General features: G+C 35.2%; 1 protein-coding gene across 1 annotated transcript; it reads left to right on the forward strand.

The window, feature by feature from the left end:
* Positions 1-48958: 48958 nt before the first annotated feature.
* Positions 48959-95119, forward strand: LOC149535221 (protein transport protein SEC16A homolog). Its single transcript, XM_089804831.1, has 14 exons — positions 48959-49080; positions 49567-52083; positions 52259-52570; positions 62547-62675; positions 62778-62900; positions 65266-65442; positions 91254-91379; positions 91478-91612; positions 92380-92507; positions 92617-92728; positions 92827-93144; positions 93345-93500; positions 93601-93914; positions 94222-95119. Exons 2-14 carry the CDS (start codon positions 49570-49572, stop codon positions 94949-94951), a joined length of 5274 nt encoding a protein of 1757 aa, XP_089660957.1. The 5' UTR covers positions 48959-49080; positions 49567-49569; the 3' UTR covers positions 94952-95119.
* Positions 95120-144179: the final 49060 nt, after the last annotated feature.

A 144179-nucleotide genomic window follows, 5' to 3' on the forward strand; every position in this document is an offset into this window, starting at 1 on the left:
AACTCATCAAAGTTCATGAGCTCAAACCTCAAGAAGATGCTCAATGGTTTACCTAGATTATCCATTACATCAATGTCTCTACACTCCAATGACAATATTGGTAGTAAAACCCAAAGTAGATAGTAGACAATGTCCCACATAGAAGGGTTAAAATTAGGCAAACAAACCTTGGTAAAAAATCCCTTCCCTTCATAAACTAATAATTGCACCTATGACCCTAAACCCTCTCTTCTTTTCCCATAAAAATGGAAATTAAAAATCCTCCCCCTTTATCTATGCAAAAGGTCTCTAAAGCTCATAAAAAATTTTGGTTAACCTAGACCAAAGTACTAACATTATCAGGTTGAGAGCTCCATAAATAACCTATGAGAGCTCAATTCATGAGGTTATTGATTTGAGCCCTAATCATATCCTCCAAAAATACAATCTTGGAAAGATCTTGCCATGTGGTTGCTAGTGATACCTTCTTGAATGTTTTTCCAAATATTTTTATTCTCTTCAACACTCATATCTTTCAACTTTGCATATGATGCTTCCCCTCTTTCAAACTTCCAATCTTTGAGATGGTTTCTCACCATTAACACATTTCTGAAACCTTTATTAAAGAAAAATTTGGATTGAGAGGAGCCCCTAGGACTAAGATAATGTTATAAAATGTGAGGGGGGCCTTTTTGGGTAATAATCACTGCAAATATCTAGTATTGGCTATTTCTCAGTGGCTTGATCATTATCCATTACCTACGTCTCCCATCTTGGATTTGCAAACTTGAGGCAAGGTTTTCTCTGTCGCTGGCCATACTAGCCATCCCCATTCATATTGTTATACTGACCATTGAATATTTAACAATCTTGAGAGCCATAGTTGAATCATCCAACCAGAAAACCATCTTTCCAAGCTCAATATCATCTTCTCCAAGCAATCATTATAGAACCCATAATTTTTTTGAAGCACTTCATTTTGTATAACAAATTATATTATTATATTATTATTTTTATGTTTTCATTATACATTTTAATCTTAGCCATAATTCTATATGAATCAAAATTTTATGAATATATGTATTAATATTTTTTTACACAATGTTAACTATATATATTAGGTGAAAATCTATTTATAAAGAATAAAATTTGTACAAGGTTTATAAACATCTCACACTTACTTAGTATACAAAATAAAACTATAATATATATCTTATAAAAATGATTTATATCTCCTAGTGTTATCTAAACAAATTCTACTTAAGACTATTGGTTCCAACCGATATTGAGAGGGAGGCAGGGCAGGGTGTATCAGTACCATCCACAAAATTTGTTGGTCCTTTAACTATTTCAACTAAGTCCACTTTACAACTAAAACCAAGATAAATCCAGTAAGATAGAAACAAGTAAACTCACATGCAAAAGCAGTCATCAAGTTGACACAAATATTTTTGTATGTGGAAACCCTCAATGAGAGGATGAAAACCATGGTGGGGATAAAAAATGCACTAACCCTTATAATGCATGTAAAGGTGTGTCATGTTAAATGCTACAAGTGCTTCTTCTAAAAGCACACCCTACTAGGAGTGCCTACAACATGTTAGGGTTACAAAAGCTTTGTGAAAGCTCCTTGGTTAGAGGATTTACAATCTCCTTCTGAAAGACACCTTGTTAGAGGATTGTACAATAAGTTATCTAATGAAACTTACCCTATTAGGAGCTTACAAATAGATGTAATGGTAAGAAAGCATACTAGATGTTTTGACCTTGAATGTGGCACTAATTTTCCATGTAGATCTCTTCTAGGTCCCCTAAAGATATTATGATTTTCCTTCTTACTTGGTGAGTGCTATTTTCTTTCCTTTCTCTTGGTTATCTACACCAACCTATTATTGTTCCTTCTTTCTTTCTCTTCAATAGTTACCTCTGCTAATTTTCTCCTTTCTTAGTTCTTTATTCTTCATTCTTAATTTTTTTCTTCTTTTTTGCAATAGAAACAGCCTTCAACAACCTCTCCTTACAACTATTTCTAATTTATTTGTATATACCTTCTTTACTATCAGGACACAGTTACCCATGACCAGATAATCACACTCAATCTTGAATTCAAATTTTGAATTCCATGCTTGCTACATTCATACAAGACCTCTGATCCCTACACCTAGGGTCTAGATTGGTAGCTCTACTAGTCCTTTTGTGAACCAATGGTAACCTTTTTTCTTTGCCTTCTTCTATCATTTGTCTTTTACCTTCTATCATATCATTGGTGACTTGTGTTGATGACTTAGATCAACTCAATACTTACTCCAAACTACTTGTGCCAATGTGGATATGCCAAAGTGTATGTTGGTGAAACTTTGTGACCAATTATAGTTGATTTCCTTCATCTTCTTCTTCCTTTGATCATTTGGCACACATTTTTCCAATTTCATACTTTTTTCCATCAATGAAAAAACATCATACTTCTTTCATTCTTCATGCCAAAGATGCTTGTATGGTCAATAATCTTCCTCTTTCACATTGATGGCAAAACATCATTGACCAACATTCTTCCTTTCTATTTTGTGAGGTTCCTTTGATGGAAAAAATTGCTACTATACCTTTGTCTATACCAGTAGATGTTAACGATAGATGGATTTGGCCAATATTTATTGGAAACACCCCCTAACAATTGTGCCTATCTTATTTCTTTTTGTTTCTATTCCTATTTTTTTTATTATGGTTGAATTATCCTTTGTTTGATTCTCTTATTCTTTCTTTTTATATATTCCTTCCCTTGATGTTGAATCTTCTATATTCTCTTTGTTGTGATGTAGAGCCTAATTAGACTTAGAGGTTAATTTCCCCCCTACTTTATTAAGTGCAATTCCCCCCATATTTTACTATAGGGGTTTGAGGGCAGCGTCCCCAAGCTCTAGGGGTCAAGGGGAAATTCCCCTTGTAGGTTCCTAGGGCAACACCCTAGGCAGGTTCAAGAGGTAGTGACCCTTCCAAGGTCTAGGGGTCAACAACCTCAGCGTTGCTCCCTATTTCTATATAGGGCAGGGTCAAGGTGTAGCAAGCTCGAAGCCAAAAATGAATCTAATATTGTAAAAAACATCGAGAGTTATGTTTTTCTATTGATCTTCTTATTATAGCTCTAATTTTGTAAGTGGAAAAATCTTGTATAAAAATTCTTTGTATTAGGGATTTTATGATGTGTGATGAGATTGTAGCTTCTTACAAAAATATTGAGTTGTAAGGGATTATAGACTATAATCAGGTTGTAATCACTAGATAATAAGAATATTGGACTTCTTGTTTGGTGGATGTAGCCTAGGGATTGGGTGAACCACGCTAAATCTTTGTATCTTGTGATCGATGCAATTTATTATTTTATGATATTGGTTATATTTGCAAGTAATTTTTATTTCTGTCTCATTATTTCTAATAAGTGGTATCAAAGCAAGGTTGTTTTCAATTATCCTCTATAGGAAGGTCTCACAATTTTGTGGGAGTCTCACAATTGAGTGGGAGTGATGGAAGATGGGGGTAAGTTGAAGGTTGAGAAGTTTTGTGAGAAGAACTTTCAATTATGTAAAATTAAAATAGAGGACTATTTATCAAAAGGATTTATGTCGCCCATTGGAAGGAAAATCCAAGAAATGAACAACTATGATAGATGAGGACTGAGATATTTTGGACAAAAAGATACTTGGAAGTATTTGTTTATGCCTAGTACAATTGATGGCATTTAATATTAAAAAAGAAAAGATGATTAAAGAGTTTTTGCAAACCCTAGAAAAGTTGTATGAAAAGCCCTCTGCTTCAAATGAGATATTTCTCATGAAGCATTTATTTAATATGAAGATAGTAGAAGGTAGATATGGTGTAGATCATTTAAATAAGTTAAATATAGTTACCTGTTAATTATCTTCTATAAATATTTATTTGATGAAGAAACTAGGGTTGTCTTGATTTTGTGTTCTTTTCTTGAAAGTTGGAATGGCTTGCTAATGGTTGTGAGTAATTTTGTTTCTGGGTCTTATACCCTAAAATTTGATGATATGATTGGTGTTATTTTGAGTGAGGAAACTTGTAGGAAAACCTTGGGTGTATCTACATTAGGAAGTGCTTTGAATGCAAAGGTAGAATGAATGAGAGAGGAAAGAATCATGAAATAATGGAAATCAAGAGGAAAGTCAAAGGAAAAGAGGTCTCAATCCAAAGGACCAAGAGATTATTGGTACTATGAAAAACTAGGGCATAAGAAGAAAGATTTCTATAGTAGAAAGAACAATAAAAGAGACAAACAAGAAGGGAATAAAGAGGTAAATGTGGTAAGTAACAAATTCAAAGAGGATACTTTGCTTCTTTCTTTAGAAAGTGTCGATGATTCATGGGTTTTAGATTCAAGGGCTTCATTTCATGCTACTCCCTGTAAAGGTTATTTTATTGATTCTGTCCAAGGGAATTTTGAGCTTGTTCATTTGGGGGATAATGAACCATGTCAGATTGTTGGAAAGGGAAAAATTAAGATTAAGTTATATAATGGGAATCATTGGCTACTACAAGAGGTAAGACATGTTGTGAGCTAAGTAGGAAATTAATTTTAGCAGGGCAATTGGGTGATGAGGGTTGCACAATTACTTTTAATGATAAAAAAAATGAAGGTTTCAAAAGGTTCCCTTGTAGTAGCAAAAGGTGTAAAAGTAAGCACCTTATATCTTTGTACATGTCATATTGTTCCTTCTACTTTAATTGTTTTAGAGAAAAATGAATGTTCAGGAATTGTTGTTGTAATTGAGTAGTGAGAGCAAACAGTTGATGTAGATTCTAAAACAACAGTATGGCACAATAGACTTGGGCACATGAGTGAGAAAGGTATGAAATTTATTCATTCACAAAAAAAAATTACCAGGCCTAAAATGTGTCAATTTGGATTTCTATGAAAGTTGTGTGTATGGAAAATAAAAGAGAGTTAATTTTGTGAAGAATTAAAAGGAAAATAAAAAAGAGCAATTAGAGCTTGTTCATACAGATGTATGGGGACCATCTCAGGAATCTTACCTTGGTAGCTCTCATTATTATGTAACATTTATTAATGGTGCAACTAGAAAAGTATGGGTTTATTTTCTTAGACATAAATATGATGTATTTACAACTTTTAAGAAATGGAAATTCTTGGTTGAGAATGAGACTAGTAAAAGGCTAAAATGTCATAGATTTGATAATGGTGGTGAGTATTGCAAAAAATAATTTGAAGATTATTGTTCCACTAATGGTACTTGTAGATAGAAAATTATTCCAAAGACTCCACAAGAAAATGGAGTGGTTGAGCACATGAACAAGACAATAATGAATCATGCAAGGAGAATGAGGTTGCATGCTAGAATGCCCTTAAACATGTGGGTGGAGGCTATCAATAATATTGTATATTTTATCAATAGAGGTCCCTCTACTCCTATAGGCTATGGTATTGCAAAGGAAGCATGGATTGGTAAGAAGGTGAGTTATTCTTTTCTCAAAACCTTTGGTTGCAAAGCTTTTGCACATATAGATTTTGAAAATAGAACTAAGCTAGAAGATAAGTCAAATAAATGTGTATTTTTTGGATATGGCATTGATGAATTTGGTTATAGGCTTTGGGATTTTGAAAATTGTAAAATTGTAAGAAGTAGGGATGTCATATTCAATGAGAAAGTCTTGTATGAAGATTTGTTGTAGCAACACGAGAAGAAAGAAAATGATTATGTAGTGCTCAATGATACTCAAAAGAATGGTTTTCCAATAGTCCCTCATGCTTTGAAACAACAAATACTACACACCCTAGTGAATGTTAAACAGTCAACAAAGACAAGTAGACCTCTAGAAAGATTTTCTCCCTATTTGTATTCTATTTTATTAACATATGCTAGTGAACCTAAATGTTAGGATAAAGTTGTGTAGGTAGATACAAAGATTCGGTGGGAGTCTACAATGATAGAAGAAATGGACTCCTTGTTGAAAAATTAGACTTAGGATTTATGTAAGTGAATAGAAGAAAATATGTGTAAGGGGAAATATGATATGAGGGGGAATATAGGATCTATCCTTAACCCAAATTCCCAAAAGGAATTATCCAAATCAATTAACCACAAGGAAGTGATCAATGCACAAATGAATCAAACGATAGAGAATATGAAGAAAGGAAGAAATCGTATAATCTACTATAGAAAGTAAGTTCTTGAAACCTTGAATGAATAAAAGACAATACTAACCTCAAAGTAGGGAAAATCTAGAAAATGTTGATTTTTGATATCTATGCACAGTTTCGGGGAATTTTGCAACCTACTCTAGACTAGAAATGTCCAGACAGAGAAAACCTAAAAAACTTTTGTCCTTCCAAGGGTAAGTCGACCTTGACCTAGATAGTGGGGCACAATATTACCCTGGGGCACAATTATACCCCAAAAATTCAACCTTGACTTGCACTGCTCTGATGAAAATTATGTCTATAGATCCCGCAAGTTTGGCAAAAAGGGTATCCAAATATACACTTTAATTTGTTGTCCTATACCTGCACCTACAAGAAAAATGGTTTTTTGTTTGGATGGGGGGTTTGCCTTGGTCAAACCCCAGTTTGGAATCAACCTTGAAATGTAATTGAAATTGCAATATGTATAAACAAAGTAAATGGAACTATTCACCTTGCTTATGTTGAAATCCTAGTGGAGGATTCGAATCCTTGAATCCACAAGTGCAGATGCTCCAAATGAGTGTAGGAATGTATGTAGGATGTCTCAAATTAATGGAATTAGATTTTCAACACCAATCTTGAATGGATCTTTGCATAGGAAAAGGCTTGGATGAATGTGGGTGGAGAAACCTTCAACAAGAGGACTCCGTAGAGATTAAATCCTTCAATAGCTAATAATGGACCTCCTTGAATTAGATCTTGAATGCTTGAATCCTTGAATGCTTGATGGATAGTATATCTTCACTTCGTATAAATATGGATGTGCTAGATAATGGTTCATAGAAAGTAGATGTCAAAATGAGGGAAGAATGCTTCCTTATATAGAGATCTAGGGCACAAACTTCTAAAGAAGGCCAACATTAGAGAATTAAATCCCAATTAACCTTAACCCTTAGAAATGGACCTAGATTAAACTCAATTTAAGATTTCACCATTCCAAAACTAGAAACAACCGACCCAGAAGCGAAAAAATGAAACTTTCTGAACCCGGATATCCCAGAACTTGAAAATTGGACCTGGAGTCAGGGACAAGGTCAACCATTCCCTAGGTCAGGTTCAAGATCATCCTTGACCTAGGTTAGGGTCGAGGGCAACCTTGACCCAGAAAGTCAAAGTCTTCAATTTCACACATAAAGTTGTCAAAAAGAGATTAGAAATAGAGAGAGAGAGAGAGAGAGAGAGAGAGAGAGAGAAGCAAAACAAGGGGAAACAACCAAATACATGCAAAGACCTATTCAAGGTGCTTGACATGACCCAGACCACTTACTTGGAGAGCTAAATTCTCTTAACATGCAAGTGCTTCCATTTTAAGACGATACAGTAAGTTGCCTATAGGTGAAAGGGATCCACAAAATAAATGGATTTGTAGGTTGAAAGAAGAGGATGGAGGTAAGAAAATATTTAAAGCCAAGTTAATTGTAAAAGGATTTGCACAAAAAAAGGGCATTGATTTTGATGATATCTTGTCTTATTAAAATGACTTCTATTCATACTATTTTAAGTATTTAGGCTACTAAAGATTTACATTTGGAGCAACTTGATGTTAAAACAACTTTTCTTCATGGTGATTTGGATGAAGAAATATGCATGACACAACCACAGGGATTTGAGGTCAAAGGTAAGGATAATTTAGTGTGCAAATCAAAGGAAAGTTTATATGGCTTGAAGCAAGCACCTCAACAATGGTATCTTAAATTTGACAATTTTATACATGTGCATGGATACACTAGGTTTCATTCATATCATTTTATTTATTTTAAGAGGTTGGATGATGACAACTACATTATTTTATACTTATATGTTTATGATGTGTATTTGGGTCTAACATGGATCACATTAAGGGGTTGAAACAAAAATTAGCACATTCATTTTCTATGAAGGATTAGGGAGCAGCAACACAAATCCTTGGTATGAAAACTTACAAATACATAGAAGAACAAAAAATTGACATTATCTTTGGATGATTATATTGAAAAGGTCTTGCAATATTTCTCTGTGGAGAATGTCAAAGCTATTAACACATTTAACACATGTAGTGGGAGTTGTTAGCAAGTATATGAGTCATCCTGGGATTGAGGATTGGAACATAGTCAAATGGGTTCTCAAATATTTGAGAGGAACATCTAGTAAGTGTTTACATTTTGGGGGCTCTACTACTGATTTACAAGGCTATGTTGACTCAGATTTGGCAAGGGGTCTTCATACCAAGAGGATTTCTGTAGGTTATGTATTTACAATTGGTGGGACAATAGTGAGTTGGATTTCTCAATTGTAGAAGGTTAATGCTTTATCCACTATAGAGGTAGAGTATGTTGCTACTACAAAGACAAACAAAGAGATTATATGGCTTCATTTCTTCATGGAAGAATTGGGACACCCATAGAGGGATAATTACTTATTTACATATAGCTAGAGTGAAATTCATCTTGCAAAGAATTCTAATATATTCAAAGAAAAAATACATATAGTTGTGGTACTATTTCATTGAGTCAATTTTGGATGATGGAAAATTAAAGCTAGAAAAAAGATACATACAAATGATAATCTGATAGATGTATTTGCAAAGGCAGTGATAGGGGAGAAGCTAAACTCCTCTTCAGCTTTGATTGGTCTTCTAAACTAAATAGAATAACAAAACAACAAAGTTCAAGGTGGTTTACATTCCAATGGGAGCTACAAGTTCAACGGTGCTATGATTAGTCTCCAAGTGGGAGGTTATTGTTGTGGAGCCTGGCTAGTCTCCAAGAAAGAGATTATTGTGATGTAGATCCTAATTAGATTCAAAGGTTAATTTTCCCCCCACTTCATTCAGTGTAGTTTCCCCCTATATTTTACTATGGGAGTTTGGGAGAAACTTCCTCGAGCTCTAGGGGTCAAGGGGCAATGCCCCTTGTGGGTTCTTAGGGTAGCACCCTAGGTGTGGTTAAGGGTCAGCACCCCTTGCAGGGTCTTGGGTCAGTAGCCCCAAGCGCACTCCCTATCATGATAAAGGGCAAGGTCAAGGACAACACCCCCGAAGCAAAACATGAATTTAATATTGTAAAAGGTGCCAAGAGTTATATTTTTCTATTGATTGACTTATTCTAGCCCTAATTTTTTAAGCAACAAAATCTTGCATAAAAAGGCTTAGGATTAGAGATTTTATGGTGTGTGATGTGATTGTAGCTTCTTGCAGTGGTATCAAATTGTAAGGGATTATAGATTGTAATCATGTTGTAATCATTGGATAATAAGAATATTGGACTCTTTGTTTGGTGGACGTAGTCTAAAAGATTGGGTGAACCATGTTAAATCCTTGTGTCTTGTGTTCTCTTCTATGTGATTTATTATTTTCTAATATTGGTTATATTTGCATGTAATTGTTATTTATGTCTCATTAATCCTAACAACCATACCTTTGTCTGTACCGATAGATGTTACTCGTACATGGACTTAGCCAATATTTGTTAGAAATGCCCCCTAATAGTTATGCATGTCTTACTTCCTTCTTTTTATCTTCTTATTATTCTTATTGTGGCCAAATTCTCCTTTGTTCAATTCTCTTATGCTCCCTTTTTCTATATCCCTTCCCTTGATGTTGAATCTTCTATATTCTCTCTTTCTATCTATTCTCCCCCTTTTATTATTCTCCCCTTGTATACATTTCTTCTCTTATATTACTTTTATGTTATATTCTCCCCCTTTTTGTCATCAATAATAAAGGTTTCAACTTGATGGCTACATGTTATTGATTATGTCTTGGTATTGACCCTGTATGGTGGGGATATGGGTATCCCATGATGTCTTCAAAGTTGTGAGAGTAATGGTATCACTATTTATAACTCCTGACAATGTTTCAAGTTCACTCATAGTGTTGTTTGTAACTTTATTGATTAGTGCATAAATATTTTCAAGTGTATTTGGATAATGCATGTCGTCAATGATAGCTTTCATTATACCTCCATAATTCTAATGGCTCTCATCTCCTTCTCATTGTTAAGTTGATGAATGATAATATTTAGTGTCCCTTGAGTTTTGTATAGATGGTCAGTTGTTGAGTCAATGATTATATTGAAATTATCTTTTTAGATTTTTAAACTCTTATTAAGCTTGCAATGGCTTATGTTATAGATCTGATGAGAGTGCACATGGATGTTCAAACTTCTTCATTACTTGTGTTGAAGCTTGTAAAGTTTCTGTCAATTTGTTCTTGTCTTCCAATGGTCTGACCCTATTCTTCTCTAGTAGATTTTGCAATGTGTTCACTTTCTTGGCTTCAAGCTTCTTTTGTACTAGTGTTTCTACACTTTCTTAATTATCTTTCACCTTATCAACTAGTGTGGAGAGTTGGTTGATGAGATCCACATTAGGAACATATTGAACACTTGTGTCTAGTTCTACAACAGACCAATGTCCTTTCTTGTTGTTTATTCTTAAGTTCTTTTTGCTTCTTTAAGCATTGCTTGAACTCATTGATCTCTTCTAGGTCCATGTCTTTTATTCTTTATTTCTTTATAGCTATGAGAACATCAAGTTCCTCCTTTCCTTTAGTTGCTCCATCATTCTCCTCGTATAATTCTCTTTCAGTTTCAGAGCTTGAAGATGATGGTGATGATGATGAAGATGATGATTTCACCATGTTCTTAACTAACCTTCTCTTCTTCCTCAAATACTCACCACGTGTTGTTCTTTATATACTTGGTACTCTTTTTTTGCTTTCATGTTCATGTGTCTTGACTTTAGACATTCTTGATCTTGAAGATGCAGGTCTGGTGGCAATATCATGACCTTCTTTTTATTATTTTCTTCTTCTTCAACCTTTTCCCATTTCTTTAATGGTGACTCTAGTTCCTCTTCTATTTGTGGAAAATTTTCATCTAAGGGTTCATCATATTGATACAGTGCAAGGTAGGAGTATCCCCAAAGGAGATTTCCTAGCCCCCAACAAATAACCATGTAGTAGATACACAATAGCAAGAAACAACAATGCAATATCTGATACCAAATTATAATTATATATTCATAAAATATAATTGATTACATGCAATCAGTCAAGCTATAAGGCCTTTCCAGTTACGGCCAAACATAAAGAAAGTAATAGTTTTGCAAGATCCCTCAAGATCCAAATCAAACCCTAGCCAGTCCATATCCACCCTCTAGTAGAAACCCCCAAGGAAGATCTCAACTTGTGCTCACAAGCTCACCAAGCAATCTCCTTGTTTTCCAAGCCACAACTACTAGCTCTTCTCCAACTTCACTCTTCAAGCTCCTCCTCTTCTCCTCGATGCATGAATAATGACTAAAAACTTCCCCACAACCCCTAATTATACCAATCTAAGCCACAAGTCAGCCCAAGAACACAAATTAAATACAAATACATAAATTAAATGCCACAACTCGGCCTGCAACAAAAATTAAATGCCCAAAATCGATGTCTGTGTAAGATTGCAATATCTCCTAGCTCTGATGGAATTAGAACTCATGCTTCAAATTGTATTTATTACTCTAGGCCCTCTTCAATCCTTGAAATTTTCATCCTCTAGCTCATTGTGTAGAATCAATTACACAGCTTACAACAAGCACCAAATTCCTAAACAAGGTCGAGCTCCTCCCAAACCATGTCGAGCAACCAAAGACCATGCTGAGTAACCAAAGACCATGCTGAGTAACCAAAGACCATGCCAAGTCCCAAGACCATGTCAAGCTCCCAATGTATGTCGAACACCAGTATCTACTAAGTTCTACAACACTTAACCAAAATCCCTCCAAACATGCAAGATTGCAAGCAAACCCAAGATGCTCCTGTGTCAAACACCCCAAGTTCGAAAAGATGTTCTAGTAACTAGAAGAACATCTTCTGGGATTTAGCACATAAATCCCAAACTAGTTCTTCACATACATATACTCTAAGTCTTTAGCTTGTACACTCTTTCCCTTATTTTTCTTCTGCTTCACATCCACCACAGGTGTTCCATAGGTCTGCTTTCCATGTTGATCTCCATCCTTCTCAAAATCTACCAACTTACTCGGTTGCCAATACTCAGGTTCCTCCATTCTGCACAGGAATCAAGGAAAACTTTCTACCACCTTTCTCAATAGTAAACACATTCCTAACATAATCATGCACAACCCTACAATCATACTGCCAAGGTTTACCAAGTAAACATGACAACTGTTCATATCTACAATATCACACAACACTTGATCCTTATACTGCCCAATCTAGAAATCAACAAGGCATTGCTCCCCCACTTCCAAAGCATGATCTCCTTACAACTAGCCAATCCTATAAGGATAAGGATGTCTCATTCTCTTCAAACCAAGTTTTTGAACCATCTCTTCAGCAACAAGGTTATCAGTACTACCACCATCCATAATCACTTTGCAGACTTTACCACTAGACTTACAACAAGTTTTGAACAAAGTAGTCCTTTGAAAAGAATCCAATGTCCTCTCACCAAGCCAAAAAACTCTCTTTTTGCTTAGGTTGACTATCCTAGACTGCAACCTCATTCACAACAAAGCTTTCCTACCAATTGGATATTCAAAAGATCTATGCCCTTCTAGATCACACTTGAAACAATTACCTCTAAATCCACCTCCACCTATCCTTCTTTTCTGTTCAATAGGTTTTGGTTCACCTTCTACTTTCAGTTTAGCTTGTGTTGGACTATCATGCTTCTCCTTCCCTTGGGAACTACCTTGATACTTCCTCTTTAACTTCTCCTCTACTCTCAAAGCATACTGACAAGCATCCTCAACTGAAGAAATATTCATCATACCAACCTCATCCTGAATATTAAATCTCAAACCATTAATATATTGAGCTACCTTCTCTTTTGACAATTCTCTATGCCCAGATTGAATAGTCAACTTGTAGAACTCCTCTGTATAATCTTTCATAGTCATATCCTTCTGTTTCAGATTCTGTAACCTCTTAAACAACTCAAGTTCATAATTAGTAGGAATGAACTTAGCCTTCAACTTAGTCACCATCAATTTCCATCTAGTGATCTTCATTTCACCTTCCTCTTCTCTGTCTCTTTGTAGTTCCTTCCACCAAAGAGTAGCATGTCCCTTTAACTTAGTTTGTGCCAACCTTACTCTGAGTGGATCCTTAATATCCTCAAGCTCAAAGTAGTCTTCCAATTCACCAATCCAATCAATCAAGTCTTCAGGATTCAAAGTACTTGAAAAATTAGAAACCTCCATCTTATGCTTTAGCTTCAACTGAGATCTAGGTTGAGCAAATTGACCAACCCTATTTCCCATAGGTCTCTCCATATGATTAGTTTTGGCCTTACCACTTGATTCAGCAAATTTAATGTCTTCAACAACTTCCTCATAACCATCTTCAATACCCACATGTCTAGGTACACCACCCAAAGCACTTACAATTTCAACAATCATGTTACTCTTCATCGATGCAATCTCAGATCTAAACTCTACTCTCATCTTCTCTAAGATTTGTTCTTATATAGTATCAGCAAGATCAATAATTGCCCTAGGGTTCAATATTTTTGGAGGCATCTTCCAAAATTTTAGCAAATCCTAAGCAACAAATCCACCAGCCAAAAGATCAATCAGCCGCAAGATCAACCTTCATCAACCGAAGTCCTAGTACAAACTGCCTTAGCTTCGACAATCTGTCTACACACTCAGGAACAACTTGGCTCTGATACCACCTGATGCAGTGCAAGGCAGGAGTATCCCCAAAGGAGATGTCATAGCCCCCAAAAAATAACCATGTAGTAAATACACAATAGCAAGAAATAACAATGCAAGATCTGATACCAAATTACAATTATATATTCATAAAATATAACTGATTATGTGCAATGTGATGGGCTATAAGGTCTTCCCAGTTATGACCAAATACAAAGCAAGTAATAGTTCTACAAGATCCTTCAAGATCCAAATCAAAACCTAGTTAGTCCAGATCCACCCTCTAGTAGAAACCCCCAAGGAAGATCTCAACTTGTGCTCGCAAGCCCACCAAGCAATCTCCTTGTTTTCCAAGCTGCAACTACTAGCTCTTCTCCAACTTCACTCTTCAAGCTCCTCCTCTTCTACCTAATGCATGAATAATGACTAAAGACTTCCCCACAACCCCTACTTATACCAATCTAAGCCACAAGTTGGCCTAGAACACAAATTAAATACAAATACATAAATTAAATGCCACAAGTCAGCCTGCAACAATTAAATGCCCAAAATCGATGTTTGAGTAAGATTACAATATCTCCTAGCTGTGATGGAATTAAAACTCGTGCTTCAAACTATAGTTAGTACTCTAGGCCCTCTTCAATCCCTAAAATTTTCATCCTCTAAATCATTGTGAAAATTAGTTACACAACCTGCAATATGCACCAAATTCCTAAGCAAGTCCAAGCTCCTCCTAGACCATGTCAAGCAACCAAAGACCGTGTTGAGTAACCAAAGACCATGCCAAGTCCCAAGACCATTCCAAGCAACCATAGACCATGCCAAGCTCCCAGTGTATGCTGAACACCAATATCTACCAAGCTCCATAACACTTAACCAAAATCCCTCCAAACATGCAGAATTGCAAGCAAACCCAAGATGCTCCTGCATCACATCTGGTATTTGTACAATCTCAGGTGATTCATCCTTGTCGTGTTCATCCTTCTCTAGGGATGAGTCAATAGAGATGGTGGTAGTCTTGGTTGTTGCATCGATATGTTGTTGAGTCATGCCTTCTACTGACTTGACTCTCTCCTTTTTGATCTTATCCCCTGCCTATGTAACTGGTAGGACAACTGCCAATTGTTCATCTCCTTTGGCTTTAGTTATAGGTATTTCTACATTAGTTTCCTTAAGCGTAGTTGACTCTTCTTAGGCTTCACTAAATATTTTCTAGCTTTTCTCCCTATCCAACATCTTCCTCTCTTTCTGAACTAGGAGTTTCTTGTCTCTCTTCTTTAACTTTTATTTATGTCTCAATTCTCATATTGATTTGTACCTTCATTGGCTTGGGCTTGACCACTTCTCTAACCTTTGAATTGAAATGTTCTTTTGTACTTCTTGATACTTGATTTTCCTTTAGGTAAGAATCAATATCTGAAGTGAAGTCTTTCATATGTTGGCTTATGCTCTCTCAAGTTTGATTCATTCGATCGGTTATGAGGTCTATAGTAGCCCTTGTGTTTTTTAATCTTCCTTTGTATGCTTCTTTTAACACTATCTTTTGAGACTCTTTCATTCTTGGTCTCATCTTGATAAATGAATCTTCCACCATTTTCTCATAATCTCTTACTCTCATGCTTCATTTATCATTTTGTATATTTCTCAAGTCTTTGGGCAGTGACAACCCAACATCATATGACCTTCTTTCTATTATTCTTAAGCTAGTTAATACAACACCTATAGATTTTGCTTTGTTTTCCTTGGAGAATATTGTAAACTTATTCTTAAGAATAGTGTAATCATGTTTCTTTACAATTGCGTTAACAATTTTACTTATGAGAATCAATTTAGATTTCTTCTTACCTTTCTTGAGTGCCAAATATGCTTCCACTATTTTTTCTTGGGTGGCCTCAGTGATCATAGCTTCTCTAGCTACATCATCTTCAGATATAGTTTCCTCAGCCTCAAGTTAATCTGGAGATGATTCTCTTCTTTCTAGTGCTTGAGTCACTGGGGGGGGACTTGTCACTAATTCTTATTCCATTTACTTGGTGCTCATTACCTTGAATGGCATGAAATTGAATGGTTTGGGTGCTTGACTCCTGGTGACTCTTTGTGGAGTTGGCCTATGTGTTTCCTTTTGTTCAAGAAGAAGCCCATTTTGTATCTCTACACAAATTCCAAACCTTGGCAGGATAAAGATTTCATCTACAGTTATCATCTTTTCAATGTAAGGTTGAGCCTCCTCATCTTTTACTTCATAGATGAATGGTGTTAGTCATGGAGATCTTGGTTGAGTTACACATACAATGCACTTGTTTATGCTTGTAAAAAAGAAAACTTTATCTTTGTAGCTATCCACTAGACTTGTTAGTATCTTTTCTCTCTAGTTCATTTCTTTCTGGAAACCTTTGAAATAATCCCACAACATGGCATTTCACTTGCCTTCCTATTTCCTATAAAGCTCTCATATTCAAGTCATGACTAGTTGGGCTTCACTCCACTTGATGCTAGGAGATCCAAGAAATTCTCCCCTTAGGATGAAGAAAATACATACAAGTATAGATCCATACCATAGGGTTTGACCCTGATGGTCTTCCATTATCTTTCTCATGCTCTCCATTATCTACCTATGCAAATATCCACATAGATCAACCTTTAATTTGTTGTGGATGATCTTAATCGCGACGTACACTATGTTACTAGGAACATGGTTCTTTCTACTACTATGACATAGTTTGTAACCTAGCACCATAACCACGAAATTCAACTTAGAATTGGAATGTCATTCACAATGTATCTCATTCTATCTTGTTTCACCTTCCCTCCAATCAAAAAAGTTTCTTGTCTCGCTGAGATCACATTCATTGATAAATCAATGCCAGATGCATTGAACCTAGTTACCCTTTCGATTAGGGCCTTTGTGATCATGTATGTTTTTCCTGTCCATACGTATTACTCATGAATTCTATATAAAACAAATCATACTCATTCCTCATGAAAGAAACTGGGTATCTCCACCACTCTTCTTAGCGTGGACTCCACCAGATCTTTGTGTTCTTCCTTTAGGGTTCCTTATGAGCAGAATGTGTCATATAGTTCGTTTATCTCCTTATTTCCAATGTCTTGTATCTTGATTTCCATGTATACAGTCACATCTTCTATGAGTAATACATCATCATGTAGTGATGATAAAGAAGTCTCATCATCAACATCCTTCTCCCTTGCTATGATTGTATGGTACTTGGGGTGACTACTTTGCCTATTGTCATTCAAGTTTACCTTGTTGGTTTTTGTAGCCATTATTTCTTTTTGCTTTAGCATTGTTCAAAATTGTGAGGGATTCTTCTTATAATTGACACTTTTGTAACTTCTCTTCTGAGATCTTAGGGTTTTACAAAATGAAAGCACAAGTGATTTCACAATGCAAAGTATCAAATGACTCTTGATCCTAGTATTAATGTCACAGAACTATAACGTTAGAGTTACAACAACCGACAAAATATTTTACCTACCTCATGACACATGTCATTAATGCTTCATGTCACCTTTGCAACAGTCAATTTTCTACTTCTACACCTTCCACCAACATGTTACACTTTGTCTTGGTGACAACACTTCCTCTTTCCATTTATATGACTACCGATTTAGAAAGGGGACCAATTTATAGATGTTTTTCCTTTTATTATTGAGCCACTCTAAGCTTTGTGAGCTTAGTCAATCTTTGAGGTCACACCACTGATCGATGGCTTTCTACCTCATCTGGTTTAGCTTTAGTCACTTCACTCTTCTTTGTTCACTTGGTGTCATAGTCCTTCTCTAGCTATTCCATGGTCTTAATCTTCTCCTTCCTAATCGGGGACTTACTACCTCATCTTCTACTACATCTATAGTCCCTTGCAAGATGACCTATCTTGTGGCAGATATAACATGTCATTTTGGTGTCTTTCCAATGGTCTAATGTAGTTTTTTGGGTTCATCCTCAACTTGCATTGAATTGTGGGATGACCTTCATTTCCATAGGTCATGCATACTGGCATGGAGAGCTTCTCCCTTCCAATGAGACTCATTGCATTGTGAGATCTTATATTATCTTTATCTCTTGTTCTATAGTCTTCTGCTCTACATCCATACTTGTTACAATACTAGCAATACCCATCTATTCTTTTCTCATTAAAATGAGATATGCACTACTGTGTAGTATGGTCGTAGAGATGATAGTTGTTGCAATACCCTTCATGGGTATATTGATGAACATGTGTAATATGCTTAAAATAGTGCACACTAGACCATAAAAACTACTGGTAGGTTTAGCAATACCCTTACCTTTTGGAAACATGCTTCTAGTCATGTCGTTGTTTAAGATTTTGGCTTTAGAAGTCTTCCCCTCTTCAGTCTTGCTATCACCTTGGTAACCAAGATCAACTGTACTCTTGTTTCTTCTTTAAGCCTTTAGTTGCTCATCAACCTTCTTAGAGCTCTCATTGAATCTTCTCAATTTTTCATATCTTTATTTTGTGATTCTTAGCTCTTTACTGAGCTTGAGCACTTGCTCTGTTAGTTCCATGAACTACCCCATATTGGGACAATTGTTCTCCTTAGTCTTCAACTCACTCGCTCTCCTTGTTGCTGCAATAGCTTCATCTTTTGTCAACATGACAACATCTCATTTAGCTGGGGCTTTAGCAATCTCTCTAGTTGGCTCTTCTCTCTCATTGCATATTTGTGCAAAAGTTCCCTTCAATTGCTTTATCTTAGCCATTAGGTCAAAAATGGCTTCCTTCAACTACTCAGATATATTATATTGATGTTCAATAGCTTCTTAGCTTTCACTAAGCTTTTGCATTGAATTCTTTCTCTTATCTAAGGATTTTCTCAGCTTGTTCTTTAAGTCTTCAGTAGTATCCAAGGCTTCCTCCATATGTCTTCTTAGTGATTCCATTAGATCTGTTGGAAATATTAGGTAGGCAAGGTTACTAAGAGGGGAGGGGTGAATCAGGAACCAATAAAACTTTAACTTATTTCACCAATTAATCCTTCATATAATATTTTGATCTAATTGCATGCATGAAAGAATAAAAGCAGTTAAACATTCATAACACTTTGACAGAAGATATGGTGACCCAGAAACCTTCCAAATAGAAAGTAAAACTACGGTGGGGATGATACCCATAAGCTTTAGTACTATAGTATAAATTTGGCATGTTAAGACTTACAATTGATCACTTCTAATGATCTACCCTATTAGGAGCAATACAGATTGCTAGGTCCACCTTGTGAAAGGATTTACAAAACATACAATGAAGTATGCACTTGGTAAAGAGATTTGTCAAAGATTTTTAAGTCTAACCCTATTAAAGTATTTAACTGATACACCTGTTAGGATGAACTAGTGGTTGATCTCTGATCTAAAACTCTAATTTATTGGTTGAGATTCCTTTAAAATATAAAGATCACCTTGTTGTGACAGATAAATCTTTGTTGTCCCTTATATTGCTTGTGGCCTTCTCAATTCACACTTTTGCTCTTCATATTCACTTCATACATACTTATTTGGAAATGATACAATTCATTACATATATACCAATCCAAATCATAATTCATTAAAGTCAGCTACAACATAGGTTTCCATCAAGATCACAAAGTCGGCCCAACTACAAACACTTTAGTTCAAAAGAAAAACTCGGTGATGTTCTGATACTCGACAACCATTGTCAAGACTTAGCATCGTCATGCACTAAATAGATGTAGAAGCTTGGTTCATACTAATTACTTCTAAGTAGCTTGAACTTGGTCAACACTTGTGTGAATCGATGAACACTACGAAACTTGGTATATAAATTGAATCACTTGGTTGAAACTACATGGCTCAGTCAACACTAACACTGTGAGCTTAATAGATATTGGAGAGCATCGTTGACACTATGTAACTCAGTTAATATTGTGAAGCTCAATTAGTACTGTCACTGAACAGCTCGATAGATACTGCCCATCATGAACTGTATAAAGATTCTAAAACTTGGTAGTAATTGCAAAACTCAGTAACAACTATGTTACTTGATAGTAATTGGAGATGGAGTACTTGGTTAACACTGCAAACTGAAAGATAAGCTCGGTAGTAGCTTAACCAATTGACTAAGTGTGAGTCACTAATAAACAAACTTTGACCTTAATTTCAACAATCTCTCCTTTTGGCATCAATGACAAAAACACTTATCAATCCAAAACTGAATGCTCATAATTTCAAGTCTAAACAACATCTCCTATGTCTACAACTCGGTAACATACTCTGTTTTTGAGATTTTTCAAATTTTCTTTTGTAAGGGATGTTTTTAGATTGTCTGTACATGTATTTGTATAATACTATGTTGCTCCTCCATACATATATCTCATCTATACACATATATCTAGAGTATTTCCCCCCCATACATATATCTCATATTATACTTCTCCCCAATACTCTTCATATATACATTCATCTTGCATTATACTTCTCCCCCTTTTTGACATAAATGCCAAAGGTGTATACTACATGTTAATGCCAAAATGTGACAAGAAGTTAGAATGTACCTTCAAAATCAATGCCATTGTCTTGTCCCAATTTTCCTATAATACCTTGCTTGCATGTAATGCAATCTGCACCTCTACTGATAACTTCATCGTGTGATCAATTATGAAGAAGTTATTGTCATGGATGAGTGCCTTGGCATGTGCAATGTGTTTTTGCAATGCATCCATGTTTGAAAGAATCATGCCTTGGATATCTACAAGTGTGGCCTTAATCCTGGTTTCTCTGCTTAATAATTCTACTTGCAAATTTTTCAGAAACCTGATCTTTGAGTAGTGATCAGAGTTGTAGCTTGGGTCAAGTGACAACTAGTGTGCACTTGCCTTCATGTCATCATCTATCTTTGAGAGTTTCTATTTAATATCTTGAGTGAAGATAGATGTATCACACAACTTAACAATTAATGAAGTTACATTATTTGCAAATGTTTCCAATGAAACAAGAATAGTAGACAATTCTACTTGGTTAATTGCAATTTTATGAGCCACTTGTTCCAATACCTTGTTCTCAAATTTTCTTTTTGCTCTTTGTAGTAACTCATCTTGTCCATTCAGATCTTCATTGAATTTCTAGATAACTTCTACTAATTGATTTAAAATAGGTTGTGAACTATCAACCTCAATACTTAGTGCATTCACAAATATGTCTTTTATATCTTAGTGCATTCACAAATATGTCATTTATATCTTCTAGCACTTGGGTTTCCTTCCTTTTCTATTCTCTAAGCTTTTTTTTCTTAGCTCTTTTCAGCGGTAATTTCCCTAGGATGTTCATCTTATCAGTAGTGAGGGTAGTGATATCCCAGTTTGGAATAACAATATCCTCATCTAAATCTATTTCCTCTTCTTCATCCTTTGCTTTCAGTGTAGGAGAAACAATTTTATTACCCTTGTCTGATACTTTAGTACTCGATTGAGACTGGTTCTCAATTGTCATTGTACTTGCTATTGACACATTTGGAATTGTAAAAATTGTAGAAATTGAGGGGCTAGCAACAAAAGTAGATATGACACTGACAATAGAAATACCTTGGTGTTGCATTGTCAAATTTGATGGTGCAGGCACTTGATGCTCGATAGATGAAGTGTTGATCACTTCAGTCAATGTAGTACTCAGCTAAACAAATGTAGAGATTGGTTGGGTGCTTAGTGTTGTAGTGGTTACCACAACCAACTCAAAAAAAGCTTTCTCAGAGCTTGATGGCATTAAATCTTTGCTTTGAGTGAGGAAATGAGGCCATCACTGTTGCTGCAATCTTTTATAGGTCAGTTTCCTTAATACTCTGAGTTTCAGGGAGACTTTCCTCTGTAGCTTCTTGTTCTTCCTCCTTATCATCTAGATTTACATCTTCTATTTCAACATCTTCTATTTCCACATGCTCTTCCTCATCACTATCATTATTGACATTAACATGAACAAAACAATCATTGGGTTGATGCAGGTTGTAAATGTTTTTCCATGTAGTTGTGGCCACCTTCACTACATTTTCAATGTCTTTCATCAATATTATGCATGTGTTGAATTTAAGAGTGAGCTTTTCTTGATTTTTCTTCAAAGATTCTTTCACCTCTTTTTCACCAAGACTTGACATGAGTTGCCTCAGAGTTTGTTCAAATAGGTCTTTTGTAGTCTTCTTTACATGATCCTATCCAGGCTTTATTGCTTACAAAATCTCATTAGGAATTTGTTGTACAAGCTGATCAAGTGAGTACTTCCATTTTCCTAATTTTTTCATCATCATGTCCTCAATTTTCTTTTTCTCATCTACATTCCTAGTTTCATATCTAAGAGATTTAGAATTTGTCATTCCTACTCCTCCTAATTCCTTAACTTTTCTTGAAGTATAGGTGGAGACTTTTTGAAGATAATCTACTCGGCATTCTCCTCACCTAACTTCAATTTCTTCCTGGATTTTGGTGCCCTTCTTGTGAATACAGTAGTGGAGATGACTCAATAGGTTTGGTTATGATAACCTTACCCTTCTTTCGTATAGGCTCTTCCTCCTTAAATTTGGATTCCTCATCTTCATCCTTTGCATTGTCTTCTTCCACGTCATCACATTTTCCTTCTGTCAGCAAGAGAGTAGAATTTGCTTGTTTTATTTTATTTGTCCTATTTCTTCCTTTGTTAATTGCTTGAGGAAGCTTAATTTCAAGTTCCATCCTCACCTTGGCTTCTTCATAAATTCCAAAATATGGTGCCTTAGGATCCACAAGCTCATTCAACATAGCCTCAATATACCTTTTGTATCATCAACGTTAACCTCATATTCAAGAGGCTTAACACTTGCCACCCTTGGTCTGACTGCCTAAATGTACACTCTACCATAGTCTACCATGAAACATATATCATCTTTGTAGTCCTCTACAAGTTTCTTTGGTATCCTATATCTATTATTCATCTTTTCTTTGAATGTATCAAAGTAGTTATCCATTATACTGTCAAATTTTTTGCCCATCTATGTTATGTATTCATTAATCTAATATAGAACAGGTACATCTTTTCTTCATACAACTGTGCCTTTAGAAGGGAAGAATTTTTGTACAAAGAAAAATAAACAAGTTATGAACCAAACTTACACAGATTGTTCTTGGAACCTCTAATGATTTTCATGTTCTTATTGAACTAATTCAATAACAACTCGACAAGGTCAAATGCCATATTGTTTTTCACCACCTTGAGGGCCAAATCTACTACCTCATATGACACACTTTTGATATGACTAGAGCTATAGATTTTGTGAGAAATCACATGAATTCCAAACTTCAATTCCATGACTGTGATTCCAATTATCTTCATTCCTCTGCCATCCCACTCGGCAAGAGTTTTCTTTGCCAGTTCAGCTCAACCTAGGGTTTTGGTCGCCTTGGCTTTGTTTAACATTGGAAGGCCATTGATTTGGTGAATCATCTTCCTTGTGATCAAAATGGGTTGATCCAACCATAACTTCCTATTGTGAACTCGACTCAGTATGAATCTTATCCATTTTGCCTGAAAATCCCTTGGCATATGTAAAATATGTGTCAAGCCCTTTTCTTCCAAATGTTGATGCTCAGGTTTTAGAGCTCCATTCACACTTAACTCATTCAATGCCTCATGCATTTCATGTGTGCCTAGCTCTTGAATAGAACAGTGATAATATGAGTGTATATTGTGCATGAGTAATACTTGGAAAGGAATTTGTGATTGTGCACTAGCTGGGTCGAGTGATTCAATAATTGCTAGACTGATTTTGAATGCTAGAAGCTCACATTTTGCTCCTCGAATCAATATTTATGATCCTTTCTTTGCTTTGTTACTGGAAGAAGCCATGCTTAGTAGGGTCTTGTTGGGTTTCAAAAAACTTTGAGACTTATTTTAACAACAAACACATAGATCACTTGGAAGCACAAAAATCGCTCTTGCAAATTCATAGTGAAACATGACTTCAATTTTCTTCCTTTTAAAAAATTTTCACTTTTCAATTGCCATAAATGCTTTGATATGACCACTCGCTCGATGACAAACTGTTTTACACTTGGTTTTATCTTTTAATACTCTGCAAACATTCATAGCTCGATGGTCTCAACATTACTCGGGAGAGTCTTCAACAACTTGGTGTCCACAAACAATACTTCAATGTCTCTTGACCTTGCTCGATAGGGTCTTGCAACCTAACCTAGCTTGGTAAGGTCTATGATTTTTTACAACCACTTGGTGATTCTTGTGCATCTTGAATGTTGATATGGATCTTTTCTTCTAGCTGGCTAGAACTAATGAGAGATGTTTGCTTCATAATTTGAATTCCAATTATTCCTTTGGGAGTTCAATTTGAGATGCTTGAGTCAACCAACGCTTGAGTGACATTTACTTCATGACTCAAGCTTTCATTCTTAAGAGACTTTGGCACCCATTGTTGCTTCATTTTTTTTTTGATATTGTCAGCTTTGGCTTTCTTTTTATCTTCAACTCTTCTAGTGTTCATACAGTTCTTGGCAATGTGTCCAAGTTCTGTACAAATAAACATCTTCTAGTGGTGTCTCTTTTCCTTATGTGATGTTTTACATAGTTTGCTCCAATGTGCCCAAATTCACCATAGTAATGGCATCTACACCACATATTGTAGTCCCATCCAAATATTGCTTTCACAATCTGTTCTACCAGATTCAATATCTTGGTTTTGCATTCAAAAGATTTGTGTCCTTGTTTCTTGTAACTATAGAATTTTCCTTCAAATGTTGATTTCTCCTTGCATTCACTTGCTCAATGTCCATGCTTATTGCAATTGTAACACTTTCCATCAAATTTTCCTTTACCATTACTCCAACATTTGTTTTATGTATGACCTAACTTACCACAATGATTGCAAGTAGGCCTTTGATTCTTTTGAGCTCCTTGCTTGGATGATTCACCTTCTTCTGTGTATCCTATTCTAGCATTGCCTTTGTGTCTATATTGATTTAGTTCATTCAATTGATTCATGCTTTCTTGAGATTTCAACATTCTTTTACTAGTTTGCTTTTTAGTGTTTAGATCATTCTGCAGTCTTTCATTTTTTGACCTGAGATTCATAAGTTCTTCATTTGCATTAGTGAGTTGATCAATGAAGTATGCTTGTTGAAGCAATAAATGTTGAATTTCATTGTTCTTTTCTTCTATCTCTTCTTTGACGTTGTCTTTTTCTCCCATGACTTCACATAATCTTACAGACAGGATTTCTTGTTCTCTTTTTAGCTTTATAACTCCTTCTTGAATATTGGAATTCTTTTCTAATAGGTCTTTGATTGCTTCATTGACTTCATCTAAATTTATTTCTAGACGAATATCTTCAATTCTTTCTTCACTATAGAGATTGTCATTCATTTGTACTGCAAGATCTTTCCTTCTTTTCAATGATTGAGAGAGTTGCTCCTTTGCTTTCTTCAATTACCTAATAGCCAATTCAAGATCCAACTTTTCATTGTCAATAGCCTTATCTAGCCTATATACCTCCATTTCCTTTGATCTTTGCTCAAATTGAACTTCTTCTGTATGAACCACAACACTCTGATACCAATTGTTGGAAATATTAGATAGGCAAGGTTACTAAGAGGGGAGGGGTGAATTAGGAACCAGTAAAACTTTAACTTATTTCACCAATTAATCCTTCATATAATATTCTAATCTAATTGCATGCATGAAAGAATGAAAGTAATAAAACATTCATAACACTTCAACACAAGATATGGTGACCCAAAAACCTTCCAAATAGAAAGTAAAACTGGGGTGGGGATGATACCCATAAGCTTTAGTACTATAGTATAAATTTGGCCTGTTAAGGCTTACAATTGATCATTTTAGATGATCTACCCTGTCAGGAGCAATAAGGACTGCTAGGTCCACCTTGTGAAAGGATTTACAAAACATAAAATGAAGTTTGCACTTGGTAAATAGATATGTCAAAACTTGTTAAGTCTACTCTATTAAAGAATTTAACTAATACACCTATTAGGATGAACTAGTGGTTGATCTCTGATCTGTAACTTTGATTTGCTCATTGAGATTCCTTTAAAATGTAAAGATCACCTTGTTGTGATAGGTAAATCTTTGTTGTCCCTTATACTACTTGTAGCCTTCTCAATTCACACTTTTGCTCTTCATATTCACTTCATACATACTCATTTGGATATGATACAATTTATTACATATATACCAATCCAAATCATAATTCATCAAAGTCCGCTACAACATAGGTTTCCATCAAGATCACAAATTCAGCCCAACTATTGACACTCGGGTTCAGAAGACAAACTTGGTGATGTTATGATACTTAGGAACCATTGTCAACACTCGAAATTGTCATGCACTTGGTAGATGTAGAAGATTGGTTCATACTAATCACTTTCAAGTAGCTTGAACTCGGTCAACACTTGTGTGACTCGGTGAACACTATGAAACTTAGTATATAAACTAAATCACTTGGTTGACACTCCATGGCTCAGTCAACACTAACATTGCGAGCCTGGTAGATACTGGAAAGCATGGTTGACACTATGCAACTCAATTAATACTATGAAGCTTAGTTAGCACTATCACTGAACAACTTGGTAGATACCGCTCGTCATGAACTATATAAAGATTCTAGAACTCAGTAGCAGGGAGGGATGAATTAGTGTCTTCCACAAAATTGATTGCTCCTTTAACCATTTCAACTAATCCTAATAAGAGGAAGAAAACCATGGCGGGGATAATATACCCACTAAATCTTATAATGCATGTGAAGGGGTGCCCTGTTAAGAGCTACAAGTACTTCTTCTAGAAGCACACCCTATTAGAAGTGCCTACAACCCATTAGGCTTACAAAAGCTATGTGAGAGCTACCTGGTTAGAGGATTTTCAATCTCCTTTTGAGGGACAACTTGTAAGAGGATATATGATCTTTTTTGATTGAATGTATCTTTGCAGCTCCACAAGGATATTCTATACCTTTGTAGCAATGATCTAAATCTCTTAATAGAGTTGGCTTAACAACTATTTGTAAATCCTCTAACAAGGTGGCATTTCTAGATTGAAGTGTCTAAAGACCTCTAACAAGGCCACTCCTAATAGGGTGATTAAATCCTCTAACAGAATCACACCTAATAGTGTGTTTTGCAACCTTTGATAGGGTTGGCTCCTAATAGGGTTCACTTTAGAAGAGTGAAAATCAATAACTAGTTCCAATTGGTAGTTCTTCCCAAATTGGCTTTCCACATTAAATCATGGTGTCACTTGTGTTCATGCTATTTCTTTTATGTGTATACAACTAAGTTAAGTAAGGTTAATCACAAATAGTATCTTAAGATTTGCATTTGCCGAGTTACAACATTTACTAGTGTAAACTAAGTACTTGTGTGTTTACCGAGAATCAACATTTTCAATGAAGTTTTATGTGTTCACATCTAAGGATTTTGAAATTTATTTTAGTGGTAATTGATTCACCCCTCCCCTCTTAGTTACTCCTCTTAGATTTCCAACAATTGGTATCAGAGTATCATGAGGTATTTGAAGGGTACTGAAGATTATCGATTATGGTACACAAAATGATGTAAGGAAACTTGGCAACAAAGAATATAACTGTTTCCACATAACCCATAATAGATCAGAAATAAACACGAAATTAAAATCCACATGCAAGAGAATAGACAACATACCCATAAAATGTGACACAAGATATACCCTGGGAAACCCTCATTGAGGGAAAAACCCAACCTCCAAAAGCATCCATCATCATGTATTATTCAGCAAAAATACCATTGCCATACAACCATGGAAGCCTTCATGGCCATAGCCACAACCGAGCAAACTATGTGAACAAGCATGAATCCACACATCTCATGCCATGCTTTTAACCTTCACAAATGCTCCCTTGGCTAACCTGTCAAGCCTTGTCCCGCTCGACTCTTGCCTTTTGTCTTCTCCTTGTCACTCTCTACAACAACTACCCTTGTGGCTGCTTATATAGTAGCAAGTCCCACAAAACCACCAAGTGGTATTACATAAACCATATGCTAAAACCATGTGCTACCTAACCCACTGACCCCACATTTAATATTGGGCATTTAATTCTTTTCCCCAATATTAAATAATTACATAAAATATTTTCACAATGTTACAATACAACTCATCAAGAATATTCCATGGGAATCTTTACATGTTGCACGTCCATCTAGGTACAACATTACATAATAAAATAAAATAATAAAATAACAATATTATGCAATGTGTGCAACACCCATTATCTCAACAATCTCCCACTTGTTGTATACATTGCATAGGGTCAATCCGTAGCCACATAAATGAACAAGGGAACAATCCCTCCCAGCACATCCACCATCATGGATCAAAATACACTAAGTGCTCCATCCTGGTACCCGCAACAAAATCAAAGTATCCAGCATCTCGAACATGAATGATCTCACCTCCTATTATGCCACTCCCACTGGACATACATAGAAGCCATCCAAAGAGAAAGCCACCCAACCTGTCGCATTAGAAGATCATAAAATCCTGTACCAACTGAAATTCCAAGCACAAAAAAACCTGATCCAAAGGTAATCACATGTATCCGTAGTTGTTAAAATATCCATAGCTGAAATAACACCCATAGCAAAGTGCCAAACCCATCCAACTATCCATACCTCAAAGGTATAACAAGTGAATCTCATATCACCGACATATCCAATCTGCAACCTGCAATCACAAGCCTCAAGAGCAATACCTGCCACATATATACTAAGAAGCTCCTATTGCAAAAGATAATGTCAAATCTATAACCAATCCACTCAACACATCTCAAAGAAGTGAATCCATGTAATATCAAGGACATCCACAATACATAACCTAATAGCCTGCAAGAACAACTCTCATAACAAGTCTTCAATGCTCTCCCAAGTTCACCACAACCAACAGAGGAAAGAGATAAAGTAATAACCATGTCATCTCTCACATGACATACATGAGCACAAACCAGTGATCACAATCTCTAACCAATCTCAAATCCAATGTAAGAAAAACTGAACATCCAGGAAGATAACCAAGACTAGAGAAACCATGCAAATCATAACCTATATCATGTCCTTCTACACACACCTCTAGATGTAAACTGTGCAAGTATGATCTCTCCATAAAACCCCAACAAGAAGCCTCAACAACACCCAAACCATACCATATAACTCATCATGGATGTAAGCCTCTCACAAGAAGATCAAACTCAATAAACCCATTCCTAAACCAAGGAATAACCATTCCTAATCCAAGGAATATGCCCAATATAAAACCATCTCCCAAACTCAACCAGCATAACAACATATGCACATGGAGATAACCAATGCTAAACCATTTCTCAAATGAACCCACCAGAACTAACTCATGTACCATAGCTCAAGATCCATATCCATGAAAGACAAGCATAAATATAATGCAACTGAGAGAAACAATGGGCTATACCTCTCAAGTAGCAAACTGCCGAGTAGACCAAGAGTGGGGAATGAGAATGCTCATCAAGATACCCAAGTCTCCAACCAAGACTCATCTAAGAACAATCTCCTCTCAAGTCCATATCAGGTGACTGCCCCTCGGACTTCTTGTTGAAACCATCAACCATCCCAACAGATACTTCTCTAATTCAAGAGAAATCAACGTCACCACCATCTCTAAGTATCCATGAGCACCTGTAACCAATCAATCCATGCCAACTCCAAATGCAACATAGCAATATCATGAAGTATCCAGCTTATGATCAGTGTACTCAATACCAAGAAACTAAACCAAGATCAATGTCAAAGTTCCAACCATGGCCTCAGGAACATAAACATGACAACATGATCTTACCATCTCAACTAAAGAGATAACATGCTCCATATGAACATACTATAACATGTCACAACTCTAAACGCGTATCAAGAGTATACCATGACATAATAATGAAACCATCCTCACACCAAGGATAACATGCCAAATAAAAGCATAAACCACACCTTTTCCAAGAATCCTATGAGTCCTCAAGATGCAACCATCTCCACACACCATGAAGAAAAACCATCTCCACATACCAGGAAGAACCATCTCCACATACCATGAAGATAACCAAGAACTCCATGAGTCCTCAAGATCTAACCATCTTCATACACCATGAAGATAACAAGTGCACCATGCAAATGTCAAAGATGCTTCTGCAGCAATAGGATCTAAGACAAACCTCTAACATCTACAAACACTCAATAAATATATCAATGCCAACAACTCCCACTCAACTGTGGTACCAAGTCACCTATGGCATCATAAAATCCATCTTCTACTTGAAGATCCAAACCAAACCAGGAACTAATCCTGCACTGTCACCCCATCACTGTCACAAGCTCCCACTAAACCATGTATCCAAGCTATCCATGACATCATGATGAAAAACCATCCTCTAACCATGAGAATCAACCAAGGCATCAAACCATCAAAGAACTCAAAGTGCACATCATGAGCTCCTCAAAAGAAACCAAATAACCATGATCCTCAACCAAGAAGATATACCACCATAACTGAATCAAAAATCCAAGCTAATGAACATCAAGGATGTACCTGTATAACCAATCATGTCATGCCAAAATCCATGACACCATGATCACATCCATGAACTGAGCATCTGGCTCTCAAAGTGTCCAACCTGTCAGCATAAAATAGTCAACCACAATCCTCCACCATGATTGTACCTGGTAACAACATCTCATCCCTTCTACATGAAGAAAATAGTAAATCATGTGACTTAGGGCATAGACAACCCAAATCCAAGCCACCAATCTGAATATGCATCAATAATGAAAGATCAATGGGCAAAGACAACCCATAACCAAGCTATAAATGCAACCTGTAAGTATAGACCACTTACAACACTGCACAACTTGTAGACCCAACAAGTCATCATGCATATCCAAACCAAACACTAATAACCATATCATCATGAGACCAATCTGAAATATGAACTGAGTATACAATGACATCAAAACTTAAATCTCCAATGCCATAAACTCATAATGTTACCATAGTCAAAATATACTTATAAAATATTCATATCAATATATCAACAAATAAATCATGCCAAACCTGCACCAAATCTAAACCAATGTGTAGAGCTCTCCAAGAGCTTTCCGTTGACTACTCGAAGTCCAAAATCCGACTCCATATGCCCAAGTTATGCCCTAATCCGTGCTCAAAATAAATAACATCTGACTTTAGGGCTCTGAAAACCTAACAAAATTTTGAAATTATAGAACCAAACCTACACCATGTTGTAGTGCTCTGAATTAGCTTTCCAACGCCTATAAGAACTCTGAAATTCGATATTCTGAGAGAAAGTTATGGCCGTTTTACTAAGACAGTCTTTTTACCATTTTCAGTACGATTTTTCATTTTTTATTTTTTTCAGTGACGAAAATTCCAACGGGATTAAATTTGACAGCCATCATAGGCTGAAACCAAAAAACTCTTTCATTTCCTCTGAACATGGCCAAACTAGGGCATATTATATATCAAAATTTATGGAAATGTCGACCCAGATCCAATGGTGAGGTCTTTTTTTTTTACCCAAGAGGTCATTTTTGGAAACTACCCCCCAAAACCCTCATTTAAATGAAACATCCGAAAAAATCTTTTTGTCCAACAATTTCACATGCCCAAAATATTTTAACATCCCATCATAACAGCAAACTCAAAACCCTCAGATCTGCAATAAATCATTCATATATCTTGCCCTTTCTTTTATCCTCTCATGCATTCCCATGGATTCAATCTAGGGTTACAATAATAAAACCATAGCTCTGATACCACTTGTAAGGAAACTTGGCAACAAAGAACATAACCGTTTCCACATAACCCATAATAGAACGAAAATAAACACGAAATTAAAATCTACATGCAAGAGAATAGACAACATACCCATAAAATGTGACATAAGATATACCCTGGGAAACCCTCATTGAGGGAAAAACCCAGCCTCCAAAAGCATCCATCATCATGTATTATTCAGCAAAAATACCATTGCCGTACAACCATGGAAGCCTTCATGGCCATGGCCACAACCGAGCAAACTATGTGAACAAGCATGAATCCACACATCCCATGCCATGCTTTTAACCTTCACAAATGCTCCCTTGGCTAACCTGTCAAGCCTTGTCCCGCTTGACTCTTGCCTTTTGTCTTCTCCTTGTCACTCTCTACAACAACTACCCTTGTGGCTGCTTATATAGTAGCAAGTCCCACAAAACCACCAAGTGGTATTACATAAACCATGTGCTAAAACCATGTGCTACCTAACCCACTGACCCCACATTTAATATTGGGCATTTAATTCTTTTCCCCAATATTAAATAATTACATAAAATATTTTCACAATGTTACAATACAACTCATCAAGAATATTCTATGAGAATCTTTACATGTTGCACGTCCATCTAGGTACAACATTACATAATAAAATAAAATAATAAAATAACAATATTATGCAATGTGTGCAACACCCATTATCTCAACAAATGAGACAATCTGGATTTGCAAGCCTTCACAGATGTTGATTGGGTAGGAAGTGTTGATGACAGGAAAAGCACCACTGGTAGAGTGTTCTTTTTTTGTAAAAGACTAGTGTCTTAGACAAGTAAGAAGCATAATTGTATTTCTTAGTCTACAACAGAAGCAGAGTATGTGGCAGCAACAGTTAATTGCTCCAATGTTATTTGGTTCAAGCAACTATTGGCAAGTATGAAAGTAGAGATCAAGGATCTAGTGGTTATCTTCTACGATAACACCGGTGCAATTAATATATCAAAGAGTCCTATGATGCATACCAAGACCAAGCACATTGCTATACAATATCATTTTATGAGAGAATTGGTGCAAGATAAAGAGGTAAAATTGGAATATGTGAATACTAAAGAACAAATTGCAAACATATTCACTAAGCCATTACCTAAGGATGCATTTTTGTATCTAAGAGGTAAGTTAGGGGTTATTCCCCTATCTGAAGCTCACTAAAATAAAGTTTGGTGATGCATCAACCAGAGCATGTTGAAGATTAGTCAGTTAATGCAGTACTAAAAAGGGCAGAGTGCATATGAATCAGTACATCAAGTACATTGATATTCATTAAATATTATCTTTGGCATGAGATGTCAAAGAGGGAGAGTTTGACGTGATATTCGTAGAAATTTTTATAAAGGGAAAGTTTTGTAATGAGGGAGAATTATTTGCAGAGATGTCAAAGAGGAAGAGCTTGGTTTGATATCAAAGAGACAGAGTTTGCTATTAGAAGAAGATGTTGAAGACAGAGTTTGCTGATAGAGGGAGAAATCGAAGGCAGAGGGAATTCACATTGATAGAGGGAGTTCTCAAGGATGAGAATCAGAATGAAACTAAGGATATTTTCCTTAATTTATTTTGCTCTAAAAATTTCATTGTATTATGACATGTTGTGTTGCCATTAATGCCAAAGAGGGAGATTGTTGAAAACAATTGGTTAATTGTGTATCATCTTTGTTGTGACACAAAATGTCAAATCTTTGCTAGTCAGTGTATGCCAAACTCACTTGGGTGATGAAGATAATTTTCTATGTTTGCCAAGCATTCTAGAGTTTGCCTAGTTCAGAAGATAGTGTCTACCAAGTTCACTCGGGCGACAAAGAGAAGTTTGCAGAAGTTGAGTGTTAACTAAGCTCACTCGATTGATGGAGGAAAAGTTGGATGGAACCAATGTTAACTAAGCTCACTTAGTTACCAAAGGAACTTTGTGAAGATGCAGTGCTAACCGAACTCACTTGGTTAACACATGAATATCATTTCTGAGTTAGTGGCTAACAAAGGATTTTCTTGTTTTGGCATATTGAGTTCAATAGATTTTTTTTTGGTTCTAGCCAACTGAGGAGATGAATATTAATTATTCTAAGTCATATTCAAGCTGACTTGATAATGTATATGATATAAATATAAGGTCAAGTTGAGGATTGAATGTGTGCAAGTGAATTGAAATATAGAAGATGCTAAGAGGAAGCGAATTAGAAGGATAAATAAAATATCCTTGTGGAGTTGCAAAGATAAATTCAATAGAAAAGGATCAAGTATACAAGATAGAATTGAGACCTATAATTAACAATTTAGTTGCATCAAAAATCAGGTCATTTCATTGTTACTCTCTAACCATTGTAGTAGTGATCTAAATCTTTTAACAGAGTTGGCTTGGTAGTTATTTGTAAATCATCTAACAAGGTGACATTTCTAGATTGAAGTGTCTAAAGACCTCTAATAAGGCCACTCCTAACAGGGTGATTAAATCCTCTAACAGGGCCACACATAATAGTGTGTTTTGTAACATTTAATAGGGTAGGCTCCTAACGGGGCTCACTTCAGAAGAGTGAAAATCAGTAACTAGTTGCAATTGGTGGTTTTTCCCAAATTAGGTTTCCACGTTAAATCTTGGTGTCACTTGTGTTCATGCTATTTCTTTTATGTGTATACAACTAAGTTAAGTAAGGTTAATCATAGATAATATCTAACACAAGGAAGGACGGGGATAACCAGGGCCAATGACACACCCAACTCTTTGAACCACCCTGCAAGAGTTAACACAATGGAAGCAGACACAAAGAATAGCAACCAAAGGAGGAAGAAGAGTGAGATACATTCATTGATTCATCAAAATATTTTCATACATGCCCAACTATAAGGCCTTCTGGGTTACAACCACATACAAATACGTTCACATTCAAAGATCCAATAGCAAATTCGCAGTTTCTAGTTCTGCTCTGCAATCCTTTCTCCCATTCACTAATTCTACCTAGCTTCTAGCCTAAACACTCTATTTATACTAGCCAAAACAACTTACAGATCATTCTAGAACATGGAGAAGCCACAAGTTGGCTCTCAACAAATATTAAATGAAATAAACCGAAATTAAATACACAAATTGGCCTGCATTAGCAATTAACTATCCTGAAATCGATGTCCAAGCAAAATCGCCATATCTCCTTACTCCAATTGAGTTAGAACTTGTGCTTCAAACTATGGGTAGATAGCTAGGCCCTCTACAACCCCTTAAGTGCACAAGATATAATTCATTAAGGAAAAGTGTGCATCCATTTTGAAAGTCAGGTATAGGAAATTATCGCACAGAACTGCCAGAAATCGATATTATGGGAGAATTGCCATATCTCCAAAACTATAAGGAGTTAGGAATTGTGCTTTGGAACATAGATAGTAATCTAAGCCCTCTTGAATCCTTGAAGTGTACAACCCTTCATTAATTTTGGATAATTAGTTACATGATTTGCAATAAGCACCCAGAAACAAGAAAATGCAGTTTTAGCAAAACCCAATTTCAGCAACGGAATAAAAACTAAAAACATGCAGGATAAAAGTACAACCCTAGATGCTCCTACATCAGACAACTAGGGTTGGAAGAAATGATTCTCTTGAATCATTGAGATGTCACAACTTGAGCTGAATCCAATTCAGATTGAAAAATCCACAAAGCATCTTCCATAGGTCTGTTCTTCCACTTCACTAGATATTCATAATAATCTTTTCCTCTTGTGCTCTTACCAATTCTCTAATCCAATACCTGTTCAACTTCTTCAATCTACTTGTTAGGATAGTCCTCTGATACAATAACTTCATCATCTAATTCATGATACTTGTATAAATTAGCAACATTGAATATAGGAGATATATCCATGTCATAAGGTAACTCAACTTCATAAGCATTTCCACTGTCAAATTTCTTCAAGATCTTACAAGGTCCAAACTTCTTCAACTTCAACTTACTGTATGTTCCAATAGTAAATCTTCCTCTCTTTAGATGAACCATCACCTCATCACCAACTTGAAAATCATGATGTCTCCTAGTCTGATTAGCATTATCCTTATACTTCTAATTACTTTGTTCCAACCTCAACTTCACTTCCTTATGCAAAGACTCCATATAATCAACAAATTCTTCTCCTGCAATACTTCTCTTTTCTTCACCAGCAATATCTCTCAAATCTGATACTCCTCTAGGCTTCATTCCAGTAACAATCTCAAAAGGTGTCTTTCATGTACTCCTATTTACATAATTATTATATGCAAATTCAGCTTGTGCCAATACCATCTCCTAATTACTTGGCTTATTCCCAACTAAACATCTTAGCAAATTACCCAAGCTTCTATTTACAACCTCTGTCTATCCATTTGTTTGTGGATGAAATGTAGAACTAAACTTCAGCTCAGTACCCATCTTCTTCCACAAAGTTTTCCAAAAATAACCAACAAACTTACTATCTCTATCAGAAATAATGCTTCTTGGTAATCCATGCAATCTGACAATCTCTTTAAAGAAAAGTTCAGCAACATGCTCAACATCTGATGTCTTCTTACATTGTATGAAATGAGCCATCTTAGAAAATCTATCCACTACAACAAATATGGAATCATATCCCTTCACTGCCTTAGGCAATCCAAAAAAAAAATCCATACTAATGTCACTCCAAGGTTTCTCAGGAATAGTAATAGGTGTATATAAACTAGTATTTTGACTCACTCCTTTTACAATTTGACAAACTCCACAACTCTTTACAAATTTCTGAACATCCTTATATATTTATGGCCAATAATACTTCTCTTTCAACAAACTCAATGTCTTATTTGTGCCAATATGTCCAGCCAATCCACCACTATGCTTTTCCTTAATCAGATTTAGCCTCATAGAACTTCTAGGAATACACAACTGAATACCTTTGAACAACATACCTTCTTGAATGAAATAATCATCATACTTACTTATGTGATTGGTTAGATTTGCTACTCTACACTCTCTTCATATCTCAGAAAAATTAGGACCAACATCATACAAATCTTTCATTTCATCAAAACTAAGAACTTCAACCTTTATTTCAATCAACAAAGAATGTCTTCTACTCAATGCATCAACAACTCTATTAGTGGCTCCACTCTTATGCTTGATAACAAATGTGAAATTCTGCAAATACTCAACCCACTTCATATGTCTCTAATTCAATTTATGTTGACTTCCCAAATACTGTAAAGCTTTATGATCAGTATACATCACAAACTCCTTAAGAATCAAATAATGTGTCCACTTCTTCAATGATTGAACAATAGCAAAAAAACTCTTGATTATACACATAATACTTCCTTTTAGCATCATTCAACTTCTCACTAAAGAAAGCAACAGGCTTACCTTCTTGACTTAATACAGTTCCTATTGCATTACCACTTGCATCACGTTCAACTTGAAATACTTTGTTGAAATTAGGCAAAGCCAATACAGGTAATTCAACAACCTTTTGTTTCAAAGTCTCAAAACTCTTATCAGCTTCATATGTCCACTTAAATTCCTTTTTATCTCCTCTCATTGTCTTAGTCATAGCATTACAAACAAAACTAAAATTCTTTATAATCTTTATGTAAAAACTAGCCAAACCATGAAATGATCTTACCTCACCCACATTCTCAAGTGTAGGCCACTCCAAAATTGCTTTAACCTTCTCAGGATCCATCCTTAAACCATCAGCTGAAATCACAAATCCCATATACACAATCTCCTCTTGCATAAAATAACACTTTTTCAGATTAATCGACAACTTTTCCTCTTCCAACCTCCACAATACTTGTCTAATATGTTCAAGATGTTCTTCTTTAGTCTTACTGAATATTAGAATATCATCCAAATAAACAATCACAAACTTACCCAAAAATCACTTCAGAACTTCATTCATCAACCTAATGAAAGTACTAGGTGCATTAGTCAAACCAAAAGGCATAACCAACCATTCACACAAACTATCTTTTGTCTTGAAAGCAGTCTTCCATTCATCACCTTCTCTGATTCTGATTTGATGATAGCCACTCTTCAAATCAATCTTGGTAAAATACTTTGCACCACTCAAGCAATCCATTATGTCATCCATTCTCGACATAGGAAACCTATATTTCACTGTGATCTTCTTGATAGCTCTGAAATCGGTACACATTCTCCATTCTCCATTCTTTTTAGGTGCTAATACAACAGGTACAACACATGGACTCAAACTTTCTTTGATCAAACCATTTTGTAGCAGTTCATGCACTTGTTTGTTAAGTTCTTCATTCTCTATAGGTGTCAATCTATATGGTGCTTTGTTTGGAAAACTAGCTTCAGGAATCACATTCATACAATGACTTATGCTTCTTACTAGAGGTAAACCATCAGAAATGTCCTCAGCAATAATATCCTTATATTCATTCAACAATTCTATAATTTCTGTTGTCACTCTGTTGTTACCAACTTTTACTACTTGGTTATTACTACCAACACTTGATCCTCTAGGAACTATAGCAAAAAAAACTTGATTCCTCTTTACTTCCTTTTCAGATTGCTTTCCATTAACCATGCGAACTTTTATTGCGATACAACTGACTTCATCTGTACTTTCAATCAAAGGCAGCAATGTTTGCTTCTTCTCATTTACCCAAAGAGTATATTGATTCAATCTTCCATCATGCACAACATATCTATCATACTGCCAAGGTTTACCTAACAAAATATGACAACAATCCATGGGCATAATATCACACAAAACTTCATCAAAGTAATGTCCAATTTTGAACTTCACAAGGCATTGTTCACTTACCAATATCTTATGCTCATCTTTGACCCAAGAAACATGATAAGGTTTGGGATGTTTTAGCCTCTACAACTGCAACTTTGTAACCAACTCTTCTGATGCCAAATTTGTAGAACTTCCACTATCAATGATCACTTTGCAGCATTTTCCAGCCATCTTACATCTTGTCTTGAAAAGACTTCTCCTTAAAACAGGTTCCTCATCACTTCCCTTATTACATAAGGTTCTTCTCACCATCAGATTTTCTCTAGCCTTAGGTCCACTTGGTGAACCCTCATCATCTCCTTGAATCACAACATTTTTGTTACCTTGCCCACTTTCAAAGGATCTACATTCAAAAGATCTATGTCCCTCTTTACCACATCTGAAACAATTACCATAGAAACCACCTCTAGGATAAGAATTACCTCTTCCTTGATAAGATCTGGTACCTCCTAGGTATGAGCTACCACCTTTCCACTCAGTCTTGTCTTTGTCATCATTCTTCCATTTAGATTTGTCTTTATATTGCACAAATTTTTTAGATCTGCCACCTTCGCCATAAGATTTGCCTCTGCCTCTCTTGAATGTACCACTTCTACCTCTTTGTCTTCGTTCATGCTTCTTTGCTAAGATCTCCTTAGCTTTCAAGGCATATTGGTATGCTTCTTCCACACTTTCCAACTTCACAAAACTTATTTCATCTTGAATTCTAGATCTCAATCCATTTATGTACCTTGCAATTTTCTCAACATCATCATCTACATGTCCAATTCTGATGTCCAATCTATAGAATTCCTCAGTATACTCTTTCATAGTCATGTCCTTTTGTTACAAATTTTGCATCTTTCTCAACAAGCTAACTTGGTAATTAGCAAGAAGAAATTTGTTCTTTACCTTGTTCACCGTCTTCAGCCAATTTCTGATCTTCTCCTTTCCTCTCCTTTGTCTATCAGTTTGCAAGTGCTCCCACCAAAGCGAAGCATGACCTTTTAGCCTAGTAACTACAATCTTTACCTTTCTATTATCAGGAGTGTTTTCATACTCAAAGAACTTCTCCATATTTGAGATCCAATCTAACACAACATTGGTATCCAATTTTCCATGATAAGGAACAACTTTTACAACAGGCTTTGAATTTTCCCTAGACAACACTTGCAACAATATTTCCTTATCTTAATCTTCTTCAAGTTTTGGATTATTGTTTGGTGCTACTGCTTCATCATCACTTACATTATCAAGATGTGCTCCTCTCCTTTGGGCTATCTAGTTTGTGTCAACTGATCTAATATAGCATCGTCGACATTTCTTCTACTACGAACCATCTTTACAAATTAGGTTCCTGCAAGATCGTAACCCTCTGCAAGTTATAGGTCAAATCTATAGATTTTCCACCCTACAACCAAATCCAAATCAAGGTTCTACATGATCCAATCTCCACAAGGATGAACCTCAAGCTTTGATACCACCTAATGCAAGGAAGGATGGGGAAAACTAGGGCCATGGCACACCCAGCTCTCCGAATGACCCTACAAGAGTTAACACAATGGAAGAAAACACAAAGAACTATAACGCCCCGCCAAGGGATCCAAAAGAATTAACCTAAAGTTTCACTAAGTTTGCTAAACTTTTTTTAAAAAAAAAAGTAAGAAAGTATAACATACACATCAAACACATAGTAGCGGAAGCAATAACATGTAATCATCGACAAACATACATTGTAAGTTACATTTTTTAAAGATCCCAAGACGTTGAGTCACGTTTAAATTTAATTAATTCTAAGCTTAACAATTACCACATACATATGAAAGAATAATCAGAAAGTCCCATGTCCATAATATACATTTGTTCCGAATGCCTCTCGAAAAATTAATTCGGAATGCTCAATCATCCACTGTACAAGTCACAGGGTATGAAAGGCTTAAAAGAATATACATATGTAAAGATAAAGATACAACATCCTCAAATCCATGATACAAAGTACAATAAAAATATATGAAACTATTCACCATACATGATACATCCATGCATCCATAATGATAAAACATTTATCATAAAATCTAACCCTCCATCATAATAATCCAAGAACATAGTGAAGTAAATGCTAATCATGAAAACTCCAGCCACAGTGACCACGGAACGATCTCAATGGTAAGAGTAAAAAGCACTACCACTCGACCGCGTGGAACCTAAATGGTCCACTCCCACCGCGCTGAGGAGATAGTCTCAAGTCCCAAATAGGATAACAAAACCTATAACCGTAAATACTCTCTAAGTCCAGGAAATCCTATAAGTATGCTAACTCAAGGGTTCCTAAAAAGATCGACATCTAAAACCCAGAGGTACCACAAGACACGTAAGAAACCTAATATGCAAGCGGGAAAGTGTCATCGCAAAAGTCACGTAGAAGTTACCCGAGCAATCCCTTAGGAATCTCGGGTCCCTACCGATCCCTGGGGCCACTAGTATCCTCTCGTACTGACGAGGCATACTATGGAGTGCAAGGTCGTAACCAAGTGTTCTCTCTACCCCATCCTAGTCTGTACTAGCACTCAAGGCATGGGAGAGAACATACAATTATCTTGTTAGTTTCATTTTCTCTCATTTAGTGTAAATGTTTTCACTTATTAAAACAACTTACAATGGGTTACTCCATGCAGCCTCTTAGGGCCCCGATCCCCATTGCAAGCCACTTCCCGACTCTACACATAGATAACCTACCCTAGGCTCATGAAATCACAAATCAAGAATCATAATAAAATCACCTCAATCCTATATAAGCAACTGAAAACATTATAAAAGATAAGCCACAAAATTACATCATTTCTTCATGAGCAACAGATAAGCATCATATAATAATCATATGATCACAACAGTTCTCTATCAGCAACTGAAGGCATCAATGATAGATCACAAAACCAATGGTTCTCCAATGAGCAACCAGAAAGTATCCCAATAGTAAATTACAATACTGATCGAAGACTCCAAAATGGTCAAGTCAAAACATGACATCATCAAGAACATAACAAACACTTCAGTCCTCTCAAGCGACCGAAAAGCAATCCAAGTATAACTGATCGAGACTCAAAAATGGTTATCAAATATAACTGATCGAGACTCGAAAATGGTTAAGTCAGGTATCTTAAATACATACATCTCAGCTTCACACAAGGAAACTGGAAAGCAATAACAAACAGTAAATACAATCATGTCATAGAGCACTTCATCACATTACCATGGTCGGGTTAAGAAAGATCGAGACCAAATCATCATGACATCACATTCACAACCCCGAGCCTCTGGTAACAACCTAAACTGGTCAATACTAGAACAACCCCAAAACACAGAGAACACATAGAAAACATCAAAGTCTCAGAGATTGGATTTGAAAGTATATAATTGAGTTAAGGTAAGGTTTATGTTTCAGTTTAACGTCGATTTCAAGTATCTAGGTTTTCACCATTAGCCCTTACAATTAACCCATTTCTATATTTACATGATTGTACAATTACCCTATAAATATTCTAAGGATAATCTTTTATTTATAAGTTATAAAAATGATCTTTAATGATTTCAAATAAAACAATTATGACTTTATTAAAAATTATCTTTATTGAAACCCACATTAATAACTTTCATTAAGTCAATAGTCTAATTATACAATTTTATCAAATAGTATCTATTAATGATTTAAATAAAATAATTACAATTTTATTAAAATCAATAATTAAATACTTGATAATAATAACTTCTATTTTTAATTAAATATTAAATCATATTTAATTAACATTAATCAATATTTTATTTAAATATATATTACATTTATTATTAATATAACAATTATAAAATATTGTTGAAATTTAATAATGAAAATTAATATTAAATAATATCATAAATTTTATTTAATTAAAAAATTATTAATATTAATCAAAATTTATAACAGTAACGAATTTCGAAATTCGTATGGCATAAGATATGTTTTATTAAAAACATGTGGTAAGCAATTTAATAATCGCTACCCGCCGACAGTGCAGGGTCGGACTGCTGTCGCAGCCGTCCTGCGTCAGCAGGTACGACTGTGTACAGCAGTTGCCTGCTGCAGTCATAAAGGGGGCAGGGGGTGGTTAAGCCGCCCCTCCCCAATAGTATAAATTTTTTTAATTAAATACATTTTATTAGATCCGACATTGTACCATTAAAATTGTCAATTAAAAATATACATATATGTATATATGTATTTTTTTATTTTTTTTATTTTTATTTATTTTTATTAAAAGAATACAATTTGTTTATAAAAGATTTTATTAATGAACCAATTAATTAAGGATATATATATATATATATATATATATATATATATAATTTCTTTTAATATATATATAAATATATGCATTGAAAAATTGTTTCCTTCTTTAAATTGATATAGAAAATATAGTCAACCATTCGAACTTCTAATTGAGAATTTCGGTATTAGATTCAACCCTTCCCATTTAAATCTCATGTATACAGAAGTTCATAAACAAGCATCTGATAAATTCTAATATCGTAATGTTTAAACATTCATCACAGAGAATTCAGATTTACAAACCCCAGACACGAAGAAGACAGGAAAGGATAATTGCGTATTTAATCGATAATCAAAAAAACACAAGACCCTACCTGATCCTGATGCTATTATGCAATCTCCAGGAATTGTAAGAGAATTCGCTCCTCTCAGTAACCTTTTTCTGGAAAACTTTCTTGGTATCAGCCTTCTGAAATTTGCTTCCAAAAGTAGTCTCCCAAAAATTCCCGTCCCAAATACGTGTCCCGATTCGTGTCCCCCAAGAATGAACTCCCAAAGTTGTGATAAGCAATTTTCTCCTCAAATCGGGGCACTAATTGTGCGTTCACCCGAGAAGACTCTTTGCACAACTGAGTTAACTCCCGATTAATCTTTATTATCTTTTATTTTATTTTGCATTCATCTTTTCATGCACATTAAGTTGAATTATTAAATAACTTTACTTAATATTCCACTTGACTTCTATTTTAAATTAATTTATTACTTTAATCTCATGTGCACTTTATGAAATTAAAATAACATTATTATTTTCTATTATTTAATCTTTTAATTTATTTCTCATATTTAAACTCATGCTTAAATCATGCGATCTAGAATTCCTAATAATTTTATATCTTTCAACTTTTAAATTTATTTTAGAACTTAATTGATAACATATTTAATTAATTTAAATAACAATAATATTTAGTATTTATTTAAAAATGAACTCCAAATATATTATTATTAAATTAAATAAATATTATCCTGTTCTAAATTTATCTTTGAACTTTAATTTCCAAATTTAATTCTTTTATTTAATTACTTTCTCAATTAATTAAATATTAAAGATATCATATTAATTCTCTATTAAATTAAATCATTAATTAATCTTTTTAATTAGACTTAATTAATAGAAAACACATCAAGGACTCATATAACAACATACGAAAACCCTTCATAGAAAAACACATACTAAATCAAAACAAAAAGGTTATAATCCCGAAATTACATCATTTGATGCATTTAGAGGGTACTTAACTTAGATACTTGTCCTAATTATCAATTAGGACAATTGGCTAAAGGGTTTAGGAATTGGACTTAAGAGTTTATCTCCCCTCTCTTACCATTGAGACAATGCAATAGGGTACGCTCATCCTGGTAATTCAGGGAAGTCGATACCCGGTACCTGCAACCTACATAAAATCCATGCATGTACAAACACAATATTCTAATCTAAACAGACAATGGCAGGAAGTGGTGCATCGTGTAGATCCCAACTAGCAGGTGACTACGACTCCCTTCCTTAACCACATCAGAAACACCATACATAAATAAAACAAACACGCACACCATACACATGCAGTATGGGGTAAGTATCCATAAGAAGGCACATGTGATAATAAACCATCTTACTAATCATCATCGATAACTGAAAACATTGAATAATCATCATACATGCATGAAATATAGAGTACCAAGTAATCTCATCATATAATAAACTGAGTGTAAAACAACATCTGATAATCTCTAAAATAATAATACTAATCATCAAATATAAAATTAGCCTAAAAGAGTTCGACAAAAATAACAGAAATGCGAACTAGGGGCAGGCACTACAAGAACAACAACCAAAGGAGGAAGAAGAGTGAAATAATTTCATTGATTCATCAAAATATCTTCATACATGCCCAACTATAAGGACTTTTGGGTTACAACCAAATACAAATACATTCACATTCAAAGATCTAATGGCAAATTCGTAATTTCTAGTTCTGCTCTGCAGTCCTTTCTCCAATTTGCTAATTCTACCTAGCTTCTAGCCTAAACACTCTATTTATACTAGCCAAAACAACTTATAGATTATTCTAGAACATGGAGAAGCCACAAGTAAGCTCTGAGTAAATATTAAATGAAATAAACCAAAATTAAATACACATTGGCCTACATCAGCAATTAACTATCTTGAAATTAATGTCCGAGAAAAATAGCCATATCTCCTCACTTCAATTGAGTTAGAACTCGTGCTTCAAACCATGGGTAGATATATAGGCCCTCTACAACCCCTTAAGTGCACAAGATCTAATTCATTAAGGAAAAGTGTGTATCCATTCTAAAAGTCAGGCACAAGAAACTATTGCACAGAATTGCCAGAAATTGATGTTTTGGGAGAATTGCCATATCTCCAAAACTATAAGGAGTTAGGACTTGCTCTTTAGAAGATAGATATTAATTTAGGCCCTCTTGAATCCCTAAAGTGTGCAACCCTTCATTCATTTTGGAAAATTAGTTACATGATCTGCAATAGGCACCCAAAAACCAGAAAATCCAGTTTTAGCAGAACCCAGTTTCAACAACAAAATAAAAACTGAAAATATGCAGGATAGAAGTGCAACCCTAGATGCTCCTACATCAATATCTTAAGATTTTTATTTTTCGAGTTACAACATTTACTAGTGTAAACTAAGTGCTTGTGTGTTTGTCGAGCATCAATATTTTCAGTGAAGTTCTCTGTGTTGACATATAAGGGATCTAAGATTTATTTTAGTGGTAACTAATTCACCCCTCCCTTCTTAGTTAATCCTCTTATATTTCCAACAATTTTGACCTTGAATGTGGCACTAGTTTGTCGTGTAGATCTTTGCTCTATCTCCTTGAAGATACTTTGATCTTCCTGCTTGCTTGGTGAGTGCTTTGTTCTCTCCTTTGTCTTGGTTGTCCACATTAGCCTGTTGTTGTTCTTTCTTTCATTCTTTGCAACAATTACCTTTACTGTTTTGATCCTTTCTGAGTTCTTTTCTTCTTTTTTGTAGTAGCAACAACCTCTCCTTACAACTATTTTTGATTTAGTTGTATATACCTTTTCTTTACTGTTAGAGCACAATTACCCATGACCAAATTATCCTTCTCAATCTCGAATTCAAAATTTGAATTCCATGCCTGCTACATTTAGAGGAGACCCATGATCCCTATGCTTAGGGTTTAGATTGTTAGCTTCGTCAGTCCTTCCGAAAATCGATCGTGACATTTTGTCCTTGCTTGCTTTTGCCATTTCACTTTTACCTTCTATTACATCATTGGCAACTCATCGTGTTGATGACTCATATCAATTTAATACTTACTCCAAACTACTTGTGGCAACGCGAATATGCTAGAGTGTATGCCGATGAAACTTTGTGATTGGTTACAATCGATTTCCTTCATCATCTTCTTCCTTTGACTGATTGACACATTTTTCCAATTACGTACTTTTGGCTATCAATGACAACACATCATACTTCTTTAATTCTTCATGCCAAATATGCTTGCATGGTCAACATAGACATCCATGGTGTGGATTATCCTTCATCCAATAATGCATACTGATATTTTTTCACCCACAATCAAAATGTATTCATTTTTGTTAACTACTATCGTATAAATTTTGTTTGGTAAATAGATATTTAAAGGGGACCATTTATATATTTCTTCGCCTTGTATGTGTTGTTTTTCTAACTTTCACATTTGATGATATTTTGTTGTCAATGAAAATTATGTAACCATCATTTCTAATTATTTACCAAGATATAGTAAAAAAAAACCATAACATCACAATAGTTTTCAAAAGCATTAATTTCAACTTCTTGAGAATGGAAGTGTGTTATTGGTGGATACTTTGTACTACAATGTGCAAGTGATGGAATTATCGTCTAAGTTAATGTTTCACAATTGAATTCAAAGTGCCACCATTCCCATCATGCAAGAAACCCACACATGGTTTGGTTTGTCACCATCTTGTAAAAATAACCATAAAATGTTGTAGAAATCAAAGATAAAAAAACATAACATCTTTACACACAAAGGTGTTGTCAAATTTAATGGGAGTCAATTTTATTTGTACATATTAACTCATCCTTAAATTTCCTTACACTACATTGCTACTAGCATATATATCGTATTTAATCCTCATAACAACATAAAGATATATCAAGACATTCCTTTTATGGTTAATACAAAAGATTTTAAATTATTATTATAATAACATTTTTATTTTTTTAAAACAAATAACAAAACACAACTTAAGAAAACTAAAACTCTATTTTGAATAATTTAAAATCATTATTATTACACATTTTAATCTCCCAAAAAATAATGATTTTGAAAACTTAGTATTGTAAATTAACAAACATATTAAAATATTAAAATATTAAATACATAGTAAATGAAGATATGTCAAAAAATCATTGATACTATTCTTCACTAAGTACGACATATTTATATTAGCTACAAAGAAAGCAACGGTTTGATAGCGAGGGAAGATACCTAGTAGTGACTATAGCTAACTTCATATGTTCAATTTAGGAAAAATAATAATATCAAAATTATTCAATTTCTTTTTGGTCATTCTTGTATTCGACTTGACTACTTAAAGCAAAAGTTTCAACTTCTCACCAATAACTATAGACTCTATAAAAGCCATTACATGAATATAGGTCAAAAAGTGGCCACAAAAATGTGTCACTCTATACCAGACAATAGGAACCCCAATAGTGGTTCAATTTATACCTAGTAGTAAGTATTGACTTCTATGGAGTAAATCGTTATTAGTGAGAAGATGAAGCCTTAACTTTAAGCAATTAAGTCGCATACGAGAGCAACAACAAGAAATCAGATAATTTCAACACTGTTTGGTACCTAAATTAAACACACAAAAGTTAGCTATAACCACTATTGGGTATCTTCCCTTATGCAAAATTGCACATGTATTGGGGGTCTAATTTTTTTTTTTTTGGATTAATTTTATGTATGTATTGCTATGCATAGTTATTTATTTATCATTGGGGTGTCACTATAGCAAAAAGTGAATAGTTATTGGACCATGATTTACTACTGGATATCTTCCCCTAGTTTCTAAACTTCTTCCTCACTTTCCTTCATTCATTTATTTGACTCTTTAGTATTATTTGCTTAAAACATAACAAACTAATTCTCAATAGAACCCCCTACATAATTATAAGTGAGACATCTACATATAATTCTCAATATTTACTCAAATCATTTTGTATACGGATATGAATAAGGACATTCACGAAATCAAGAACATCATCAACAACAATTGAATTTTCTATCTGTCCAAACCTTTCATCCATCCAAACCCCTATTCTTGTCTCCTAGGTAGACAAGGGCATCTCAATTGTTTCATCCATCAAAACCTCTTTTGTTGTCTCCTAGGCGAACAAGGGCATCTCAATTGTGGAAAAAATTAATTCGAAGGTCCTCGTATTGTTTTTGGAAAAGAATAAATATCTATCAATTAAAATGCTTTCATCGTGCAGATTGAATGGTTTTAGCTACGTGGAGACCAAGTGCACATAATCTAACTTCCCACCCACTCAAGCACGAAGGTAAAAGTGTCGTGAATCAATATTTATGGCCTTACAACGCATGCATTTAATCATAAAGGAAATTAACTTTCGTTGGAAGTAAAAGACGGCGCCAAATTTCAGACGGTGACCATTGACATGAGATCGAAAACAAAAACAATATAATTGTAATACTGCATCGAACACGTGAAGAAATCTCTGACTTACGTCTTGTTAACCAAGACAAAACCCTAGACACCTAACCTTGATTTGCCCTTGCATGTCTATTTTATAAAATTGTCTAAATTTCGTTCTTAATATTTGACGAACAGATAGTCATTCCCGTGAAAAAATCCCGTTCACCGGGAAAATAAGCCGGTTGCCGCCATCATGGAGGGTTTGTTTGTATGTGCGATGAGGTCGGGGTTAGCTTTCAAGTGTTTTTGATATTTTGGTCGCAGATGCATTTGTCATGGCTCCCTCGATCCTTCCGCATGGCGATCACTAGAGTTGTTCTGATCCCGGGTTCTGTAAGGAATATATAATCTTCGTCAAAATAATAATTTGCCCTCCAAGTCTTCGAACTGGCTCAATTTGCAAGTTCACAGATTTGGTTGGTAAAATCCTGGTGCTCGTTTCGAATCTCGTGAGATCCGCGGCTCTAGGGAATCAATCCGGCCAATTTTGTATAGGTACGCATAGAACGCTCGATAGTAGCTCTTTAAAATGACTAGAATTTGAAATACTTGCAGTAAGGAATTTTTATTCGGTATTTAGGTTATTGGATTTTTGCACGTTTCTGTATTTTTGGCTGTGAGGGGAAGATTATACAGTTTGCTAGATCTGGGGTTTTGGGCCTTGATCTGAGAGTTTTTGGGAATGTTTTCGATTTCTGAGCTGAAATTTAGCAGGCGTGATTGAAAGTGGTGAAAACTGAACATTAATTTAAAAAGCTGGCTCAAGTTTCGGGGAAAATTGATGCAACTGGCAGCTGCATGGCTAATTTCAGGGGCAAATTGTAGAAGCAGCAGTATTATGGTGTAGTTTTGCAAATGCAGAGCGGTATTGGATTCACTGGCATTGTTCTGTCTGAATTCGACAAGACTAATCAAGTGCGAGGCGAATTCTGGCTGGATTGAAGGTTTAGTTGATCTGATTTGCATTTTGTTGTGTTGTAGCTCATGGCGTCGTCGTCTACGTTTCTAATGGATGATCAGTCCGATGCGGATTTTTTCGATAAGCTTGTGGATGACGACGATGATTATCAAGCTTCTAATACCGGAACGTTAAGAAATAGTACTTCGACCAATACTTCAGAAGTCGAGCCTGATGCAGCTTTTATTGATAACACAAGTGACGCAATATCGAAATTGATATTGGATGCAACAGAAGATACAAAAAAGGCGGTGTCTTTCATTTCAGCAGTAGAAGTTTCAGGATTAGAGAAGATCCCACCAATCGCAATTGGGTCAACAAAAATATGTAATGAAAATAAGGGTTCTGATGTCGAGGGTTACAATAAGGAAGAAGCCCCTTCAGAAGGCTTCTCATCTGAGCAGAAGCAGTTATCCTTGGACGACGCGTTTAAGGAAGAAGAAGTGGTAATGGAGTCTGCCGAAAATGCATTTGCTAAAATTGGAGCTAATGAAGAGGTGAACTTTTTGATTAATGATACTCACAGTGGATCCCAGGAGGGCATGAAATCTGCAGATAATGCATTTGGGAAACCTAGAAATAATGAAGAAGCGGACCCTTCGTTTAATGTCACTGATGATGGAATTGAGAAGGGCACAAAGTCATTAGATTCAAAGGCAGAGCGGACAGGAAGCAAGAGTATCTGTACAAATGTTAGAGAAGTTCAATGGAGTAATTTTAACGCAACAGATGTGGATTCTGATGTAGGTGGCTTCGGGTCATATTCAGATTTTTATGCAGATTTTCCCAACGATTTGGTGCAGCAAGCAGGGGAATCAGGGGTTGATTTTTTCTCTACCGTAAACTTAGATTCAGCAGGACAACCGATTTCTGATGCAAACATACCTTATCAGACATCCCAAGTTGTAGAGAATGGAACGCTTAATGCTTTGGATGCTGCTGCCCCTCAGCTACTAGCAAACAGCTTGTCTGAAACCGAGTCATTTCACCAGTACAACAATGGCAAGTTTGAAGGGCATTTTAACAGTTCAGTTTCTCCAGATCAGTCTCACATTGCAGCGGATAGTCAGGATGATTATTTTAATAATGAATTGCAAAATGAGTATCCAGGGTGGAGGTATGATCAAGCAACAGGAGAATGGCATCAAGTGGAGGGGTATGAAACAACAGCCGCAGGTTCATCTATTGGGGATGGTCTCAAGAAAAATGAAATACAGTACAATTTGCAGTCTACCCAGAGCAGTGTTAGTTATGCCAGCTGGCAAGTCCAGGATAGTCAAATTTATCATGCTCAGAGTTCTGTGGGATTGGCTGATCAAGTTGAATCAATAAATACAGATACCATAACTGCATCTGGACATGGATATGCAGACCAGACTGCCCCTAATTGGCAACAGGAGTTGCAGAATACCTCTCAAAATCAGGAGAATGTTTATTATGATCCTCAGTATCCGGGATGGTATTATGACTTTGTTGCACAAGAGTGGCGTCAGGTCACAGATTTCAATCAAATGAACCAGGGTCTAACATCCCATACAGACCATAGTCAAATAGACAATGGTCAAACGTCTTATTCAGCTGGATCCACGGAGGTATCTACTTATGGTAGCCAACAAATGTCGCATGAGAAAACTGAGATGTTAAATGGAGATAATAGTAGCGTTTTTGCTTATAATAATCCCAGTTTAACTAGACATGACAATCAATTTAAAGGATTCGAAGTGCCAAGCACTGCAACACCATGGTCAACATCTTCAAATGATTATTCTATTAGTAATGGGCAATGGGAAAGTTCTATTCCTCAGGAGAATATTTATGATGGCAACCAGGCTGGTGATGTTAGAATTTCATCGAATAATGTGACTGGAGAGAAGTCAAATGATCCGCTTATTGGAAGTAGGAGTACTGGGTACGCCATGGCTCCAAGCAAACAGGGTGACTCAGATCAGACAGCAAGTTTTTATGTTCCAAGTTCTACCATTTACAATCCAGCTCTAGATGCACAGGGACAATTCGATCAGGCAACCCCTATCAATGCTTCAACTCCTACTCTGTTTAATCCTGCAGCGAGAATACACAGCCAAGTGGATCAAGCAACCCACTTTCATGTCCCAAATTCTAATGTGTACAATCTGGGTGCAAGAACCCAGGGCCAGTTGGGTCAGGCATCCGATTTTGATATTCCAAATACTTTTGCATATAATCAATCTAATCAAGGATTCACTAGCCATCCTAGAGATACCAGTTTCCAGAATCCAACTCCAGATCCAAATGTTTATGTCTATAGTAATCAACAGGCGGATCAGAATTCACAAGCCAGCCATGATTATTTTGGGAATACACAGACAGTAGATTATTCTCATAAGATGTATCACTTTGGTCAGCATTCACATCATGCACCTCTGATCAACTCTTCCATGGAAGCAAGGTCATCTGAAGGTCGTCCTGTCCATGCACTGGTGACATTTGGCTTTGGTGGGAAAATTGTGGTATTCAATCCAAAAAACCATTTCAGCTTGCCATCCAGCTATGATTCTCAGGTAAGGTGTGAACTTCGCTTAGAATTTTAAATCTGTTATGATTTGTATTTATAATTATGAGTGATTCAAAGAACTCATTCTTGAGCTTTTGCTCAGCAGGATAACTTTGCTTTGAATTTTTAATCTAATTTATGAAATGCTTCAACAAACTCATTCTTGAGCTTTTCATAAGCAGGATAACAGTGGTGGTGTTATGACAGTACATAGCATGACACAGCTGATCAAGGAAAACAACGGCAATGGAAGTGGATACATTGAAAATAATTACTTTGACATTCTCTGCAGACAAGCTTTTTCAAGCCCTCTTGTTGGTGGAAGTGTGGCAAGCAAAGAGATATTTAAATGGATTGATGAGAGGATTGCAAATTGTGAATCTTCAGACTTTGGAAATCCAGAGATTATGCGCATGCTTCTTTGTTCATTAAAGATTTTCTGTCAGCACTATGGGAAACTGCGTTCTGCTTTTGGTAGTGGTGGGGCCTCACAGGTGATACTAAATTTCTTCTGTTTTTAGAAAATGTATTTTTAGTATTAAATTATGGATGTCATGTTATGAAGATGATAATATAACACTACTGAATTATGGTGTACAGGCTATATTTCTATAAATTGCTGAGTTTGACAAGAATTTCTTTGACTAATCCTTAATATGATGTCATGATTCAATGTTTTGGTTTCATAAACTTTGAATCTGTGAGATTGAAATACATGGTCAATAGGTGAAGAATTTAGTGCGATATTGGAACCTTTGTGTGAGGAAGTATTTAGAATGGTAGGAGCAATAACAATAACGTGAAGAAAGGTATCATGCTGTTCATTAGGCAATTGATGGAATAGGGGACATAGAAATAGATTACCATGGACTACCTTGATGGTCCAAAGGCAAAGGAATAATCATCATAAGAGAAGGTGGTAAGTTCGACAAAATTGATATGGAATAAGAAAAAGAATGAGCAGCAAAACAGAGACTCAATTCCAACAAGACAATAATCTCTGTATTCAGAGAATAAATTCAAGACAATATTTTCTGCAAACAAAGCTGCAAAATTTCATAATTCTCATTTGTCTTTGTGAGGTGAAAGATACAAATATATAGGCATAGATATGCCTAAAGTTAAACATCTAGAAATATTTGCCAAATCTCTAGGTGAGATGGAAATCTATGTGGGCAAATTATTCCATACCTCAATGTGAGACAAAAAACAATAACCAAATAACAAACATTGTAAAAATGGTCCAATTCATGCTGACCTCCTAACAACTAGGAACTAACATATTTCTTTTTACTTTTAATTTTTGACTTTTACATAGGATTAGAACCAATAAAAATAATACTAAGCTAATATATATATATATATATATATATATATACCCTATGAATCCTCATAAAAAAGTTAGTATAATTTTCAGCTCAGGAGGTGGTGTAGGTAGGATGATAGAGGGAGGAGAAGATTGATAATGGGCAGTTGATGGCTCACAAGGAGGAGGTAACAAGAGTATACTCAGTGTAGTTTGTATAAGGTGTTGAGGAGGCAAATGTAGGACATAGTGAAGGGTGGAAGGAGAAGGTGGATTGGAATATATATATATATATATATATATATATACCCTATGAATCCTTATAAAAAAGTAGTATAATTTTCAGCTCAGGTGGTGGTGTAGGCAGGATGATAGAGGGAGGAGAAGATTGATAATGGGCAGGTGATGGCTCGCAAGGAGGAGGTCACAAGAGTATACTCTGTAGTTTGTATAAGGTGTTGAGGAGGCAAATGTAGGACATAGTGAAGGGTGGAAGGAGAAGGTGGATTGGAACAGAGATCATGTGTAGGTAGGATGAAGTGTATGCATGTCCAATAGTGGAAGACTTGCGCAAAAGGGAATAGTATAATTTCAGCTGAGGAGTAGGCAGGATGATGGAGGGAGGACAAGATTGATAATGGGCAGGTGATGACTCACAAGGAGGATTTCACAACAGTACAATTAGCGTAGCTTGTATAAGGTGTTAGGAGGCAAATGTAGGACATAGTGAAGGCTGGAAGGAGAAGGTGGATTGGAAAGGAGATCATGTGTAGGTAGGATGAAGTGTATGCATGTCCAATAGTGGAAGACCTGTGCAAAAGGGAATAGTGAGAAGCATTATATAGTTCATACTATTTAATATTTGAAAGGTGTCCAATAAAGTGAGTATATGTTGTTGAGTCCTCAAAGTTAACATCATTTGTGGTGTGTTGAGGAGTGTGGAGGTGGAGGAGAAGTTTCAAAGACACAATTATGGTAGGGAGTAATAGGAATATGATGTACAATGGTGGAATTGTCATCATAAGGTGCATGCAGCATAAATAACATCATCATTAGGGGAGGATGTGCCATAGATATCAAAAGTTAGATAATAAAAGAGGCACACAAGGCATTAGGTGAGGGAGCATCAAGTATGTTAGGAGAATCAATGTTATGGTCTATAAGCGTACATGTGCACATAGGAGTAGTGGGGTGTAAAGTTGGGAAAATGGGGAATTGTTATCATTAATGACAAATTCAAATAAATTAGGTGTAAGTGGAGGAGGAGAAATACAGAAGAGAGAAATGGCACATGAATATTTTTTTAGGTAAACGAGAGAAGGAAGGGTGCTTGTTAAGAGAAGACAACATATGAACACATGAACAACCCTCGGTTTAAGAAGATAAGAATATGAATAAGCACATTAGATTGCGTATTAAGGAGGTCATGACTAAAGTAAGGATCAAGGAAGTTGGCATGTATAGAGTATAAATAAAGGAAAGCTATTGAATAGGGTAGGTTTAACTAAGTACCAGAACAAAAAAAGAGGTCTTCTGGATGTTGAAGTGGGATCAGGGAAAGATGGATACTGGGGTGAGAAAAGAAGTGACAAGAAGAATGAATTAGGGTTTAAGAAAGGTGGAATACAAAGAAAAAAGAGGGGAAAAGTAAATAAGCAATAACGAGAAGAGGTAATTGAAAAGAAGAGTGATAAAGTGGCTTATGTGGGTATAATTAATCACAAAGAGATGTGAATGTACAAATAATGTGGGATAATAGGAGATGTTGTTGTGTACACGGTATCTCCACCAGACTTGAAAAGTGCAAGTCACATGATGCAACCACAGTATACCTAATCAAGTGCATTCTATCCTAGGTGCATAATATGGAATGAAATAATTTATGAAATTGAAAAACTAAAATGAATACCAATACAGAAAATCAATCATGTGTTATAAATTGGATTTGAAGCTTGAAGTGAACTGTGAATGGTGTGAATAGTTTTTGGGAATAGGTTGAAATCTCTTGGGCTACCTGGCAAAGGGGCTAAAGGGCATAATGTTGCATTGGGGGCATAGCCAGCCTCTTGTTGGAACAATTGGCAATTTTTTTGCAAGCTTTGTTGGTTTTCTACTGCATTTTAGTGCTCATCACCTACTCTGATACTTGGCATAAACATCTATAAAGAGGAAACCTTGAAAAATGAAATCTTTGAATTTTGAAGGATAGGTTGTCTTGGTAAGCCCCTTTGCAGGTGATTCCAACAGTTTCCACATAGGCCAGTAAGAAAAAGTGTGTATGCAGGCCACAGTTGAAAAACTCAGAGAGTGCTTGTTGGAAATTTCTGGTTGAGTACTCGTGAATGATGAAAAAATCAAGGGTTTTGATTTTATTTTTTCCACTCCCTTCTTCTGATTTGGAATTGAAGTAAATCAGCTAGGCACAGTAAGTAATAATATTGAGCTCAGATTTTTCCCGTGTGTCTGCAAATTCAGGTGTGGTTAATTGTATGGCTGCATGTTGTGTTTTGATTAGTTTTACTTTTAATATATCCTTTATAGACTTCTGTACCTTATTGTTTCACTATTTGCATGGTATAGTCCTTATCGGTTTTTCATAAATTATTAATTTTTTTAACTGTTTTCTCAATTGTATCAAGGATTCAAGAGTTATCTTGCACCCAACCAACATTACTTGACCAATGCTTAAGACCTTTTTTCACAAGAAAAAGAACATAGTCACAAGTAAATGTGATGCACTGTACAAATGAATTAAGTTAAACAAATTTAAATTTGAAGATTGATCAAAAGGGATAAATGGGAGCAGAAAAAAGATTTGTTTTCTAATTTGCATAATTTAAAATTAAAAAATGACTTTTGGCTGGTTACATTCTTAAAATTTTGAAAAGTGCTGTCATGGGCTATCTGCGATACAATATATATTTTTAAAAATCAAACAAAGATAACTTGTTAATGATGATTTTGTTTTGAGTGATGCCTACTGTATCAATTCCTTGATTTTTCCATTTTGGTAGGCTTGATTTCCATAACGAAGGAAACAGCAAATGGTTCACAAATTTAGTAATATGCGTGTTCTTAAAACATATATTTAAAATCATTGTATTTTTTAATGTTTGCTAAATTTGCCAATCTATTCCCAGGTTTTCCCCCAATTCTAAATATTTCCAGGCTAGTCGAGTAAAATACACAGACCAAGTACTTGAACTACAATTCATAGTGACAGTGCAACAATTGTGTTTAAACAAACTGCAATCCTAGGAGGGCGAAATTAGGCTTAGGTTGTCTGTGCAACAATGTAGATGTACAAAGAGACGAATGAAACTGATTACAGAGAGGAGGACAATGGTTTGATAGCAAATCTATGGCAAAGGTTCTAATTGTTGGGGGTGTACAGATTTGGAAAGTGGGAATGAGGGTCATCACTTGGAATGTAGAGGATTTGAATGACAAATGAAATAGTGCAAGGGGAGAAAGAAAGTAACAAGAAGGCATCAAACAAGTGGTGCGTGTAACAATGGTGATGTACAAAGAGATTAGTGATCACTAAGACAAGGACAATGGTTTCATAGCGAATGTATGGGAAAGTTCTAATTGTTGGGTGTGTGCAGATTGGGAAAGTGGGAGTGAGGGTTATCACTTCGAATGGAGACGAAATGGATGGCAAATGAAATGGTATGCAAGGGAAGAGAGCAAGCAACTAGAAAGCATCAGTCAAGTGCTGTGTGCAACAATGGTAATGTACAAAAATATGAACAAAAGTGATCACAAAGACAAGGACAACAGCTTGATTGCAAATGTATGGCAAAAGATTGTTGGGCGTGCTCAGCTTGGGAGAGTGGGAATGAGGGTTGTCACTTGGACTGAAGAGGAAATGGGTGGCAAATGAAATTGTATGCAAGGGGGGAGAGCAACCAACAAGAAGGCATCAATCAAAGAGGCAAATGAGGCTTTATAGTTGAAGATCTTCCATGATGTGGCTTCTGCCACGCTCCTTGATATTGCACTTGCATAAATGAATGGATGGAAAGAGAGCAGTTGCATAAGGGAACATTGCATAAACTGGATTCATGTTCTTTAGAAGTGGAGGAAGATGAGCCCATTTATATGTTTCTATGAAGTTTTTGGCAAGCTAATCTTAGAAATGTAAAAGGTTAAAAAGTTATGCATTAATTTTGGTAGTCATACTCTGCAAAACCAGCCCAGCTAGGTAATGGGAGTGGACAATGGTATGCATGGCATTTAATGGTAGAGGGATTTATTTTCAAGGGAGTCTAAGGTGGTCAAGCTAAGATGTAGAGGTGATTTCATGTCTTTGTGATAATTGGGGTGTGAGTTACATGCCAGACAAGGATAAACAAAGACCTTAGCATACCCAATAGTTGGACTCTAAAATGACAACGGAAGCATAAGAAAACCAGGTGCAGGGTATGCAATTTTCGTCACTACATTGCGAAGTTGTGATTTTAGGAAATGCTTGCAAACACTCATTTTTAGTTGAGTCCATCGCTCAACCAAATTATACCCCATTTGGAAATTTTCTTCTGGATATTGCTGAATGGTTGGGTACATGAATTATTGGAACATTGTTTTTAATAGGAGTTGGATCCATCTGCAAGGTTGTACATACATGGGTTGGGTACATTGACAAGAATGTCAATGATAATGAAATTTCCGCGGACACTCCATATTTGCATGGTTTGAAGCAACCCTTAATTTATAAAATGTTGTTTCTGGAATGATAAGTGATAGATATTCAATAGTAAGGAAAGGAGAGGAATACACCTTAAATAAGCAATTATAAGATAATCTTTCCATAATGAAAAGTTGGAAATGGTCAAGAACTGAAGACATAATAGAAAGTTAACTAACTATATAACTTAGAGAACATAAAGTAACTAAAAATTCACTGACTAACTCAAAAAAAAGTTAGTTAAATGACCATTATACCAAATATTACAATATTACATTAATACACTCCCTTAATGGTCATTCTACGAACTACACCAAGCTTGCCCTGAAATTATACAAACCTATGCCAAAAAAGTTGCATGTGATGAGCTTTTTTCAGCCAGTGAAAGACCTTGAGACTTGAATATTGTGAGCATGCATTGGTTGTCTTCTAACATGATGCTGGGTAGCAAAGCCATTCCTCATGCTATCCCGAGACACAAAAGACTAGGGAAAAATCAGCTTCTCAAATATGTTTGATTTTTGTTGATAAAACATCAGCAACAAATTGAAACCCACCATTTAAAAAATGTGCAAGAATTTTGAATAACCAAATTCCACGATTTAACTAAAACTTGTAAAAGGTCAAAAAACTCTCCACTGCTTTAGAAGAACAGCAACAACCATGATTTTGAATTAAAAAAATTGTTGAGAACTTTTGCAGCAGCATACAATTCGCCCTAGAAACCCTAGGTATGGCCTACCATTTCATACTTATGAAAATCCACGATTTAACTGAAACTTGTAAAAGGTCAAAAAACTCTCCACTGCTTTAGAAGAACAGCAACACCCATGATTTTGTATTTAAAAATTTGTCAATTTTTTTTTGGAGCAGCACACAGTTCACCCCAGAAACCCTAGGTATGACCCAAAACAAATAGAAGAAAACCACAATTTTATAAAAATTGCTGAATTTCTTTGTTGAGGATGGAAAGCCATGATTTTGTCCAAATATTGTCAAAAGAAGTTGCTGTGAAACAGCACTAGGATTTTGTGGAAAAAGTGTCAAACCTAGATGTGACACCAAAATCACACATGATTTTGCGAAAATATGAGCAAAAACTCTTGTTTCTATCAAAAAGGTAAAATGATTTTCAAAGATCATGAAAAAACATTGAACCCAAGGAAGAAAACCATGAATTTCTGGAAGAAATTGTGAAAAGCCATTTAGATTAGAAAACCCATAAACTTTGGCGAAGAATGTGCAAAACCCTCCACTGTTTAAAAACCCTTTGTCACAAAGTACTGCAGCACTGCAGAAACCCGTTAACTAACAAAATTGGGCAAATGAACTAAAAATTGTAAGGATTATTTAGACATAAAAAATAACAGTTACATGCAAATATAACCAATAACACAAAGGAATAAAGCTCACATAAATGGAATAGAAGACACAAAGATTTAAGATGTTTCACCCAATCTTGGGCTACGCCCACCAAAGAGAGTCCAATATTATTATCCACTAACTTCAGCTTGTTACAATCTGCAATCTCCCTTAAACTCAATACCACTGTAAGAAGCTATTTATTCTCTTTACAAAAACCTAACCCTAAGCAAATATTACATGACTTATGCTGGTTTAACAAGTTAACCCTAAACATACTTGACGAGTCAACTCGAAAATGCTTGGCGAGTCACCCCCCTGCCATATGAGAAATGTACAGTACTTGCTTGATCATTCACCACAAATCAACAAAAATTGTTCCTTGAAATTTTGAGGTGATTTTTTGTTTTAAGTTTGTTTGAAATTTGTAGTTACTAGACCATGAATTTTATTAGAAAAAATTGCCAAAAACTAATCTACGCTCTGATGCCATGAACTGATAATTGACTGATATTCAATATTAAACAATGAGGGGAAAACTCCTTAAATAAGCAATTACAAGAAGATACATAACAGAAACTAGAACTAAAGATGGAATAAAAACTTACTAAGCTAACTAAACAACTTAAAGAACAGTCAATTGCTAAAAACTAACTGGTGGACTTGAAAGAAAGTTTACTTAGATGACCATTATACTAAATATTGCAATATTGCCTTAAAAGTTTCATTGATATGTCTCATTCTTTGGGGTAAGATTTCTGAGCAGTGTTTTCGGCAGTAGAAATGGTTTTAAAACAAGTTGCCACTATTACTTATGTCTTTTGTTGGCTCTAAAAGAGTAGTTCCTTAAAAAATAAGAAAATAGAAACAAAGAACAAACCCGAACTTTAAGAGAAATATTACTTGCTTCATTGAAAAAACAGAAATTGAATTTGCTTTTTGCACTTGTAAAATTAAATGGCGGTTTTGTGGAAGAACTTGGAGTTTTGGAATGTTTGGTGGGCTTTGGAAACAAATCTTTGATTGATTACCTGCATTTAAAAAAAAAAAAGGCTGCCAAGTTTGTGCCTTGAGTCACATTATTATAAAGAAGTGAGTTTCCAAATTTAACGCTTTTATATCTTCAGGTATGTTCTTTCTTGTGTTAATTTCTAAGCTAGTAATTCTGTTTTCAGTTGCACCATAATGGTATAGCTCAAGATTATAGCCCAATCAATTCCCCAATATAGCACTATAATGGTATAGCCCAATAAATTCCCCAACATCCCACCCAATGAAAATCATATAATGAAGCAAATGACCATTTGAAGCAAGTTCATGGACAGCCTAAAATGTGCTCTTTCTATCGCAAGGGAGCACTTGACATACAGGAACACACTTTCGTGTTTGCTTTTAATTAACATTAATATTTTGGGATAGTAGAATGAGAGAGTATGCGACACTTTTGTGGGTTTGAAGGAAATAGAAAATTAAAATATGTAATAAAATTTGATCCAAGTGTCAAAGAAAGCATTTTTTCGGTAATGCATTTTCTTAAACTTGAAAAGATAAATATCATAAGATGCAATGTGTACTAAGTGTTCCATCCATTCTCATGAGAGATGGGTTCTTGTGAACTATTACTCATGAGACATGGGTCAATGAGTTTGACTCAAATTGCTACATAGTTAACTTGATAGAAATATCTCGATATAAAACAAATTGTGTCTCATAGATCCTTGGTTGCTAGATATATTGTGGCACACTTTCTTGAAGTACATCAATTACAGAAGGGCATGGTGGTTTTAATCCGTGTTACAAGGTTTAATCCATGTTACAGGGTTTATTGCATTTCTTGCATGAAATTTGGAATTCGGCAAATCCCAATAAAATCTATAAATTCATTGTATGTTGGCCCTAAAATTCATAGGAACAAGGATTGAGCATTTTAAAGCAAAGTACATTTGGTCTTGATAAACATTCTCGGGTGGAAATGAAGAAACCCATTGAGACAAGAATGTATAGCGGAAATGAAGAAATCTATCGATGCAAGAAACTCAGTTGGAAATGAAGAATCCTTGATCTCCATCCTCCTATCCTATATTGGAAACCGGAATAAATCATGAATGGAAATTTTCTACACAATTGTCAGCAACTTTGATTCTATAGCCCGCAGAGGAATTTTAAGGAACCTCCCATGTGTACTCAAATGTATATTGAATAATAAATATATCATAAGCTTGCGATGGAAATAAATTTTGCATCTATTGCAATATTATGATATATCTATTGTTTAATATAGAATAAATAACATATTCATTATTTATGTTATTAAATCACACAATTAAATACATTCATATTGTAATGTTTGTTAAGCTTGCTTATTATAATGAATTGAAAATTAACATAATATTAATTCTTAGCTGTGTTTTCTGGGTAGATTGTGTTACAATTTGATGCAAAAATTGTAACACAATCTACCCAGAAAACACAGCTAAGAATTATAATGGATTGTGGAAAACTACTATCTACAATAATATTAATTTTATTTTTTAATTTAATAAATGCAAAATATTTATATCAGTTTTTAAAATTAATGTAATATTATTTTATTTTAATAATAAATAACAAATTTGATCATTTGAAGAATTTAAACTTATATTTAAGTAAGTTAAATGTTGATACTTCACCCCTGAAATTTTCACCCTTGCCAAGCCTCATCTGAATTTTATTGTTGCGGAACTTGAGTTTAAACCTAATGAATTAGATTTCAATAGAAAGCTAGAGGTAGAAGTGACCTTATTCTGGTGATGGTGTAGTAGTTGAGTTACTTATCATTATTCTTTCATCCAGATCTTTGAAGAACATGTTACAGTGCTCATGGGTTGTAATGCACATTCCTTGGGATATAAAATTGGGGGAGGGCCACTATGCTTGAAAATGTCTAATCTGCATTTCATGTTACATATCTCTTTCGGGTTGATCATTTTAAGTAACTCGGTGCTAAATTTTTCCAGTTTGACTACTTGATCGCGAGCATTATCATAGGCTATCTTTGTTTTCTGTATTGAATATTTTGCCCTGTAATGTTTGTCTACTGGCAGTATATCGTTCTGACATGTACATGAGACAGGAAATTGAAGGGCCTGAAGCAGCTCTTACCAAGCTCTTTGCTTCTGCAAAGCCAACTGGTTATGGATTGAATAGTTTTGGAGTTGATATGAAGTGTCTGCAAAGTGTGCCATCTGAAAGCCAGTTACAGGTAGGTGGCTTATTACAAATTTAAAACATTTGACATATTATGTAACCTTCTGTATATGCTAAGAGGGTTTGATGATATATTTTCATTTAAAATCTTATCCAGTCAACTGCGCTTGAGATGAAGAATCTCCTGGTTGCTGGAAAAAGAAAGGAGGCACTTTTGCTTGCACAGCAAGGTCATTTATGGGGTCCTGCTCTTGTTCTTGCTTGGCAGCTTGGTCAGCAGGTTTGTGAATCTTTGTAGGTGCTTTATGGCGAAGTTCAATTTTGAAATTTTCATGTTATCAACCTCTATATGAAAGTCAAGATTGAGTAGGGTGTTCTTTGTAGTATATGTTCTTCTACTTCAAACTGACATCTAGCATCTGCTAATGTGCGGTTTTTATTTCTTAGGTATGTTTTAAATTTTTTTGGTAAATAATAAACATGTCTTCAGTGTCAATGAAGTATGCTAGGATAGATTGTTTATTTGACTCTAATTTTAATCCATAAGTATTAATGATTGTGCTTGATGTTAAAGATTTTATTTTTAAATTTGTTACTTCCATGACCACTATGCCAGTGGACAAAACGATGAAAGTAATATCTCAAATGTAATTAAACCATGCAAGAAAGCACATGCTGAAAATCCATTTGTTTACACTCTGAATGCTTGAAATCTGTAGCTAAGATGCGATGCACAGATTTCCTATGGTATTATTCACTCAGCTACTTTTGTCTTTGAATCCTTGACTTATTTTTGTTTCCCCTTAAATAGTTCATTCTTTTTAGTGGGCATGGATTGGTGTTTAAATTAATATCCATAATGCAGGCTATATGGAGGTTTGAGATTTTATATCTGATGTAGGATGCATATCTAAGTAATAAAATAGGTCTTGGTGTAAATTCCACAATACACATATCTGATGTAGGATGCATATCTAAGAAAGAAAATAAGTCTTGGTATAAATTCCACAATACACATTATGCAAGCTATCTCAGACAACAAATAAATATAAAAACTTGGAAAATACCGAAATAGAAAGATAGTCCAGGCAAATTTACAAAGTCAATATTAGCATAGAACTATAAGACTGAAGTGAGAGTCATAACCACTCAAAATGCAGCCACATGCAGTTGCAGTTTGTTGATGTCATCTATAGAGTTCAGTGTATACTTGTAAATCCACTATGAATTGCTTGGAAATTCCATCGCTGAATTTATTGGGATTAATAAGGTTTGGGTATTCTCTTTTGTTTAAACATAAACCTGAATTTAAAATCGTTGATGTCATCCATAGAGTTCTGTCTATACTTGTAAATTCAGTATGAATTTTGGAAATTCCATCACTGAATTCATTGGATTTAATAAGGCTTGGGAGCTCTCTTTTATTTAAACATAAACCTGAAATTAAAATCGTCCTCTTTCCAATGTCTCAAGATAATGTGGCAAATAATTAATCTTATGTAAATTTTGATTTGGAACTCGTAGATTGTTGGGGTCTCTGAGGTTTTATGATTGCTTTTTTATCAATCACTTATGCTCTTGAAATCATATAAGTACTTATGAAGATTGCTGTTTTAATCTATTTGGATGTTGTGATTTTTCATTTTTGACCATTACATGTTTGGACTTTTTTATGTGTAAAAATTATTGAATTGAGATCTTTCTGTTTAAGATTTGCCCATTTTGTGCCAGAGCTTCTCAAATTATTTTGAATCTTTTATGTAAAAATGAACAACTCCATTGGGATTAGTGCAAGAGTAAAAAGATGGTTAAATTGTATGGTATGTAATGATTTGTGTGATAGCAATGCTGAAAGTACTTACTTTCTAATAATTATGTAATTAAAAATAACCGTGTAGATGTAATCTTATTCTAATCTCTGAAGCAGTGTGTACTAGATAGACAGCAAACATGCAAGAAAGAGATATTTCCTAAAAGAATCATAAAAACATAATTATGTTCTATTAATATTAAATGTTTTTTTTAACAAAAAGATACAAAAAGCTTAAGATAGTCGAACAGTTATAATTTGGCGCTTAGTTGGCAGGCTTGTAAGATGGAACAAAACTTGGAGTACAACTTGTCATCTCTTGACAAATTGATCAATGTGTCACAAGCAACATATTGTATCTTCTGCTCAATCTGTTGCTTTTGACAAATTGTCTGAGCAGTTTGTCAAGAGATGACATGTTGTAGTCCGTGTTTTGTTCCATATAGTTAACATGGCCCATTGATTATCAATTATTTCTGAAGCTCGTGAGTGACTTAGTTATTGTTGGAATTCTGTTGAATGGGTTAATTGAGACCTGTTGGGATTGAAATGTTATGCAACAAACAGGAGAATTAATATACTGTGATGCTAGTAAGCATTTGAGTGTATAGTTAACAGCATCTTACTGGTTCTCTACCTTTGTTTTTTAAACAATAAACATTGTTTCTGCATTTTGGTAAAACTGAAAGGAGAAATCAAGTAGTTTGTACAGCCACGCTATCCCATGATATGTCTTATGATCAAATCATGTTTTCTTCTTTGTTTTGAATAAATGACCACATGTTGACATCTATACAGTATCACAGCCTTTTAATACATGTTTACGTTTTTGCAGTTTTATGTTGACACTGTGAAAATGATGGCACAGCAACAGTTTGTGCCTGGAACACCTCTTCGAACACTCTGCTTACTTTTAGCAGGGCAGCCAGCTGAAGTGTTTTCCACAAGTAGTTCAGCATCATTTTCCAATTCACATTCTAGCAATGCTATTGGACTGCAACAGTTGGATCAGGTTGGTGCTTTCTTTAGGGAAAAGGATCATGTTAGAAATTATTAAAAAATAATAATTTCACCTTCATGTGGATTCAACAGTTAAAAATCTGATATTTGTCATAACTTGCCCAGTGGGTTTTCTGTCACAACAAACTGCCCATAAAGGAAATGGATTTACTGGCTTATGCAGTGACAATTTTGGACAGAGCTGGTTTTTTAATAGTTTGATAATTTTTCAGTCAGAGTTTAGATTTTTACAGTAGATATACTAACATGCATCTGAAATTTGAGTATTGCATTAATGGTTTTAAACTTATAGAGTCTCCTTTTAAGATCCCTCTTCAGGAAAATTACAGGATAAAAAATAAGGCTTTCTGGGTAGATGTTAGTGATATTTAACTACAACAAAACAGGATAAGAATTATAATTTGAGGAGGGTTGTCCCTATAGTTATATTTTTATATTTGTGCTTATTTATTTACCTATATGTTAATTTCAAATTAATTTTTATTTATTTATTCATTTTAAAATGGTGTTGTTAGTCTTATAAATAAAAACCTAATGTTAGTTTTTTAAATTATTTTTACCACTACCTTGGTTAGGCACCTAGGAGCTGCAAATAGGATCATTAAAAAGATCAGTTTATGCGGGACTAGATCCATCAAAGTTCAACAATATTTTTGATATATTCTTTAGACAAAACATCCCTAATTCACAGCCAGAGGACCATGAACATCAGACACCACCAACCAGAACAGTTCACTAAGCTGATGCGCTACAACACTCTAAATTAAAATTTCACGCCTGAATCTGTGCAAACTTTATTTACTATGACAGTTTAGGGCCGTGTCAAAAGATCAAGCAACTCACAAGCAGAATCAAACAAAAAATTGAAGGAAAACACCTGCGCCATCTGACGGAGTGACTCCCCTCCTCTCATACCATGAGCTGGTCATTATCATCGATATGAAACCTTGCATGGTAACTAATGCTTTTCAACTAAGTTTTGGGTTCTTTTACAGAATTTATATTTGAGATTCGTGTACACAGGTTTCTTCAATTTTTTTTCTAGTTGGTGGGGGGGGGGCATGTTCGGGTTCGTTTTGTGTTTCCTGGTACACACATGTACATGTACAATAATTTAGTTGGTAATAAATATCTAATTATGTATTATATATCTAATTTATTAATTTTCAATACACACACACACACACATATTTTTGATAGATAAATGGGCTAAGCCTTTATACATCATAAAGTTCATAAATACATCCAAATAATCAGCTTTTAGTCCCAAGTTACATTTTTCTGCCTTCCTTTTAGTTCATTATTTGTCCTTCCCTTCTTCTGCCTTTGATCAGGATTTGTGTATAATCTCAGCTCTACATCTTGCACTTACATTAAGGATAAATCTCTAAAAAGTCACGAAACATGAATATAGAAAGGGCATAGAAACAAAATGTAAAGTGATAAAAGCATTTTTTAAACAAAAATAAAGTATACATCTAAATCATCAAAAAATACATCTAATAGAGCGAAGTAGTCATTCCTCGATTGAGAGAACATATCTTAAGCAACATGATTATCAGTTCGTTACATCGAAGGCTGTTTTGTCAGCTTAATTGCATAAAAATACAACAATAATAAACCTATGTTACTCTACTTGCATAAAATCGAGGTTAAGAGGCTCCTTGTCATTCTGAATGCCCATTGATTCCCAACTGGATGATTCCAGAACCTCCAAATTGACCTCAAACTCATTTTCCCGGGCTCCAAGATCATTTTGCACAACAAATCTGTCTATCCAATCATAGTGTCTTGGATGTGAGATTTATGTAGTGGGTAAAAGCTAAACAAAGACCCTTGAATCTTCCCAAGATAATGAGATGTAAACTATGGTTGAAATTCAAAAAAATCTAAATCATCTCTAATTCTTATGGAGTCCTTATATTGAAATCTCGACTTCTTATGTTTGATCTTCTACACCTAAATTGGCTAACTCATTCACTCTTTGATTGCCCTCCTAGTATATATGATTGATTGTGATCTTGTCAAAGGTCTGATATAGTGTGAGTCTCTAGATAAAATTGAGCCCAGTCTCCAATTAATGAGGGACCTTTCCTTATAGCATTTATTATAATTGCAAAATCTCCTTCAATCTCTACATTCTTGCAACCAAGAGTTTTATACAGTTTTAGTCCTTCAAATAAAGCCTTTAATTCTGCCCAAGTATTAGTTTCTATTCCTATATATCTTGCTAACTTTGCTATCTCCGTGCCTTCTGAGTTATGGATACTACAACCAATGTCTACTCTACACGGATTCCTTCTTGAAGCTCCTAAAAATTTGATTTTAAACCATCCCTCCTTGGGTGGTTGCCATTGATACATCTTGTGTTTGCTTTTTGAAGTTTCTCCCCCTGCTCTTATAAAGGGAGGTAATTTTAGACCTATCCACTTGCCTCTCATTTTCTCATCCCAATGGGACATTTAGCCTCCTTTTGTTTATTCAAACTCGAACTGTTGGTAAGTTTAATGAGGAAAGTCTCAATTTTAATTAGAAGTTCTACATTCATTTTCTTTTCCTGAAAAATTCTTCAGTTGCATATTTTCCATTATTCCCATAGGACTATGGAAGGTGTAGATATTCATAAAGAGCTATAAATACTATCCTTTATAAGGAGGGGCCAAGCCTGTAGTATATTCATTATAGTTCTTGGAAATGCTGATTCCCACCCCAATTGTGAACAAAGCTATTTCCAGCATTGACTCGAATAAGGGCAATGCACAAAAAGGTGGTCAATGGATTTTTAGTCATTTTCGCATAAAGGACATCTACTTGGGCCTTGGTATCCCCTTCTGTTAAATCTTTTTGAGGTAAGGACCTTCCTATTTAAAACTAACCAACTGAAAAATCTCGTCTTAGGCAAATCAGCTTTATTCCAACATAATGTTGTAGGGAGGGAGACCTTTGTGTTCATCTGGAGAGACCTAAGGAATTTATACCTCTCCTTCGAGTTGTATTCCCCGCTATTGATTCCATCCCACATCAATTTGTCCTTGCCAAAATTGAAAGTTACTATCCTGTTTGATAAGGTTCTTTTTAGATCTTCCACTTCCTTAGGTGGGAGGTTCATGTCCTCAAAATCCTTCCATTTCCATCCTTTTTCTCCATCCTCAAAGGTCACATAATCTATAACTCTTCCCCCATCCTCGGGTTCAATGTTAGTCTATCTTGGATGGAGGATCTACAATCCATCATGAAGTTCCAGATTCTTGATCTTCTTAGCGGTGATCTCCCTGAATATGTTGATCGGATAAGCATTGCTTAGATATTTCTTTATTAGGATCTTTGCCCACTTGAGGTGTGGATTCTTGTACATTCTCCATACTAGTTTAGCTCTGAAAGCTTTACCTTGGATATTTATGTCCTTGATCCCTACACCTCTCTCATTTTTTGTTCTACATACCTTGTCCCAAGCTTACAAGGAATTTTTTTTCCTTTTCTCCTATTCCTTGCCAAAATTAAAGTCCTAAGGAGTCTATTGATTTCGTCCCAATTTTTTCTGGGAAGATCAATACAAGATAGTTGATAAATAGGTTCTGCTGAAAGGATAGGTTGTATCATCGTTGCTCTACTTGCAAAAGAGAGCCATTTTCCTTGCCAAGAATCCATTTTTATTTTGATCTTTTCTGTTATTTGATACCATAATTTTGTTGAATGTTCTCCTTTGTCTAAAGAGAAACCTAGGTATTTACAAGGTAAACTTCCTCTTTTGAAATTCAAAATTTGGCAAATTTGCTGCTCCAGATTAGGGTGGGTATTAAAGAAGATTTCCGACTTCTTGGTGTTACTCTCTTGATTTGATGCATTGGTGTATCAACTTAATATTGTTTTATATGCTTTTGACTCTATGGTACTTTGTCCATTAAGCATAGTGTCATCAACAAATTGTTGGTGGTTGTTGGATCTAGTTTACTAGCGATCCTTTTTCCTTTAGTAATCTTCTCATACCTAGCATGTTTATTGATCTTCCTAACGCTTTTCTCTTTAAGATGAAAAGAAAAGGCGATATCGGATCCCCCCATCCAAGTCCCCTGCTTATTCCAAAAAAGCCTTTGGGTCATCCATTTACTTAGGGGAGGATATACATTCAAAGATCGAATGCACCCATTGTTTTGTGAACATAAAGGCTTTGAAGTATTTCCTCAATAAGCCCCAATCCACTCCATCATATGCTTTTTTAATATCTAGCTAAACTAACATTTAGGCTATTTATTGTTTTGAACGGTATGTATGGCTCTTGGGCAATAATTACTCCATTGAAGATGGATCTGCTACAAACCCTATTTGTTCCTTGCTAATCAGGTTTGGGAGAAGTTTCTGGATTCTCATTGCCGTAGTCTTAGTGAATAATTTATAGAGCATTGCAAAGAGCTATGGGATGATAATCATTAAAGGTCTCAGATTTCTCCTTTTTTGGGATAAGGGCGATAAAGGTATTATTCACCTCCCTAAGGAGTTTTCTCCAATTTGGTTCTCCTTTTAAAGCCTTAGTTACCTCCATCCATATGAAGTCCCAACATTTTTGAAAGAAAAATGCTGGAAACCCATCCGACTTGGAGATTTATCCGAATTCATTTGCTTGAGGGTCACGCTTACTTCCTCAAAGGTAAATTTTCCCAACAGTGTTATATTTTGTTTTTTGGATATAAGCTTTGGGATGTTCTTAATGATGCTTTCTTGTGCCCCTAGGTTCTAGTTACCATTATTATTGAAGATTTCTTGAAAGTACTTTATTGCCTCTTTTGCAATATCATCTGGGTACTCCAGTTTTTCCCCATCCTTATTTCAAATGAAGTGATTGTATTAGCTATTCTACATTGTTTTATATTGTTGTAAAAGAATTGTGTTTCTATCCCTTGCATCTAGTCATATTTCTGTTGATTTTTATCTCCAAAAAAATTCCTTTTTGATTAAGATGTCTTCATAATCCTTCATTAGGCACTTCTTTCTTTCATATAAGGCTAAAAGTTCATCCCTTTATCTATAACCTCCTTGTTTAGATTCTCCAATTCTTCTTCCAATTCATCCTTGTTTTCAAAGATATTCCCAAAGTGTTCAGAATTCTATACCTTAAGCCTTTGCTTAATAAGTTTTAGTTTATTAACCACTTGGTAAAGTTTAGATCAGACAACATGGTTTTGTTCCACCATATTTCTATCATCTTTAGAAAGCCCTCATCCTTGAACCACATTTGTTCAAATTTGAAAGGACAATTGTCTGGCTTTATATCCTTGATGATGCGTAATTCAACTGGGTAGTGATCTGAACCTGAGATGGGTTTCACTTCTGATTCCAAAGTATAGGGTAGTTGTGCCATATCCCATTTAAAAGAAATCTGTCTAGTTTCTTTGCAATAAATCTGAATCCTTTTCTCCTATTATTCCAAGTGTAGCTATCTTTGGAAGTGGCAATATCTATTAGTCCATTTCTGTTAATCAATTCATTAAAATCTATTGCTGCTTTAGGGAGTTTATGAGTATTGAAATCCCCTCCTATGATTGAAATTTCTCCTTTATAAACATTTTATTTTTGTTCAATCTCTCTCCAGATTTTGATTTTCTCCATAGTTTGAATTGATTTTCTCCATATTTTGAATTGGGCCATGCACATTAACTATCTTGAAGCTCAACTTCATTTGGGAGCTTCTTACTAAGCCACAATTCCAACTTCCATGATCTTCTAAAGATGTTATAGTCAAAAACCTCGAGTCCCATCTGAATGCTAAACCCCCTGAGGCTCCCCTGGCTAGAGATCCACATATCTCCCTAAATCCTAGCTTCTTTATTAAAACCTCTATATGATTCCTATCTAGCTTCGTTTCTTGTAATAAAATGACCTCCTTTTTTTTTGATATGCAATGCTTAAAAACCTGTTGCTTGTTAGGTGCGTTTAAACACCTAAAATTCCAAGTTAGGACATTGATGGCAACACAGGAAGGATCTTCTCCTTCCCTGCATTAAAGATATCAGTTAATTTGGATTGACCACGAGCACATCCATCCCTCATTCCCAGTTCTTGTAGGGATTTTTTCCCCCTCTTTTTATTTGTTTTTGCACAATCAAGATTATTCTTACTTGACTAAGTCATGGTTATCCCCATTTGTTCTAGATTGTTTAGTTATCGATCTTCTAGTTCTGCTAGCAGCTGTTCCACTTCCACTTTGTCTATTGGATCATCACCTTTCAAAATTTCCTTGATCAACAATTCCTTCTGTCTCTGTAGTTCTTCCTCATCACAAATTTCATCCACAAATTCATTCATTTGTTCATTAAATACAAACTCGCACAAATGCAAAGAAATGGTCCTAACCTCTTCCTCTACTCTATAAATGCAAAGAAATGATCCTAACCTCTTCCTCTACTCTAGCTTGACTATTGGGTTCCTCATTTGAAGGGCTTGATGGACATAATGTTACCTCTTGGATATCTATGTCATTATCTAGGGGATCCCCTTCTTAGTAATCCTTTTCCTCTCTCCTTTGACTTTTTACACTTCTGACACCTCATTCTTCCTCATAAGTATTATTGCTATGTCTTTATGAGGCCTATCCCTTTTGGAGTCCCTCCCAAAGAATCAAATATCGGAATTGACAAGGCTTACTCGAATCGTGAATCGCCTATGAATCGACAAAGTGAAAAAAAACCTTGAAATTTAAAGATTTTAACGATTTAAAACTTGTTTCATGCACCCTTTTCTGAATATAACTAAAAAACACTATAATATCATTAAATAGAAGTTAATATACATAAACAAGAAACCTAATTGATAAATCCATTACATACGTAAAATGTAAATGTAGCTTAAGTAAATAGAAATTATAGGATCATAATGAGTAATGACATAGATATATAGATTATATAATTATAAATGTTGTCAAATCATAAATGTGTGTAAGACGAAGATCCATAATGATAAAACCAAATCAAAATGACATCAAATCATAATGTATGTAAAATGAAGATCCATGATGATGAAGCACATGTCTATCTGTAAAGTCAAAGTGTAAACAAAATGAGAAAACAAGGCTCTAGCTCAAGCCTCATCATCATCCTCAATCTCAGCTATAGCCTTAGACTCAGCCTCTGAATGCCTTCTACAAAGGCGTCTAAGGTAGGTCTTAGAGGACCGATGAGCCATAGCCCTCGCATGTGAGATGGGTGCATGAACATCACTACAGCCTGTGTCTATAGCATGCTCTATGCGTGCATGTGTGCGTCTGCAAGTCCCTGAATGTGCTCTAGCCTCCTCTTCCATGGCCACAACCTCAACTCTCTATCTACCTAGTCAACTCACTCATGGTCTTCCTTAGTGAAGACTGTTGCATCAGTAGCCTCAGTGAGCCACTCTGAGTTTGGATCAATCTCCTCTAGAATGATATGGGAGGAGTCAGTGCCCAAAATCTGTCTCGTCCTAAGGTAGAGGTTGTTATGAACAAATACAAGATCATTCAACCTTTGCACAAACAACTTGTTTTGCCTCTTTGAGTGGATATGCTTGAATATGGATCAACTGCGCTCACATCCAAAAGCGCTGCTAGGCTGACTCAAAATACGGATGGCAATCTTTTGAAGATTTGGGGTTGATTGTCCAAACATTTGCCACCATCTATCTAAAATGACGAAAAAGAAAAACAGTTAGTCTCATTTACAAGCACATCTTTAAGGCTAAATGACAAAATAAAAAACTAAAATGCATAAGTCATAACAATTATGAATTAACTTTAAGAATATATTGTTTTTACCCGGTTGTAATGATGTGTGAGCCTCTATGGCCATCCTGCTAGAGAAGAGCGACCCTTCTTTATTATTGAATTTGTCTAGCTCAATGGTTGCAGTTGCGCCAATACCATTTGGACTCAACCTCTGCATCACTGTGTATAGGTCGGTAAGAACCTCCTCATCCGCCCTGAAGTTAGGAAGGAAACAATATGTTGGATTAAGATAATAGGCAGCTGCATGGATGGGCATATGAAGCTGATTCTGCCATCTCTTATCAATAATGTCCCAAATGGGGCCATACTTCTCCGACACTCCTGTATACTGGGCTCTAATGGCCTCCTTGACCCTATTGATGCCCTCATATATGTAGCCTATAGAGGGCTTCTCCCCATTAGCAATTCGTAAGAGAGATACAAGGGGCTCACTGATCTGCATATAATGTCAAAAAATATTAGAGTCAAAACTAAATTATAAAGCTAAATCATTAAATAATTAAATAATAAATAACAATACTAAATGTTAAATTGTAAAAAAATTACCTTGATTATTTCTTGAGTAGGTGCTCAGAAACGATCCTCATCAAAGAGGATATTCCCCACATCTATCCCCACTGTCATCGTAGCATAGGAAGAAGAAACAAACTTCTCCCCAACAATCATGCGCCTTAGTTCATATCTTGATGTCATCAAGGATTTCAGTGTGATGAAATTCGAGGCAAACCTCGTGATGCCTGGACAAGCTAACTCCCTATGTCCTGTGTATGTTCTCATTGTGGCGGACAAATGCATGATTGTATATAAACTTGCATATATTTTTGGCCTTCTCTACATATGATTTGATCCACTCAATCTTACCAATGTCCTCTAACATGAGGTCAAGGCAATGTGTGGCACAAAGAGTCCAAAATATTGTGGGGTACCTCTCCATCAATAGTTTGCCTATAGCAATTTTAAAATTAATTAGAATTTTGGACATGTTAAGAAACTTAGAATCAGAATAGGTTCAAAATTTGAAAAGTTAACCTCAAAACTTAAAAGTTTACGTGCATCAACATAACTTGCTGCATTATCTGTCACCACCTCCATCACATGTTTTTCCCCCACTTCTGCTATGACTTCCTCAATAACCTCACACAAGTATGTGGCATTTTTGACTTGAGAGGAAGCATCAATAGATTTGATGAACATGGTGGATCCTACAAAATTGAAATAGAGCAAAACATTTAATTATCATGATTATGAGTTATGGACCATCAACAAATCAAATTAGCATGTAGGAAAGTAGAATGATCAGTCACCTCCACAGGAAACAAGAAAATTGAGGAGTGTTCTTCCCCTCCTATCTGTCCAACCATTAGTCATGATGGTGCAACCCTTAATGGTCTATTCCTTTCGGTGGTCGGCTAGCTCAAACTTCATGTCCTCTACCATTTCATCTATGAGGTAGCCACTCAACTCAGCCTCAACAGGGGCTTTAAATGCCACACCACAAATAGTTATAGCATCTATCATGCCTTGCCAATAAGGAGTATTGTCACAAATAGATAATGATTAGAAATTTAGATAACAAATCATTATGTAATATCAAATATGAATCTATGATTACACAAGTAGAAATATTAAATAATTAAAAAATAGAACAAATAAAAAAGAGTTATTTAGCTCGCTGCAATAAATGGAATGTTGCGAAAGTATCAAAATTTGCAAATTTGTTTTCTGGTAGTTTCATGAATCTCCTTGTTCAAACTACCCATGCTGTCAAGCGAGGGTTGTGAGCTAGGAGTAGTGCATGGCACAAAGTAACTATCCAATCTAGACTTCCACACTCTAGGCTGAAATATAATAGGCCTAGGCTCAGTATAAGAATGCCTAGCACTAGGACAAGCACTAGCACTAGCACTAGGACGAAAGGGAGGCCCAGAGGAAACCTTTCCAATGCAACCTACATATGCAGATGCAGATGATGGAGCGTTGGAGCCAATAGCACCTAATTGTTCAAGTTGTCTTTTCTTATTTAACTTTTCTTGTTCCAAAGCCTCTAATGCCATACAACATTTACTTTTTACCTCAGTGGTTTGTTTAGTGCACGGGGTAATATCATGTCCAGGTATGCCTGCAATATGATATTTGAATCTATAGATGCCACTCGAGTTTATTTCTTTACAAAAGAAACATTTTGTTTGATATTTTTTCTTCTAGGAAATTCTTCAGTATAGATCCAAGCCTTATCCTTTTTAGGCATTATGGAAAATGAAAGCTAAGGCTACTGCAATAAGAAAAACCCATTACTAACTTAAACTAAAAAAAACAGCAAACCCTACATTATTTTTGAGCAAATTGTACAATGTAAAATCAAATAGATGTTTGCAATTTGTTATAAAAACATTGTAGGGTTTGCAAGATTGCACCTTGCAATTTAGTAAAAAAACATGTAGAAACTAAAACACATTCAAGATTTATAAATGAAAGCTAAAAAAGTTGACAAAAGAATGAAAAATAGTAAATACACTAACATACAAAAAAAATCAACACTTACCTTTTGCAAATGAGTTGAGGAGTGTTGCTATTGGCTCCTTAAAGCTCCCAATGCAATCTTATGGCCTCCCCAAACTGATTTTTGATCTCCTTGATGCTCTTCTTTCTTACTGTTTGCAACCCTATAGTTTCTCTTTTCTCTTCTTCTCTCTCACTTTTCCTATCTTCTTCTCATACTAAACAATTAGAAGGCCCTTTTGAGTTATAGGAAAGAGGAAAGGCAAAAGAAAAGATTAAAAAAGTGCTCTTTTTTAATGTATTTGAGTTGACCCTCTATGCTAGCCGTGGCCGATCTCACGAGCCGATTCATGGCGATTTCTGGCGATTTTTGGATGAATTGCGATTTTGGCAATTAATGCAATTTTTGGGTCAAAAGTCGGCGAGCCACCGACTCACCATGAATTGCATGCCTTGAGTTAGATCCCAAAATCGCCTAAATTGCCTGAATCATGGCGATTCATGTTGATTCCCCCCCTGCCTTTGTGGTTTCTACCTTCACATTTTCACTAAGATCTTCCTTGAAACTTACCTCACCCCTTAATATGTCTATAGCTATCTCTAACTTTGGCTGGGCTGAAAGTGGGGCATTCATGATGAATCTTGAAGCTTCCCCTCCTTGATTTGTAGAGATAGTAGTTCCCACTATAACCGAGGGGAGTGAGGGCACAACTTCTCTCATTTCCCCCTCCTCTACATCATCCCCTACAAGGGATTACACAAAGTAAAAGCCTCCCTTTTCCTTATTAAGGATTTGGCATGTTCGGAGGAGGATAAGGAAAAGAAGGGCTTTGATTCGGGATCAGAGAAGCTGATGCAAGGTCCTGTATGAAAAATCCTTCCGTGAATCTCAGTTCTATTACGAGTGACTTTCCCTTGATGATGCAGATCTTTAAAGGCTTTGGTTTACAAATGTTAGCATCCATATTGACTATGATAATTGGATTAGTGAACCTCAATTCAGTTTTTAAAAAACCTACATATTTCCATAACTCGTTACATATCAATTTTAGAGTCTCTTTTGTTAGTAGTTCAATAGGGAGATTAGGAAAACTAACAACACGATGTATTATTGAGTTTGGGTTTTTTGGGTTAAAGAAAGGTCACCAGTGAAGGACACTTAAGATTCTTTCAATTATCTCACAATAGATTCTACCTTTGTACCTATTCCCGTCCATTTGGCATAGAGACAATACTTCTATCCTTATCGCTGGGTATATTCTATTTCATAACCTTGAAGATCTAGATTGAGGATTTCCTCCTTGTCAGTCGCCATTGGACTAGGGATGACCACTTTTTGTGGCTTGCTGGGGCTTCCTTTCTGGTTGGTTCGGCTGTGGGATCTGATTTGTATTTTGGCAAGAGCGATCTCAGAACTGGATCTCTCAGAGAAATGAAAGGATTAGAATCCAAACATTGTCTGGACAGAGTTGATCTCGATCTTCTTGGAGAGGGCAGTTTTGACCTATGTGAGTTCTGAGGATAAGTGTGGGAAGGTATTCAAGTTTTTTGGGGATTAAACGCTGCGTCTTGTCGTTTGGATTGTTTAGATTTTACAGTTATCCAACCCTCATCCTCAGATTCATTCTTCGCTGGTTTAGAAGGATTCTAGGGAACCAATTTTGTTATCAATTTGCAGTAAAAGGGGAGGGCATATTTTGTGTGCCAAAAGATAAAACATTGTCTGTCAAATTTTTTCCTAGCCGCTTGGTTCGCATAGATCAAACAAGACACAGAGTTTGCAGGATTCATTTTCGCACATAAAAGTAATATTCTTTTTCTATCCTTAATAATTTAAATACTTATTAACTAGATCTAGAAATAAATATTTGTTTTCAAGAGAATATTTGTACTGAGGAGAAGAGTTGAGTTTTATATCACCTGATCCTCAAGCATTTCAAGAAATTAATTGATATCTGTCGTAGGAGAAAATCGCTGCCCAATGGAGAAGAAAATCATTGTTCACGTAAGCTCTCTGTTCACTGGTATTGCTGATCTATCTGAACCTGTTTTTATATTTATTTTCTGCTATGTATTCAATGTCTTCTGCAGAGTATTATGGATTATTTCTGACCCTTATCTATCTCTGCTATCTTCCAAAATTAAATATTCCTGCTCTTTGGAAGCTAATTTGTTCCAGATGTACAGAAGACCATAAACTGGAAGCTTTTTAGCATCAACCCTTAAGTGGCGTGATTAATTTTCAGTATTTATTATTAATATATATCATATATCAATATAAACATAGTTTGCAGACTCGGACTTGGAGAGTACTTGGAAAGCCCAAAATTTTCAGCCTGACAAAAACTTTGGCATAACAAAATTTGGCAATTTATAAAATACTAAAATTAAAAATCTCCTAAAGAAACATATTTATTTTTTAAACTTCAATTACAAAATGTATTAAATTGAAGATTGACATCTCAAGAGAGAAAACACATGGATTAATAGCAAAGCAACATCTGGAAAATGCATTTTAACCAGTGTTTTACCCATGTCGACATTTTTACCCACATTTTTGTGCCTATAAAAACGTGAGAGTTAAACTTGTGAAAACTCACCCAGCAAAAGAAAAATAGAGATCTCAGCAACTTGGAGAGTTTGCAATCTATGAATATAAGAAACTAAAAGAAACAGCTTGCAGTTGAGACAAGAAACCCACCAATTGGTTTGTTTCCTATTGTTATCTGCTGTTATAACAATAATTGTTTTAACCTATAGTTTATGCCCAAGATTTCCATGGACTGTTATATTGTAGATTATTGGCCGCATACCATAACAGTCTTATATTATATGTAATTGTTATTAGCTGCATGTATATAAGCATCATAAGGAACCTTTGTAAAAGAAGAAATTTTCCTTCTCATTCTAAAGAAATAAAAGCTTTGCTCTGCTGATCACACTAGCGCAATCAAGTTTCTTCTATTCACCTCACAGACCTGGAGGAAGGGCCCACTCTCGGAATGCTTGGTGAAGTGTTTAACATGTTTGTAATATTTCTGTCTGTAACATTTTGTGTACTGCGTTAAATGGCTAATATATTATTTACAAATATAATACATTTATAATTATTCTTTTAATATTAATAATTAATTTTTAACACTATTATGTAAATATAAAATATAATATTATAAAGTATATATTTTCTATTTATATTAAATTTTAATGTTAATTATTAACTTGTTAACATTTATAGACTATAGTTATATATTGATACGTTCATTATTCCATGTGAAATATACCTGTTGTTGTCCTGTGAATTGTCAACACACAGTTGTTCTGCTAAGTGCTAAGAGAAATTGTGGTAATGTGGAGAACTTTGATCTTAGGAGTGTGGAGAAAACATGGAAATGGAGTTTGCATAAAACAGCAGTGTTGAGAAATTAGCGAACGGTAGAGTCAGTAGACATCGGAAAACTCTGAAAAGCTGCCCAAATTCATGCTGGTTTCTCCAGAGTTCATATGTGGCAAGGTCACCAAGAGACAGGGGTAATGGAGACTGTTATTGGTATGGCTATGGCTAATTTTGGAAAATAGTAGACAGGGTACTTGGAGATGCCAATTTTTTTAATATCATATGAAAACAAGAAAATAAATCTATATCAAACCAAAGCAATTCTGGCCACAGGAACTGTCACTTTCTGGAGACAGGATCTATTCTATTGCAATTAACTGTAGGAACAAATAAGAGTTGATCTATCATTATAATTAATGATCCAGAGCTAATCTATAAATTAAAACTAAGAAACATAAAAAAATTGCACGTACTTAAGAGATCTTTGAACATTGAACAGATAATACATTAATAATTAATGATGGTCCATGCAATGATACAATATCAAACTTGCAGCCTCAGAAGCAATTAAACTATAATTTGAATCTCATTGACAATAATATCAAACTAGTGTTTACTTTCTTATACCAATCACATATGCCATTTTGAACTGCAATCAGCAGATGATATAGTAATGCTGAAATGAGGGCATCCTCCACCACGAAATACAAATAATATGGTTGCAATAGAAAGATTTGTATTTTAGTGCCAATGTGGCTATGGGAGGATCCATGGATTGAAAACAGTTCGAGTGGAAATAGAGATGAGAATAATTGGCCTTTTCTTAATCTAACAATTGTATTTGTTACCACAAATTAATGCTTGTAGTTTTCTCCTTCAACAGCTTGATAATCACCTCCTTTATTAATTGAAGAACCAATTAATACCACCATGAAGCGTCATCCCTTGAAAAGTTGACTGAGATAATCACTGATCAAGAAGTGACAGGAAGTTCCTGTAAAATAGGTGACAGGAAGATCTGTATGAGAGGTGACAAGAAATATATGACAAGAGGTTTTTCATTATACAAACTACATATTCTATGGCATAATATAATACTATTGATTAGTTAAAACGACCTATACGAAATTTCCATATATTAATTCCAAAACTATATTAAACATTAATATTAAATCACATGCAAGACAAAATGTTAAAATGGGATCAAATGGAATGGAAACAAAATATGGGAGTGAGTATGAAAGGCAGATAAAATGGATTAAAATATGGCATAAAATTAGGTCATAAATGGCTCTCATCACTCACTGTGAGCATAGAGACTGGGTTATGTTTGCATCCTCTGGGTGATAGATTTTGATACCGGAAATAACTTCAATACACTTGGCAGTTTGACATGCATCCACTGACTTGCGGGAAATGAGTTGGTAATCTTAAGCTTTTCTCAATTATGAGTGACCTTTATATGTTTGACTTAGTGTTACGGGTCTAAGAAAATTGGGCTCGGACTCGAACTCGGCAAGGACTCGAAAAATTGAAAAACCCATGAAATTCAAAGATATTTAAGGATTCAAAGATTTTTTTATGCATCTTTTAGTCAATTAACATCAAATACACAATAATTGAGATAAATAGAAGTTACTTAACACACAATTTTGCATAGATCACATAAGTATAAAAGCGAATTTCTAAAGGAAAAAAACTGAATAACATAATATAAAATTAAACATAGTGTCACTGTCAAATGTCTACAACATTCATGGATTATGAAATCCATGGAATCTAAATTTTAAAACATATATCAAAATAATAGCTAGAGTGTAGAAGACTAAGGCTCATAGTAGCTTATGTCCTACAAATACGCCTAAGATAAGTCATGGAAGACTTTACAGCCATCTTCTCTCCTTGTCTTTGAGGCTGAAACTCAGGGGCATCCTCATCCTCATCCTCATCCTCACCCACATAATCTTCATCATCAGACTTAGATCCATCACTAGCCTCAGGGTCCTACACTCAGTCTCCTCGCACTGTAGCCTCCTTGACTGCCATTGCTTCTGCCTCTGCCTCGCAATCCATATGATCAACCCACTCCATGTCTTCATCACTGAAGACAAGATTAACAATCTCTGTGTTCCACTCTGCATGTGGATCAACAGTCTCTAATACAATTGGTGTTGTATCGGTGCCATGGATCTGCCTATGGTGAAGGCGACGGTTGTAGTGAACAAAGACAAGATAATTCAATTTTTGCACAAACAATGGAAATGCAAGTAAGTTTGTAGAAGCCTCCTCCAAATGCTTCCTTTAGCTCCTCTCAATGCTTAAGTGCAAGCTACAAAGTTGCATAAACAATCAACAATTGATATGGGAGAGCCAACCAGTTTGTGAATGCACTCTCAAAACCCAAGTACTCTTCTCTAACTCTTTTTTCTCTATCATAAGCATTAACAAAGGATGGAATGACCTTTTTAGGTCAAATAGATGTTATATAAAGCACAAACAATTCACTTAACCCTTTTATTTTATTATTTTTTGCACTTTATTAGTACTGCTGCCAGTGACAGTCTAGAGCTTGGGACTGTGCAAGTTAGGAGAGTCCTTGGACTTGGCAAGTCCATGGTGACTCTGCCGAGTCCGAGGCCTCATTTTGATGGACGCTGGCTCGGATTCGTTGTGTCCTGCTCTGACTCGCAGAGTCCTCGAACTATGGTTTGACTACCATCTTCAAATCAATCAAATATCACACATCCTCTGCAAGTGGTGATAAACAACCAAGTACTCCTTTTTGGGTGCACATAGATCATCCATGGCTGCTCTGATGAGCCTTAATTACGATGAGCAGAAACCATTGCAGCAACAAAAAAATGGAGCAAAAGTATCATGTGTAGGCAAAAGTGGGTGTATCACTTAATTTCTGATCTCAGGATCCAACATTTCTTCAGTTTTTGCAAAAAATCCTCAAGGATAGAAGCCCTTGAGCATGCCTCCCCTTTGTTTTTTGAACCCTACAGACCAAGATGCACAGTTCACTAAATTTACAGAAGCAATTACATAAAATATATTAGATTTCTACAATCCATTTGAATTTAATGCATGAAGTTCTGGCTATGATTGTATATGTATTTTTAGCGCCAACGTTTAGGATCACACGTTCTGATGCATCATGAGGATGTGAGAGAATGCAGATTGTGTATGTATTCTTTTACTTATCCTGCATGCTCTACATCCTGATGATGGATTAGGGAGTGTGATCTGAACTGTTGAAGCTAAAAATACATGCACAATGATAGCCAGAAGTTCATGCATTAACAAATTGATAGTTAAAGATAAGTCATAGTTGTATTTGAGATCAAGACTCCACAGAAGGGGTCTCTAGGTTTTTTCTGAGGCCTTTTGCTTTTACATTTAGACATCTGCAGACAAAGAAGAGATTGCGAATCTGTGCCTGCTAAATCAGCATGCATAAGCGCTAACAGAGAGAAGCACCAACTGAGCAAATGAAAATACTCATGGAGAAGGCTAGTCCGTTGCATTAAGAACTTGTTTGTTGAGAAGTTCATGTGCATAAGTATATAGAGGACACATCACGTACATGCCAAAATAACATGGCTTGTGGGTTACAAAAATAAATGATGAATGAAGAGCCATAATAACCATGAAAATGGCTAATGACATAAATTTACTTTGTAATTTTCTCGTAAATAATATAAAGATTACATTGGCCCTCAAAATAGAGCAAAAAAATAGTTAAGAATTCTTAAAGTGAAATAGCGGAATTCCACATAGTGAATTGAGATTTCAAAGAATATCTAGCCCATCCAAAACTTCTTGCATCTTGCAAATGAAAGCCGGTAATGTAGATTGATCGACTCCAATGTTGGTTGAAAACTTGAATGATTGGAAAATTTATTGCATTCATGGTAGAAATTAATGCAAAAGATATCTTCAAAGGACTTGTAGAGGACGAAGGGTTTCTCCAACAAAAATAGTTTTTCCCACCTCGGATACTCCTTTTTTCCTCAATCCAAGAATAAAAACTATTAAGGAATAGCCTTCAACTATTTGTTTTTAGCAGCCTAAGACTGAGGTTAGCAAGTGGCCTTGGAAATTACTATTGTGATGTAACGCCCCGCCAAGGGACCCAAAAGAAATGACCTAAAGTTTTACTAAGTTTGCCAACATTTTTTTTTTTAAACAAGAAAGAATAACATACACATCAAACACATAGTAGTGGAAGCCATAACATACAATCAACTAAAAGCATACATAACAGGTTACATTCCTTAAGGATCCCATGATGTTGAATCACATTTAAATTTAATTAATACTAAGTCTAATAAATGCCACATCCATATGAAAGAATAATTATAAAGTCCAAATTTCATAATATACATTTGTTCTGAATGCCTATTGGCAAATGAAATTCGAAATGCTCAATCATCCACTGTACATGTCACAGGGTATGAAAGGCTAAAAGAATATACATATGTAGAACTAGAAATATATCATCCTCCTCGGATCCATGATACAAGTACAATAAAATAAATGAAACCATCCACCATACATGATACATCCATCCATCATAAAAGATATAAACATCCACCATAAAAAGTAACCATCCATCATAATGATACATAGATAGAATGAAAGTAAATGCAGACAAGGAAGCTCCAGCCACGGTGACTACGGACAGATCTCAATGGTAAGAGTAAAAAGCACTACCACTCGACTGCGTGGAACCTAAATGACCCACTCCCATTGCGCTGAGGAGATAATCTTAAGTCCCAAACAAGATATCAAACCACATATCAAAAATACTCTTTAAGTCTGGAAAATCCTAAAAGCATTCTAACTCAAAGGTTCTAAGATAGGTCGACATCTAATTCCCAGAGGCACACAAAGACAAGTAGGAAACCTACTATGTAAGCGGGCAAGTTTCATCGCACGAATCTCGTTGGAGTTACCCTGCCAGTCTCTTAGGACCCCAGGGTCCCTAGTGATCCCTATGCGGCCACTAGTATTCTCTCGTACTGACAACGCATACTACGAAATGCAAGGTCGCAACCAAGTGTTCTCTCTACTCCAATCCTAGTTTGTACTAGCACTCGAGGCATGGGCGAGAACATACAAGACTCTTATTAGGTTCATTTTAATCCCCATTTAGTGTAATGTTTTCACTTATTAAACAACTTACAATGAGTTACTTTGGAGCCACTTAGGGCCCCGACCTCCAACGCAAGCCACTTCCCGACACTACATGTAGATAACCTACCCTAGGCTTATAAGAGCACAAATCAATAATCATATAAACATCACCTCAGCCCTATACAAGCGACTGGAAAGCATCATAAAGATAATCATAATAATCACATCAGTTCTCTGCGAGCAACTGGAAAGCATCAAAGATAAATCACAATATTCATTGGTTCTCAACGAGCAACTAGAAAGTATCCCAATAATATTGATCAACAACTCAAAAGGGTTAAGTCAAATATGTCACAACATGACATCACCAAGATCAAAGCAAATACTTCAGTCTCATCAAGGCAACTGGAAAGTAACCCAAGTATAACTGATCGAGGACTCAAAAATGGTTAAGTCAAGTAGGTCATACATTCACCTCAATGTCACACAAGATCACTGGAAAGCAATAACAATCAGTAGATCAACATACATCATAGAGCATACCATCACATTACCATGGTTGGATTTAAAAGATTGAGAACAAAACATCATAATATCACAAACGCATAACTCCCAAACCTCCGATAAATGTCCTAAATTGGCCAATGCTCTAGTCAACCCCAATCCCCAAACATAGACATCACACAAAAAACAGGATCATCTCACAGTTGGGTTTGAATGATAATATATTGTTGAATTAATGTAAGGTTTCTATTTCTAGTTGAACATATGTTTTAAACAGATAAAATCCATAGTTAACCTTACAAATTATCCTGTTCTTAAATTTAAGTAATGATACAATTACCCTATTTCGATTTAAATCCATTGATCCAAATGATCTAAGGATAATTGTTTATTTTAAAAATAACTCCCATTAACTTTAAATAAATAATTAACAATTTCGTTTAAATCAGATTTATTAATAATAATTAAATAAAACTAATTCTTCCCTAACATCTTATTAATTATTAATAAAAATCTATTTAATAATTAATTTAATAATTAAATACTTATTTAATAAACATTATTAAATAATAATAAAATTAATACTAACACTTATTAATGATATTATTAAATAATAACTAAATAAATATTAAAATTCATTAATAAAAATTGTTAAATAATAATTAAAATTATTTATAAAACTTATTAATTACAATAATAAAAATTTATTTATAAAATTTACTAATTAAAAATATTATTAAATATTATTAAAATAGTATTAAACTTTTAAAATAAAAAAACTCTAAAACAGAACAACACCCAGCGCTATTTATAATAGCTGATTGGGTTGCCGTGCGGCCTTTGTTGACGCAGGGCTTGCGGTAGCAGGATGGCCGCCGGCAGGAGGTAAGGAGGAAAAAGGGAGGTGGTGGGTGAAACCTGCCCCCTCCCCCCCATAATAATATTAATGTATTTTTATTTTTATTTTTAAAATTTTAGTTTTGTTTATATAATATAATTTAATACAAACAAAACCCCTCCCCAATTAAATTTAAATGTATATATTATTATATATATTTTAAAAGCATTTGTAATTTTAGCCTAATAGGAAAACTACAATCAACCACACAAACTTTCAATTTAACATTTCCATTTCTAAATTCAATCCCTTTTCGAATTAAATTTCCAAATTCTAAAATTACTGAAGGAGCATCGCAATGATATTTTCAACCTTCCCGATTATAGGTGAAATCAACATGCATACTAGGATTTTCCAAAAAGTACAAGATTGAAGGATTCGTTGCAATGAAATACAAACAATCAAATTCATAGTCACGAAGAAGACAAAATTATTTAAATAACGTAATTAATTGTGCAATTTAAAATATAAGAATCTACCCGGATTCTGATGCTCAAATCGGGGCACTAATTGTGCGTTCACCCGGGAGAACTCCGTGTTCACTAGACTTAGACTCTAAATTAACTTTTCTTAATTTCTCCTTTATCTTTTCTTTATCTTTTCATGTACGTTAATTGCATTATTAAATTATTTTATTTAATTTCCACGTGACTTCTCTTTTAATTAATTTATTGAATTTTAAACTCATGTGCACTTTATGCAATTAAAATATCTTATTGAATTCACTTGTTTTTATCTTTTAATTAATTTCTTATATTTTAATCTCATGCGTACATCATGCAATCTAACAACCTTTAATAAATTAATTTCTTTTCACTTTATAATTTATTTTTGAAACTTAATTGATAAAATATTTATTAACTTCAATAATAATAATATTTAGCATTTATTTAAAAATGAACTCTAAATATATTATTACTAAATTAATTAAATATTATCACGTTCTAAATTTAAACTTATAACTTTTATCGTTTTTATTTAATTAATTTTCCAATTAATTAAATATAATTAAATATTAAAATATCATAATAATTTTTCATTAAATTAAATCATTAATTTAATCTTTTAATTAGACTTAATTAATAGAAAATTCACCAAAGATTCATAAAACAACATACGAAAACCCATCAAAGAAAAACACACACAAAATTAGACTAACGGGTTATAATCACGAATTAACGTCATTCGACGCATTCAGAGGGTACTCAACTCGAATACTTGTCCTAATTATCAATTAGGACTAATGGCTTAAAGGTTTAGGATTTGGACTTAAGAATTTATCTCCCCTCTCTTACCACTGAGATAATGCGATAGGGTATGCTCATCTTGGCAATTTAGGAAAGTCGATACCCGGTACTTGCAATCTGCATAAAATCGACACATGTACAAACATAATATTCTAAGCTAAACAAGTCATGGCAGGAAGTGGTGCATCATGTAGATCTCGACTAGCAGGGGACTACGACTCCCTTCTTTAACCACATCAGAAATGCCATACATAGAGAAAACAAACACGCACACCATACACATGCAGTATGGGGTAAGTATCCATAAGAAAACACACGATAATCCATCTAACTAATCATCATCAATAACTGAAAACACTGAATAATCATCATGCATACATGAAATATAGAGTACCAAGTAATCTCATCATATAATCAACTGAATGTTAAACAATATCTGATAATCTCAAAACAATACTACTAGTCATCAAACATAAAACTGGCCTAAAAGAGTTTGGCAATGATAACAGAAATGTGAACTAGGGATAGGCACTACACTCATCATGCTTCATTAATAGTGTTAGTTCCCGGAAGGTAGTAATCAATTTTCAAGAAAGTTTCATTATTTATCATGCTTAATGTTTTGAATTAGGGGTTTCCATGAGTTGCTGATTATCTATCCTAGATATTTCTTGATAGTGTTAGTGTGCTGCAAGATTTCAATGTCTTTTTTAAGGTTTCTCTTTGCATACTGGTCTTCCCTTGCCAATGCTTCTTTGTTGTTAATGCAAATACAAGACTTAGTCACTATTGAGTGTTTTGCGAGTGCATTTTTTCTGCTTTACCATGATTAATATTGTGATCATTTTCATTAATTCTTTTTTGAATGGGTTGACCTGTGTTCCCAGTTTATGGTCTCTCATGTGCATTTTATCATGTAGCTTCAACCATTCTTTCTTAGTGCAAGATATTAATGAGTAGGAAGAGGTGTCAATACCTATTTAGTAAGGGTTTTTGCTATTTCATTTATTATCTTGGTCCTTTTCTTTTTCTTTTGTTTTGTACTTTGTTCTTTTCATATTCATGAGCCTAGTTTATTTGATTTTTCTTATACCTTGTCTTCTTATGTAATTTTATGAGGTCTTTTGTCAAATATAAGTGCTTTTCATGTCAAATGCTTCTTACACTTGTATCTACTCTTTTCAATGTGGCAGCCTTTGTGTAGGGTGATGATGTGAATCTGCTTGTGGGTATAGTCAGTTGTCCTTCTTTTCTACTGAAAAGCATATCGAAAGATGGGATACATACAGTTTTGTCTGATTCAGTTGTGAAGTGCGTGTATGGTAGAAGGACATGATGCTAATGATCAATTGTCCCACTAAAAATCTTGTCCACTAACAATGATTTTAAGAAACAAGTTATAAGTGCTTCCATTTCAAAGTTATTGATGAAAAGTTTGGCCACAGTTAGATAAGGGAGAAACCATAGCTGTGCCTTTATTTGCTCATAATTTTCACTCTCAACACTAAATATTTTTCTATTGCTTGTTTATTTGATATTTCCCACAGAGTGATGTGGCGCCAAGGCTCAAAGACATTTTTTAAGAAAGGAAAGGAACTGGCTTTTGCTAATGATTTGAGCTTCTGCAGCAAAGGAAGCTAAACTTAGTAATATCAGCAATTAGTCTATAGTATCCCAAGTTTCTAAGATGGAGATTGCAGGGACAACAGACAATGAGAAAGGGGATGACTATATAAAAAAGGAAAAAATTAAAATATATAGGGAAATTTCGGATATTCATATGATATCGTTGATTAATCATGTATCATATAGACTACAGATCCTTATTGCATAACATTTGTGTTGAATTAAGAGTTCATATGAGATTTGAACAAATTAGCAAATGTCAAAACTAATTGCTTTCATAATTTATTATCATTATAATCTGATATTAAAAAAATGTACAAGTTACAACAAAATTCTCAAATGCCGCAAGTCTCACTTTCAACAACAATATTAAATATGGAAAAACACAGAAGGGAAAGTTGGGAGTGTGGGGGTTGTTGGCATGTCAAGTTAGTTTTCTTTTACCAGAATTGATGAAATAGTTGAGTTTTTTGGAACATCCCCTTAAAATTTGAGGCTTGCATTGAGACATCCCATGAGCGTCCCCCTATCTTCTGAATTTTATGCAAACATGGATGCCCCAAAAAATGTTGGGGACGATAATACATCTTTGATTAATTTCTAATTTTGATAGTACTTGTTTGTTAATTATTTTGTCAATATTTTGTGCTTCTGATCGATCAATTGTGTATTTAGCTATTTTTCTAGGGAAAATTGTCAGTTTGAAGTGGCAATTGCGAAGTGGTATACATAAAGTAGATTGACTATAATGAGCATCTTCCAAATCTACCAATATTTATTTCTTGGATTTCCATTTTGTCAAGGGCTTTATTAAGCTGCATAGCAAAAATGGCTTGGATGCATTATGTGATATTCTATTTCCTTGGAGACCTTGTGATAGATATAAAGAAATATATGTAGATTTTGACATTGATGCATATCAAGTAGATATATAAGTATAATGCCACCATATTTAGTCAGAAAATTGGAGCTACAAGGGAAGCCTTTTCTATAATAAGGTTGAGAGACTAGAGATATAGCTACCCTAAAATGTTTCACAATCGTCTCATAAACATAAGGAGACCACAATTCTTGGTGAAGGACATACATACATATCCCAACAGGGGTTGTAGCAGCGGTTTTCTTGGAAGAATTGAATTCCCTCTTCCAGTGCTTTATGAATAGACCTGCATTTATAAAGAACTAAGTCTGCCCTCAAAAACCCCATCCCTCGGTTTTATTTGCAAGAGTGGCTATAAAGTAACCCTTTGTACAAGACCAAAGCTGAAATTATCCTTCAGTCTTCCAAGTTTTCTTGGTGTAAAGACAAAGCCTTTCTAGAGAAAGCCAGGAGCCAAAGAAACATACAATTAAACTTGTGCCTTAGAAGGTGGAGACATGTTCCTTGAATTCCTCCACATCCACTTCAATAGGTGGAGAATCCTCAAGGCTGGCATGCAAATGGATCTAGTACCTGCTTGAGTCATCTTCTTTATACCTGCCGCTTCTATGCATTTACATTTTGATATACATGTAACCCCATACATATTTTAGTGTTTTCAGTTAATTGTTTTTATCCTTTAAATCCTATATGAGTTGATTGCACATTAGAATATTTTGTTGCATACTCTTTATTTGTTCTAGTTTTAACATGAATTTTTGAGGCTTCTTTGTTCATTCCTCTAATTTCTTTCCTTTCTCTTCAGTCATACTTTTCTATTATGCTCCTTGTTTCCTTGTTTGAGGCTTTCTTTGCAATTTCTTCTGTTGACTCTTCCTTTCCCCAATTTTGGACTGCCGAGTGAAATTGGAAACACCGATTCAAAACAAGACAAATTTTCCCAGAAACACTGTTAGAAGTGGCTATAAAGTAACCCTTTGTACAAGATCAAAGCTGGAATTATCCATCAGTCTTCCAAGTTTTCTTTGTGTAAAGACAAAGCCTTTCTAGAGAAAGTTGGGAGCCAAAGAAACGTACAATTAAATTTGTACCTTAGAAGGGAAGGTGGAGACATTTTCCCCGAATTCCTCCACATCCACTTCAATAAGTGGAGAATCCTCTGAGGCTGGCATGCAAATGGATCTAATACCTGCTTGAATCATCTTCTTTATACCTGCTGCTTCTATGCATTTACATTTTGATATACATGTAACCCCATACATATTTTAGTGTTTCCAGACAATTTTTTTATCCTTTAAATCCTATATCAGTTGATTGCACGTTAGAATTTTTTGTTGCATACTCTTTACTTTTTCTAGTTTTAACATGAATGTTTGAGGCTTCTCTGTTCATTCCTCTAATTTCTTTCCTTTCTCTTCAGTCATCCTTCTCTGTTTTGCTCCTTGTTTTCCTTGTTCGAGGCTTTCTTTGCAATTTCTTCTGTTAATGCTTCCTTTCCCCAATTTTGGACTGCCGAGTGAAATTGGAAACTCCGATCCAAAACAAGACGAAATTTCCCAGAAACACCCTTTCAAGTACATCATCGATCTTCTTCTCCAGGATCAAAGACTCAGATCCTGCTATTGTGTCTTTAAATGAATAGACACAAGCAATTGAAGGTGAAACTGGACAGCCAATCCCAGAAAAATGTGGAAGGCATGCAAGGAAAGCTTAACAATTTTTTTTACCAAACCCTAGCAGAGCTCATTACCTTCTTAGTTGGCACATTATAACTTTTGATTCTGATGTATTTTGGATTGTTGACAATGTTCTCTATATGTATCCTGTATTTCTTTCTTTTTGTGCTGTCCAGAACTTGTAAATTTTAGAGGCATCTTAAGTCCATTCCTGCAGAAATAACTTGTAATTACTGTTTAATTGTAGGACTGTATGAGTGGAATGCTAAATGATTGGCAAGAGAATCTGGCTATAATTGTTGCAAACAGAACACAAGGTGATGAGCGTGTTATTGTCCATCTTGGGGATTGTCTGTGGAAGGAAAGAGGCGAGGTTTGTGATTTCTATGAAGTTGTTCTTGTTATCTCAGTAGTGTTTTTATATCATTGCCCATGGCAAAGTTAAACACCTGGTTGCAATCTATAAAACAGGTTGCTGCTGCACATACCTGTTACCTTGTTGCAGAAGCAAATTTTGAGTACTTTTCAGACAGTGCAAGACTTTGTCTAGTTGGTGCAGATCATTGGAAGTTTCCACGGACTTATGCTAGTCCAGAGGCCATTCAGGTGATTATTTGAATATATTGTTTCTTCAACTTTGAATATATCTTTCATCTCGCAAGTATCATTTTGTACTTTTCAAGTTGAGATTGATCTTCATAATTTTGGAACATGTCCTATGTACAAGGCTTTGAGTAGAAAAATATATTAACATCAGAAGTTAACAAATTTCTTTGACATTAATAGCAATTTTAATGGTGTAATATTCACTACAAGAAATGACTTCATTTTTTATATACTAACATTACAATCCTTGGATGTGGTATTTCCTTTTCTGTGGACTGTAGTAAGCTTGAAGCATGTTTTTAAGATATGAAGCTGTAAACATGGTTTACACTTGAATATACCCCATTTTTATTCATGCCACCACCTCGTTACATGTTCGTTGGGACTATGGGTCAGTTATTGCAAGGAGATCTCAAACTGTAATCTGTTCTTATGAGCTCCCAATGCTTTTATTGTCGGAACATTCTTTTATTGATAAAGAATGATGTATCGTATAATGTCTTCCCAAGAAGCTGATGTTCTGCTCAGGATTAATGTGCCAAAATTACATTTCTAAAATTTTGGTTGGAAAGCATTCTATTCATCAAGTTCCTCTGAAAATTCAAAATTTAAGGATTAGAAACAAATGATGATATATCTCTTCAGAGAAATATTAGCTAAAAAAAACTGCATTGGTTTTTCATTTTTCTTGTTTACATTGCTATATTTTACATATAATTGCTTGAAATATAACTTACCTTTTGTGTTATTGTTCATATTGTGTGCAGAGGACAGAACTGTATGAATATGCAAAATTGCTTGGTAATCCACAATATATTTTGTTACCTTTTCAGCCTTACAAGCTAATATATGCCCAAATGTTGGCTGAAGTTGGAAAAGTTTCTGACTCATTGAGGTAATTTAAGGACACTGCATGTTATTTCTGGCTTTCAATCATTGTTTTGTAAGTATTAGCAAGCTTTTAGTCTCCTCTCAATTTTTCATCAATAACTTGTTGATATTAGATACTGTCAAGCTGTTTCAAAAATCCTAAAGAATGCTGGTCGTGCACCTGAAGTTGAGGCATGCAGACAACTGGCATCGTCAATGGAGGAGCGCCTACGCATTCACACACAGGTCTGCCCTGCTGAAATTATAAGTGCTTTTTCAAAGTATATATGAATAGGATTTGTCCGAATAAGGTTTAACCTTGGTTCACTGTTATATTGACTCAGGGTGGATATACTTCAAACCTTGCTGCTTCGAAGTTAGTTGGGCGGTTCTTAACAAGCATTGATCGGGGCATCCACAAAATTATTGGTGCCCCTCCTCCTCCAATGCCAGCAGAATCACAAACTAATCTTCAAAACAGTGATTTAGATTCATATTCAAGTGTGCCAAAATCGGCAAATCCTATGCCTCATCTGATTGCAACACCATTGATGCCATCAGCATCCATGGAGCCAATAAGTGAATGGACAGGTAATAACGGCAAAGCCACGATGCAGACTAGAAGTGTTTCAGAGCCTAACTTCATTAGAAGCCCTCAAGAGGTAGTTTTAACTCCTTACAATGTTATTCATTATTGGGATGTCATTATTAAATTTTAATTCGTACTTGGAATTTATTTCTATGGGAAAATAAACAATTGGGCTTCTAGAGATATTTGGGGTTCATGTTCTATTTCTATACAATCTGGTGAACATGAGGGCCATTTGAAGAAACCATATAATTTATTGCAAAATCTGTACAGAACCAGTCTAGCTTTCCAAATTCAAAGGTGGAATCCTCTCCATCTAAAACTCAGAGCAGTGCAGCAGCTTCTGGTGGACAAAGCCGTTTTGGACGCTTTGGTTCTCACATTTTTCAGAAAGCAGTGGGCCTCATTTCCAAAGCTGCTGCTAATGAGGTTAGTATAAAACTTTTTGAACGACTGGGCGATATTTGTTGTAAGTTTTTTTGGCTGCAATAAATTGAAGCCATGCATTACATTGTCTGTTCATTTACAGGCTAAACTGGGAGAGAAAAACAAGTTCTATTATGATGAGAAGCTTAAGCGATGGGTTGAAGAAGGAGCAGCCCCACCAACTGAAGAACCGGCATTATCAGCTCCTCCTATTACTGCTGCTTTCATTTCAAATTCACAGACCTCTGAATCAGGTTATAACATAGGCAGCGCCCTTAATGGTCAAAATGGTCTCTCTAATGGAGGATCTGAAAGCAGAATCACGTCATCTTCAGAGCAAGCTTCAGGAATGCCTCCAGTTCCTCCGAGTATGAATCAGTTTTCAGCACGTAATCGTCTTCATGGGGTTCGTTCAAGGTGCGATACATGCTTCAGTTTTTTATTGAAACTTGAAACAAAAATAATGTTGGCCCTCGGAAAAGGACAATGAGCATCCACCTACAGTCTTGACTACATATTTTTGTGTTGTGAATTCATGATTATTATTTTTGTTAGGCCTAGAAGGATGAATTTATTTTTTATTAATGCTCAGTCACAAATAGTGAAAGCGGATTCCATGGTCTTTTAGTTTTGCTCCATTTATATAATTGAACTTTGCTGACTTTTACACTATAGTCTTTTACCATTCTTATTTGAACAACGTGATATCACTCGTTTCTTTCAGGTATGTTGATACTTTCAATAAATCGGGAGGGACCACATCATCAAAGTCATTTAGCTCACCTGTCATTCCTGCAGCTGGACCAGGAAGATTGCCTGCTACACCAAACTTTTTCGTCCCTACACCAGCATCTTTTGACTCAAATTCTATTGAAACAACTGATATTTCCCAGGAAAAGAGTTCAGTGGCGGCACAAACCTCCATGGAAAATGTTCCCAATGGGCCAACAGATTTGTGTTTGGAATCTTCTGGATCAGAGGAGAAAATATCTAGGGGTGCTAGTTCTCTACATCGGTTTTCAAGTGCTGATAATGTTGCACATTTTGCTAACAAAGGATTTATGGATAGTAAAAATAGAAGTATGCCACTTTCTTCTCATTCAAGGGCTGCTTCATGGAGTGGCGACTATCCAAATTCGGTAGATAATATTAATGGACCACAGGCTTTAAGCACCCCAGACAGAAACCAATTTTCAAGAGTATCAAATGTGTCAGGTTACTTTTCTTATCCTACGAAATTAGATGCAAAGAAGGCAGGATCAGGTGGTTATGCTTATTCAACCCTGCCCTCACCTCCACCTATTGAGCCTCAACATTCCTCCACATCCATCAAAAACGCCTCGCTCACTGATAGAGGAAGTGCAGACAGAATGTATGACCCAATCAATTATGGGCCACAAACTGACTTTCAGGCTGATGATTTCGGAGATGAACTTCAAGAAGTTGCACTCTAAGCTCCGATTCCTGAGCACATGCTTGCAGACTATTTTTTCTTAGACTGCACCTTTGACTGGAAGCAGTTTTAGGTGGACAATCTTGTAGAAACTACATTATAATGTACTTTACATCAGATGCAATGAGCAAAAGCCAAATTTGGGAGTTCGCATTTGGACTTTCCAATATATGAATTTTGCCGACTTCATTGTCTTAATTGGGTTGGCTCTTCATAGATTACACTAAGATTTCTATTTGGAATTTGTTATCTTGCAGTGGTAAGTGGGATGATTCTAGGGGTGTATGGATTTTCTGTGCTACATAACTGCAGTTTGCTTTTGCATGTCACTCTATATGTACGTGATGTAACCTGTTTCTGAACACATTCATTTAGTCTGTAATTATGAAGATGTCCTTTCATCTACCGGAATTTGGTGCAATCTCTTATGGACGCACTCGAGGCTCTGTTTGCAGCTTGTAAGATGACTATAGAACCTTTTGCTCTGTTCTTTATGATCAGGTTAATCAAATCACCTGCTGATGTTTGTTTTGCTTGTCAAATTGTGCAGTTGCTTGAGCTGGATAAATCCTCCCATGCTGAGAAATATGGAACATCTAGAGGCCAATAAATATGACGGAGCCTCTTGCTAAATTTGTACAGATCATTGATTGATTTTTTCACAGAGATGATTATCAATTCCTAATCTGGGTATCAATTTTGATGTTTTGATGTCCTGGATTGGTCATTTATGTTTTGTATCTTTTTAATAATCCAAATGACTTACGAGGTTTTTGTAATGTGGATGTGGGGGGCAGTTCCTTCCAAGTAATTTTTGTCAAATTCCACCATGAGAGCAGAGGATGCCCGTTGGTATCCTGTTTACTTTACTGAGGTCACTATCACAACTGTTGATGGTTTCCAGGTGTTCCTATGAAATATAAAAGGATAAAAAGTAACTGGATGTTGTTGCCAGTGAGGGAAAAATGAAATAGATATTGTATTGTATACATACTTCAAATGGATATCAACACAGGTTGTCCTTCTCTCTGAGATAGACGGCTTGTAGCGTACCTGTTCAACATCTAGTCTGTATTTAAAACATGGGAATATTGGAAATCTGCTAGCTAGGTGGATCCATGTATCCCGCTAATTATGGCACATCAGAATTAGAAATGAACAATAAGCTGTTTTGTACGAGGCCGGACTGCAATAGATCACTCGCTGTCCTTGGAGAGTTGACTTGTTACAATACACATTTGACAATATATTACTATTAATAGGAAAAACAAGCTTCATAATTGCTTCAAAAGCATGCGCGTGTTGATGTTTGATCACTTGAACCGTCCAAGTGTTGATGTGTTCAAATTTGAATTTTGTTTAAGCCAGGAAAGCATTGCACAGTGATGGACTGTGGCGGCATTATATCTCACTTGAAGTTTTAACATGCTATTATCGACCATCTCTTAGAAATAGTTAAGCATTTTCAGCTCAGTATCTAGAGATTCCTTTAGCGCATTTAATAACCTTAAATAAGGTTCAGACAAGACGTGGTGACGTTCTTGAGAATAATAATACCTTCTTGTGATACATTAACAATAGACGCTCGCTCAAATTTTAAATTTATAAATTTTTTCACACTAATGCTGGATTGGGAGTGATGGGTACAATGTTGTAAGGTGCGCCTTGTTATCGATTCTGATAACTGCAATAATTACTGGAGTACAGATACATGCAATCTCAATTGTTAGTAGAATACCTATGTGACCAATTAAGCAACTGCATCTATTCTTGGGAGTTTAGATTATGAGGTTGTGTAAATGCCTCTATATTGGTTGCGGGTGTTATTGAAAATCTGCTCAATAAATTAGAGAGATGACATCTTTTGGAATGTCTCGTATTTTTAGTTGTTGATTTAGCCAAATATATATACGCTGAAAGCCTCCTTGTATGAAGAATGCAATCCGATTTCCGGAATCAACGGTGCATGTTGTTTGAGCCAGATGCAGACAGATATATTCCGTCCTTTCGCAGTTCAAGACTGTACTGTTCACGTCTAGTCCGCTGACACGTAGGTTATGCAATGTGGTAAATCCAAAACCTATCTACGTTTCAGACAAGCAGTTCGGATAAATTAGGAAGCATTTCGGTACCACATAGCAACGAGTGATTTGCAAGGGTGAGTTCTGACAAAAATTGCAGCGGCTGCAAGTACAACCACCGCTCCAAGATCTCGGCTACGAAATCAGAGTATATTGCTCTTTCAGTTGACATTCAATAAAATATGTCTGCGAGAGAAATTGCCGGTTCACCAAATCCAGCGCTCCGGAGCAAATTCAGGGAATATAAGAAGGATAGTCGAAAAGCTGAGCATAACAATCACGATGGATAACTCTAAGAACCCCTTCTGAGAAAATTAAAAAATTATGTAAAATGCTGGTGAATTTATTTAATGTGAAGGAAAAATTTGTAATGTAGGGTGTATTTTTTTTTGTTAGAGGCAAGCAGAAAATTATTTTCTAATGGCGAAAATTTTCTCTATATCAAAATTTAATAATAATTGTGGTGAATTCATGATTTTTTTTGACATTCAAATATTTGTAGGCAATTTTTTTGGTTGGTCAAATATTTTGAAATGTAAAAGGTGAATTAATTGTTTTATATAGCGCAAAATATTAATATAGTTGGCTAATTTGTCAGTTGCTATAGAGATTATTTAATTTTTTAGTGAATTTAGTTAGTCACGTGTTGGCCATGGCCCATATGCCAAGTGCATAATGTACAATGTATTTGTAGTCTGCCAATCCATTAAGATTCAATTAATAATGTGTCCTTTCTTGTTACCAACTTGGTCATCATCACATTGCATGTTATCATTGTTATCGCGAAAGGAATTAATGTAGACCGTTGATGTAAGAGAAATCAATGGCTTTAATTCTATTTTGGGCCTAATTTTATATGTTATAACATAAATTCTAATTCTTCCCGAAATCAAGACACCTACCTCTAAGTCCAATGTAAAATAGTTGCTAAACGGGGGTAATTGGAGATGTGTCAATAAAATGGTAGGTGACACTCAGCTCGGGGGAAAAAAAATTGTATTCTAAGGGCAAAATGATATTGTCCAATAAGAAGACATTAGGTAAAAGTTGGCAAATATTTTAAAATAAATGTGTGGCGATTGGACTGGGATTTGGGACCAATTATGTATAAACTAATGGGTGATCAGCTTGGGTTTTGGACCCAGATTATTTAATATCGCGACAATCTATTTGACCTCATATGTAGGTTTTATTCGCCAAATTGTGATATGTCAAAAGAGAGAATTGCCAATTGGCGAATATTCGACGAAGATTCGCCACTAAAAAAATGACTAACAATCATGGGCCGCAATGTTGTGTGCATATGAGATGGGAATCAACAATGAGAGAAGATTCCCATCGCTGTCTTCTCCTTCGCGAATTCCATCTTCCAGGGCGCCTCCAACAGCGGGGTGTCAAAACTTGCGACTAATGAACCCCCATGATCAAATCAATCATAATTTTATTTTGACATGAAACGAAAGGGTGACGATCAAATCACAAACAATCTTGCTATAGAGTATAAATTTATAAAGTGTATCAATGCTATTTTGTTTTCTAGTTATAGAAACAACACATACAATCACATTATTAATTAATCTTTAAAATAAATATTATTAATTAATGTCGATAGGCATTCTACAATGGCAGAATGGGTGGAGTGGGATGGTGTGAGCATGTTAATGTTAACTTTTATTCTTCTAGGTTAAATTTGACAACCATCTACATGTTAAAAGTTCAAATCTTATTATAAACATAATATACTTTTAAAAATAATTTAATAAATACCACATAAAACATTAGTTTAAATTATAATATTTGGAGATATAAATTATCTATTTTTTTAGAAACTACACTAAAAAGCTTAAGTTAGTAAAAAAACTAAATAAATGGAGATAAAAGAAATATAAATAATTTTAGATGTAGTAAAATAAATTATAATTATTATGTAGTGGATATCTATTGACATTTCTTTAGATAGATAAAAGGTTAAATGTGACAATCATCTACACATCAATTTTTTAAATTTAATTATAAATTATATAATTCAATCAACACCGCATTAAATATATGTTAAAATTATAATGTTTGGATCTCAGGAAATATAAATCGTCAATTTTTTTAGAAATTTAAATAAAAAGTTTAAGTTACTGCAAAAAAGTAAATGAAGATAAAAAGAAATATAAATAGTTTTGGGTGCGGTAAAGTAAATTTTAATCAATTTTGTAGTGGATATCTATCGACATTTCTTTAGATAGATTTATTTAAGATATCTATACTAGTAAATTAAATTAAATTAATTTTGTTGGTAAATAGATTTGTCACTTGAAAATGGCCTAACAGAGTGTATGTGGCAAACTATTCACAACAATTGGATAGGCTCTTGATATGCGGCCTTCCTCTGCGTTTAGAGGGACAACTCCCTCATATGATATAATTTTGAGGTTTTTCAAAAAGAGATGAAATCAAATTTTAAAAGATAAATAGAAAGTCATTGATGACGAATGCACCACATGACTCCAAAGCTTTCCTGGACTAGCTTAAAACCTGCTAATAACAATAATCAAGATCTACGCTTGAGAACTATTACTAGCGCAATGTTGATCCAAAGATTTATAAACATCTGCACAATACCATGAGAATGCTCACTGCAAAGAGAATCAACATTTCTAACAATTTAGATTCGGAAGAAGAGAACACAAATTGCACGTTCCTTTATTTTTTTGCACTTAAAACATGAGAGGAATTTTTGATTACAAAGACAAAATTTGTATACACTTTCCAAATATCATCTTCTGATCAAAATTTTAGCATAGTGTTCCCTTTTTCTAAAGTCCAAAAAGTCCCTTACAGAGTCAAAAATGACTGCTTATATAGACATGGAGGATAAGAACTACTTTTTTATGGTTAATAATCAACTCCCTTTTACGTGTTTTGGGAGAGGTTAATTAACCTTACAAACATTAACCCAAAATGATAAAAGTTGCCATTGCCAAAGATAGAAAATTAGAACCATTACATTGCATGAAGAATAAGATATTGCCAATGTCATAATGATGGATCACAAGATCTTCAACTTAATGGAAATTGCACCTTCAAATCCAAGTATCCGCTTGTGAATTTCCTCAAGCCTTTCCATTGAAAATAATCTTCTACTCTTGTGATGATCATACCACTTACTGAAAACTCCTCAACATCCTCAAAAGTAAAGAGTTCAATCTGAAATGACCCTACTATAAAGGTCACTTAAAGAACCAATGCTAAACTAAGACAATCCGTCAAACACCTGTCTTGCAGTTTATACTGTGCTATGGAAAAAGTATTGTACTATGAATTTTGTCAAAACTGGGCATGTACTGAATACCACTGCTGGAAGTAATTTCCTGTTTATAGGGAATTGTTCATAGAACTAACACTTGTTGATAAATGATGCCCAAACGTATTACACTAACTGAGACAAATTCACAAACAGTTGGCAAGAGAAAAAATAGTGGTATCGTTGTAATCTTTTAAAAATTTGCCTTAATGCTGAATACTGAAAGCAACTATTATTTTCACCTTCAAATGTCTGATTATTACAATGAATGATTACTCAATTATGACCTTGGCCTAGTTTTAAAATTAATAAACAAAAAACTTTAGCGCCAGAACCTGGAAATGACAGCGCTGCCCAATTTGCTGAGGAAAACTCTAAAGCCGATCAGACCCTTGCGATTATTTTGTGTAATTTGCAATCTTCAAACAGTGCTTATTCCAATATGAACTGAGTCCTCCTGATGGCAATGAAGACAATGCCCTAAATCGCATGACATGTGGATCAGTTATGAAGGCACAGTTCTGTTCCTGACTGAGTGCTAAGTCCCTGCATTTTAATATGGCATGAATAATGATCGAATTGAAACCACTGATCAGTTCTGGCCTGCTCCTTCTTGACTTGTTAATACTGCCGTACCTGTATGGCCCTGTGCAATTGTCATATAATGCTCACCCCTCCAAAAAACAGTGCCAAAACTAGCATGGATGGGATCGCTTAGGGATGTTAGACTGTCCCTTAAAAACTTAAATCGAAAATTGCAGCAGTTTGTGACAAATCAACAAATGGTGACCTGAACCTCAGTACGGCTCTGTTTGTATGGCCTTGCTATAAATTAATCTGCTTGGTATTGGGTGCCGAATTTGGTATGGTTTGAAACGCCTAGGGTTAATGTAAACCCCTTTCAATCATAAATTCAGACTCCCCTGCAATAAGAAGTTATGAGTAAAATGTGCTTCCATCTTCCTTCCGAAATTCTCCAGTTCTGCAATGATTTGTGTAGATGACAATTAATTTTGCTCTAGCTAATTTTCCAATGATCAATGATCCTCAAAATTGGCTTTAGGCCACAGATTCTGCCCTGATGAAATGACTGTGATGTCACCTCCAATCTGCAATAATTTAGATGATATTTCACACCCTCAAAATTGCGTACCAATTGAGAGTTTTCGTTCTCAATGGCCAGTTGTGACAATTGTAGAAACCCTAGGCTCCACAATGCACATGTGATTGAATCACAATCTGATATCAAGAGAGAAATAGACAACTGATGATCAAAATGAAGCCCCGAGGTGCCTATTTATTCTTTTCTCTCCACTTTCTCCAGAAGCTTCTAGAACATTATTTTATTTTATCTATTAAGTGACTTTATAAAATATTTTTTTATAATTCAAGTCACTTTATTCAATTAATTAAATATAAAGTTACCTTTTAATATTTATTAATTTGATAACTTTATAAATAATTAACTTAATATCACTTATTTATTCAATTAAAATAATTAATTAGTCGTCCTCATAAAATATTCATTATTTTTGGACAACCTAATTAATTAAATTAATTAAATCAAACTGCCTCCAAAAATGGGGACATGACACAATCTCAGGAGTTAATGAAGATGTTTGCAAGATTTCACTTGAGGTTATTTCTTCATCAGTGGTAATGTTTTCAGATTGTGCCATAACATCTGAAGTATTGATGTTATCAATAGATCTTTCACCTTGAATGATCATGGACGGGTGAACAGGAAGATATTCTCCACATAGGAATTCATCATCTAAAGCATTGAGGCACCAAGTAGGAATAAAAATAATATGAGATTCACCTTGATCCATATTTCCCTCAACTTTAATCATATGTTGCATAGTTTCTTGAGATTTTGATTTTTCTTTTTCTTTCTCATTAGGATCAATATGATTGAATACTTTCTCCTAGATTTTGAAATTTTCACAGTGATGCCTTGATACATTAGTAGACCCTTCTTCTCCTATAGATTCCATTTCTTGACCCTCTCCTTGATTAGACATAGAATCCCCGTCTTCTTTCATGCACAAAGATTTAGATGAGTCCTTTCTCATATTTGGATCAGGAGATGTTTTGCTACCAAGAAAATAATTCTTGCATGGGTCTTCTTTCTCAAGTTCTTGCAGTGTTTGAAGTAAAGAAGGATGTACTTTGTTAGGATCCAAGTGTGCATTGCCATAGAAGCTTTTTAAAAATTCAATCTGATTAGGATCAATGGAAGCATGATTTTGATGAGCAATAGGTGCAGGCATTGGGCTACTTTTCTAACCACTATTATCCATCCTCAATTCACATGAATCACTTTTCTGATCAAGTTCTTCCTTATAATAGCATGTGGAACTTCTTTTTGAAAATGATTTGGGCTTGTAAGAGAAAAACTTATTATCTTTACCATCTTCTTCGTCTATCTTTTGCAAAATTTGGAGCAAAGATGGATGGATCTTTTCTGGATCTAGTTTTCACACATCATAGAAACTCTTCAAGAAGCTACCTTGCTTAGGATCGATAGAAATCTTATTTTTGTTGAGAGATAGGTGAATGAGAGACATTCCCATTATTCTTCATTGCTGATTTAGATGAAAGGAATTTTTCAACAAGGCCTTCTTTATCTTTATATGTTGAACCTTTTTCAAATAAAGCCTCATGATCATGGGAAAGAAACCCATAATCTTTTCCATCATCCTCTTTGATTCTTTGGAAAATTTTCAACAAGCAAGGACGAACCATTCTAGGACCTAGCCTCCTGCCACCATAGAAATTCTTCAAGAATTCAACTTGTAGAGGCTCATCAGGAATCTGTTTCTTGGGATATGAAAAGTATTCATCATCACTGTCACCATCACTCTCACTTTCAACTTTCCCTTTGTACTAGACCATGTTTTGAATTCGAACCTTGGATAGAGTCGCCAATAATTCAATCTTTTAAATAGAGTCGCCAACCTTCATTCAAGGGAAGGTACCTTTTATCAACCATGTTACTGGTTATTGTTCACTTGATCTTGGATGTGACCAAGATTTTGCCTGTTTCTTCTTAGAATAACAACTATTCTTTCGATGACTACAATGTTTTGACCAATAGGAGCTCTTCACAAGATTTCCCAAATCGTTCTTCTTCTTCTTCTAGAACTTGATTCACCTGATGATATTGCTGAGCACTTTGTCTCCACCTCCAGGCTAGAGTGTTTAGCTCTGAAATAATATCTTCTTATGTGTCTTGGAAACCAAGGTTTGGCTATATAACTAGAAGCACATTCTCATGTGGCAATACCATGCTGTTTCATCACAGGCGATTGACTAATCTTTCTTGTTTTGGTTCCTAGTGGAGTCGCTCAAAATTAGTTGGTAAACAAATTTGTCACTTGAAAATGGCCCAACGAAGTGTATGTGGCAAACTATTCACAACAGTTGTATAGGTCCTTGATATGCGTCCTTCCTCTACGTTTAGAGGGGTAGTTCCCTCGTATGATATATTTTTGAGGTTTTTCAAAAAGAGATGAAATCAAACTTTAAAACATAAATAGAAAGTCATTGATGACGAATGCACCACACTACTCCAAAGCTTTGTTGGACTAACTTAAAACTTGCTAGTAACAACAATCAAGATCTACACTTGAGAACTATTACTAGCACAATGCTGATCCAAAGATTCATAAACATCTGTACAATACCGTGAGAATGCTCACTGCAAAGAGAATCAACATTTTTAACAATTTAGATTCGAAAGAAGAGAACTCAAATTGCACGTTCCTTTATTTTCTCACACCAAGAACTTGAAAGGAATTTCTAATTACAAAGACAAAATTTGTATATGCTTTCCAAATATAATCTTCTGATCAAAATTTTAGCATAGTGTTCCCTTTTTCTAAAGTCCAAAAAGTCCCTTACAGAGCCAAAAATGACTCCTCATATAGACATGGAGGTTAAGAACTAATTTTTCGTGGTTAATAACTAACTCCCTTTTACACGTTTTGCGAGAGGTTAATTAACCTTACAAACATTAACTCAAAATGATAAAAGTTGCTATTGCTAGAGATAGAAAATTAGAAAACCATTACATCGCATGAAGAATAAGATATTGCCCATGTCATAATGATGGATCACAAGATCTTCAACTTAATGGAAACTACACCTTCAAATCCAAGTATCCGCCTGTGAATGTCCTCAAGCCTTTCCATTGAACTCAAAAGCACTCTCCAGAGATTTATAGCAATTGGATTGTATTAAAATGATCCATGGCATATGCTTTAGGAGACACTTGTACTATATTTAGAAGTTCCCATCTTGTCCATGTGATAAGAGAAACTAATTTTCTTATAATTCATCCATGTGTACTTGGTCTTCGTTCATAGCTTTCCAATTGAAAATTTATGTGCCTGTGATAGTTCAAAAACCGATGGGAGACTTGATTCAAGATAATTGATTTCAGAATTCTCCATGGCTTTTGGTTGATCATGTAGTATGGAAGCTAAACCTTTACCCCTTTCTTGCTCACTTGCCTTCGAGATAACATATTAAACTCCTTGAGAGCCTTGATAAGGGATTTCCCACCCTAATCATATCTTGATACATAATTCAACATCACTTCCTTGCCTTGGAGTACATACATGCCAATAGAAAGCTTTCTTAACTGAATTGCAAATACAATAGGATTATTACCATCCAATATGCGGATAAAGAAAACATATAATGTTTAATTGGAACCAGTAGTCACAATCTTTTCAACATCCCAAATTTGGGTTCCTGTGACTGCAATATTCTCCATCTGTCTACAAAGCATACCCTATGTCTCCACAGAGACATTGAAGCTTGGAGGACTTATTTTTCCATCATAATTACCATAATGAAACCATAGTCTTAACAAATAGCGCATTTTAGGATCCATAGACAATCTATAGCAAGATTTATTATAAGGCTTTGGAAAGAAACATAGAGACTACAAGTGAGAAACTAAATCTACACTAAAGTTTCTAACATTTTCCTTTCCACCACCAGCTATGTATTCATTGGAGTCAATAATCCATTCCATCTTTGTCTCATTATCAGAGTAATTTTGTGTGCACCACAATCGAGATTCAGAAAATCTGTTTGAGCTGCAGTGGAGGAAAATAATGAAGCGAGTAATATCCATCTAAACTTCTCCATTTGCTCGCACACAGAACCCTTACAAATAACTATTCATTAAAATATCAAGCACATATAATACAATGGAGAGGCCACCCAAAGAAATATAATTGCTTGTGAATAACATTTGAACCTTCTTGGCATGTGCTTGGTAAATCACGACAATTATAGAGCAAACCATTAAAGATCATCCCAAGTCCAGTTGTACTCTATATCCAAACAACAAATCTGCGTGACTTCAAGTGTTTGTATTGTCAAAGGCCATGTCCAAAATGCTTGTGAATGCTTTGGGGTATTTTTTTAGACAGTTTACGAGCTCAATTTTATCATGTTAATGTTCAAAAAACAATTGCTAAATGTTTAGGCTATGGATCTTTGAAGATTGGACCAATGGTCTTTGAATACCATGTAGTGGCCACAAGCTGGAACAAGGTGCAATTTCTCTCCACAAGCTCAAACTTACCTACCATAGCATCTGTTCTCTATTAGTTGCAGGCTAGAAGATGATGCAAGATACCCCCTTCATCATTTCCTCACATAGCATCTCTAAATCATGGTGGAACAACATGTTGCGGTTAGAGGCATTTGAATAATTTACTCAATTTGAACCACATATAGAATCTTTCACCTTTTGAGCAAAGAGGTTAATAACCACCTTGAAAATATGTATTTTGGAGCTCAACCTTAACCTTTTTGGGTGAGAGGTTAAGGTTAATGGTTTGTAATAAGTGTTTTGGAAATTTATCTTAACCTCTTTTTGATGGAGAGGTTAAGATTTCAAATAAAAACACGTGTTTTGGACCTCAAGCCTTAACCTTTTTAGAGGTTAATGGTTAAGTTTAATGGTTTAGAATACATATTTTGGACCCCAAACCTTAACATTTTTAAAAGGTTAATGGTTAATGATTGAGTGAAAAATATGTATTTCAATGCTCTTCATTAACCTGCCATAACTTGAGACTCGGATGGTGGAATTTGGAAATTTGAAGTGCGAGGTGGAGCTAATGATTAGCCAAAGGATTGAAATCATGAGACTAAAAAGAATTGGATAAGTCTTTGAACACTTTAAAGATTGAATTTTTATGCCCTCTTGCACATGTTGATTGAAGATTTTGAAAATTGGGTATGATAAATACCAAGGCAACAAAATTAAATTACATATACAATCTTTTTAGGAGCATATTTTTTCTATTAAAAATTGTAAATCACATCACAAATGTAAATTATGACAATGCCAAGTTCTTACCTTATGTTCACATTTTTATTTTACAACATTGGTAATCCATCATGTTAATATTTGATTTGCACATCATTGTTTTTGATTAGGTAAAATAGGTTTTATAGGGATCCTGAAACCCAAAATTTAACCACAAAAAGAGCTAGAAAAACAGTTTAAGAAAAGCACAAAAAACTGCCTCAAAAGGCCAGAGACAAAGTAAGGCCCGAAGCCAGTGACCCAAGGCCAGAAAGTAAAGAACAGGCGATCAAGCTAGTAATTTGCACATCATTGTTATTTTACCATATAAAATTTAATCATTTTGAAAATTTTAATGCATGATCATCTTGAACCATTTCAATCTGAATAAAAAATGCAATATTGAGAGAAGTGTATTTTGGTATATATATTTTACATACTGTTACACAGTTGTTATGAGCAAAAAAGCAACTTATACTCCAAGTATGTTATACTGAATTTTTATTTAAATAAATGCATTTAAAATAATTAGATGCTACTTTTAGATAGCTTTATATATTTAATATTTCTTAACCATTCTATATTGTATATTACAAATTAATTACATATTTTATGTTTAATTCTATTTTTCTAAATTAACTTTGTTAGCTAATTTTTTTCCTCATTAAAATTTGTAGTCCTTTTACATTTCATAATTGAAACCATTCTTTATATATGCTTGACTTCCTATCTACATAGAAAAATATATAGGAAAGAAGCTGATTTTTTTCCATTTTCTTTGAATTCAAATTTTGAACATTTAAAAATAAGGTGAATGTATTTTGAATAAAATATTTAGAATACATTTGAAGAAATGTCATTTAGATTTCTACATGCAAATACAGTTTGTAATTTTTGTAATTTTTATAGTGGATACTTCTACATTAGTTTAATTTGTTTTGAAATGATAATAATCATATTATCTTGTATGAATGGTATATTCAATAGATCATTTATTTCATTTCTATTTCTTGTCTTTAGATTAAGTCTTACCATGTTGGTAAGTTCAATTGACAATGAATTCTAAAAGAATTTCGTAGAAAGTTGGATCAATCTCCACAATCCTCTCAGAGTCAACAAAAAATCTATTCAATATTTGATAGAAGAACAAGTAGTACCAAGTAGTTGAGATTTATCATTTCACTAATTTGATGTGTGTGTTTTTCTGATTGGTGAACCCTATAGTAATAGGAAAAGGGCAATTTGTACTTACACAATTCGCTATCTACCAGTGCAATGGTGTTAACTCAATTGGTACAAAGGAAGGTCAGATGAAGCAAAGCATTACTTACACAAATTAGTTGGCAATAAGATAGATGCTTTCTCTCCCCTCCTATTCTATGGGTAACTTTGGTGTAGAAGCACCTAAATTAAAAGAACAAAAGGAGATTAAGAGTCCTAATATAAGATATTTAAATTCATTTGAGCCATTTATAATGTATTTGAGTCCATAAGTTGAAATCTGAAGGTTAGAGAAGTCATTTGTAATAAATTGTCAAAATTGTGCAAGGAAGTTTTAAAGTGGCCAAGAAGGTAAAAATATGAAAGAATGCCTTTTAAAGGCTACCATTGATGTAAAATGTCTATTTCATTGATGTAAATTGTTGTCATGAAAATGCATCATGGTTAAAAGAATGCAAGGAGTTGGTTCAAAAGGTAGTTGGGAAGTTGTAAACTACCAAAGAGTTTATAAAAAATGATGTATGGTCGAACCAAAACATTATGAAAGGAAAGAGTTACATTTGAAACAAATTTGGAGTAATTCTAAGTTGCTATTTTGATTTTTTTTTAGTTTTTGTGTTTGTTCCAAGTCTTGTACGACCATGTAAAACCTGTAAACCATGTATAATCTATACATTCTGATATTAGGATGGATAACCTTTCTTTTGGCTTTGGATTGAGTTTACTTCATTGAGAAATGAATAAGTTATGACAGTTTTGGTAAAAAGTTGTTATTTGCAAATTTGAGGATGCATGACTACGATCAGATTGGAACATTTGGTATAGATACATTTTGATGCATAAGGAACTCTATTCATATTCATTGGAAACATATGTAAACTAGCTTTCATTTCCAATTAGTTTGAGTCATTTTAAGTTAGATTTGTGTAAGTTATGTGTATTGGAGTGAAGACTATTTTTAAAGATCTCCATTGAAGTTACAGGAAAAGATTGGTACTTCTGTAATTATCTATGAATTGGAAAAATTGATAACTTATAGATTTAGAAACTAGACTCATAAGTTTGAGTGGAAATTGGTTTGGTGTTATTTTGGATTTTCTTGAGAAAGTTATTTGATGCCCTAGGTAGGGTTACTAGTTTTACTTCTAATTTTTGACAGTAAATATGAGTCTTGGTTTAGAGAATACAACTTGTAATTGGTTTATTATAATGGGCTCAGATTTGGATATGTTTTATAAATACTAATTATGAATACTTCCTCCAAAGGGTTTGGAAAGAAAGTTTTAGAAACAAACATTATGAAAAATGGAATCAAATATAGAAATCAGGATATGGAAATTGAGAAAGGTTGATATATTTGTGTTGAAAAATGTTTTGTTTTACCTCATGAGATGCCTCTAACAATGGAATTTATTTAATGGTTGTTGAAGGGATCAACATGTATCCCATTGACTGGGTTGTTTTAAACGATTCTCTACATCAGATTGGTATTAGAGCTCAAAAGAATATGAGTGTGTAGATAGAAGATAATCTACGCCGTAAAGTGTTGGGTAATTTGATTCTTGTTGTGAAGTTACTTGGTTGTAGGTGCAAGTTCACTTGCTACAGATAGGTAGACATGGAGGTCTACAAAAAGGGCCATAGGAGATGGTCTAGGGCCAGAGGAGATGGTCTATTGTGTGTCACCAAGAGGTTGGGGAGAGAGGCAAGAGAGGATTCCCAAGTGAGAGACAAAAGTTGGTGTTTGTAGCAGCATGGAGGAGTGGACTTCATATTAGAGATGCACCTTGGAGGTAAAAAACATAAACTCCATAGATAGGAGTCACAGTTTAAAGGATAAAGAGGAAGCAACAGAGGCATCAATCTAGTGATGAAGACAAAGAGGCAACACATTTGTTTACAGATTTTCACAAGAGCATTTCCATGGGACATGGAAAATTTTCAAGCTCAAGAGTATGGTGCAGGAGCACCTAAATTAAAAGAACAAAAGGAGGAGGTTCAGAGTCCTAATGTGAGATATTTAAATTCATTTGAGCCATTTATGATGTATTTGAGTCCATAAGTTGAAATGTAAAGGCTAGAGAAGCCATTTGTAATAAATTGTCAAAATTGTGCAAGAAGGTCTTAAATTAGTCAAGAAGGTAAAAATATGAAAGAATGCCTTATAAAGGTTAAAATTGATGCAAAATGTCTATTTAAGTCTATTTTAGGGTTATTACAGTTCCCATGCAAAGATTTTTCAAATTTGGAGTTAAACTTGCAAAAGTTGTAATGCAAAAATGCATAAATTGTTGTCATGAAAATGCATCATGACTAAAAGAATGCAAGGAGTTGGTTCAAAAGGTATTTGGGAAGTTTTAAACTACCAAAGAGCCTATAAAAACTGATTTATCGTCAAAAAAAAGCATAATGGAAGGAAAGAGTTACATTTTAATTTTATTTGGAGTAATTCTAAGTTGTTATTTTGATTGGTTTTTCAATTTTTGTGTTGGTTCTAGGTCTTGTATGACCATGTACAACTTGGAAAAACCATGTATAATCTATACATGTCGATATTAGGATGAACAAAATTTGTTTTGGATTTGATTTGAGTTTATTTCATTAAGAAATGAATAAGTTATGATAGTTTTGGTAAAAGTTGTTATTTGTAGATTTGAGGATGCTCGACTATAGTCAGATTGAAATGTTTGATACAAATACATTTTGATGCATAAGGAACTCTATTTATATTCATTGGAAATAAATGTGAAATAGCTTTCATTTTCGAATTATTTGAGTCATTTTAATTCAGATTTGTGTAAGTTATGCGAATTGGAGTGAAGACTAGTTTTAAAGATCTCCATTGAAGTTATCGACAAAGATTGGTGTTTTTGTAATTATTTATGAGTTGAAAAAATTGATGGCTTATATATTTAGAAACTAAACTCATATAAGGTTGAGTGGAAATTAGTTTGGTGTTATTTGGAATTTTCTTGAGAAAGTTATTTGATGCCCTAGGTAGGGTTATTGGTTTTACTTCTAATTTTTGATAGTAAATATGGGTCTTGGTTCAGAGAAAACAAATTGTAACTGGTTTATTATATTGGGCTAAGATTTGGATATGTTTTATAAAATAATAATTATGAATACTTCCTCCAAAGGGTTTGGAAAGAAAGTTTCAGAAAAAAATGTTATGAACAATGGAACCAAATATAGAAATTAGGATATGCAAATTGAGAAAGGTTGATATTTTTGTGTTGAAACGTGTTTTGTTTTACCTCATCAAATGCCTCTAACAATGAAATTTATTTAATGGATGTTGAACGGATCAATATGTATTCCATTGATTGAGTTGTTTTAAACGATGCTCTGCATCAAACTTAGAAGAAATAATAGCTGTTGGTCTAGTCTACTTGGGGAGATCTTACTGGTTAAGACATTACCTTCCCTCCTATCAAAACAATTCAACATTAAATAACCTTCAAGATCAATAGACAAAACCTCAAAAATGTCATGCAATTTAATTAGTGGAAAATCCCCAAACATTTAGGACTAGTTTTTTACACCACCAGAAACCTTAGATTGGTAGGAAGGATGACTAAGTCCCTCAATCACTAAAACGGCTCGCAATTTTCCCTACTCTTTTCTACCATTAAAAATCCCATATTTCAAGCTAGTGAAGTTATTTTCTCACTGCTTGGAGATTTGCAATTCTCTATCAAACTATGGACATTCGACCCATGTAAACTATGTCCTAAAGATAAGGCCATGTATAACCTTTCCCTCAACTTTATAAAGGGAATTTACTTTGCGGTCCACACAATCCGTTGCCCAGAATTGAAAGCGAGATAGAGTTGGAAGAGGTCATGTGTTCGAATCATTGGAAGAACATGTTCAAGTACACATTGTTGGCCCTAACATTGTGCGTTTGCTATTTATTATGAGGCACCAATGGATATCAAGTCATGTTATGTGGAAGCGATAGAGAACTGAAGAAAGAGGTTAAAAATGGGGATTACTGGAAGGCAGTGCTCGATGCTGTTGGAAGTAAAATTGAAGAATATGTGATGAATCCATGGCTTTGCTCAGTACAAACATGATATTTATATCACACAATGGCTGAAGAGATCAGTTTAACTAGGAAGACCAACTTGCCCGATCATCCCTATCCTTATTGTGGAGGCCGTCTGTACTTCTTTTAAGACATTGCAGAAAAACAATGGGCGAGTGGTTAAAAATTCTGAGTGAGACATCATAGTTTTTGTCAAGATAATTTTGCATAAATAGCCTATGGGATAATAATAAACTCTTTAAAATTGTATTTAATAACATATTAAAATATGTACTTTTTACCCTTTATAGTTTAGGAAGTTAGGATTTTAATAAAATCCATCATACAAATAATCAACATATAATAACAATTACATCACTAGGAAGGAAGGTGCAAAGTGATATATTGAAGGGTGGTAGAATTATTTTTAATAAGTCAAAATTGACAAATTGTTTTATATAACATTCTACATTGTTTATTAATATAAAAGCATCTAAACATCCCCTTTTTTAGGTCCCCTCAAACACAAAAAGAAGAAAAATTAATTATTTTCAATAAAGCAGCTCAAATTTGGTGGTTTTTCATTAATTTATAAAAATAAAAAAAATAACTCATACTAGTTAGTAAACTACTAATATGCAACACTATTTAACATATAGAATTTCATTGCATCAAGATTGATACAAGAAAATGAAATATTTGTAGGAAGGGCCCATTTTAGGCACTTTTAGTTAACTAAAAGGAGAACTTTATTGCATGATAACCAATTTAATTTTAGGCAATTAACAACCTTGACTTTCTTTTTGTATGTCCAAATTAGCCTTTCTCTCCAGGCCTAGCAATAAATAATTCATAGCTCCTAAGGAAACTATAGCAAGATTGTGATATAATGATTATAGGATTATCTAGTTGTACAAGTATTTTCAATGTGGCCCAAGCTTATCTTAGCCTAATGAGGTTAGGTCTCAAACTAAACCATAATTTGCAAAAAATATTACAAAAAATTGTGGTCTAGTAATAATGAGCAAATGCATTGGTTTACAAGGTTTACACAAAGATAAAAGTGGATGTTAAATGCTAATAAGCATTTCATTTCAGCACACTTGTCTCTGGTGATAAAATAATTAACTTGTCACCATAACGCTAAGTCAAAAGAAGTCCCCTCAACTTATTTTAGATAAAACACACCTTATTTTTAGCACAAACCCTTAATCTATTAAAAATAAATATGTAAAGAGAAGAATAACTTGCAATTTATTATTTATCATAAGAAATTACAAATATATAGAGTATTTTGACATCAATAAGATCCTATAATTATGCAAGCACACGACAATAAATTAATACAATTGATAACAAAGTAGATGTGAGTGACAACTAACTAGAAGTTTTTGATAACTAATTGAGAATTTAGGACATCTAATTGAAACACACTGAGCACCTAATACTATTTGATGATATTCATTTATGTTAGATCATTAATTCCAACACCCCCAAATAATGAGACAACATTAACATAAAATAAGGAATAACACATTATGTAGAAACTACTATTTGAAAATAGTTGATATACCAACAAGACTTCTTCAAGTTTCTCCCAAATGTTGAGATAGACATGCAAATATCATCCAAGCTTCCAACATCCTTTGCACATGAAATGCCTCATAACCCTCATAAAAGTACGATGTAAGGCTCGCAAATTTTCAAATCTCCTCGAACTATCAGACACTAATCCCTACATGCATGTCTTATAACCCCAATGAGGTATAGTTTCTTTGGTCCATTAGCACCTCAAACTATTGAGCATCCATATAACATCTATTGCATCTTTTCTTATCTTCAAAGCATTTAACTCTTCAAAATCAAATACATTCTTCAATGGAATTATCATCACTAAATCCTTTAGTCTTTTGTAGTCCATTACTCAATGCTATAAACACTAAGCATCTTTCCAAGATGAAAATATTGCTTATAATTGAAATCTTTTCTAGGATTCACTATATGATAAATTATAGTTAAAGAGAAATTAAAAGTAGCTATAATGTATGCCATTGAGATATCAAATAAAGATTGATTTGTTTTCCTATTGCAACCATAAAAGGTAATATATTCTTTGTTGCAACTAGTGCTACTTTTTGTTTGGTAATAATAAGTCTTTTATATTTGAAACAAATCATAAAATCTTTAAAAGGAAAAGTAAGAGATAAATCCAAAAAATTAATAAATACTTCTCTTGAGTAGAAAATCAATTTTATAAAATGGATACTTCTCAAGTAGAAAAGAAATTTTATGAAATGGATAATCTTTCTAAAAAGATAGATAACCTTGCCAATGTGCTCTTACATATGACCAAGCTCTTGTTTACACTTTTAATACCAATCCCATTAGTGAAGATAGTTCTTGGATATGTGAAGCTGATTTGGATCTTTATAATTCTTCTTAGAGCATTAGGTTTTCCTGATGTGTACATAAATCCTTATTTATGTTACAATGATTTAAAATAACTAAGAGGGTGGGGTGAGTGGGGTGGGGGTGTTGGATAAGTTATCCTTAGGTCCAGATTTATCAATTCAACTTTTAACAAGTTCAAAAAATCTCATTAAATAGCTCGGTCCATATAGCAATATATCAATAATTTAACATTTTATAACTCTCTGTTCTATGTATGTGTGCCAACTAACAGTAAAATAACATGCATAAAGTAACCTTCACACAAGTAAATAACACTTTGACACTAGGAGTTAATGTAGTAACCCAATTTGGAAAAAACCACCAAGTAACATGCTAACAATTTTCACTCATTTGAAGTGAGCTCGATTAAGAGCCAACCCTATTAATGGTTATACTTAAATGTGACCTTATTAAAAGATTTAATCACCCTATTAGGAGTGGCCTTGTTAAAGGACTTTAGATGATTCCATTAGAATTTCACATTGATTAGAGGATTACAAAATGACTATTAGGTCAACCTTGATTAAAAGATTTTGAGTGTCATAATGATTAGAATGTAACATGTTTGATTTGTAAAATATGACTCACTTTGAAAATTCATATCTTCATTTCCCCATCTATTGGTTCATTGACTGAGCTCCATTATCATCTCCATCACTGATATTCTTGGCATATCTTCAAGCAATCAAAATTCACAAATCTCTTCACACTTCTCTTCTACTACTCTATTCTTCACAGGTTCTCCTTAAGATCACCAATCAACAACAAACCAACCTTAAATTTTTTTTTCTTATGCCTCCTTAAATAGGTAATTTTGATCTTTTTCCACTTAAATATCATTGTAGATCTTAGGGTTAGGTCAGATTCATCAAATCCTTCCATCATTGTGTTCTTCTCTTTTCTTGAAACTTTTATAAATTTTTGATCAAATCCTTTCCTTTGATCACATAATAAACTCTATTCGTGCATCAAATATGCCAACTTATTAGTCTTTATGATCCAAATATTTTGACTAATCCAAAAATTTAATTAGGTTGACCTCAAACTTGATTCTTTCACAAATTATAATTTTTTTTGTCACTTGACAATCACTAAGTTCTTCTGCTTAGTCAACACTGTGTAGCTCGACATACACTATTATGGCTCACTTGACATTTATTGACTCGATCAACCATTACTACGCTTAGTCACTACTAACCTTCCTTCATCAACTTTCTCAATAATAACTCACTCAACTTGAACTATTTTGTTTTACTTCTACTTGAGTTCCTTAATCTTCTACTTCACTTGCTTCATTGACTGACCAACACTGATACTCAGTCAAGCTTAGAGTTTAATTCAACTTCTTATCATTTCACTCATACATCATTTCACTTGTCTTCTTTACTTCATTTAGTGATTAAACAACACATTATCTTATCAACGACTAACTTATCAAGCGCTCATTTTGATTCCATAATACTTAACTTCTCATCACTAGCTCACCTAGCTATCTGTTCTTTTCAAATCCTCTTCATCAATCAAATGACATGAAACTCTACACTGCTAGTAAATGTCTCTCCAATAGGTTTTACAATGTCTTACTAGTAGGTTTGACATCAATGACAACATAACAATGTTGATCTTCAATTCCTGTTGACTATTAGTGTCAAACACTTAGTCATTTCCTACGTAGAGTTGGTTGGTCATCACTACGACTAAACCACCCAATGCAGATCATTTGGACTTGTTTACATTTCAATTTGAGCTAAGCAATTCTTAGATTTTTGAGTACCCCAGTATGTACCGGTGATAGCTTATGTTGAGTAAGTCAGAAGTTAGTAGATGTCGAGCAAAATAGAGTTAGTTCATGCCTAGTTACACAGTTAGTTTTGATCATTTTGAAGTTGAGTGACAACATGAGTATTAAAGTCATGATTGAGCATTAGAGTATTTATGTGTCAAGTAAACTAGTTTTGGTATATATGTTTGGAATGACACAAACACTTATGTAAACCATTTTGGCCGACTTCTATACATAATTTAAGGATTGCTGAGACAACTGAGGAGTTGTTTACATATTTTTTCAAAGATAAGGAATCCCTATGAAGGGAGTGCAACCAATAAAAAAATGATACATAAGGGGAAAAAGGGAGAAATATGGATAATTGATCATGATCTTGAACCTTCTCTAGTTGATTATTTAAGGAGGAGCTGAACCCTAAATTAGAAGGATGGAGCAAAGAGAGAAGTGCATGTGTAAAAGAGGAAATGTTTTGGATGTTAGAAGTAAATATTGGGCATAGAGACCTAGCAATGAAGGAAAAAAAAGTTTATAAGATATGATATTAGATTTTAATTGGAGAGAGGAGATCCATAATCAAGCATTAGAGTGCTAACTAAAGAATGAAGCACTGATACATTCTAGCAAGTAAATCAAGGTAAATCTCTTAACTGAGTGGTCCTAACAAGACTATACAAATCTCCTAACATATTTCTTACTTAGTTGTAAGCTTAAATCCTTTAATCAAGTTAGACTGAATAATTCTTGTAAGCTCTTAGTAGGGTAGACCCCTCATAGTGCAGATCACCAGAAGTAATCAAACATTGTAGCCCTATCAGGCGTAGTTTATTGCTACAATAGTGGATATTTATGGGTGTCATCCCCACCCCAATTTTACCTTCACCTTGGAGGGTTTTTGGGTAACCAAATCTTTTGTGTTATGTGTTTATATTTTCTTTCATGTTTATGGAAGCGACGAATAGTTAGATCTATTTTAGTTTATGGTTATATGATTCATGATGCTGATATGAGATGGGTTAAAGGTGAATGCACTTGATTTGTTTCAAGAAGATAAAAGCTTGATAGATCTTGATTCACCCACCTTTCTTAATAGACTTCCAACAATTGGTATAAGAGCTTTGCTCTCTTAGAAGAAGTCTAACCACTTGAGAGTTAAGATCTTGGAGATGGAGGCTTATAAGTTGGGTAGATCATTTAGAATCAAAAACTTGACATACAAATCATACTACAACAACTTGAAGAAGCAAGAGAGGAGTTGAAAAAAATCCTTAAAGAGAAGGAAAAAATTGGCTTTCCAACATAATGATACTCAATATCAAGAAGAAGACACTAAAGGATTACTTTATAATGACAACTCTAGTGAAAGTGACACAACAATAATAGACCTACTATAGAGAAACAACATATTGAATGAAGAGGTCAAAGGATTAAAAAGAGAACATGAAATTCAATTAGTAAGACTATGTGAAGTGATTGAACTAAAAAGGAAAGCTAAGGAAGACAAAAAAATGGAAGAAGAAGACAAGAGACAAATGGCTACTGGGCTTGATGAAAGGACATGTGATGTGTAGAAGCTCACAAATAATCAACTGGACATGGTGAATCAATTATTACTTGCAAATCAATAACTGAATAGAAAGGACATGGAAATTGCAAATATGAGGAATGAGTTAAGATTTGAAAATGAACTCATTGAGAGGATGAACAAACCTAATGAAGTTGTGAGATACATTGAGGAATTGATGAGAACACCAAGAATACCTAGTGACACCTCTAGACTAGGATATACTAAGCACCTATCATCTACCAAAGAAGGAGAATCATCAAAGAGTGGAGAATAGAGGAATGCAAAGCCAAAGCACAACAAACCTACATGTCATCACTGTGGAATACCATGGCATACAAAAAATATCTGCAAAAGCAAGATTGGTAAGCAAAATCCTAAACAAAAATTTAATTGATATTATTTTAATTGCAAGAAGCAAGGACACCTAACACACTAGTGTGGATCCAAAGCCAACAATACACAAGTTGTACCTAGATTTGAAGAATAATGCTACAACCATCATAAGTATGGACATAGAGCTCAAGAATGTAGATCAAAGGAAAAATCTAATTAGATAACTTAGAATCAAGGAAAGACATCCAAACAAGGTAACTTCTACAATTGGGATTGTAATAAATGGTATAATTATCATTATTGTGGTGAATATGGTCATATTGCAAAAAATTGCTCTAGGACACACTTTAGAGGCACATCTAAGAGTTGGAAGAATGTAAGTTTGGTTTGTCATAGTTGTCACAAGATTGGACATTTAAGCATAAACTGGAGAACTAGATCATTAACACGTATCAATTAACAAAGAAAAGGTGAAAATATTGTTGAGATGACAAAGAAGCAAATGAATCAAACTTGAAGAAAGAAGGAAAAAGTAGGAAATAGTGGAACCAATGAAGCTAAGATTACCCAATCCAATGGATCAGGTGATCACACTACTTCTAACTAAGAAAATAAGGTATGTAAGGAACTGTACATTTAAATGATACATTACACACTACCTCCTAACATAAGACATGTTAAAAGTTCATATCTACATAAATCAAGATGCATTAGGACATATTTGAGGCAAGCAAATAATTCTTATATATAATTGGTATTGAGCATCAGTATTGGTGTCTATAATGACCAAGTATTTTCATGTGAACTACTCTCCCATATAGATTGAGCTGATATATTGACTGAGACAAGTGTAGAAATGGTAATGGTGATCGAGTGATGGAAGAAGGTATTGTGTTAATCAAGTTCTTATGTTAAGATCGAGCCAATTGTATTGCACCTACCAATGTACGAAACATTAATTAATGACCTAATTTGACCATTTGAAACTATATAGAAAATTTTGTAGATCATTTTCATTCACCTAGCGATCAGAGAACTTGCAGAGAGATTCAAAGGTAATTGCTAGAGATATTTGAGCAAAAAATAGTGAGATTCAATAGCTTGCCATCGACATAAGCAAAAGCAAGGTCGAAAAGTTTCTTGGAACCTAGTTTATTACTTTGTGATTTAATTTGAAGTTTACAAAATCTAGTTCATAATGACATCATCTACATCCAGAAGTGGAAAGAAGGAAGCTTTGAAGGAAAGCCAAGCTTAGCTTGTGAAAAATGATGCACATCCTCCGCTAAAATTTAGGGCATATGTGGAAGTTATAACGAGTGGAGACACATTATCATCCATTCCTCCCTGAGTCATCATAGTGCATGATGTGTGATCATGCTATATATGTAAGATTGAATAAATTTGTGATTTTGAACTAAGGAATTCTTATGACAAGCTATGTGAGAATGAAGTTTTGAAAGTGGAGAACATAGTAGTTTCTGAGAAAGGGCTTACTTGTTCCCTAGCTTTTCCCAAGGTATTTAAGGTTGAATAGATCAAAATTGTTTTGAGCAGGGTACATGACATGAAGTTGTGGCTAGAGAATGGGCCAGTCAATTGTTCATCAAGTCGTTGGCTACCCTACCCTAGATCGTGTGAAGACCATGCATGCCTAGCTAGGAATATGATAGAGGAACAATCAAAGGATAAATGGAATGGACAAAGAATGTCAATTGATGACATTGATGATCCTATTATAGATTTTTCATTTTGAGTGATTGCACACAAATTCTATTAGTCAAGCCAATTGAATAGTGTACCTTGCATAGCATTAGAATTGGGCTATAAAATAATGAAGAAGGATAATAGCTACGACCTTGTCAAGCTACAATTGACCCAATTAATATAAAATATTGGAGCCATCATGGAGGCTAAGAACACCTCAAGTAAGTTTGGCTCACTGCTATTGTGCACATTCTTTTATGTACGAAATTTATTTCCCACCAATGAAGAAATTGTGTGGGACAAATCTAGACCTGTAACCGAGCAGGTCAATGGTTACATTGAGAAATGAGGAGAAAAATTTGAAAAGATTTTGAATGGATGTTTTGATGAATTCAAAGGGAAAATAAAGAATAAGATGAGAATCCCCAAGTCATTCATGGATCAATATTATGATCACGTCTACTTCATGCTAGATATGAACTACACCTATACCCAAGCTGTTATATTGAGGGTTGCAGGGTTGAGGATAATGCAATATGAAGTAAATGTCAATGAGACATTTGTAATAATTACTTCATTATTGGCTGAAGAAATTGATAAGAATGTCAAGACATATGACACATATAAAATTTTCAATATAAAGATGCTCATGCAAACAAAAGTGCCCAAGATGGACATAAAAAGAAAGAAGATGATAAAAGATATAGAAGGTAAAATTAGAGAGGCACCCATCCAGATCACAAAAAGAAAAGAAAAATATGAGGAGAGTAAGGAAGATGAATAATATGAATCAAAAGGAAAGGAATTGGTGGTTTCCAAGCCACATGCACCAATACAAAAGACTGTTGTAATTGTAGATCCTAATGTCAAGAGGAGCCTAAAGAAAGGGGTTACACTTCCCTCCTCTACACCTCAAATAAGAGTAACTAGGCAAGGATCTATGGGATCATCACCTGTAGCTACCAAGCCAAAGAAAGTGACTATAAAGATTACAAATTCAATTAAAGGAAAGCCACCAATAAAGAGGAAATCGGTAACTAAAGGGATCAAGCTCAAGGTTAGAAGAAGAGATCGAGTAGGAAAGTGATAGTAAATCCTGACGATGAAGAGGGAGATGAAGGAGAAAGAACTAAATTTGATGACATGATAAAATTTCATATTGTTCGCAACCAACATTTTCAAGACATTGAAAATGTGTGTAATAATATCAGAAATTCAACAGTTATTTAAGGTTTTAAACATGTATATGATTCTTTAGAGAAAATTGATAAAGAGAAGGTTGAGCAAGATGTTTTGGACACGATGATAAAGTTTAGGTATACACCTATAGAGTTGGGTAAGACAATACTGGAAGAGTTGTACAATAAAATGGGTTCAAAATGGAAATGAGTATTGTCTATTGGAAGACAAATAAGAGAAATGACATTAGCTCAAACAATGCTAGATTTAGGGAAGACACATACACCTATTATAGCCCTAAGGGATTATGCCAAGAAGTTTGTGCCCAAGACAAGGGCTTACAAAATTTTGAGAAATAAAATTGAAGACGTAGTACAAGATAGAAATTGGTTTGGAAGAAAACATTTGGGTTTTTAACCACAACAATTGAAGAAGAAAAGGAGGAAGATGAAGTTGAATTAGATAATAAAGAAGATATAAACGAGTCATAAAATTTGGAAGAAGAAATAAGGAGAAAGGTAGAGGAGAGTAAACAACAAGATGTTGTTACTATTGAGGATATACCTGAGGATACATCATTAAATAGCAATGCCTTGATTGAGGAAGACCTTAAGAATTAAACTTTCATCAAGGAAACCCGAGATCACCCACACCATGCATTAATCCAGTTTTGATACAAGTGCATGATTAACCCAAGATACAAAGTTCTTGAACTATTGAATCAACACCTAATAGTTTTACAATAACTATAGTCATTTTTGAAGAAAAGAGCATACAAGGTGTAAGTGCTGAGGAACAGGGCAAGGCTATAATTACAATTCTACATCCACCACCCGATGCCAACCTTTTCATTAACATAGAAGGAGAGGAGAAAGAGAAAGAAGATAAGTCTACAATTGATGCTTCAAGAATTTACATTAAGGGAACAAAGGATAATATACATTCAAAGGAAAAGGAGTAACAAGAGCCTAAAGAACAAGAGGCTACACAAGTACTAGTTCAGTTACCAAGTGTAAAAACCCCTACACATACTGAAACATAGATACTCATTACACTTGAGCAGCAGGTGAGTACTACTCATTAGGAGTCTATTTGAATTTTTATTGACATCAGTAAAGGATAGGGTGAGAAAAGATCAAGCATGGACATATCATCATTACAACTCATTACACTGAGCAACAACACACTAAGGAAGAAATTGTTGAAAAAGAAGGCCAGATCCCCTGTTAAGCTTGTAACATTAGATGAGGTCATTGTGCTACCTAAGTATGACCCTAAGAACATAATTTTTGACCAAATGAATTTTTTTCAAGAGTTATTGAAGAGGAAAACCAAACAAGAGGAATTGAAGAGAGAACACCAGCAAAAACATGTACTTCATGAAATAAAGGATATTTTTGTTGACGCATTTAAAATTTAGGATATTAATGAGTAAACTCCTATTTTCGATTAGTTAGTTCACATTGTTGAGAAGGTCAACAATGATGATATTGAGGCTAATGAAAAGTTAATGAGGTGGTCTGAAAAGAAGTTTGAGACCAAAGTTTTGGAGAAAGTTTCAACAGAGATTTCCATTAACCAGGTTGAACTTTCTACCCTAGTAAATAATTTAGAAGTTATACAAAATGTTCATTCTTTGTATAAGAAACTTTCTGATGTAGAGTTCTTAACTAAGGATAATTAAAACTCCATTGCCAAGCTTCAGGAAAATTTTAAGTCAATAGGACATTCTTTGAGCATGGACACAACTTCAAGCTCCATTCATTTTAAATAGGTTGAGTTTTGCTCAAGGGAGATTAGCCGAGCTGATGGCTAAAGATAACAACATAAGGGGCAATTTTATTTCTATTAAATCCATGTTGATACCTCATTTGGAAGTCATGCAAAGAGAAATCACATCTACAAAGGACTTAGTATAGAGAGATCCACATCTATCAAATGAAAACAATTTGGTTTATCTAACTGCTCAACTAGAAATCAAAATAAAAGTTTTGGAATTTGTTAGATCCAGTTGGGATAATGCACTGCTATAGATTCATAAACCAGTTTTGGAAAAATATAATTTGACCCCAACACCCCCACAACCATGACTGATAAAAACAAGGGGGGTCATGAATACACACACACACATGCACATGCGCGCACGCGTGCACACACACACACACACACACACACACACACACACACACACACACACACACACACAGAAAAAGGAGAAACATGAAAAAATGAATGTCACAAGGGGAAATTAGTTGAAGATCAAGGGGACACCTAACATAATCAGGAAGGTCTAGCATAATGTAATGTATTACTCATTTGTTAAGACATGTATACATGATGTATATAGTAAAGTCTTTATGAAGATGAAATTGTAGTCTAAGGGGGACTACTATTTCGTAATTTTGGATGTAATGATAATAATGACAAAGTGTTTTTGCCACTAATGTCAAATGGGGAGATTATTGATCTCCAAGTCATGCTGACTATTAGTTTCAAATACTTAGTCATTTCCTAGGTAGAGTTAGTCAGTCATCACTAGGACTGAGCTACCCAATGAAGGTTGAATGATGCATTTGAATTTGTTCACATTTTAGTTTGAGTTGAGCAAGTCTTTGGTTGTCAAGCACCCTAGTATGTACCGAGTGACAATTTATGCCAGATAAGTGAAAAGTTGGTAGACATATAGCTAAATAGAGTTAGTTCATGCTGAGTTACATAGTTAGTGCCGAGCATTTGGAAGCTGAGTAACAACATGAGTATTAGTCATGACCGTGCATTAGAGTATTCATGTGTTGAGTAGACCAGTTTTGGTATATGTGTTTGGAATGGAAAAAAAACTTATGTAAATGGTTTTGGCCAACTTCTATACACAATTTAATGATTGTTGAGACATCTAAGGAGTTGTTTACATATTTTGTCAGAGATAACTAATTCCTATACAATTAGTGCAACCAATTAGAAAAAAGGATACATAAGTGAGAAAAGAGAGAAATATAGGTCGTTGATCACAATTTAGTGTTGGAAATCTGATTGAAAAGCTCATTGTTGAAGAACAAAGAGGGAGATTGTTGCAAAGAAAGAAGATTGTTGTTTTCAATCATTGTTTTGTCATTGATGTCAAACCTGCTACTTGTAGGAATGACATTTGCTTATAAGATCCAAGTACTATCACTTAGTTGATTGATGAAGAGGATTTGATCACTAAAATGTAACAAGAGCACCTAAGGGAAAGGTTGAGTTATGATGTTGTAATAAAGTGCAAGGATTAGTTAAGACAATGGTTAAATGATGTATTGATAGAATACTCAAAGATACAGAGGTTGGTCACACTTAGAAACATTGGAGGAAGAAGTTGTAACAAAGGTGACTGCAAAGCTTAAACTAAGATCATTAGTGGGTGCCAAGCAAGTTAGTTGAAGTTGAGCAAATTCTCAGTTGGAGCTGAGTAACAAGAAATTCTAGTGTATGCCGAGTGATCTTTAGGTGTCGAGGATCAGGAAAAACATAGTTGATGTCGAGTAACATAGTATGTGCTGAGCACCAGTGTTTCAATAGTGCCAAGCTACTGCATTATTTCAAATGACAAAGATTTTCCAAATCTGAGTTGACAAAGTGGTTGTCTTGAATTTTTTGAACGAGTTAGAAGATAAGGATAATGAGCTAGTGGCATAGAATTCTATGCAAACCATTTTTGGGAAAATTCTAAAGGATTATTCAAGAAGTTTCTAGAGGAAATTAAATATGGGTTAGATGCAATGAATCCTACCTAATCCATACGAATTGAAATTAAAGAATGGAAGAATTGAGTGAGAAAAGGACTCAGACTTCTATTTAAGGAGTCATAGACTAAGAAGCAAAGAGGTGCTGATATTGTTGCCACTGAAGAGCCAAATTTGAAAAGTAGTTAGAAGGGTGTCAAGGGGGAGACATCTAGGAGAAGGAAGAGCACAGAGGCTCTACTTCTACAAGTGGTCATTGAAGAGATGATTGCACTGGTACATTGAGTATGGAGAGTCAAGGAGACTAAGCTTGAAAGGATGGCAAGCTGTCTGAGTTGCAGAGATTGAAGGCCAAACAAGGGTATGAGCTGAGAAGTGATCTGAGATCTACAAGATAAGTTGTATGTTGTAGTCAAGTCAAAGATTTTCTAATACTCTCTAGCAATTATATTAGATCTAAAAATCCTATGGACTTAGGTTGGCCTAATAGCCATTTGTAAATCCTTCAATAGGGTGCCATTCCAAGTGAATATTCTAAAGTCCTCTAACCAGGCCCACTTCTAATAGGGTGGATAAATCCTCTAACAAGGTCACATTTAACAGTGTGCTATAAGCCTTTAACAGGGTAGACCTTTCACAGGGCATCACTTCAGAGGAGTGAGAATTGAGTAGCATATTACTGGTGTTTTTTTCCAAATTGGGTTTCCATGTAAATCACTGTGTTATGTGTAGATTTCTTGTGTGTTATGCTTGGATGTTGATTTACAGTAACTTGCTGATTAGATAAGTTAAAGATTTGATGAATAAATGGTTGAATGGGCTCACTATGCTTAGTGAAAAGTTTGAATAGGACATTTGGACCTTGATTAACTAATTCACCCCCCTCTTAGTTATTCTAAAGCATTTCCAACAATTGGTATTAGAGCTATCTACTGATTTAGTTTCAAGGTACTATAAGTAGTAAGATCAAGATGTCCAAAAGAGAAGTTCCCAAGCTCAACAAGGACAACTTTTCTCCATGGCATAGTCTAATGAAATTACACCTTGGATCAATAGGTGACTATGCACAAACCTCAATTGGAACAAAATATGTAAATCCAGCAGGACCTCTTAATGCAGATGATTTGGATAAAAAGGAGCACAATGATTTGAATAAAAAGGAGCACAATCAAGCAATGTTGGAGATTGCCTTTGCACTCAATTATGTAGAATACAATGACATCAAAGATTGTGACACTTCATTCAAGATGTGGAAAGACTTATTAGATATCTATGGAGGAGATCAGAATGTCCAAACAACAAAGAGGGAAAGTCTAAGAGGAAAGTTTGATGACATGAAAATGGAGGAAGGTGAAAATGCTGCTAAATATGCTGCAAGAATGAAAGAAGTGGTAAGTGCAATAAGGAGTCTGGGTGGTCAATTGGAAGAAGAAACTATCAACAACAAGTACTTAAGAACTCTACTCCCTATTTATGCTATTAGTATTTCAGCCATCCAAGAGCTAAGGTGTGTACAAGGAAACACACTAACCTTTGAAGGAATAGTGGGAAAAATTATTGCATTTGAGCTATCCAATTTTGATAACTACAGACCTGAGAATATTGAATCTACTTTAAAGGCCAAGATGATAATAAAAGACACTGAGGAGGAGACATCAAGAAAAAAGAGAATAAAGGGAAAACATGCATCCAATGATAGCGTAGATGAGGAAGATGTGTAATAGTTAGAAGCACTACTGGCTAGGAGATTTCATAGAGGCAAAGGTAAATTCAAAGGTAAGCTCCCTATCATATGTTTCAATTGCAATGAAGTAGGTCATATTGCTACAAGATGTACATAGAAGAAGAACTACAAAGAAGGAAACAAGTACAAGAACAAAAGTGAAGATGATAGCAAAGACTACAAGGAGAAAGGCAAGAGATGCTACATTGTTGAAGAAGATTTTGATGAGAATGATGATGAAGTAGTCTATGTAGCCATGAAGGATGAATCAGACAAAGAAGAAGATGAAGCAACAACATTGGTTACCTATGTGAACAAGAATGACAAGTGGATGCTCACATCACATGATAGGAGATAAAAGTAAGTTCATTACCTTCACTCAATATGATGGAAATAGTGTTAGATTTGGTAATGATGCTCCATGTAAAATAAAAGGAAAAGGCTCTATTAAACTCATAGAGAAAATTTCATGTGATAATGCATACTATGTTGAAGGATTGAATTACAACTTGTTGAGTGTATCATAGTTAGGTAATGTAGGTTGCAAAGTTGAATTTGGAAACAAAACTGCCAAGATCTATGACATTGATGGACAATTGATACGAAAAGGAGAACAAACTAGGAGTAATTTGTTTTACCTAGATATGGAAGATGCAACATGTCTTGTTGTTAGACTTGATGATGTGTAGTTATGGCATAAAAGGCCGTGTCATGTTAACTTTGATAATTTGATCTACATCAGCAAGAAAAAGAAGGTTAGAGGGTTGCCCAAATTAAGGAAACCTAAAAATACAATGTGCAAGCAATGTCAACTAGGGAAGATGACTAAGTCTAATTTCAAAAGAAAAACATACACTTCCAATGAAGTACTAGAGTTAGTCCATATAGACTTATGTGGTCGAATAGAAGTACAAAGCTACCTAGGATACAGATACATAATGCTATTTGTAGATGATTATTTCAAGATGATAACTGCTATGTTTTTAAAAAAAAAGTCTAATGCATTTCAAATGTTTAAGTGGTATTTGGCTAGAGTTGAGAAAGAAACAAGAAAGAATTTGAAGTGCCTAAGGTCAGACAGAGGAGGTGAGTTCACATCAAAGGTGTTGTAAATATTTTGCAATGATAAAGGTATCAAAAGAAAACCATCAACACCAAGAACTCCACCATAGAATGGTATTGCTGAAAGAAGGAATAGGTTAGTGATTGATTGTGCTAGAACCTTGATGATGGAGAAAAATGTTGCACTAAAATATTGGAGAGAAGCTCTAAGTACTACAGTCTACACACTGAATAAAGTTCAAGTCAGGAAAGGTACAAATGCAACACCTTTTGAACTATGGTATGGTCACTCACCTAATGTCAAACCTTTTAGATTATTTGGTTGTAAATGTTATATCCTTAAAGATACTAGAAATGGAAAGTTTGATGCAAAGAGTGATGAAGGCATATTTCTTGGATACTCCACTAGAAGTAAGGCATATAAGTGTTTGAACACTAACACTAACAAGATTGTGGAGAGTGCAAATGTAAATTTTGATGAGCATGCAGAAGTCCAAGTTGATGAGTCCAAGCAACCAGAGGATTATATATCCTTTGTATACTTCTATGAAGGAATGCCTATTGAAGACAATGTTGCAAATCAAGTTGGGAATCAACAAAAAATTTCAGTATCTATCGAGTCTTAGCCTATGAATATCGAGCTACATTCAGAAGCTGAGCTGTAGAATGTAGAAGATGCACATTCTAATTCTAAGAACAATGTACATGAAAGGAATGATGAAGTGCCAGATGAAGAAGAACAAAATGAATTTGAAGCTAAAGGATCAAACATGGAAAGAAGGACAGAACCAGGTTTAGCTAAGTATGTGAGAAGACATCACCTTGTAGATCAAATCATTGGTGACAAGGATGCCATACCAATGACAAGGAATAGATTGAGGAATGAATCATGTTTGTTGAGCAAGGTTGAACCCAAAATAGTGAAAGATGCACTACAAGATGATGAATGGTATAAAGCCATGGAAGAGGAGATAGATCAGATTGAGAAGAACAAAACATAGACCCTAGTTCCTAGACCAGCTGATAAGAATGTGATTGGTACCAAATGGGTGTTTAGAAAAAAACTTGATGAGAATGGTGAGATAACAAGAAATAAAGCTAGGCTAGTTTGCAAAGGCTATGCACAAGAAGAAGGATTGGATTATGGGGAAACATTTTCCCCTATTGCAAGAATGGAAGGAGTAAGAAAATTACTTGCAAATGCTACATACAAAGGTTTCAAAGTCTACCAGATGGATGTAAAGTCTACTTTTTTGAATGGTATACTGGAAGAGGAAGTCTACATAGAACAATCAAAGGGATTTGTAGATGAGAAGAACAAGGACATGGTCTACAAACTATACAAGGCACTTTATGGATTGAAGCAAGCAACTAGAGCATGGTATGAGAGATTGCACAAATATCTTGTAAAGGTAGGATTTGAGAGAACATATGACAACAACAACTTGTACATCAAAGCTGAAAAAGGTAAAGAAATTTTGATATCAGAAATCTTTGTTGATGATATAATATTTGGAGGAAAAGATTGTAATGCCCCGCTCGAAGATCCTTGGAAACAAGGATTCAAATCAAGCCAAGATATTTTTTTTTACAAGTATGAATGCACAAGACAACATCATATAGGGATCACAAAGATCGCAATGGAAGACTTGAACACAATCCCAGCAACCAACGAATCTCTGAATGCCACTACCCAACTGACACACCCAAACAAAAGCCAACAACCACCACAAAAAGATGAGGGCACAAGAAATGACCACTCATCAACAGAACACCAAGATGGGGTAAAATACAAAATTCCAAAATTTGGCTAAGCCTAAAATCCTGAAGCCCAGAAAATTGGCTAAGTCTGGATTTCTGAAGCCCTGAAATTTCCTAGAATCCATAACTTATCTCCGAGAGGTCTAAAATCTATCTCAAATGATTTGTTGCATATATTAAAATATACGTCAACTTATACTTAAATGATATATTTTAAACCGCAAGAGACAACCACAGAACACAAAAAACTACATTCAAGAGAAACCAACAGAATGCAAAATGCATCAACATAGGCTCGAAGAATGCCCAAAAGGGTATCCAAAACCACTCTCAAAAGGATCGGATCACGAAGAAAAGTGCCTGCTGATGGCACGCGCAAGTTTTTCACAAAAACCGTGTGACACTTTTTACTAAGGGAGGGCGACACTTCTCCCTTATTGCGTGCGACACTTCTATGGGCGTGCGATACTTTATTAGTGTCACACAATGCTGAACAAATGTCGCCCATAGAAAGTAAAAACACTTCCAGAACTCAAAAATGGGGAAAAATCCACAAAAAAACCTCCACACCGGGGAGTACCGGATCCACCAAGGCTTGAGGAATGAACACTTGAGTGCAAGAACAACATAAAATGAAGAACACCAAACCATCTAAACTACATTAGCAAAGAACACATTGAAAATAAGCATTGCACAGAACAAAAGCAACATCGCAATGTATAGAAATACATCTCAGGAACAAAACAACCAAACTAAGTATGCGATTCCTCCCAACCATCAATAGCATCATAAGACCATCGTGGGTCCTAGCCATCCCCCACGCGTAACATCCCAAGCCACCGACCAGATCGTCGGTACTGTCATAATAGGAACGTCACTACTAAAACATGCATAATAATAGCATAAGAAAATCTAACATGCTAGTGATAATGCATAAGATAATCCTACAGTAGATAACATCACCTATCACATGCTAAACATCAGTAAGCAACAGATATACTATTAAATCAAATAACATCATCTAATCATATGCTAAACATCATGATAAGGGAATGCGTCAAATAAAATAACATCATCTAAACATGATATACAAGCATCCCAATGAAAGCATAAATCACAAGAAAGCATATTCCAGAACCCGAAGTACCAAGTGAAAATATCCAGCAATGGTCGCACTAGGATAAGAGATCGTCTTTGTACACCAGTCCCTAGTAGTGGTGAAGGTAGCTACGCCTCCCAACCACGTGGCACCCATAGGTCCACACCCGTCGTGCTGATGGAGATAATGATCCAACCAAAAACACACAAAAGAACATCCATGGCTAACACTCACGCCAGACAGTATGATGGCTGCAACCAAGAACCTAAGACAATGCAAGGAGTAAAGGTCCTGGTCAGACACTCAAAAGGCTACTAAGTAGGGGTTGACATCATGGAGAGTCGCTTGGCATCGAAAAGCCCAAGCTCGGATCGTGCATTTCAACTCCTCAATGGAGGGCCCCGCACACACATTTTATTATCTTAAGTTTTATTACCAGTCACACATTTTCTTTAATTATCACTTAGTTAAAAATTCCTCTGCCAACCCTATGGGACTAAGGTCACTAGGCTGCGAGATAGAAGCCCCCTCCATATACTACCCTACCCTACCCATGCTCATCCTACGACAAGTGCCCATGGGCATGCATACTCCCATCCCAACCCCAATGATCATAACTTTTGAAAAATCTACGGAAGATCGGGCCTCGCAAGTCACCCAAAAAATGTACGCGTACGTACTCGTGTGTGGCGCACCACCATCACAAAGATCATAACACAAGGACAAGAATGAGAACACAATGCAAAAAAAAACACCCAACGGAAAGCAACTCAAGAGGACGGATTCTACACAAATCTCAAAGCCAATAAAATCGTACATCATAAAATCACTCAACTGGCCTCAATCTGAGAGTATGGATTCTACACGAATCTTAGCGTTCACGAAACAAAAGCAAAGGTCCAAAAGAAACCATAATAGGTATAAAATCACTCAACCGAACACAATGTCGAGAGTACGGATGCAACACGCATCCCAATGCAACATAAAAGTGCAATAGTGGTTTGACTGATATCCAAATGGATCATCTAGGTCCACGACCCACATTGTGCCAAGAAAACCCGAGAAAATAGGGTGGCACACAAAACGAGGTAAAAATCCCAAAAAATTTGAAAAATTTCAAAATTAAAACCCATTTGGCTTTTGGGTTCAAAAACCCCAAAAATCCAAAAGTAAATGGAATCGGACACCGTATGCAAAAATAGCCAGCATAACGGTGTAAAATCCCAAACCCTCATCCCGAAAAATAGGGAAATGTTCATACCCGCCCAACCGGGTAGAACTAGCATACAGAAATGGAGGGGAACACTAGTTCTTAGCCTCCAAACAAACGGCTACCAAAAATAGAAGCAGAAATGGATCAGAAACAATAAAACAGGAAAGCCCTACCTCACAGCCAAAAGGGCAAAACAGAAATCTGAACCATAAAATAAATGTCTCGCAGAAGTAGCTCAAAATCACAGCAATCCAAAGTTTCCCCGAGCTGGATCCAACGAGATCAACCTCACGACAATCCCACGCCTGTAGCTCCCACAACGAACAAAACATTAAATCCTCATGAAGAGGATTTTGGGTTTTACTCTCCAACTTTCCAATTTGAAAGTGAGAAGTGAGGAATTAAATTCCTTTTTGGATACTTATTCACTTTTAGGGTGAATAATCAATTAGGGCATTTAACCAGCCAATCTAGTTAAACCCCGAATCGACCCAAACGAAAATAGGCTATTCCTATAAATAGGAATTCATCTATGGAAAAGCTGCCAGAAATTAAAATAAATCAATTAAAAAGCCCGAAAACCCAAAAACACATAAATCTCCTAAAAAACTTTCGCGACAAAGCGAAACTCTAAATGCACAAACATGCTTACTGGTCTAATCACATAATGCAAATGAGTTCGGATTTAATAATCACCGAAAGGTTTAAATTAAATATTTAATTAAGGATACGTCGACCATACAAGGACGACATTGGTAAAATATGAATGGCTGAATCACTAACTCCATGTGCCACTGCCAGGGATATAAATCCTGCACACTAAACAACACGATCAAGTGTAATTGCATATAATAACATAGCCAAAGCAATAAATGTATTAAATAACCTAATTTAACCATTTAATTAATTATATTAAAATAATCTATTTACATCACTCACATTCGCATAAAGCATAACAACGCAGGAATGAAGTAAATAACCATAACATTAAATCCATCACATAACATAGTAAGAGATATGTCCAAATACTAGATAACCAGATAACATCATAAAACACACTGTCATCTCAAAATGGCATCATCATGCAATATGATTAACTGAACATCATAGTAGTCTAATATCTATGATACTGGAATCAAAGAGTAACATCTGACCCTCGGGTCCTCTCAAATGTAAACATAACATGAGTAACAAATATCTCTCTAATTAGAAATATAACAAGGTAAATGCCTGTAGCACATAACCAAATAAATCAACATGGAAAATCCATTTCTAATCATTAATGCATTTAATAAAGATTGATTACTCTGCATTAAAAGGCATTTAAAACACGTAAGCAAACACAGTCATAAACATGACTAACCACTGCTACAGGAACCTAGTCCAGTGTAGCATGGTAATGGTACACAGTGCAATCTTTGCACAAATCTCAGGATAATCACGAAACAACCTCATGATACCACATCGCTCCTGGTAACCACTAGCACAAACCTCAGTGAACCAAAAATCACATCATAATCTCAAAGATTAGTCAAAAGCATAATCAAAGCAACTGATACAAAAATATAAATCCAAACACCTCGACGGTGTAGACCACTCAGGGTCACAATCATGATCCATCACAACAAAAGATCAGCAAGGTTGCATCCATTAGGATGACTTATAGAAGTCAAATGGGAGAGGCACTACAAAGAACTTTGTTAAGCTTTGCAGACAACCTTGCTACAATTTATTCTTCCAATGTTTCTAAGTGTGGCCAACCTCTGTATCTTCAAGTATATTATCAATACATCATTTTACCATTGTCTTAATTGATCCTTTATACTTTGTTACAAAACCATAACTCAACCTTTCCCTTAGGTACTCTTGTTACATCTTGTTGATTAAATCCTCTTCATTAATCAACTAAGTGATAGTACTTGGATCTTAAAAGAAATTATCATTCCAACCAATAGTATATTTGACATCAATGACAAAAACAATGATTGAAAACATTCTTTATCAACCATCTCCTTTCTTTGCAAGAATCTCCCTCTTTGATAGTATTCATTTTCAATCATATTTCCAACATCATTATCCTAGAATAACCATCAAAAAACAAAATGAAATATTTGTCTCCATTTTATCTCTGTGTACCTATTGGTCTATAAATATTTGTATGAACTAGTTCTAAGGCTTCTTTTGTATAGTAGTTCTTACTTTTGAAACTACTTTTGCCAATTTTTCCAATCTGACATTGTTTGCACATGGTCATATTAGGTTTCTTCAGATTTAGAATACCTCTTACTCTTTTGTTTTTTCTTATGGTAACCATGTTATCAAAGTTTACATGACAAATTATTTTATGCCATAACCACCTATCCTCTACTTGTGCAAAAAAACATGAACTTTCGCTGAGATCTAGATAGAATAGATTACCTTTGTTCCAATTCATGAATTCTACCTTATATTCAATGTTGTTCAACTATGCCACACTTTAAAGATTGTGCCTTAGTCTTTCAACCTAGTAAGCATTGTCACATTTGATTCCATCAGTTAATGCATTACATCCTTTTCCTTTCACATAACATGGTTCATTATTTCCAAATCTAACCCTTCCGGCATCATAATGTTCCAAGTGTTCAAACTTCGTTTGATCACCAGTCATGTGATGAGAACAACCACTTTCTATTATCCATGTTTCATTTCTTCTAACATGAGACATAAGTGTCATCTTTTCATTTTCTTCATCATTTGATTCATCCTTAACAACAATATATACCATTTTATCTTCATCATCACTATTAGAATCTTTACCAATGTAACAAGATTTTTTATATATATCTTTGTAGTTGTTGTAGCTCTTGAAGAATTTCTTGCCTTTTAACTTATTAAATTTTTTGTCATCTTTATTTTCTTTGTTTGGACACCTTGTAGCAATGTGACCAATCTCTTCACAAGGGAAACAAATCAATGACATTTTACCTTTGTATTTACCTTTTCCTTTTGATAACCTTCTTGAAAGTAGGGCTTCAATGGCTTCAAGATCATCCTTGGAATCATCATCTATTTCATTTTCAATCTGTTTTCCTTTTGAGTTTCATCCCTTTCTACCAAGGGTTAGTTTAGTTTTGAATGCCTATTATATGTTGTTAGTATTAAGAAGATAGTTGTCAAAGTTATCTGATTGAAAAGCAGTCAATCTTCGAACAAGTGCATCCAAAGTTATATAATTTTCAAGATCACATCTCATCTCTTGAATAGATGAAAATATAATTTCATAAATAAGAAGAAAAGTTCTTAATACCTTGCTGACTACTGTTGCATCATCTATTTTTCCTCATGCAGCTCTAATTGCACTTACACTTGCTTTGATTCTTTTACTATGTTTTGCAATTTTTTCATCTTCTTTTATCTTCATCTGATCAAACTATCATCTTGTATTTTCTACTTTTACTCATTTCACATTTTCATCTCCTCCATAGATCTTCTCCAATTGGTTCCAGATGTCACAGGTAGTAGGGAAATCTTTGACTTCACCAAATTTAGAATAGTTGAGAGAGGAAGCAATATCAATCATCACTGTATTGTGATTCTTCATATCCACCATTTGATCCACAATTAAAGGATTTGTGTGATGTCCCCTTCTAGCTAGAGACATCACTTTAGCTTGTGATTAGCCTATCAGAGACCCTCGTAGGCTAGTAGGATTGGTTAGAGGGTCACCTTGGTGTGGAGATCTTCCAAGGACCTGAGAAGAGTACACTTCTGGGTTGCCAGAGTTTGTTTATTATGAGTTTGGCTTGGTCAGGCTATTTTTAGCAATTTTGGAGTTATAAAGGTGGACCCCTGCTATTTTTAGAAAAGGGATATGGTCATATGCAGCTCTATCATGTTAGCTCCCGGTTCAGACGACATTCAAAAATGTTGAGTAATAATGGAGATATTAATGTTTATTTAGTTAGAATAAACATCATTGGTTTTGAGCTTATATTATTAAGTTATAATATGTTTTTATATTATAACTTAAGTGAGGGTCATGATATCATAAAAGGGGGCCATATTTCAATTAATTGTGGGTCCAAGCTTATGGGAAAATTAAAAGGGGTTTTCTAAGTTTTAATGTAATAACATTTTTTATGTTATTATTATATTCTTTTATCCCACATTGAGCGTAGAGCCTCATTCTGGAGTTGAGGAGTCTTTATAAACAAACCTTGTCTTCCTTCAAGAGCATGTTATGAGAATTATTTAAAACCAGGGTTTCTACAAATTCGAGAAGAATTCAGACTGTGGAGGACGTAGTTTCTTCAGAGTTGATGCAATTTGAAGGTGTGAAATATCACCCGAATTTTGCCTGTGAGTTGGCTTCATCCAGAAGTCAATATTGTGTTTCAGTAGGAGAAAATTGGATGGATCTGTTTGCAGATTTATAACAGCAGCTACAGTACCGTGAACAGTGCGCTACAGTGTCGTGAACAGTGCGCTACAGTACACGTGAACAGTGCCGTGAACAGTACCGTGAACAGTGCCCGTGAACAGTGACGTGAACAGTGCCGTGAACAGTACCGCACTACAGTAAATTCAAAATCAGAGATTTAATATTGCAGATTTTGATAGGCGCTGCCTAGAGAGGGAGCAATCAGCAGCGTGTTTGCATTTTGGAGTCAAAAATCAGGTTTTTTCAACTATTAATGCTGATGTTTTTTTTATGTATTCTTCCAACAATAAACATTGTATAAATTGTATGAGCCATCTGAATAAATGAGTTCGATCAGCATTATAATTAGATTTGAGTTATAATTTTGGGTAAATTAGTTTCAATATTTGTATTCTCTTTTATAAACTCAAAAAAAACCAGAAGCAGCTTGAAACATTCAAGAACCAACAAAAAACAATCATTACACTCAGGGAAACAAACAGTGATCAGCATAGAGCCTATTTGGGGTTCTTACAGTGGTATCGGAGCCTAGTTCCTGCCATCCTGAGGGTTTGGGAGTCATATGCAGCCACTGGAAATTGGACCACACAGGTACTATACCCGCAGGAGAGCTTTGATTGACAGAGAACAGCTACAGGAAACAGGAAATATGGAAGAGAGGTATGATGGTAGTCCACCTAGAAACAGGAAGAATAATGATGATCAGGATACCAGAGAATTCTTTCGTGCAATGGTTACAGGGCAGCAACAGATGACACAGGCATTACAGGCACTCACTACTATGGTAGAAAGGATGAACCCACCTGTTAGACAGAATGGGGAACAGGGAGTACAGGGAGATAACAGGAGTGCTACAGGTAATCAGAGACCACAACGGACCCATTCTAGAACAACTGATAGGCCTACACGCCCTACATTTGTTCCGGAGGAGCCAGAAGAAGCTCCGACAGAGGAGGCGGCAGGAGACCCCATATTTGCAGATGCACTCATGGCTGCAAATGATGAATGGGAATTATTAGCTCCACAGGTTCGGGAGAGGATGACCTTTGAACGCTTTGTTAATCAGAGGAGAGAGCATTACAGGTCACTCAGACAGGATAGGAGGCCTAGAGGTCAAAATAGTGAGCTGAAGAGGGCTACAGGCAAGCTTACTATGCCTACATTTGATGGGAGTGGTAAGATGACAGCTCAAGCTTGGATTCATAAGCTTGACACATTTTTGGCACTGAGGCCAATGACAGAGATTGAAGCTATCAAATATGCCACCTTGCATTTGGAGGGAGTAGCACATGATTGGTGGTACCATGGTATGGTAACACTTCAGCATAACCAGGTGACAGAGTACCAGGACTTCGTGGATAAGTTGGTTGAAAGATTTGATAAGAAAGATCCAGAGATTTACTTCCGAGACTTAGCACAGTTGAAACAGACAGGCAACTTGGAGTATTTCATTGGTGAATTTCAGCGGTTGGCAGTGATGGTGCCAAACATTTCAGAGCGTAGATTGATAGTTCTTTTCATTGAGGGCCTATCCAAACCACTGAGAGGGTGGATAAAGGCATTTGATCCTATTTCTTTACAGGAAGCGATGAAAAAGGCAAGAAGTATGGAACATGCAGTCCCAACAAACAAATTTCAGTCCAAAGGAGCATCTTCTAGTAAGGATAACAAACCATTTTATAAAAAACCAGAAACGACTGATTTTAAAAATGATTCTAAAGATAAAACTCCAGCACCTTTTGACAGGGAAACATTAAATGATTTGAGGAAGAAAAAATTATGTTTCTACTGTAAGGGACCCTATGATGCAAACCATGATTGTCCTCTTAGGCCAAAGGGAAAAGCTAACAGAGTTATGTGGGCATACTATGAGGAATCAGAATCAGATAATTCAGATCAGCAGTCTGATATAGAGGAAATGGATGGTGGAAAAGAGGAAGACAAGGCTGAAAACTTGTTTGAAATGGAGTCCAAGGATGGGGAAGGAGATGGGCAACTTAGGGAAGCTCGTCTCACTAGTATTAAGCAAGAAGGATCATTCCGGATGAGAGGAGTACTTGCTGGACAGCGAGTTATAACTTTGGTTGATACAGGTGCCACTCATAATTTCATCGATGCTAGGATGGTGGAGAAGCGTGGCATACAAATAGAGGAGTTTGGGGGAATTAGAGTGAGGGTAGCGGATGGCTATGTTCTCAATTGTGATCGTAAGATCACTAGACTCCCATTGAAAGTTAATAATTATGACTTTAAGGCAGATTTCTATGTTGTGCCTATGGGAGATACAGATATAGTTCTTGGGATGAGTTGGTTGCACGATATTGGTGAGTTCACTCTTAACCTCAAGGAGATGGAGATGAGGTTTAAAGTGAATGGGAAGACACATATCCTTAAGGCAATTAGGGATAGTGATCTCAGGATGGTCTCTTTTCGGAGGATGGCTAGATTGATTCGACATAATCAGGTAGAATGGGCAGCAGAGTGCATGTTAATGCCATCACAGGAGGGACAGCAGAAGATTGAATATCCTCCTGATATTCAGGAGCTTAGAGTTAAACACTCTAAGGTGTTTAGTGACATTCCACCAGGTAGACCACCAGACAGGGGTATTGAGCACATCATTGAGTTAGAGGAGGGGGCTAAGCCCATCATGATTACACCTTATAGGCATCCGAAGAGGTTGAAGGATGAAATTGAGAAAACCATAAAGGAGTTACTTGCTATGGGCCACATTAGACCAAGTAAGTCTCCTTTTGCTTCTTCAGTGGTGTTAGTAAAGAAGAAGGATGGGACATTGAGGATGTGCATTGATTACAGGGTGCTTAATAGGAAGACAATTAAAAACAGGTACCCCATTCCCAGGATCGATGAGTTGATAGATGAGCTTCATGGAGCTTGCTTCTTCTCAAAGATAGATTTGAGATCAGGTTATCACCAGATCAGAGTTAGAGAGCAGGATATTGAGAAGACAGCCTTCAGATGTCATTGTGGCCATTTTGAGTTTGTAGTTATGCCATTTGGGCTAACTAACGCACCCGCTACTTTTCAGGCAACAATGAATAGGGTTTTCCATCTTCAGTTGAGGAGATTTGTACTTGTCTTCTTCGATGATATCTTGGTATATAGTAGATCTTGGGAGGAGCACTTAGTTCACCTTGACACGGTGTTGGATATATTGGGCAGAGAATCCTTGTATGCAAAGGAGTCGAAGTGTGATTTGGGCATGACAGAGTTGTTGTACTTGGGTCACATCATCAGTGCAGAGGGCGTATGCATGGATCCTGAAAAGATTCGTGCCATTGTGGAGTGGCCTTCACCGGTGAACCTTACATAGTTGAGGGGCTTTCTGGGACTATGTGGTTTCTACAGGAGGTTTGTGGATGGATATTCCAGGCATGCAGCACCCTTAACAGATTTGATGAGAAAGGGAGCTTTTTTGTGGACTCCTGAGGCACAGGAGTGTTTCGAGAAATTTAAGGAGTTGATGACTTCTTGTCCAGTGTTAGCATTACCAGATTTCAACAAACCTTTTGAGCTACACTGTGATGCTTCCGGAGAGGGCATTGGAGCGGTGCTTATGCAGGAGAAGCACCCTATTGCTTATGAGAGCAGGAAATTGAGAGGGCCAGAGCGGAGCTTCAGTATATATGATAAGGAGATGTTAGCCATTATGCATGCTTTGGCTAAATTCAGGCAATATTTGGTAGGTAGCAAATTTTGTATCAAAACCGACCATAATAGCCTAAAGCATTTTCTAGGGCAGCGAGATCTCAATGATAGGCAACAAAAGTGGGTGAGCAAGTTACAGTCCTATGACTTTGATATTACATATTTTAAGGGGACGCAGAATGTAGTTGCTGATGCCTTATCACGTAGGCCCCATTTGAGCTTATTGACAGACATATCGGAGGATTGGAGACACTTGATCCTTGCAGAGTATGCGAAGGATACTTGGGCAACTGGATTCATAGATGGGACTATTCAGGACAACAGATACACCCTTGTGAATGAGCTCATCATTTACAAAGGGCGAATATTTTTGGTCCCAGGATCAGCGGTGAGAAGGATGGTTCTGAAATCTTTTCATGATTCACCTATGGCAGGACATCCTGGTTTCTACAAGACTTACCGGCAGATTAGAGAGCGCTTCACATGGAAGGGGCTCAAAACAGAAGTACTTTAGTATGTTAGGGAGTGTCTCACTTGCCAGCAGAATAAGCAGGAACACTCCTATCCAGCCGGTTTAATGCAGCCACTTCCGATTCCTGATAGGAAGTGGGAGTGTTTGTCTATGGACTTTATCACAGGACTACCTAGAGCCCAAGGTAGGGACTGTATATATGTGGTTGTGGATCGCCTTACGAAGTTTGCACACTTCTTTCCGATCACTGCTACATACACTGCTACACAAGTGGCAGAGTTGTTCTTCAAAGAGATATTCAGATTACATGGCTTACCTCGGAGCATTGTGAGTGACAGAGATAGCAGGTTTATGAGTCACTTTTGGCAGGAGTTATTCAGGTTGTGTGCGACAGAGCTCACTCCGAGTACTAGCTACCACCCTCAGACAGATGGTCAGACGGAGATAGTGAACAAATGGGTGGAGGGATATCTCAGAAATTATATAGCAGGGCAACAGAAGGCATGGGTAAAGTGGATTTATCTCTGTGAGTATTGTTACAACACCACTTATCACATGTCTATTCAGATGTCACCCTTTATGGCCCTGTATGGGTATGAGGCACCCAATTTTATGGATCTGCTTTTGAGTGACAGTAGAGTGCCCAGTGCAGGTGATTTGTTACAGGAGAGTCAAGACATTGTTAAGACTCTCAAGGATAATATAACTAAGGCACAAAATCAGCAGAAGCAATACGCAGATCAAAAGAGGACTGAGCGGACTTTTGAGGTTGGAGATATGGTGTATCTTATGTTGCAGCCATACCGTCAATCCACTCTCAAGAAGAATGGTGCCGAGAAACTTAAGCCACGATACTATGGTCCATTTAGGATTATCAGGAAAGTGGGAGAGGTGGCTTATGAGTTAGACTTACCGGCAGAGAGCAAGGTGCACAATGTTTTTCATGTGTCACGTCTCAAGAAGGCGTTGGGGCATCATATTGTGCCTTCTACAGTATTACCGCCCCTGGATGATGAGGGAAAACTTGTTTTGATTTCGGAGGCTATCATTGATTTCAGAGAAAGGAACTTGAGGAGACGTACCATCCGGGAATATTTGGTGAAGTGGAAGGATTTACCGGTAGAGGATGCTACTTGGGAGAGCGAGGAGATTTTACAGCATCCAGAGTTGATATTGCTTGAGGACAAGCAATTTCAGGGAGGGTGGACTGTGATGTCCCCTTCTAGCTAGAGACATCACTTTAGCTTGTGATTAGCCTATTAGAGACCCTCGTAGGCTAGTAGGATTGGTTAGAGGGTCACCTTGGTGTGGAGATCTTCCAAGGACCTGAGAAGAGTACACTTCTGGGTTGCCAGAGTTTGTTTATTATGAGTTTGGCTTGGTCAGGCTATTTTTAGCAATTTTGGAGTTATAAAGGTGGACCCCTGCTATTTTTAGAAAAGGGATATGGTCATATGCAGCTCTATCATGTTAGCTCCCGGTTCAGACGACATTCAAAAATGTTGAGTAATAATGGAGATATTAATGTTTATTTAGTTAGAATAAACATCATTGGTTTTGAGCTTATATTATTAAGTTATAATATGTTTTTATATTATAACTTAAGTGAGGGTCATGATATCATAAAAGGGGGCCATATTTCAATTAATTGTGGGTCCAAGCTTATGGGAAAATTAAAAGGGGTTTTCTAAGTTTTAATGTAATAACATTTTTTATGTTATTATTATATTCTTTTATCCCACATTGAGCGTAGAGCCTCATTCTGGAGTTGAGGAGTCTTTATAAACAAACCTTGTCTTCCTTCAAGAGCATGTTATGAGAATTATTTAAAACCAGGGTTTCTACAAATTCGAGAAGAATTCAGACTGTGGAGGACGTAGTTTCTTCAGAGTTGATGCAATTTGAAGGTGTGAAATATCACCCGAATTTTGCCTGTGAGTTGGCTTCATCCAGAAGTCAATATTGTGTTTCAGTAGGAGAAAATTGGATGGATCTGTTTGCAGATTTATAACAGCAGCTATAGTACCGTGAACAGTGCGCTACAGTGTCGTGAACAGTGCGCTACAGTACACGTGAACAGTGCCGTGAACAGTACCGTGAACAGTGCCCGTGAACAGTGATGTGAACAGTGCCGTGAACAGTACCGCGCTACAGTAAATTCAAAATCAGAGATTTAATATTGCAGATTTTGATAGGCGCTGCCTAGAGAGGGAGCAATCAGCAGCGTGTTTGCATTTTGGAGTCAAAAATCAGGTTTTTTCAACTATTAATGCTGATGTTTTTTTTATGTATTCTTCCAACAATAAACATTGTATAAATTGTATGAGCCATCTGAATAAATGAGTTCGATCAGCATTATAATTAGATTTGAGTTATAATTTTGGGTAAATTAGTTTCAATATTTGTATTCTCTTTTATAAACTCAAAAAAAACCAGAAGCAGCTTGAAACATTCAAGAACCAACAAAAAACAATCATTACACTCAGGGAAACAAACAGTGATCAGCATAGAGCCTATTTGGGGTTCTTACAATTTGGTGGTGTCAGATAATGGTTCAATAAGAAGTGTAGACATATATCTCCAATGGTTCCTAGATGTATCTTCATCAGTTCCTACCATGCTGTAAAGTTCTCTTGGTTCAGCTTAGGAATCTCTCTTCTGTAAGACATCTTTATCTTTTAGCTTAGGTATTTGAAACCTTTCCTACAAGAACCACTAGCTCTAATATCATTTGTTAGAAATGAAAGGAGTAACTTAGAGGGGAGGGGTGAATTAGTTCCCACAACAATAATTCCAAGTCCCTAAGATGTGAATACAAGTTCTCACTTAATAAACCAAATCTTTGCTCTACTTAGATCTAAATATTCACTCTAACTCAGTTAACATAGAAGTCTAAAGATATTAATGTGTATTAACCTTTAGTAACTTAGTTGTAGAAGTATAAAGCATTAAGAAAACAACATGAACACATGAAATGCCAAGATATAACATGGAAACCTAATTTGGGAAAATCACCAACGCAACTAGTTACAACTTTTCACTCTTCTAAAGTGAGCTCTATTAGGAGCCAACCCTCTTAAAGGTTATAAACCACATGGTTAAGTGTGACCCTATTAGAGGATTTGAATCATGTTATTAGGAGTGGCCTTGTTAGAGGTCTTTATACACTTCAATCAAGAAATGTCACCTTGTTAGAGAATTTACAAAATAACTATTAAGCCAACTCTGTTAAGAGATTTCTTCATTGCTACAATTGTTAGAAAGTAACAATAATTATCCTGATTGATGAAGCAACTAACTTTATAGATTCAGATCATTATACTAATTTGTCCTCTTGATCCTTCCTAATCAGAATATTCTTTGCAGCTCGGTCTTCTAACTTGTTTGCCTTGTCCTTAATCATATATCCTTCTCATTTCTCTTCTTTCACATTGTTCCCAATTGCTTTATTCAACCCACAACTTGACCTTTCATATACATAATACTCAATGTCAAGTTGGATTGAATACCCTTTTTGACATCCATTTAGTTGACTTGTATCAACCAATTAACTAACAAAAGTAATCTATCAATAGTTGGCTAAAACTAGAATGAGTCACTCAGTTAATACTAAATTCCTTTGATAATTGGCCAAACTCAATTGATATTTTCTCTCTTTATTGACTGATAAAACTTGGTTTATACTAACTTCCTTTGATGACCAACTGAAACCCAGTTTCTTCCAAATTCTACTCAGTTGATAATGGAGTCTTCTTTAGTGCTCAACTAAGATCGGCTTATATTGTACTCGAATAAAGCTTGGCATTTGAGTAACATCAATGAAAATATACAATTAAATAATTATTTTCAATAGAAACACCCTTTGGTTTTAGAGGATCTCCTTTTGCATTAGTCACCATTTGTCCTAACTATGTCTGTCTAGTGTCGCTTAGTCTGCTAAAGAGATTCCTCTCAAGGAAGATCTCTTTTGTGTCAGTCACCAGTTTTCCTAACTATGTCTATCTACTATCACTTAGTCTACTAATGAGATTCCTCTCAAAGAAGATCTAGTTTTTGTTAGTCACCATCTATCCTAACTATGTCTATCTACTATCACTTAGTCTACTA

The sequence above is a fragment of the Cupressus sempervirens genome, chromosome 10, assembly GCF_028749045.1.
Source record: "Cupressus sempervirens isolate cs-2001-9-10 chromosome 10, ASM2874904v1, whole genome shotgun sequence".
NCBI lineage: Eukaryota > Viridiplantae > Streptophyta > Pinopsida > Cupressales > Cupressaceae > Cupressus > Cupressus sempervirens.

Coding starts and splice junctions, on each gene's coding strand:
- LOC149535221 (XM_089804831.1), top strand. CDS start 49,570: ATGGCGTCGTCGTCTACGTTTCTAATGGATGATCAGTCCGATGCGGAT. Junction 52,571..62,546: donor GTAGTGGTGGGGCCTCACAG/GTGATACTAAAT, acceptor TACATGAGACAG/GAAATTGAAGGGCCTGAAGC. Junction 92,508..92,616: donor AAAGTTTCTGACTCATTGAG/GTAATTTAAGGA, acceptor TGTTGATATTAG/ATACTGTCAAGCTGTTTCAA.